Below are 120069 nucleotides of genomic sequence, written 5' to 3'. Positions count from 1 at the left end.
GTATGAATTGTATTTTACCTACTGTGTTGGTCTTCCTTTATATTTTCTACAAGTTTGATTCAAATAGAGAAATACTATTGGAAATCATTATCACAACCTAACTAACAAATCCTTGAAACTGTGTCAGTGTTATTCACCTTTAAACAGTTATTTTTTAGAATTTAATGAAATGTTCTCATTAAACTGCAGACTATAAAATGAAATTTTACTGTTTTAATTTTTAATGCAACCATCAATAAAATGCTTGTGGGACGACTTTCAACAATTTAACAATTGTTGAACTGGTTTCATTTACTGTCTTTTATATTAGTGTTGACCCATCGCTTCCTGTGACGATGTGCCTTGCTTTTATTTTGAAGGCTTGACAGCCAACTTCCTCTTTGCTCGTGTTTTAATGTTTTGTGATGACGCATCAGCTCCGTTCTTTCCAGGTTCGAGCTGCTGCTGAACGACCATCATTTATCAGACTGGACTTCATTTGTGCAGTCTCAGATGTTAGTTTAGTCCTCTAAGGATTTACCGTAGTTACTGTGTTCGTGTCCATTTCCAGTGATCATGGGCTGCGCTGGATTCACCTGCTCCAAACACTCCCTGTGCGCGCTCAACATCCTCTATGTTGTGAGTATCCACAGCACAATGTACCATATGGATGATGGCACTGCTTCTTCTATGTGTGGACACAGTGTTTTATACACAGTCCTGCTGTGATCAACACACTCTGATCACATTTAATCCATTAGTCACATGTAGGACTGAGTGGGGTCCACATTTGGAAGCTTTACGTACACGTTCTGTCTGTTCAGGCTCTGATCATCAGTGCAGACTGAGATCTATAGGTGTGTGTGTGTGTGTGTGTGTGTGTGTGTGTGTGTGTGTGTGTGAGACCCTCACAGGGGTTTTACACACATGCAGGGCCTTAGAAGGAGCCTTTCAGTTTTTTGTTGTTTGGTGTGAAGGAGACACGTCACGTCACAGAAACGACCTGATGATGTCACTGTGACATCATCACAAATGAAAACCACTGTCTGCTTTTCTACCAGAGGACCCGTGGTCTGAATACATTTATTTCAAGTTGAACAGGTAATAAAACCGGTCAGGATGTATTGTGTGCTCCTGTGAGGCCGTGGCTCCTGACTCACGCTGATCAATGTCCGCTGGGACACGTTAGATGTGATAACACAGCTCCTGTGTGCAGGCAGGACAGAGTTCATGCAGGAGATTAAACTAACGTTACCGTCTTCCAGATAAGTTTAACAAGACTTCAGTTGTTTTTAACTGGTACTAAAATTAAAATCTAGGGCAACTACATGTATATTTGATATATTTTACATATTACAGACTTTTCCACAATGATTATTGCATCTACACTCACTCTGTGTGTCTGTGCTGCAGATGGTGAGTCTGCTGATGATCGGCATCGCAGCATGGGGGAAGTGGTTCGGCCTGGTCTCCAGCTTCCAGGTGGTAGGAGGAGTCATCGGTGTGGGGGTCTTCCTCTTCTTTGTGGCCCTGGCCGGCCTCATTGGGGCCATGAAGCATCATCAGGTCTTGCTCTTCTTCGTATCCTTTACGCTGCACATGCAACGGCTCCTCTCGCTCTTACATGATTTCTAATATTAGCCCCCAGATGTCAGGTGTTTCAGCTGGATCAGGATTCAACAAGGGGATTTATTGTAGGTTATTGTATTAAAAAGAATTGGTCACTACTGTTCATGACACCTGCTTGGACACCACTGATGGGGATCTGTTCTCTGGATAACCATGTTAGCCGTTTGTTGTCCAGTTGATCTGATTGTTGATAATTAGACACAAGTCAGGGCCCTCTTCCTCTGTGTGATCTTACTAATCCAGATGTACATGCTGATACGAGGCTAAAGTAATCCTGTTAATTCTCATGCTGGACCTGAAGCACAAAGCAAATCCAGCTCAGTCAGGCTCAGTTCTGTTTATCTGGCTATACTGCACCTATGGGCCCTCCTGGATAACCAGTACCACAATGCTGGTTACCAACTGGCTATGTCAGCTCTGGGTTTTTACAATTTGTGCCTTAGAAGAGACATTGCCTCACGTATGACTACTAAGTACTTAATCTACTGGCAATATGCATTGCCTGTGTGAAAAAAAAGTCACACTCTAATATTTTGTTGGATCGCCTTTTGCTTTTGTTACGGCACACATTCACCATGACATCATTTCAGTAAGCTTCTCCAGCTTCACAACATTTATTCACGTTCAAAGTGGCATTATTTTTTCTCTAAGATCTTGTATTGATGATGTGAGAGTCGGACCACTGCACAAAGTCTTCTCCAGCACATCCCAAAGATTCTCAATGGGGTTAAGGTCTGGACTCTGTGGAGACCAGTCCATGTGTGAAGATGATGGGTTGTGGTCCAAGAACCACTCTTTAACATCCATGAATCCTTTGACATCAAAAAATCCATTGATTAATAACCTGGTTATTCAGTATATTCAGGTAGTCAGCTGACCTCATTCTTTGGACACAGTTGCTGAACCTAGACCTGACCAAGTGCAGCAACCCCAGATCATAGCGCTGCTCCCACAGGCTTGTACAGTAGACACTAGGCATGATGGGTGCATCACTTCACCTCCTCTCTTCTTACCCTGATGCACCATCACTCTGGAACAGGGTCAATCTGGACTCATCAGACCACATGACCTTCTTCCATTGGACAGTTCTTAACCCAGGTTCAGTAGTTTCATCAATCTCCTCAGATGTTTTCTTTGATTCATTGCAATAATTTGACCCTTCTGAAACATCTTTTCCACAACCACAGGATGTGTCTTCAGACATGGTTGTTTAAAAAATGAGAAGCTACTCACTGCATTAGTTAGGGTTCAGTAACTTGTTGCCACTGAAACATAATTATCCATTCAGTAATTATCCAGTGGGAGGCTCTATTTCCTTCTTTTTTGGACGGGTAGTGTATGATGATATGCTTATAGTGAGAGCAAAAAGTGATACTAACATGCAGCATCTGTTACCATGGTGATCTAACTCAGTAAAAAGCAAGCCAACTTTGTGGTATCAGAAAATCTCTGTTAAATAGCTGGATAACCTACTAAACTGGTTGTGTGGTACAGGCCCAGTGTGTTTGGGGATCAATCGTTTATCTTTAACCAGGCGCAAATAACTGTACTTGTGCTTCAAATAAAGACAAACTGACTAGAGAGTTCAATCCATGGTCAGTATTCATTTAGAATATTTACATGGGCACTGTAGATACATGTGTCTGTGAACAGTACACTCTCTTTACTGCAGTGTTTTGGAAAATCCATTTTCCATTCATGTATGCATGTGCAATAAGATCCAGAGCAGCATCGTGTTTCACTGGGTAGTCAGTCATCGGGCTACAGGGCGTACCGCTGTACCTCCAGCAAACGAATTCTACTAAAGTCCAGTGGTTTAATAACACTGAATGTCAGCAGCATTATTTTATACTATGCAGTGTGTGTACTGGTTGTTCCTTGACAGAGACACTCAGTACATGATCATTCTGTTCATGGTGTTTGTTGTGCAGTTTTCTGTTTCCAGTGCCTGTTTGGCCATTAACAGAGAGCAACAGGTAAGATGTTCAGTTTCTTCATTTAAGCAGCTTGTAGTAAGAAAATCCTTTCTAAAAAAACTTTAATGGACAAATTTCACTTGCAAAACTGCAACAATCAGTATCCTCAGTAGTTAAAAGCAACGGTTACAGAGATGGGATAAAAACATTGGGACAGAGTGGTGATGACCAGAATGCTGGTTGGGAAGATCATAATCCACTTGCCTGTTGGATGGAGCAACTGTAGCTGTAGCAACGTGCCGTGGAGATTCGATTTGTACCTCACATTATTTAGACATGCAAATCTTGCCATGAATAGAATCAGCAGCCATGTGTGCTAATAGGAATAAACTCATCAAGAAGTCTAGTTTTTAGACCTGTTTCCACCCCAAGAACTTTCCCAGTGACCAGGAACATTTTGAAGAACCTAATTTCTCTTCCTCCGTGTCCTATGGAAGATGTTAGTTCTGAAACCGTAGTTCTACTGCCCAGTCCGAGGGTGGTACTTTTTAAATTTGGGGCTGTGCATTTTTAATAAAGTGCTGCACATGGAAAATGTGAATGATCATTGCACTTTTAATACATTATATATCAGGGCTAATCTTCCCTGGATTTAGTTTTGTTTTCCCAAGAGGGGACCTTTGCCTGTGATATGCATGTTCTTGATTTTCAGTTTGCACCACTCAGGCTAAAATTAGCTCTGTGTTCACATTTCTATTGAGTCTTATTCATCACTGTGGGAACACAAACTAACAGTTTAACAGTCAGCTAACATTAAAACAAATTGAAGTGAATAAAGGTGAACAGTGCTCACATAATATTGTGTCTTCCTCCTCAGTGGAGGCCTGCTACATACCAGAAACTCAGAGAGAGTCCCACAGAAAACTGCACAAACTTCTGAATGCTTCTCACAGAAATGTCTCTGGTTGTCCTTTTTTAGCACTTAGACATGTTCCTGGAGTTATTAGAAGGCGTTCTGGTCATAGCGGAAAGTGTAGGAGCGAGGACAGGGAGGAGGAGGAGGACACTTCATCTGGAGTGACTGAGTATCCCAGGCTGGTCCTGATCCTGAATGTGGCAGCAGCAGCACTTTGATTCCTGTCTCAGAGGAACAATGATGCATTAGCCAGCAGTCACCATTTAAACAATTGAATGTTAAACACAGACAAAACCCTGAGAGAACATCCAGTACCTCTAATTCAGTACAGCTGTTTGGTAGAGATGAAGGGAAGTGGTTTTGCTTGTACACTATTTATTGTGTCGGTAATGAAGTGGTCGGGCACAGGAACATTAATACTTTCTGTGTGCTTTAGGATCACCTACTCGAGGTTGGCTGGAATAACTCTCGGAGCACTCAAAGGGATGTGGAGAAGAGCCTCAACTGCTGTGGCTTCAAAGAGCTGGACCCAATTGACACCTGTGACGCTGTGAGTGGGAATCAGCGCTGATCATGAAATGTCTGCTGGCCCGTTACATTTCAGCGCGCTGAAACAGGCTGATGCTTTTTGATGAATAGCAGTTAAATTCTATTTGAAATCTTAAGAGTCTCTAAAACTGCTGTGGAAGCGTGTGCTTGAGCATTGTGTGTCCTGTTCTCTCATGCAGGCCTGTTTCCCCAACCACTCGTGTTTGCCTTGTGCAGATAAGATCCAGGAACATGTTGGGGAAGTTCTGCACTTCGTAGGAGGGATCGGACTCTTTTTCAGCTTCACTGAGGTGAGCCACCTACAGGGCTGCTACAATGCTAACGAGTATTAGATAAGGATCATTCAGCACAGTTTAAACCCACCTCCAGCTCGAGTATTTATGTTTGAAGCTGAGAGCGCGCTGGCTGAAACGGACCCAAACCCGACACAGTGGAGGTTGTGCAGTGCTTTTCTAATATGGCCCTCGTGCTTATCTCTGAGGGACATCTACAGGTTGAAACATGCCTCTTTAAAGTGGAATAGGTGTTAGAGACAGTTTAACAGTAGCTGTTAGGAAGAGACATTCAGTGTTAGTGTGTTTTCTCTGAAGCAGCTGCTGCTGTTGTCTCACTCTTACTTTGGGATTATTACTGTGTCCTTGTGTCAGATTCTGGGAGTGTGGCTCACCTATCGCTACAGGAATCAGAAGGACCCCCGAGCTAATCCCAGCGCATTCCTGTGAGACAGCTCCAGCTCCTGCCCCTCACCACCACCTCTGTGGACGCTCTCTGGGCTTTAACTGTAAATACACGTGTGACCTGTGTGTTTCCACTGAATGCTGCACTGAACCAGTTAGAATGTGTGTGTGTGAAGAACCAGCACGACAGCTCTGTGTATGTGAACACAAACCTTACAGTGAGTACAGCGAGCACTGGTGGGTACAGCAGGTGAGGGGATCTCGTCTACAGCAGTCTGCTGTTTATTTCGACAGTATTTCTGCAGCCTGTCTGATGTGTTGAACACTGTTCTGTTTCTTTTTTGTTGTTGGTGGTGGTTTGTACTTTAAGATTGCTCCCACTGAATGCAATAATGTCAATCACTAAATTATTTTGTCCATGTGTGAAAGTATCATTGGTGTGTGTGTGTGTGTGTGTGTGTGTGTGTGTGTGTGTGTGTGTGTGTGTGTGTGTGTGTGTGTGTGTGTGTGTGTGTGTGAGTGTGTGTGTGTGTGTGTGTGAGTGTGTGTCAATCACTGTGTGTCAATCACTGTGTGTCTTGCTCCTGGCTGTGTGCTGTGTATTTGGCCGTTTGCATGACTCCAGCAGATACTGTATAAGCTACTGTATGAGAAGTGCAATGATGATTGTGTAAAAGACCTTTGTCTTTGCCTTTGTACTGTAACCACTATAAAACACTGATGGAAGAAACAACTCCACTGCTTCTTTGGCTTTCTAGTTTGTTTGATATGGCTCAGTCTGCCTCACTCTAGAAGTTGTTCAAGGGGAAGCTGTAACTCAGGAAGTGGAGTTGTTGACGGTTTGACACTCGGGACCCTCGGGTCACGACAGGTGAGTGAACAGGTGAGTGAGATGCAACATTGTAAGTAAGGTAGAAACGCCCTGTACACTGTTTGTAAAGAGTGATAGGAGCATTTCAATAGGAAAACCAGCTTTATAGATGAATCAGAACATTAGGCATCCACATCTCTATGATGGAACATGAAAGTTAGTTACTACATCCAAAAAACGAACAAACCACTCTGAGACTCCACAGATCCACAGTGACAGACACTGTCTACAAAACCTGAATTCTACTCTCAGGCCATTGGTTCAAGCATGACTGAACTTTACACAGTGATGTTACCAGGGTCACTCTAGGGCTTCTCTCCCAGATTTCAGAGGACTTTCATGAGGAGATCATTTCAAAAACCTTTTTACCGTTCTCAGGCAGAGGTTTAGGGGCTTTTGGGCATCTCTTTGATCACTAATGACTAATGCAAATGTACCCTTTTCCTCTGTCATCTCTTCCCTTGAGAAGACTTCTTGGCCATGGGGGGACACTCTCAGATTTTCCTCCACTGAGAAGACACCACACATAAGCTAGAGTAGCACTTCCTGAAGACAACTATGAGGAAAAACTGGTATATTTTCAGAAAACTCTCTTCCATGAACCCGTGTCTTAATCACATCAGGTCTGCTTTATTAGAAAAACATACAAGTTCTAGTATGTTGTATTAAAAAGGTTCTTGTACGCTTTAGGTTCCTGCGGTTTATTTACTTCTATGAGATCATATTGCATGTCGTAGGATGTTGGCACACTCTCCCTGCATTGTGGAGCTTATTATACAGGACAATAGTCTCAGTTGAGACTCAGTAGCATGGAAACAGGAAAATGCTTTCAACGCTGGCATGGTGGACACACCCGTGCAGAATGTGAAACACACACACTACCGATCACACAATGTAATTCCTCAGCAAGTCATTCCTCAAAATGTTCACAGCATAACAACAACAGATATGTTGATCCATATGAACCTGATGATTATCAGATTTAATCAGCTGTGACTGTCATGAACTAAACTGATCATATAACAGATTAAGAAGAAATGTCCCTGAGTGCATTGGATTTGAGAAAACTGTGCACTGGAAACCTTTGTACCCTGAGTAAGGTCTGTCAGGTTGCTTTCTGCCATTTGTCGTTTGCAAACCACTTCGCACTGGACCACACGTCCTGGACTTATGATAGCTCACACTTTGTTAATGTAATTGTAATAGCAAGAAAACACCATGTACTTCTTAGCCGCATGGTTCTGTCCAGTGCTCCAATGTGCTTGCTGAGACATTCAAAGATGATAATGTCGAACTCTTTACGTTTAATCATTTGGCAGGTGTTTTTATCCAAAGCCTCTTACAGTGAGCTCCAAGCTACAAAAGCAGCATTACTACACCATCCAGCTGCTATACAGCTTGTCTGACTGCCACCACATGGCCTTGAGCAGCAGCGCACAGAGCGCTCCTGAATCTTTTATTTCTAACCAATCAGAGACAGTTCTCAGTCACAGGTGAACTTCATTCTAGTCTATTGTTTCTCTCCAACTAGGCTTCAAGCTGGTTTCTCCTGCTGTAATTCTGAAGAACCTCCTTCACAAATGCACAATTGTAGCTCTGTACTCAAATTCAACAGCCGGTCTCACTATTAACACTGGGGAGGTAACCAGCAGAGCTTTGTTTTCTTTCTTTGCATTGGAAATCAATGTTCCCTCGTACTTCATTGTATGAAGCAGAACTCTGTTACACTTATTATCTTTTACCAGCACCTCATTAATCTCTTTTCAGATTTTAGAGAAATACTGATGCTGTGATTATAGTTAACAGTTAAGACCGTGCTTTTGTTTTGGTAGCTTGACAAACTGGTTGCAGAATGCAGTCTGAGTTGAAAAAGAAGTTGGATCTGATCCAACTCTTTCTGCTGTTTGAAGTCATCCAGCAAGCTGCTATTCTGGCCAATCACACAAAGGCACGCATGCATTTCTGATAGGGGGTTTAACACACGTGAATCTGTTCCCCCAGTTCCAAGTATGTTAAAACTTTGTATAGTGCTCGCAGCAATTGTAGTTGCAGCAGTGACATTGACTTCATGTTTCTCTGCAGCCTGCTGGCAAACAAAAAGGCCGACTCTCCATCATGTATGAACAGTTGCACATTTATTTAAAGGTCATTCTGCATGTACAGCGATAATAACAAAGGTAAGAATCAGGATGGGACTTTTCAGTGCTTAGTTTCCCAACTGTAAACTGTGGTGACAGCATGATATCAGCATCTGTGGTGACAATAAACCCTGGATCAGGTTAAGTTGATGTGTCTCATCCACGCGTTCACAGCTCGGACTTCAGGAGCTTCTTAGCTTTCTGCATGTTGCTCAGCACTGAGGAAGAGGAAAGAGACATTTAATGAGAGTGTGTAATAGCAGGTTTGTGTGTTTATGTTTGAGTGTGTTTTGCTGCGGCACATACAGAGTTTGATGTCAGCTGGTTCGTAGGCATACATGCGGTTGGCATAGCGACCGGTGATGTCGGCTCTCACTGTCATTGAGGGGTCTGGGGAAAAATTATTGGTACTGGGTGAATAACAGATTAAATTCAGGAGCCATTTTAATTTTGAATGAAGTAATAAATCAGTCTTAATAGTAATAACACACGTTTTACAAGGCTACTGCCTTCTGATAAACAAGTGCTACATTTAAAGGGACCTCATAGATTTTCAAGTTGATCTCTATGCTACTAGATTGGTGAGTACAAGTATATGAATACTAGTACACTTCCCTCTTCCTTCTCTAGATTACAATACAGTGTTGGGAAGTAACTAGCTGCATTAAATTAAAGCCTTGCAAAAAAATGTAATTAAATTACAGTTACTAATGAGTGGTGGTGATTTGAAAGGGGTAATGTGCAAATATGTACTTTTATGTAAAAAGCTAATTATAATTATAACACTAATTCTTTAGTTTTGTATCTTTTAGTTATTTTCAGAGCTTTCTCCACTGTTGAAAACATTCCTTCATTTGGCAAAATGCAAAATTAGTGCTAATTGCTGTTTTGGATGCACCACCTCCATCTGCACAGATAGCACTCAGAGTTTAACAGTCTCTATTGTCTGTTCAGTTTAAAATGTTTGTTGGAGAAGTCATCAAATGTAATAAGTTATATGCTTTTATTAAGTAATTAAAATTACTTATCACATTTTATAATTTATTATATATAACATAATATTATAATTTATTTATAAATAGTAATCTGTAATCTATTACATTCCAAAAGTAACTTTCACAACACTTTTTAATTATCTGTTTGCTGATAGCTGGAAAACTCCTCTAGATGACATCATTTTCAGTTCAGATGATGTCATCAGGCTGTGTAGGTTGTTTCAATTCAATTCTTTACAAGTCATGAATTCTTCGAGATTAAAGTACTCCACTATACAGTAAAATATTGTAAATGTATTGGTCAAATACTCTCCACAGCATCCAATTACAACACAATGCTAATAATGCTAATGATATGATACTGATAGTGAAAGTAATACATGGGCCTTTTCTACATTATTAGTACTTTTTGTTTTGATTCTTTAATCAAATAATATTTCTTTCTTTAAAACTGGTCTTTTACTTGTAATGCAGTATTTTGTATTGTAGTACTAGTACTGTAATGGGACAGTAGTAGTAGTGGTGTTGGCATAGTACCAATTACTCACAGGTTTACACAAAGAGTCATGTCGCATGCTATATTTCTTACCAACAAAAATGATTCTGGGGACGTACTGTCCATCAGGAGAGAGATGTTTGTCTGTGGTTTCATACTGTGCATGAGAAAGAAAGAAAACGTCATCATCATCAGACATATCCTGTCCAGTCAGATTTCAGTTGCTTAAATTGTCTGTTAAATAAAAAGTAAGAATGAATGTGTCAGGTTTAGATACTTAAGTCCTAAAGAAGTATCTGAATTATGCTGAAACTGGAAGACAGATTCAGAGTGACATACCACCAGGTTAAGAACAATGAAGTCCTCGTCCAGAATCTTCTGGATCTCGTTGTCTTCAGAGAAAACCTTCCTCAGTGCTGCAGGACGAAAGCGTTTTTTAATACTTCTGCTCAGCACAGAGTTTATTAGCACATGAGCCTGGTGCAGAGCAGGGTGTGATATGACGTCACACGTGAGCAAACACGACTGTTTCCTCCTCAAACAGGTTTGGCTCTTAATTCAACAGCACAACAGCAGCTAGTTTCTTTTCTTTTCTTAGACTCACCCTGGCTGTGTGGGCAGTCCTCAAGGTGGAAGATGACCATCAGAGGCTTGTTCCTAAAGCACAAATCACTCACGTTCACGTGTGTCTACTTCAATGAAAAGCTGTTGATGTGAGTCACAATGAGTTCTTACCTTGACCTGGACCAGTAGAGAGCCTCTTCGTACGTCTGTCCCCAGATCAGCTGATCACCCCAACCTGGTCACACAGGGGCACCATTAAAGGTCAACAACAACTCTTTGCTTCATTCTACTCTACTTTAGTGTCAGTCACTCAGATAGTTCACACAGACCTCTGGACAGAGTCTGGGGGATCCTCTTTCCAGACTTTGGGATGTATTTCCCAAAGGTGGAGGTCACAGCCACCAGGACCAAGAGAGCTGAGAGGAGCGCTTTGATCATCTTTAAGGTTTGCTAAAACAGGAGGAACAGAAGAAAGCAGGGGGAACACGTCAGGAAAGTCACATTCGTCAGTAAACCTGTGTCCTCTAGTGGTTCTTACAAAAACAGGCAGCAAACACGTGGAGCGGCACATGGACATAAGATGAAACACAGGTTCCTGTGAGGATCGCACTCTCTTATTGTACAGAGGAGCCATCTGAGGTTTCATGATCTACTTCTAACTTTTTACAAAGCGTTACAACAGGAAAGCCGGTCTGAACTGATGTTTCTCACATACCAAACTGAGAGGTCTGAGAGATCAGCCTGAAAAGAATAAATCTGAAATAAATAATATATGACTCACTGCCATACATTAGAATGATATACTATTAATATGTTAACACTGAGCAGAAGTCAGCTAAGTCAACTTTAAGTCAAGTTTTAGAGTGAAGTGAAAGGTACGGTGGCCCGTGAGGACAGTCCGTGTAGCCTAACTTACCTGTCAGGTGAGACTGTAGGCGGACCGCAGCTCCAGGATCTGCTGTACCTCCACTGTCACCTGTCCCGTTTTTAAGCACCTGTCCCCCCCTGCGGGTCCGCCCTCTTCCCCTCCCCCATCCTGCCGGAATGCGACGGTGACTTACTGAACGAGTCCGCGAACCAAACTCGTTTAGGAAAATGATTCATTTAGGGTTTCCGTATGTTCTGTCACCGACATCCTGCTTTAAGTTCACGAAGTCAAACTCTACATTTTAGAAAGCCTTTTATTTTTTACTGGTTCAGATTTAAACCCCAGTAAACGTGTCTGAAGACAGTAGCGTGTCATAATATATATATTTCTGCATGTTAGCCTGTGAGCAGCCACTCTTAAATTATCCAGATGTATTAAGGGACTTCGTATATTTGTAATTAATATGTCCAACCACAGGATAATAACTGCTTTATGCAGATTTATAATTATTATGTATTGTATAGATAGATAATAGACAGTGCGTTTTCCCGGCTCCAGTCCATGTGCCAGTTGGGATGTTTGGCTTGGATCCAAGGACAGGTCAGCATAGTGAGGATGATGATGATGATGATGATGATGATGATGATGGGGCCTTACGTGATTGGTACAGAGCCACAACTGAACGAGTCTTTCCTACAAAGTCAACACAATAATTGAGCCATGGAGAAGAACAATGACTGATATTTGACATCCAGGTTTCATAACTACAGGAGCAGATGCACACAGCACCGGGGAGAACTGTGATTAATGATTGACAGTGATGAAGTCATAGAACCTCTTAATTAGAACCCATGTTTTAAGTCTACTACACATTAAAGCTCCTAGGGTTTGTCATAATCTCCAAATGAATGACTGAATTCAGTTGGTCCAAATGTGTTGTGTGTACTCAGCCTGAGCTTTATCTTGTGGCATCTCTGAAAAGTATCCTGTGTCCAGCAGCAGGGAGCGATCAATGGCCCCTTTGTTCAGCCTCAGCCCGGCCGGGGGCCTCCCGGACAACCGATCTGCCTGCAGCGCTCCCTGCATACTGGAACGTCTTCTAACCTTCCCATTAGACCCACACCCAACCTGTACACGCTGCACTTCCTCTTTCGGCTGTCAACACATTGCTTTGCATGTGTGCCTTCTTTTTTGCATCACATAGCCTGTACAGAACACCATTTAAACACTTTATTGTTCTACATTTCTTCACGAGGAGGGAAAAAGGAAGAAGGAGCAAGAACTGACTCATGAAAGATGGAAAACACATTGATTAATTCATTAATTAGCGCTGGTCCTTTTCAGCCAAATTGGAATATTTAACTGGAACTGTAGAAATGTTTGTGCTTCATGTTGCTGGTGCTCAGACACCTGATAAGAATTCTCCTCTAAGCCATGTTAAAGCCATGTTCATGAACAATGGATGATTTGATGAGTCAGGAAGGTAATTGTTGTCATCACTGAACACTGAAATGAAAGAAATAATATATGAGTTGTCAGAGAAAACTAAGCTTTGTGACACTGTTTTTAATGAACTATTTTAATACCACAATATGTTCCGTGTAAATCGTTTTCAAAAAATTAGGGCACGTGCTAGTGATGATGTCACAGTGATGACATCAGGCCTCACGATTTCACTTAAATTAGCTCGAGAACTTGATCTCAAAACTATTTTAATACAAGTTTGTGACTCTGTTGAAAAGATACTAAGTGGAGCTCGAGGTAAGATTGTTGAATGGCTGAATGTCCCGCTACCTCCTGATCCACAGCGCTTCTCCTGGTGTTGGTGTTCCTCACTTGTGGGTCACGATGTGAAATGTGAAGGTGCTGCATCACTGAGTACGAAATGTTTCAAGAACAACAGTCCAACCACATTCAAAGTAAATTAGAATCTATTTTATTGTTATTGCACAACATTTCTAAAAATAATAGATACTGTGTGTGTAGTGGGCTTTAATACTTCGATGAATATCCATTAGTGATGTTGAGCTGTGATTCACAGTTGGAGGTTGGAGTTCAGCAGGGAGCATCCTGTTCATTAATGACTGTATCAGTTCCTGGATGGGAGGAGGGATAAACTGTGTGTCTTTGGTGATGCTACAGGCCACCGTACATAAAATGACAAAACAAGAACAGCATTTGTAACCGTGATTATAGACATGACGGTTTATTAATGACTCTGTGCTGTGAAGTGAGCAGTCGTCACGCCAGGCTGTGATGCTGTGTGTGCTTTGAAACAGAATATAGCAAGAAAACTTCACGAAGATCTGAGGAACCAGATGAGCTCTCTTCAGTTTCACTGCTGCTCCTTCCTGTCAGAGGGTCCAGTGATGGAGCCCCTCCCTGCAGGCAAACACCCTACTCACATACAGGTAAACCCAAAATGATTAGCCCCCTTCATTAAATCCAACTAAACCCTTCACTTTTCCATGAGATAAACTAAACCAAAAGTGGAAATGCTTTTATTACTTCCAAATGGACAAAGCATGGACACCATGGAACCTTGAGGTCCTGGCCTAGATTGAGATCTGGTCTCTGAGAGGCCACTTCAACCAGTTTCCTACCAACTGGTGCAGGCCATTGTCCTGCTGGAAGCCCGAGTGGTGACCTAAAGCTGGACTGGCAGCAGATTTCTTTACATTATCCTTCAAAATGTCAACATCATGTTCTTTCTTTATGATCTCATGTACCTGAGATCTGGGAATTATTGTTGTCATCTCTATTTTTCTCTCTAACGTTTCTGAAATCTTGCACTTTTGACTGTGCCAGGTTTGTTTTGTGAAACACTCGGAAATGTCCGCTCAACCTTCTCCCTCAAGAAGAGCTTCCCGTTATTCTTTCTCTTTTCAGATTTAAATAAAGATTCTGTCTTTGTTCTTTTCAGATCAATTAAACCACTGGTTTATGCTCGTTTTCATAGAAATGTTAAAGGATTTAATTGACTTGATGAAGGGAGCTAATTCTTTTGGGTTGAACTGTAAATGAGGGGTTAATCAAACCTCTTATTATAATGTACACCTGTACAACTCCACCACTCACTGTGGCCTCAGTAATAAATACATATTATCACCTTTGTGACAGTTTCAACATAAACTGAATAATTCATGACAGAGCTGCTGTAGTGTGCATTCCATTGTACACGTGTACCGAATAAAGTGAGTGTAGAATCTTGTTTTCATTTGAAACATGGACTTGTATATGTGTGGACTGTCTTTGAGTCCCACTGAACATGTGTGGACTGTCTTTGAGTCCCACTGAACATGTGTGGACTGTCTTTGGGTCCCACTGAACATGCGTGGACTGTCTTTGGGTCCCACTGAACATGCGTGGACTGTCTTTGGGTCCCACTGAACATGCGTGGACTGTCTTTGAGTCCCACTGAACATGTGTGGACTGTCTTTGAGTCCCACTGAACATGCATGGACTGTCTTTGGGTCCCACTGAACATGTGTGGACTGTCTTTGGGTCCCACTGAACATGCGTGGACTGTCTTTGAGTCCCACTGAACATGCGTGGACTGTCTTTGGGTCCCACTGAACATGTGTGGACTGTCTTTGGGTCCCACTGAACATGCGTGGACTGTCTTTGGGTCCCACTGAACATGCGTGGACTGTCTTTGAGTCCCACTGAACATGCGTGGACTGTCTTTGGGTCCCACTGAACATGCGTGGACTGTCTTTGGGTCCCACTGAACATGCGTGGACTGTCTTTGGGTCCCACTGAACATGCGTGGACTGTCTTTGGGTCCCACTGAACATGCGTGGACTGTCTTTGGGTCCCACTGAACATGCGTGGACTGTCTTTGGGTCCCACTGAACATGTGTGGACTGTCTTTGGGTCCCACTGAACATGCGTGGACTGTCTTTGGGTCCCACTGAACATGCGTGGACTGTCTTTGGGTCCCACTGAACATGCGTGGACTGTCTTTGGGTCCCACTGAACATGCGTGGACTGTCTTTGAGTCCCACTGAACATGCGTGGACTGTCTTTGGGTCCCACTGAACATGTGTGGACTGTCTTTGGGTCCCACTGAACATGCGTGGACTGTCTTTGAGTCCCACTGAACATGCGTGGACTGTCTTTGGGTCCCACTGAACATGTGTGGACTGTCTTTGAGTCCCACTGAACATGCGTGGACTGTCTTTGGGTCCCACTGAACATGCGTGGACTGTCTTTGGGTCCCACTGAACATGTGTGGACTGTCTTTGAGTCCCACTGAACATGTGTGGACTGTCTTTGGGTCCCACTGAACATGCGTGGACTGTCACTGAGTCCCACTGAACATGCGTGGACTGTCTTTGGGTCCCACTGAACATGTGTGGACTGTCTTTGAGTCCCACTGAACATGTGTGGACTGTCTTTGGGTCCCACTGAACATGTGTGGACTGTCTTTGGGTCCCACTGAACATGTGTGGACTGTCTTTGAGTCCCACTGAACATGTGTGGACTGTCTTTGAGTCCCACTGAACATGTGTGGACTGTCACTGAGTCCCACTTTTCTGCAGTTGCACTCTGTAGGGTTTTTAGAGTGTGTGTTGATGTTGGCTTGTAACCAGGATGTGAAGGCACGTTAGTGCTGAGGTGTCCTTAATCCCTGTGCTGTGTGTGTCGCCTTTCACTCCATGTCTCCTTGTCTCCGTCACTGTGTGTTGTCACAGCTCCATGGTCAATATTTGAACTAAAGGGCAGGGTTAAAGGCCGCTCCTTGTAATTGCTGAACTCAGCCCTGCCCTGATAACACGGATCTGACACACACACACACACACACACACACTTGTATGGCAGTCCTTATGAAGACACTTATTGACATAATGCATTCCCTAGCCCCCTGCTGTCACGTATGCCATGTTAGTCTACTCTACTTTTAATTTTTAATTGATCACATGTACTGCCTTACTCTAACTCTAACCATCACAACTAACTGCCACACTGTGAACTTTACCCTAACGTAACCTTAAACCTAATTACAACCCTAAAACCTAGTCCCCTTTAAACACTCTACTTATTTTGTGAGGACCGGCTAAAATGTCCTCACTTTGTAAAAATGTCCTCCCTCTGATGGTTTAAAATTCACGCTGGTCCTCACAATAAGCCATGCAAACACACACACCCACACACACACACGCACACACACACACACACGCACACACACACACACACACACACACACACACACACACGCACACACACACTATTGGTCGTCCTGCTTGAATAGGATGCAAATACCAGGTTCAAAGTGAAGCACAATGCATCAGCTCATGAGCACCAATACTAACACACATGTTGTTTGAGCTCAACAGTCTTTCACTGCACACACGCACACACACTCCTACTCACTGCATCGTTCCTCTGCAATGATGAGGCAACAAATGTGTTTCTATGTGCACAAACTAAAGAAACGAATAAGTATTAGAGTCGGAGTGATCACAGTTGTGAGCACAGATGAAGTCATTTTACTGTATATCAATGTCCATGCAAACGTGTATGAAAAATGTAAATAACCATATAGCAATTTGATTTTATAATCAAACATCAAGTGAGTTGCTCAGAAACGACTGAACTCCACCTTCCCAAACCCACACTGACACACCTTCTTTAGTTCAGTGAGTCTTACGTTTTTATTGGACAGTTAAACAGTAGAGAAACAGAAACTCACATGAGGAGAGAGGGACGTTGCAGATGTCAAAGAAATGCATATACTGTCCCCTTACATGGTGGTTTCCATTTTCTGCCACCTCATTCTTCAACTTCACTACATGTCAGAGTCAAACAGCTAGTATTTTTACTGCATTACACATATTTAATAAATGCAGTTGGATCTCTGAATCAGATTAACAACACAAAACAGTGTAATCACCAGATTTTATTCATCCCTGCTGTTGGGTTGGTGCTGAAGGAAGGTTAGATGGTTAGACCAGGAAACCTCTGATTATAACACGGTGTATAAGGAGTTCAAATTAGCTCATTCCCAGCTGCACCATCAAAAAATGATTAGGAAATAAACTGGGTTATTACAGTATTACTGTTTCAGTTTACAGTTATTAAGTTATGATAATGTCACTTCATTAGGTAAATGTGGTTAGTTTTGTTTCTACAGATCTTTTTTCTCACAGTAGTGTATTGTTATCATATGGAAACCTTTCAAATATTAAACTTTATTAAAAACGTCATGGCATTTCTTTATCAAGATATAATAAGAGTTTTGTAAGTCTAACATTCTCTATCTACAGTATATAATATTTCTCCTCCTTGCTTGCTAATGGGGTACTGAATTCATACCATAAAGCCTTGAAATATATTTCATTATATTCATGTTAAAATTGGGAAGACTACAGGATGAAATCTTGGTTTGTTTTATCAAACTGGACAAATATCATAAGTAATCTCTTCTTGTTGTTATTCAGGTGTTTGCACTGTGTCCAGGTCTCTGGAGTTATGGTGTAGTTGATCCAAACTGCTTGTTGGACTTTGGGACTTGTTGGACAGAAACAACAGCAGCTTTTCTATTTGGACATTTATTTAATACACTTTGTAGAAAAGAATTCAACTGCTAATATGACCGTGTATGACTCTGTATTCAAACATGAATACAAATGTTTCATACTGACAAAAAATCTGAACCCATATTAAAAAGGGCAGAAATTCTCACAACTGTATCAAAAAAAACAAAAAACAAAACAAAACATGGAGGGAGCAACAAAAAACATTACATTCGTACAGTCCCACAAGAGACGCAAAGCTCATTGTTTTCACAGAAAACACTCAATGTAGCTGAGCCACAGAGCGCTCCATCATACATCTGACTCGTTAACACTGGAAATATGAAGGTGGAGTACAGAAGACGTAGACGGCAGCTCTGAGGTCAGGGAGAAGCTGCTGGTCTGACAGCACGCGCGATGCTCATGATTGTCTTACCACACGCTTGTGTCAAACCGACCTGCGAGCTGCCGAGCCGCAGCACCAGTGGGGAAGCTAATATGACAACACATGCTGCTGTCGCTTCTTTACAATCTCTTCATATTTGATATCAGCGTTTTTAAGAAAAGAAATAAGCGAGGCCTTCGTCGTCAGCTCAGCAGAATTCATTTCTAATTTCTCTTTTAGAATTGGCCAAAATAAAGCAGGTTAAATACAATGCCGTCCTTTTTAAATCATGGGTTGGCCTTTATAAAGTGCTTCCTAAATCATCATCATGTAAATAGGGGAAAACATTTCTGACTCTTCTGTACAAAGCTGACTGATGAAGTCACAAAATCAAACATGGAATATCACAATATACAGTACAACAACCACAGTAGGAAGGAAACTCAGTTGTGTGGAAATCTTCACGATGAGTCGGACACTTCTGTTTGGTCGACCATGTTAGCGGCATGGAAAGTGACGGAGCGGGTTGGCGGCTAGCTGCAGTGACTCAGACGTAGTGGTCAAGTGTAGCAGCTTCTTTCAATCACACAGTTAAAAATGATCACAGTAAAAACACACAGTCCACTTAGTGATCATCTCGCAGCCTTCAAGTCCCTCAGTCAAGCTCTCCTGCCTCGCTTGTTCTTTTTCTCTCTCAGGTGAGACACGTCTCACTGCTTCAGGACAGTTACCTGCAACATGACATCACAGACAGAACCTCCTCTTTTTGTGTTTGTGTCATAAACATCGGGCTCAGAACCCTGCAGTGGTTTGATCGCACAGAATGGCTCTCCCAGAGGCCCACCGGCGGCGGCACCTAGTGTCCATGCTGTGGGTGCTGGTTGTGTTGGTTGTTAGCAGGATGGTTGGGGGGCAACGGTGGCCCGTTTACTCCGGGGTGGTAGAAAGCACAGTTGCCCTCGTATCTGCAGCTTCCCTTCATCATGAAGTGACGACACACAGGCCTCTTGGACATGTCTTAGAGGAGAAAACAGCAGCGTTAGCTTTATTTACCTCAACTCTGAACACATCAATGAATTCAAGTTTATCAAATTTAGATGTACAAAAGAAGGAGCATGTACCATTCATGCTGTGTCCTCCCCTGGGTCCTCCTCGTCCTCGACCCCTGAAGCCCAGCTCTCCTCCTCCTCCTCCTCTGCCGCGGCCTCCACGGTGAAAATGACCCCCTCTGTGGGGACCTCCCCTCATGGAGTCGTCTCCCCAGTAGTTGCCATTGTCACCCCGGCCCTGGCCCGGGGGTGGCCCCATCATGCGCGGGCCTCCACCTGCATTGAAGGGTGGTCCGTGGTTGTGAGGGGGCGGAGGGTGGTTGAAGTGCGGACCACCGGGCGGGTTGTTGGGTGGGTAGCCTCCGTTCATTGGCATCTGCATGTGCATGTTGTTAATGTTGTTCATCCCTGGGCCGTGGCCTAGTAAACCTGGGTTGACTACATGGAAAGAACAGCCGGTTGAAAACAAAGAGCAACAGCAGGAGCAGAGCAGGTGATGCTACAACTACAACAGGAGAGATCAGGTTTACCTGGTGGTGGTCCACCCTGATTCTGGTTCTGGTTTTGATTCTGCTGAAGGGAGCCCAGTAGCTGTTTAATCTTGTCGGAGAAGTCGGGCTGCTTGATCAAGTCTTCTGTAGACTGGTTACCAGTAGCACCCTGTTGACAGATAGCTGGTATTAGCTACACACAACAAGCACACATACGCAGTTTGACCAACTGCTTTCTTTGTCGAAAGAAGAAAAGCAGGATAGCATCATACACACACTGAAACACAAACACACTGAACAAACATCAAGCTTCTCCTGCTCACCATACTGTTTTGTATTTACCATGATGGAAGAGAGCAGTTCTTGTACATTGACAGTTGGAGCTGCGGGGTTGTTGACGGTGTTGGTAGCCTGCGGGCTGCGGGAGCTGTTGCTGAGGTTCCCCATGAGGTTGGCCAGGACTGGAGGCAGCTTGGAGCCCTCGTTCTGGGCCATGGTGGAGCCCTGCTGTGATGTGGTGTCCATGGGCTCAACGTAGCTATCGTCCAGCATTGAGGAGTCCTGCTGGAAACACGAGACTGACGGCTTAGCAGGGCAGAATTACAGTGTACAGAGTAAGTTTAACAAGAGATAACCACAGGAGACTGAATGTGGTTTATTTTGGTGTACAAACCTCATCCAAAGGAATAAGTCGGGGGGGCATGGGTTCATAAGGCTCTGGGTCTGGTTCATGTGGACTGTCAGGCACACTAGTGAAAAAAGGTTGGAAAATACATTTATTATTATTTAATTCATTCATAAACTCTTCTTATCAAAACTTTGTAACTGTTTTAGATTCAGAAATAAAAACTAATGACTAAGGTCCTACCTCTCTTTGTTGAGGAAGATCTCCTGCAGGATGCCCATCTCACGGTCTCTCTGGGTGAGTTTCTCCGTGCTGTTGGCCCCAGGGATGACCAAGCTCCCGGCCAACGTAAGGGGCCTTGGGGGTGTCCAGGGAACTCTCTCTTCCATTGTGTCATGAGAGAGGCGACGAGCCATCTCAAATGTCTGCCTGTCCATCATCAGCTCTCGTTTGGCAGCCTCACCAAAGTCCTTGATCTTATTGACATTGACTGTGAATAAAGTGTGACAATATTATCAATAATTCCTACTGTCAAATAGTCTCACAACAAACAGCCCACTTGGACTCTTAAGACACCTCAGCTCAGAAACATATGTCCTACCTCTCTCTGTCTCATCAAGATCAAAGTAGAAGTAGTGTTTAAGCTGCTCCTCCTCCGCCCAGTGAACTGTCTTCTTCTTCTTGCCCTTCTTAGTCAACCTTTCTTCTTCTCCACGTGGTTCTGCCAAAGCATTTGGCTTCTCACCTACAAACACCATCACACAATGAAAGAGAAATGTGTCAGGACATGTTGAACTCTCATACTTAACTCATACAAACTGGAAAAATACCTACACGTAGTGTGATGTAAAGCATCTCATTAAACTAGTCAACAACCATGTAGGCAAGGGGCTCTAAAGATTTTACCGTTGTCAGAAGTTTCAGGGTCCTCGGAGGGAACAGGGGTGCCGGGCTGCTCTGGCTCCTGGTTCTCATCAGCAGAAGTGGTGGAGGCAGCAGTATCTGGAGATGATGGTTTAGTTGAATACGCAGATGGTTTGCTGTCAAAGGGACTTGCCTGAGGACAAAAATGTCAGTTTTAGATTTTAGTTCCATAATCAACTGTGATTTCTTGACTTAAAAAGAAAAAACTTTTTATTTATTTCATATTAGGGCAAACAGAATAAAGCCAGTCAGTACCTTGTTAGACGTGGGAGAGACAGCCTTGGAATTAGCTGTAGTACTAGCATTGGGCTTCTTCTTCTTAATCTTGATCCCAGGTACCGGGGCAGAGTTCAGAGCATCCAGGAACCCCATACCCTCCATTGCTGCAGTTAAAACATGAGAAAACAGTGAACACCACATCACTACCATCTGTGTTAAATACACTTCTGTATTTGTGGCATGTGTTTGGGACTTACGCTGAGCTGGAATGATCTTGACTTTGATCTCTTTGGCAGAGTTCGAAGGGGTGTTGAGGGGTTTATATTTTTTCTCCAGAGGTGGCGCATCTGATGGACCAGAGCTGTTGAGGAGAAAACAAACATAAAAGGACAGTTGTAAACACCATCATCGACCATGTGAGGGCAGCAATGACTCAGCTTCACAACTGCACCACATGAAGGTGCTGTGTTCCCAGACATAAAGAGGAAACCGCACCTGGGTCTTTTGAGGACCGGAGGCTTAATGTTGTACTTGTCACCCAGCTGTGGGGCAGTGGGTGCCTTCTTAGGGGGGGCAGGGTTGGGAGTGTCCATCTCCAGTCCTACAGGACACAACACAAAGTGATTATTTTATATAGAACTTTTCCAAACCCAACAATACTGTGAAACACATGGCTGCTTGGTGTTACCTATGGAGCGAATCTTGGCATGGCTAGGCGCGTGTGCTTTAGGTTTCTCCTTCTTCTTCTCCTCATCTCCACTCTTTTCCTTCACTTCCCGCACTGGCACCTTGCTCTCCTCTTTCTTCTTTTTCTTATCTATAAGCGAAGTATAGAGTTACTAACAGCTGCAGAAATGGGGGCTGTAAAATGAGAAGTATTTCAAAATGATGAGTGTGTACCAGCAGGAGAGTTGCTACTGCTGCTTGAGACACTCTGGGAGCGGATCGTAGCCATCCAGCCGTCTACGAGCACGGATGCCAGCTTCCTTAGCTCTACAAGGTAAAAGCATATTAGTGGCATACACACTACTGTGCACATCACAGTCACAGGTTTTTCATGTGCAAACAAACTGACCTTCAGTCTCTGCGCTCTTGCTGAGCTGCTTCACCAGCTTGGCTGTGTTGTTCTGAGAGAATATTAAAGCAGGTTTAGTTGACAGTTGCCCATACAGTGTAGTGGAAACCTGAAAACGTGTTAAGCAATTCAACAGTACCTGTTTGAGGTGATCCACTTTGAGAGGCAGCTTCTGGAGAGTGAGCAGGATGAGCTGTAGTAGAGGTGTGTTGTTGGTGGTTTTGGAGTAGGTGAGCCAGGAGTTGAGCAGCCTGTAGCCGCCAACTCTGATAAACCTGGATGAAAGAGGCAACAGTGGTTTAGAATGAAGAAGGACTGCAGTGAAGGGCTGTTGCGGTCTCTGAATGCATGCTAACATGTTTTATTATTATGAATTCAATATGGCACTTTTTAAATACATGTGAAGTTGACATGCATACGCCACAGAGAACACAGACAAACCAGAAAATAAATCACACTATGTACTGTAGTTTTTGCAACTTTATTGATCCCTGCGGCAAAGTTAAAGCCAGAAGATACTTAGGCCAGTCCAGACGCAAGGTTTGACTTTTAACTTGTGTACTTAAAATTAACACACAGAACTGAATGCATTAAAGTGTACTGTAAATAATTACTATTATTACTAATTACTATTAATAACTCAAGAAATCTATATAAATGTGGCATGGACCCGGACCTACTTGTACGTTTAATCACTTCAAAGATCTTCAAACAGGGCAGGTATAATTGTAAGAATTACATGCAAACAAGCACAGTGTGTTGGTATAATAGGTTTAAGTTCAGTGGAACTGAAATTGAATGTTTCATACATCGCATACAAAGCTGAATCAAGCCTTACCGGTTAAGGACATCATGGGATTTGGTCTGCAGCAAGATGTTCAGGTACATACATCTACTGACCATCTTGGTAGAAGCTTTCATCAGGCTGCAGTCAAAGAAAGCAGAAGGGTCAACATATCAGCTAAATTAAATCAATTAAACTAAAGTTTTACCCATGACGACACAGAAAAGCATCCAGTCTCATTTCAGCTGCTTACCTAAACACCTTTGGGACTCCCTCCAAGCTGCGAAGCTCTCCATCCTTCCCCAGCAGAGCCTCCACGCCCTTCAAAATCTCTCTGGGGTCCACTGGTCCCCCTGCCATACCTGCCATACCACACACATCAAACAGTTATTGGACACACCAACAGGACACAGACATACCACATTTTCAGTTTTCATTGACCTTGGCAAACAATTTTTAAGAGGAATTTTGTGAGGACTGTTTGCCTGACAAATAGTAGGGGGAGCTCCATGCTATAAAACGTTATCCAGCTTAATCTTCCTCAAGTGGACGTGGACAACAAAGTCACAGCTTGAGATTCACCTCATCACCAAACACCAGCTGAATTTTGTTTCATCATTCCATCAAAGTCCAAACACAACAAATCATACACAACACCTAAACCAGAAGAACAGAAGTCATCAGATTCTGAGCTGCAGCATAACCAACAAGCTGCCAAACACAATTACTTCCAAAGCAACCAACAAAGTAGTGACTCAGGAACAGACCACTCTGACCCACTGGCCAGTAAATCTGTCAGGAAATTTCAAAAGCTACCTAGACTGATGATCTTATTTACATGGTCACATACAACATCACTAGAAGTACAGGCAGCATTGTCTACCAATCAGGCAGTCGTAAAGTCTGGCAGTCAAGCGTGCACAGAGCCCACTGGCTTCAGAGTGTTGCCTCATACTTCAGATGTTTGTTGAATGTTTCATGAGGCCCAACTTGACACCAGTTCAGCTGGGCCATGCTCTGGACACGGCAAGTTAATCCTTTGGGGCTTTTACTTTGCAGGCCAGGACATTTAGTCTGATATGATGTTCATTTGTGTGTGTGAGAGAACACGGTTTATTCCAGGTGAGTCTAGAATTAAAGAGGAAGCAGCAAGGCAGACAAGAAAACTGCATGTTGATCAAATGTCTGTAACATTTTACAGAATCACTATTACTAATCACTAACTTTTTTACTTTATTTAACCATTTCCCTGCTCATGTTAAAAAAAGAACCGACTAAAACAAGAACTCTTGACTTGGGTATTGCCATTTAGACTGAAGATGTATTAATGTATCATTATTAATTAATGTGTGTATATCTGTATTTATCAAGTAAAACATAAAGCGAGGTTGGTTTTCTTATAAGAATAAAAGTTACCAAAAGAAGGGTCTTTTTTTTTTTTTTTTTACAACAAACGTTAATGATACTGCTTCATCAGCTTTTTAATAACACATACCTGTCACAGTCATTCATATGTGTGGATAATTGCAACTGAAACAAGGAGAACGGGAACAGATGACACAATAATGAAAATTAACTCCTTTCACTAATTAACATTGGTGAAAAGGTGAATGGCACAAATTCCGATAATATGCATCATCAAATTAAATCATGATTGGTAACTCTATGGAGTATGAATTACTTGAAAAAGTGTAGCATTGGTTAGTCTTACGTCATTCTGTATCACTGGAAATGTGAATATCAGACCCGGGTTTCATTCTATTGGACTGCAGACAGGTCACTTACTGCCACCTGCAGGTTAGTGTATGTTTACACACAACATTGTTCATGTAGTTACACACAGTAGAAGTGCATTACATAGGAAGACAGTTGTTAGTGCAACGGTACATGACAATGGTGTAAACTGTCACACATTGATCTGCATGTAACAAAAAGAAGGGTGATGGGTGGTTTATAAATCCATTCAAATGTACTTATTATCTTTAAACCATTCAAAGTAAGCTGAACAAAACAGCCTTCACTAAGCCAGATAGTCTTTATGAACGTTTTTGCTTTTATGGTTTTTAAAATTATCACGACAAAAGGTCTTATGAATGCCTAAGAGTGATTTATTGCCCAACTTCTTGAGCTCTGTGAGCATGCACTTATTTTATCACGTATATGCATTGTATAATGACTCTTTTCCCCCTTTGGTGCCAAATCACGTAAAGAACCTGCAACTCTGGTTGAAATCAATTCACTGGAAATGTCATGATGTGAGGAATCAGTTAGGTCTTACCCGTGGTAACTGTTGTAGTAGAAGTTTTAAATAGTCTCAGACCTCCACAACACTGCAAATAACCCAACTCCTGTAAATGTCACAGTTGTTACACATATACACAACATTAGTGGAGAACATGACCTTTGATCCTGGTTCAGTGGGACAGATCAACAAGATTAATGGAGCAGTCATACTGTGGTGTTCCTACATATCCAGGAACACCAGGCAAAACAACCTATGGTCGTAGTCAGTGACCAAGCTTTCTACAACAAGCATGTGGCTCTAAGGTATAATAAGGTATAATATGCTGTAGTCGTTCAAAAGGCTTAAGAATCGAGTAAGTGTGTACAACAGCCTCGTTTATGTAAGAGCCCTTCCCGCAGATTGAACGGGCTGGCACCAGGCACCAGGCACCAGGCCTCGGCTCCTGCTGCTGCTGACGCTAAGCTGCTCGACACGGGGGAGGGACAGGAGGCTGACTGCTGATCAGAGCCCTCCCTCGTTAACCACTTCGACGACGGCACCGACCGCTACACAAACAACAATGGCTCTGAGTGGAAGAACCGTGCTGCTGGGACGGAAACACAAGGCAGGCGCCGAGCAGCCGCCTCGCTTATGGCAGATCAGTCACACAAGGCTCTGGACACTTTTCACTGGTGTGAACCACCAGACAGACAAAGACCCAGTCCAAACGTCGCTCCGACAACATGGCTGCTCCCCGGAGCTGTCCGAAAAGCAAACCACAAGCAGTCCGCCATGTCTGCGCTGCGAAAAACCATCTCGCTCGAGTCATCCTGCAATCTTTATCCACAGATTGCCGAGTGCATGGTGCGGGATTTCGGGAATTCCCTGTGCTATAATTAAACATTTCACCACACATAAAATGTCCACAATCCTCAAACTAATGCAATCTTTATGTGTAGATTGCGGTGGGTTTCGTTCCGTGGAGCAGCCCCTACAAAGTATTTGGCAGGCGAAAAGTCCGACTTCGTGGTCTACAGTTTCCTATGCCTACGGCAATCTTTATGAATAGATTGCTTATGGTTATTTTTGCGAATTTCCTGATGTTTTATTTGTACAGTTCGCCCATTCAGTCTCACACATAAAGAAACGGAGCCGTGTGCCTCCGTCCACTTTCCTGTGTGAGCTCATACTATAACTTTGTCTCTAATGCCAAAAACCAAGCCAACTCACGAGTGCTGCTAGCCAGCTAGCGCTAGCTAGCCTATTATCTACGGCTATGTCGTGTGATCGATTCAATTGAACTTCGAAAATCAACTTACTATTGATACTACAGATCCTCAGCGTCTCGGGTATATTGTAATGTGCTTTTCAGGCACTTATAGCTCTTATTTCATAAACTTTATGTCGTTAACCTTCATGGTTTTAATATCAACTGAAAGACTTCTTATGGGTGGGGCTGTGATAGCTAAAGGCTAGCCTTTCCTTCAGGAACAAAGTGGAGGCAAAAAATAGTAATCAAATGTCCATTACTTGAAGAAAAAAATATGAATTTGAGCAGAGTTGTTCAAAGTCCTCGACGGTTTAGTCTTCGGCAAAGCAAATACCTCATACCTGCAAAACACAGAAAAAACACACATTTAAGTCCGGCGTTCTCACAAACTTCGTCGTTCTTCGTCTACTTCCAAGTTTGTTGTTGGCTTTTTGAATTCATTCAATAGGAACTTCACGTTAAACACAGACAAATTGTGGAAAATAAGAGTTGTTTCTCTCTGACTTCACTTACCTTTGACTAATCCAGGAATGAGCTCCAGGAGGAGGGACTCTGCTTTTATACTCCGTGACGATTTTTACGTCAGTGGCAGCGTTTTTTGTCACTTTTGGTAGAAACAAAATGGCGGCCAACTGACCTTATCTGCACGGTCAATGACACAATGGCGTATCTCACATGTCGTCTACCGTTCTGGTTCTTTACTCGTTAGATTCATCATTAAAATGTTAGATTTTTAAATTAGAAATGACGCAGCAAGGGACACCAACGCCTTTTGTTAATGTAGTTGGATCTTAGCAATGTTTTAATATATAATTTTAGTTCATAACTTTTCTTCAAAATGGCGACTAGTTTATCTGTCCTGGCTGTGGTGTCACATGACCTACTGAATAACTATGCTGCATTTAACAATAAATTAAACCAACATACAGAAATAACATGAAAGCGTTCTGTTTCATACACAATGTTAATTCTCTATTGCTAAAAAAAAAATAAAAAGAAAAGGCTCTTGATTTACCTATAACGTTACTTGATCTTTCACCTTTCACCTACAACCCCACTGCGTCAGAAAAATGGCTGCCTCCATCCAAGGCATCGCGAAGGTTTTGTGCAGTGTATCGCCTTCAATTTTACTTCCATTACGACAGTATCGGGTATTATATTAATTTAACTCATCCGATTAACCGTATCCGCTGCACTGACGTATTTGAATGTTGGAGTTAGAAGAACAAAATGACTATTCTAGGTTCTCCTCTGCTGTGCATGTAGCTTGATAGCCAAACAAAAGCAGTGATATGTTGTCGAGGACGACAAAATACAAAGTTGTGTGTGTGCGCGTATATTTTTGTTATTAAATTATCAACATTAGTACACCCTTAATATGACATTATATTATGGCATATTCATATCGGCGGAACGTTTCTTACGACGCCAAACAGAAGGGTAATGTTAGGTTAGGGTAGCGGTTAAGCTAGCTGCTAAATGTCATGCATGGGAATCACTCGTATTTCGTTTTTACAAGTTAACTCATATATGACTAAAGTGGCGATTGTAAAGTAACCACAAACGTAACGTTTTCCATGTGCTTCATCCGTTTATGGCGTGAGACATGAAGCGTAACTCCAGTATTAAAGTGAAAAAGTGTGACGCTGATGTACCATAGAGGACGTGGTGTTTGGAGTATTGTGTACTTAGGTGATCTTTTTTGTGCTTTTAGTCGGGTCTGCAGAGACTGCAAGTGAGAACATGTCCAGCTCTCTCTCCATTTGTAACGTTACCCCGGAGTCGCTCTCTCTGCAAAACAGCATCACTCCAGAATGAGGATGCTGCTCAGGCGGCCGAGGCTCTCTCCCGTTACAAAGAAAGACCTTGGGATTATCTGGAGAGTGAAGGTACATGCATTTTAAAAGTCTAATATTTAGCACATGCATTAGGTTTTACAACGTAACAGTAATTTCCCCTCACAGAATACACTGAGAAGTATGGATCTGACCCAGTGTGGACCGGCTACAGGCGGAACCATAAAGGAGGCATTCCCCCACAAAAGACACGCAAGACCTGCATAGTGAGATTCTGTTTGTATCCACTGGTTTTAGCTCACATTAGTTCCAAACATTACCTTAACACTGTCTGTTTCTACAGAGAGGAGACAAGAAGTGTGCAAACCCCTGTCCAATTTGTCGAGATCCAAACATCATCATCCATCCTCAGGTGAGTTCACTCCTCAGTCACTACAAGTGTCACAACGCATATACTGTTGACTTACAATACACAGTAGTACTCAGTTATTACAATCAGCAGCTCAAATAAAGGCTGTGGTGAAGGTTTCATACTTAATCAGGGTGGAATCTTGTCGAATCTTCACTCAAACATACGTAACCTTATTAGATGATGCTTTCCTAAATGCTTGTGATGTCACTGACTTCATTAACCAGGCAAATTTCAAGTGATAAAATAAAGTAAAACTTTTACCATCCTTTTGATAAAGATCCTAAAATGTGGCCTTGATACAGTGTAAAAGAAGGACAGAGTCACTGTTTGCAGATGGCTTCAAATATCATATTGAATACTTCTTGTAACATTTCTTCCCTAAATGCTTAATCCCTAAGTGTTTTATCATAGGATAGATCACTTAGAACAATGTTGCAGTGACTCTTCCTTCTACAGGCACATGGACCCTCCCCTAACAGTTTAACAGAGCCACTAGGTTCCTTCACAGCAGGGTTCAAGCCTTCAGGATTTTTTCAAAATTAGCAGTTTATCAATTTCAAATCTTCAACTTAATAATGAAGTTGGCAAATGGTGAATACTTAATACTTTCTGAAGCCACTGTATGTAGCCATGTGCCTTCCTTTAGATGCTAAGCATGTGTTTTCTGTTATAGAATGTGAAATTGTTGCAGCAGTTCATCAGTCCCCAAACTGGAATGGTGTATGATCCCACTCGAACTGGTAAGTCGCAGAGTGATAAAAGTCATAAGATGCATTAAAGGGCTTTGAGCTGATCACCAGGTGACCCTTGTTCTACTGTCTCCAGGAGTGTGCATGAAACAGCAGAAGAAGCTGACCGAGGTGATCAACACAGCACGAGATCATGGTACAGACTTTTATGTTTTTTAAAGCTAATTCTTTGTGGGGGTTTCACATTCTGTTATTGATGGTGGATGAAGCGTTGGGACTTTTTATAAAGCTGTGTTAATCAGAATGTATGATGGTATGATGTCTTATAAGGGTCCAATCAGACAAATACATTTTTGGTCATGTCTTTGAAATTTTTATCTTGTCTAATCAGACAATTGGCAGCACATTGTCAGTCATCATATTTGTACAAATGCAGAATAATCGGTCAATAGAAACCCAAGGCATACGTTTTGATTATTGATCTGTCAGCTATTGAGACTGTCATGGATGAAACATATGTGCAGATGTTATTTTAGTAATCTGAAAGACATTGTTCACTTAATCATCTGGTTTGAGACTAAACTTCTCTGATAAATAGCAGAATTTATTCTGTAAAAGAATCGATCGTCACAGTGAAAACGGAATAATGAAATATAAATATAAGTAAATAAAAGAGGAAACGTCCGGTTGCTGATCCAACACCTGATCATCAGATTTTTGATCCAGGCATTTCCCATCATGCCCTGAGGTCTTTCAGGTGGTGGAGAGCAACTACATTGCCTGGCTTCAAAATCTGCAGCCACTTGGGTCTCAAGAGACTGTCGTTGCTTACGTATTCATGACATCAGAGCAAGTCGGGGTCATGTAATACACGCTGATCACTGGGAATCTTGCTCATCTAGAACGAGTCTACTATGACTCAGGTTTTGTGACTTCTTAAATTTTTTGAAGGTATCTTCTTAACATCCTGTGTCGTCTTTCAGGATTTCTGCCCTTCCAGATTCCTTATGTGGAGTTTTCAGGAGAGGACTACTCCAATTCCCATGATGCTGTGGGATTCACTCCATCTCCCCCATGTTTAACTTCTGGTGATACTTGGTATAAATGGTATGGTGCAATAACACCTGATGAGGATCAAGTGGCTAAAGTCAAGAAGATGTACAAGGTTTATTTAAAGTGATGGAGCCTAAAGAAGCAGTGCTGTGGATCCAGTACTTCTAACTTCAGTTGCACCTGTGTGTCTCTTTTCAACCACGTGCATTACCTCCATGTTTTATGTACAGTGAACTTGCACAATAAACCACATGATGGAAAAAAAATGTTTTCAAAGTGTTCCTTTAGTAGATCTTCACATCAGTTCATTATTCAACATGTTGACTTAAAGTTCCAGTGTCTGTCCAACCTGTTCAAACGGTTCCATTCCAGAAGAAAACACATAACCTCCAAAAGATACAACATTAATATCAGGGGCATCGTGGCTCGCAACAGTCCGTTAGTACAGTGACACACACTACCAGCTCAGGCTAATCCATTACTGTGGGCCAGTATTACATCAGTTTTAGCTAACGACAGATCAAATTATTTATATATATATATATATGTATGTATTAAACACATCCACTCACTGACTCCCTTTAAAATATCCACCTGTACAATCTAATGTGATCCAATACAGCAGCTCCTCCATCAATTCTCCTTTTACCAGAGGATAATTTCTTCTTTTTTGTGGAGTCATTCCCATTTCTTTTTATTGGTAAAAATAAGCAAGGATAGTAGTATAGGAAGTGTTTTACAAGACCAACTCATACTTTTAGGATTCTGTTGGTAACTGGACGCTGCAGTCGATCGTGCTGATGTTGAACTGTATCAGAAGACCAGTGCAGTTTTATACTGAAGGTACAGGTGAGCTGCAATATATTTATATCATTCATATTTGTTTCAGTTATTAAAACTAATATTGAATTTCTAAGAATTTATATAATCTGGATTCACGAGTAATTATTATTTATTTATTATTATTCATTAAAAACGGCTGATGTTAATAAATCATGCTAATAAATCTTATGATAATAAATAAGTGTGGTTCTCACTAAAAGTCATGGCCCTACAATACACACAGCATCTGACCTTTAAAGTCCAATTAAGGTGCTGCTTTTGTTAAAATTCATGTCTTTATTGAATCATTTTGAATTGAGATGATTCATGTTTATATGCTTCTTTGGAGGCACTGCTGCTACTTATGCAACAATCACAGTATTATTAACACTGCTGCTCATAAAGACATAACAATACAATACTTCTAATGTCTAATATCAGACAGACAGAGGGTCTGACCCAACTTCTGACAATGTTCTATCCAACTTCATGTTTCCTACAGTTTATGTAATAGGAGGTGGCTGTGGCTCAATAGGTAGAGCAGTTGTCAGTTGGTTCGATTCCCAGCTGCCACGTCACATGCCAAAGTGTCCTTGGGCAAGATACTGAACCTCAAGTCGCCCCCCGGTGAGTCAGGTAAGCTGCATAGCAGCTCTGCCATCGGTGTGTGAATGTGTGTGTGTGTGTGAGAATGGGTGAATTATTATTATTCTACATGTAGTCATTTGTTTTACATATATTAGGATTTTGGACGTTGTTCTATCACCTGATTTCCACCATGAGGCATCAATGAGTCTTATTTTATCTGATCATGGTGTTTATCTTCACAAAGTAAGTCGTCTCCATTTGCTTACTGCACAATGTTTGCAGTTAATTCTAATCAAATGTTTTGTGTTGTTTTTCACAGATGAAACTGTCGAGTGCCTCATATAGACACACACACTGTGATGTGTGGATGTGTCAACAGCGTTTTTCTTATACTACAAACAATATTCTATTCTCTTCTAACGTCCATTGTACTGGTGAAATTTACACGTCAACTCAGACTGAGACTAAAAGGAAAGATACCACAAGGGTGAACATTTGAATTTGGTTAAAGAAACCTTTTAAATGAACATGAATCAATTTTATTATTTTGATTTTATTATTTTAAAAGTTTGAATTTAGGCCAGTTTGGAGTTGCTAATTGTTGAAAATTAAAAACCTTGACATTTACTTCACTGGTGTGTACAACAGCGACACCCTCTGTCCTTAGACCCTCGATTCGGATGAGGAAAAACTCCCTCTTATCAACCCTTAAATGCAGCAGTTCCAAAACCCAGTCCTTAGGTCCCGCTGCCCTAACCACTGCTGATTATCTGGATCAGGTCAGAAGCTGTAAGATACACCTGAGCCAGGTTACCAGCAGTAGGTTGGGCAGGGCTAGCAGAACAACAAGCAGGACAGGTGGGACTCAGGACCGAGTTAGGGAACCACTTTTTAATGGTAGGAAAAAGAATGGAAGAAACCTCAGGGAGAGCATCGGAGGAGGGATCCCTCTCCCAGGACGGACAGAGGTGCACTAGATGACGAGTGCAGAAAGTATGAAAGGACAGCATGTTGTCACCTGTTGTGACCTGTAAGATGAAAACCAGCTCACAGTGTGGTGAAAATACTGAGCACTGCACCACCCATCACATGTCTTCAGTCAGGTGTAGAGTGTTTTTGTTCAGTGACGTGTTTTGTGCATCAGCTCGCAGGCTTGAAGATCCTTGAGAAGGATTTGCGAATTCTCTTCAAATGCGTCTTCTTGGTTTTGACTTGAACAAATCCTGTGGTTGCTGCCTCTGAGTCGGTGTTTGAATTATGAGCGGCTGGGTTGTATGAATCAGCTTTATCCATATCAAGTGGCTTCTCCTCAGTCCCTGCAGCAGTGGTGCCCTGTGAGCCGGTTTTCTCTGAGAAGCTTTTATTTACCTGTTGGCCTGTAAAGAACTTGCGAATCCTCTTCAAACGATTCTTCTTGGTTTTGACTTGAACAAATCCAGTGGTCTCTGCTTTCTGACTATCAGAGACAGGTGAAGCTGCCTTGTTAGTGTCAGGCGACTGCACATCAGTCCCTGCAGTGATGGTCTCATCTAGGTCTGTTTCCTCTGGTGGTCTGTCATTATTGTCAGCAGTAGATTGGGTTCTGGAATTCGGGGCAGAGGGGCTGGTTTCCTTTAAACCAGCGATGGCTGATGCTTCATCATTAGTGCCAGCAGCGCTGTTGTCATCAGCTGAGAGTAGATCATCAGTGCAAGTTCCAACATCTCTGAATGCTGAGAAGGACTTGAATGGAACTGATGAGTCCTTCTGTCGGTAGCAAAGTGATACATCACTGGTGCCACCATCAGCTGAAAGTAGATCATCCGTACACGTTCCAACATCTCTAGATGCTGGTAAAGACTTGGATGGAACTGATGAGTCTGGTCTGTTGTTATTATCCGCAGCACTTCTGTCAGATTGGGTTCTGTTTTCTGGAACAGAGGTGCTGGCTTCATTCAAACCATCTGTGCCTGATGGTTCATCACTGGTGCCAGCCTCGTTATTTTCCCCCACCCAAGGCTTGAATTTACCTGTTGACTCGTTCAGTTGGCCGAGTAACTTCGTCAAGCAGTCTGGTGACACATACAGAGTGGGGTTAATGTCTTTCCACTGTAGCTTGGTAATAAAATGGTTCTCCAGAGCATCGCTGGCCTTGATTCTTTTTTCCGGATCCACTTTCAGCATGTGTTTAAGGAGGCATAAAAGGGCCATTGTGTCTTTGCGCTCCTGGATATTACCCATCAGGTCCGGGCTAAACTCGAGCATATCTTCAAGACTGGGAGTGGGTTCATTGCTCTCAGTACATTTATGGGGCGTTCCCTTTGTTGCGTCGATGTATTCTTGATGTGTATTCATCTTCCATGAAGGGGTAGGGGAGTCTTCATCCTTTCTGAAAAAGGAGTTAGTATAAAGTCCAGAATCCAGCAAGTGATCATCGATCTGGCCCTGTATCTCCACTGTTTCTTTAATGACTTTGTATTCACACCCTGGGTAAAGGCTTTGGCCAAGGCACATGAAGGCTAAAACACAGCCGAGAGACCACATGTCTACAGCCTCATCAAGCTCAAGACCCAGGATGACCTCAGGGGCCCTAAAGGGAAGTGGCTGAATCATTCTGCCGGGACCCCCTTGGAGTAGCCAAAGTGGCCGAGCCATGCCGAAATCAATGAGTTTTACCATGACGGAGTGACGCTGACGGTTGATAAACATGATATTGTCCGGCTTGATGTCTGCATGCACCATACCTATGCTCTTGAGGGCGTTCAGAGCCACCAGCAACTGCTGTGTGATCATTTGGATCTCAAACAGATGCATTGGCCTAAACTTCATTTCCCTCATATAATCATAGAGCGTTACGTCCAACATCTCGAATGCCAGACAGACATATCCACTGTAATGAAAATGCTCAGTTAGTTTAACCAGGTTTACCTTGTCTGGGTCGAGCCTCCTGAGTTCCTGAAGCATTAACAACTCGATCGTACCACTCTCATCACTGCCCAGAATCTTCAAAGCCATCTTCTCCTTGGTGTCCACTTTTGTGCACTGGGCCACTTTCCCAAAACAGCCCTCACCCAGGACCTTCTCCACCAGGTACTGACTGGATTTACTAGAGAGAATCTCATGTCGTTTGATCTCAACCCTTTTTCGGGTATGACTTGATGATACTGTTCCCATTTCTAAAGGTTCAATGCTGCCAATGAAACTTGGAATCTCACTTGGAAATGATCAGCAAGAGCTTATTGAAAGTTCTAAAGGCCACATGAAGAATCAGGAAGTGACATCACAGTCATCAGAGGCTTTGATCTGTCAGCAGTCAATTTAAAAAATAATATTCAGAAAGTGATGTCACCATCACATTTTGAAAGTAAACAGATTAGAAACATGAAATATTTAGTTTGTTTGTGTATTTATTTGACTGACAATTCATTTATGTCTTCTTTTATTTATTATTTATTTGTTAGTCCGCTAAGAGAAGACACACGTCTCCTGATTGTCTCCATTTATTTCCTGAATGTTTGAGAGTCCATGTGAGTTTTCATGATTTGATTTCGCCACATTTAAGACTTTTAATCGAAGGGAAAAATAAACCAAACGGGCAACACTGCAGCAGAGAGGAACGTTTCTCCAAACTGCATTCCTTATTATTAGAAGACAAAGAGGTTAGGCTGGATCTTACATTTAAGCTGGTAAAAAGCTAGGTTCTTCAGTCTTATTAATAAGGTCCTTGCAGCATCCTCTTCACTCAGAAAACACTGAATTATCGCCCTAATTATCCCAATAATAGTTAAATTACTACAAACATCATTTTACACTAAATAAACAGTTGTTAGAATGACTGCATCAGTATCAGCATCCTGAATTACAAATGCTCATCTCAACACACTATAACGTATATTCAATCAGATGATGATGATGATGATGATGATGATGAAGTCGAAAATCCGCCTTGCGACTGTGCTTCATAAATTAAAACCTCGTCCAGTCAGGGACGTTTGTAGTCAGTCTGCACACAACTCCAAAACACACGTGTATGTAAAGTCGGTGAGTTGATGTTCAGTGCTGCAGGACACAGACACACAGATGTGTGCAGATGTGCACATTTCTTCTGTAAACTCTAAAGCAAACGTTCAGGCTGCTTTTACGCACAGTGGTGAAATGTGAGTTTTTGAAAAAAATAAAAAAAATAAAAAATAAAAAAAATCGTCTCCATTTGCTTACTGCACAATGTTTGCAGTTAATTCTAATCAAATGTTTTGTGTTGTTTTTCACAGATGAAACTGTCGAGTGCCTCATATAGACACACACACTGTGATGTGTGGATGTGTCAACAGCGTTTTTCTTATACTACAAACAATATTCTATTCTCTTCTAACGTCCATTGTACTGGTGAAATTTACACGTCAACTCAGACTGAGACTAAAAGGAAAGATACCACAAGGGTGAACATTTGAATTTGGTTAAAGAAACCTTTTAAATGAACATGAATCAATTTTATTATTTTGATTTTATTATTTTAAAAGTTTGAATTTAGGCCAGTTTGGAGTTGCTAATTGTTGAAAATTAAAAACCTTGACATTTACTTCACTGGTGTGTACAACAGCGACACCCTCTGTCCTTAGACCCTCGATTCGGATGAGGAAAAACTCCCTCTTATCAACCCTTAAATGCAGCAGTTCCAAAACCCAGTCCTTAGGTCCCGCTGCCCTAACCACTGCTGATTATCTGGATCAGGTCAGAAGCTGTAAGATACACCTGAGCCAGGTTACCAGCAGTAGGTTGGGCAGGGCTAGCAGAACAACAAGCAGGACAGGTGGGACTCAGGACCGAGTTAGGGAACCACTTTTTAATGGTAGGAAAAAGAATGGAAGAAACCTCAGGGAGAGCAACGGAGGAGGGATCCCTCTCCCAGGACGGACAGAGGTGCACTAGATGACGAGTGCAGAAAGTATGAAAGGACAGCATGTTGTCACCTGTTGTGACCTGTAAGATGAAAACCAGCTCACAGTGTGGTGAAAATACTGAGCACTGCACCACCCATCACATGTCTTCAGTCAGGTGTAGAGTGTTTTTGTTCAGTGACGTGTTTTGTGCATCAGCTCGCAGGCTTGAAGATCCTTGAGAAGGATTTGCGAATTCTCTTCAAATGCGTCTTCTTGGTTTTGACTTGAACAAATCCTGTGGTTGCTGCCTCTGAGTCGGTGTTTGAATTATGAGCGGCTGGGTTGTATGAATCAGCTTTATCCATATCAAGTGGCTTCTCCTCAGTCCCTGCAGCAGTGGTGCCCTGTGAGCCGGTTTTCTCTGAGAAGCTTTTATTTACCTGTTGGCCTGTAAAGAACTTGCGAATCCTCTTCAAACGATTCTTCTTGGTTTTGACTTGAACAAATCCAGTGGTCTCTGCTTTCTGACTATCAGAGACAGGTGAAGCTGCCTTGTTAGTGTCAGGCGACTGCACATCAGTCCCTGCAGTGATGGTCTCATCTAGGTCTGTTTCCTCTGGTGGTCTGTCATTATTGTCAGCAGTAGATTGGGTTCTGGAATTCGGGGCAGAGGGGCTGGTTTCCTTTAAACCAGCGATGGCTGATGCTTCATCATTAGTGCCAGCAGCGCTGTTGTCATCAGCTGAGAGTAGATCATCAGTGCAAGTTCCAACATCTCTGAATGCTGAGAAGGACTTGAATGGAACTGATGAGTCCTTCTGTCGGTAGCAAAGTGATACATCACTGGTGCCACCATCAGCTGAAAGTAGATCATCCGTACACGTTCCAACATCTCTAGATGCTGGTAAAGACTTGGATGGAACTGATGAGTCTGGTCTGTTGTTATTATCCGCAGCACTTCTGTCAGATTGGGTTCTGTTTTCTGGAACAGAGGTGCTGGCTTCATTCAAACCATCAGTGCCTGATGGTTCATCACTGGTGCCAGCCTCGTTATTTTCCCCCACCCAAGGCTTGAATTTACCTGTTGACTCGTTCAGTTGGCCGAGTAACTTCGTCAAGCAGTCTGGTGACACATACAGAGTGGGGTTAATGTCTTTCCACTGTAGCTTGGTAATAAAATGGTTCTCCAGAGCATCGCTGGCCTTGATTCTTTTTTCCGGATCCACTTTCAGCATGTGTTTAAGGAGGCATAAAAGGGCCATTGTGTCTTTGCGCTCCTGGATATTACCCATCAGGTCCGGGCTAAACTCGAGCATATCTTCAAGACTGGGAGTGGGTTCATTGCTCTCAGTACATTTATGGGGCGTTCCCTTTGTTGCGTCGATGTATTCTTGATGTGTATTCATCTTCCATGAAGGGGTAGGGGAGTCTTCATCCTTTCTGAAAAAGGAGTTAGTATAAAGTCCAGAATCCAGCAAGTGATCATCGATCTGGCCCTGTATCTCCACTGTTTCTTTAATGACTTTGTATTCACACCCTGGGTAAAGGCTTTGGCCAAGGCACATGAAGGCTAAAACACAGCCGAGAGACCACATGTCTACAGCCTCATCAAGCTCAAGACCCAGGATGACCTCAGGGGCCCTAAAGGGAAGTGGCTGAATCATTCTGCCGGGACCCCCTTGGAGTAGCCAAAGTGGCCGAGCCATGCCGAAATCAATGAGTTTTACCATGACGGAGTGACGCTGACGGTTGATAAACATGATATTGTCCGGCTTGATGTCTGCATGCACCATACCTATGCTCTTGAGGGCGTTCAGAGCCACCAGCAACTGCTGTGTGATCATTTGGATCTCAAACAGATGCATTGGCCTAAACTTCATTTCCCTCATATAATCATAGAGCGTTACGTCCAACATCTCGAATGCCAGACAGACATATCCACTGTAATGAAAATGCTCAGTTAGTTTAACCAGGTTTACCTTGTCTGGGTCGAGCCTCCTGAGTTCCTGAAGCATTAACAACTCGATCGTACCACTCTCATCACTGCCCAGAATCTTCAAAGCCATCTTCTCCTTGGTGTCCACTTTTGTGCACTGGGCCACTTTCCCAAAACAGCCCTCACCCAGGACCTTCTCCACCAGGTACTGACTGGATTTACTAGAGAGAATCTCATGTCGTTTGATCTCAACCCTTTTTCGGGTATGACTTGATGATACTGTTCCCATTTCTAAAGGTTCAATGCTGCCAATGAAACTTGGAATCTCACTTGGAAATGATCAGCAAGAGCTTATTGAAAGTTCTAAAGGCCACATGAAGAATCAGGAAGTGACATCACAGTCATCAGAGGCTTTGATCTGTCAGCAGTCAATTTAAAAAATAATATTCAGAAAGTGATGTCACCATCACATTTTGAAAGTAAACAGATTAGAAACATGAAATATTTAGTTTGTTTGTGTATTTATTTGACTGACAATTCATTTATGTCTTCTTTTATTTATTATTTATTTGTTAGTCCGCTAAGAGAAGACACACGTCTCCTGATTGTCTCCATTTATTTCCTGAATGTTTGAGAGTCCATGTGAGTTTTCATGATTTGATTTCGCCACATTTAAGACTTTTAATCGAAGGGAAAAATAAACCAAACGGGCAACACTGCAGCAGAGAGGAACGTTTCTCCAAACTGCATTCCTTATTATTAGAAGACAAAGAGGTTAGGCTGGATCTTACATTTAAGCTGGTAAAAAGCTAGGTTCTTCAGTCTTATTAATAAGGTCCTTGCAGCATCCTCTTCACTCAGAAAACACTGAATTATCGCCCTAATTATCCCAATAATAGTTAAATTACTACAAACATCATTTTACACTAAATAAACAGTTGTTAGAATGACTGCATCAGTATCAGCATCCTGAATTACAAATGCTCATCTCAACACACTATAACGTATATTCAATCAGATGATGATGATGATGATGATGATGATGAAGTCGAAAATCCGCCTTGCGACTGTGCTTCATAAATTAAAACCTCGTCCAGTCAGGGACGTTTGTAGTCAGTCTGCACACAACTCCAAAACACACGTGTATGTAAAGTCGGTGAGTTGATGTTCAGTGCTGCAGGACACAGACACACAGATGTGTGCAGATGTGCACATTTCTTCTGTAAACTCTAAAGCAAACGTTCAGGCTGCTTTTACGCACAGTGGTGAAATGTGAGTTTTTGAAAAAAATAAAAAAAATAAAAAATAAAAAAAATCGTCTCCATTTGCTTACTGCACAATGTTTGCAGTTAATTCTAATCAAATGTTTTGTGTTGTTTTTCACAGATGAAACTGTCGAGTGCCTCATATAGACACACACACTGTGATGTGTGGATGTGTCAACAGCGTTTTTCTTATACTACAAACAATATTCTATTCTCTTCTAACGTCCATTGTACTGGTGAAATTTACACGTCAACTCAGACTGAGACTAAAAGGAAAGATACCACAAGGGTGAACATTTGAATTTGGTTAAAGAAACCTTTTAAATGAACATGAATCAATTTTATTATTTTGATTTTATTATTTTAAAAGTTTGAATTTAGGCCAGTTTGGAGTTGCTAATTGTTGAAAATTAAAAACCTTGACATTTACTTCACTGGTGTGTACAACAGCGACACCCTCTGTCCTTAGACCCTCGATTCGGATGAGGAAAAACTCCCTCTTATCAACCCTTAAATGCAGCAGTTCCAAAACCCAGTCCTTAGGTCCCGCTGCCCTAACCACTGCTGATTATCTGGATCAGGTCAGAAGCTGTAAGATACACCTGAGCCAGGTTACCAGCAGTAGGTTGGGCAGGGCTAGCAGAACAACAAGCAGGACAGGTGGGACTCAGGACCGAGTTAGGGAACCACTTTTTAATGGTAGGAAAAAGAATGGAAGAAACCTCAGGGAGAGCAACGGAGGAGGGATCCCTCTCCCAGGACGGACAGAGGTGCACTAGATGACGAGTGCAGAAAGTATGAAAGGACAGCATGTTGTCACCTGTTGTGACCTGTAAGATGAAAACCAGCTCACAGTGTGGTGAAAATACTGAGCACTGCACCACCCATCACATGTCTTCAGTCAGGTGTAGAGTGTTTTTGTTCAGTGACGTGTTTTGTGCATCAGCTCGCAGGCTTGAAGACCCTTGAGAAGGATTTGCGAATTCTCTTCAAATGCGTCTTCTTGGTTTTGACTTGAACAAATCCTGTGGTTGCTGCCTCTGAGTCGGTGTTTGAATTATGAGCGGCTGGGTTGTATGAATCAGCTTTATCCATATCAAGTGGCTTCTCCTCAGTCCCTGCAGCAGTGGTGCCCTGTGAGCCGGTTTTCTCTGAGAAGCTTTTATTTACCTGTTGGCCTGTAAAGAACTTGCGAATCCTCTTCAAACGATTCTTCTTGGTTTTGACTTGAACAAATCCAGTGGTCTCTGCTTTCTGACTATCAGAGACAGGTGAAGCTGCCTTGTTAGTGTCAGGCGACTGCACATCAGTCCCTGCAGTGATGGTCTCATCTAGGTCTGTTTCCTCTGGTGGTCTGTCATTATTGTCAGCAGTAGATTGGGTTCTGGAATTCGGGGCAGAGGGGCTGGTTTCCTTTAAACCAGCGATGGCTGATGCTTCATCATTAGTGCCAGCAGCGCTGTTGTCATCAGCTGAGAGTAGATCATCAGTGCAAGTTCCAACATCTCTGAATGCTGAGAAGGACTTGAATGGAACTGATGAGTCCTTCTGTCGGTAGCAAAGTGATACATCACTGGTGCCACCATCAGCTGAAAGTAGATCATCCGTACACGTTCCAACATCTCTAGATGCTGGTAAAGACTTGGATGGAACTGATGAGTCTGGTCTGTTGTTATTATCCGCAGCACTTCTGTCAGATTGGGTTCTGTTTTCTGGAACAGAGGTGCTGGCTTCATTCAAACCATCTGTGCCTGATGGTTCATCACTGGTGCCAGCCTCGTTATTTTCCCCCACCCAAGGCTTGAATTTACCTGTTGACTCGTTCAGTTGGCCGAGTAACTTCGTCAAGCAGTCTGGTGACACATACAGAGTGGGGTTAATGTCTTTCCACTGTAGCTTGGTAATAAAATGGTTCTCCAGAGCATCGCTGGCCTTGATTCTTTTTTCCGGATCCACTTTCAGCATGTGTTTAAGGAGGCATAAAAGGGCCATTGTGTCTTTGCGCTCCTGGATATTACCCATCAGGTCCGGGCTAAACTCGAGCATATCTTCAAGACTGGGAGTGGGTTCATTGCTCTCAGTACATTTATGGGGCGTTCCCTTTGTTGCGTCGATGTATTCTTGATGTGTATTCATCTTCCATGAAGGGGTAGGGGAGTCTTCATCCTTTCTGAAAAAGGAGTTAGTATAAAGTCCAGAATCCAGCAAGTGATCATCGATCTGGCCCTGTATCTCCACTGTTTCTTTAATGACTTTGTATTCACACCCTGGGTAAAGGCTTTGGCCAAGGCACATGAAGGCTAAAACACAGCCGAGAGACCACATGTCTACAGCCTCATCAAGCTCAAGACCCAGGATGACCTCAGGGGCCCTAAAGGGAAGTGGCTGAATCATTCTGCCGGGACCCCCTTGGAGTAGCCAAAGTGGCCGAGCCATGCCGAAATCAATGAGTTTTACCATGACGGAGTGACGCTGACGGTTGATAAACATGATATTGTCCGGCTTGATGTCTGCATGCACCATACCTATGCTCTTGAGGGCGTTCAGAGCCACCAGCAACTGCTGTGTGATCATTTGGATCTCAAACAGATGCATTGGCCTAAACTTCATTTCCCTCATATAATCATAGAGCGTTACGTCCAACATCTCGAATGCCAGACAGACATATCCACTGTAATGAAAATGCTCAGTTAGTTTAACCAGGTTTACCTTGTCTGGGTCGAGCCTCCTGAGTTCCTGAAGCATTAACAACTCGATCGTACCACTCTCATCACTGCCCAGAATCTTCAAAGCCATCTTCTCCTTGGTGTCCACTTTTGTGCACTGGGCCACTTTCCCAAAACAGCCCTCACCCAGGACCTTCTCCACCAGGTACTGACTGGATTTACTAGAGAGAATCTCATGTCGTTTGATCTCAACCCTTTTTCGGGTATGACTTGATGATACTGTTCCCATTTCTAAAGGTTCAATGCTGCCAATGAAACTTGGAATCTCACTTGGAAATGATCAGCAAGAGCTTATTGAAAGTTCTAAAGGCCACATGAAGAATCAGGAAGTGACATCACAGTCATCAGAGGCTTTGATCTGTCAGCAGTCAATTTAAAAAATAATATTCAGAAAGTGATGTCACCATCACATTTTGAAAGTAAACAGATTAGAAACATGAAATATTTAGTTTGTTTGTGTATTTATTTGACTGACAATTCATTTATGTCTTCTTTTATTTATTATTTATTTGTTAGTCCGCTAAGAGAAGACACACGTCTCCTGATTGTCTCCATTTATTTCCTGAATGTTTGAGAGTCCATGTGAGTTTTCATGATTTGATTTCGCCACATTTAAGACTTTTAATCGAAGGGAAAAATAAACCAAACGGGCAACACTGCAGCAGAGAGGAACGTTTCTCCAAACTGCATTCCTTATTATTAGAAGACAAAGAGGTTAGGCTGGATCTTACATTTAAGCTGGTAAAAAGCTAGGTTCTTCAGTCTTATTAATAAGGTCCTTGCAGCATCCTCTTCACTCAGAAAACACTGAATTATCGCCCTAATTATCCCAATAATAGTTAAATTACTACAAACATCATTTTACACTAAATAAACAGTTGTTAGAATGACTGCATCAGTATCAGCATCCTGAATTACAAATGCTCATCTCAACACACTATAACGTATATTCAATCAGATGATGATGATGATGATGATGATGATGAAGTCGAAAATCCGCCTTGCGACTGTGCTTCATAAATTAAAACCTCGTCCAGTCAGGGACGTTTGAGTCAGTCTGCACACAACTCCAAAACACACGTGTATGTAAAGTCGGTGAGTTGATGTTCAGTGCTGCAGGACACAGACACACAGATGTGTGCAGATGTGCACATTTCTTCTGTAAACTCTAAAGCAAACGTTCAGGCTGCTTTTACGCACAGTGGTGAAATGTGAGTTTTTGAAAAAAATACCAATAACTATGAATTTAAGTATGAAAAAGTTTAGATTACACGAGATACAATCTGAAACAAGTCATATTCAGATTGTATTATCCATCATATCCAGTGTGAACAAATGACCTACAGGCGTCATGGAAGTGTAAAGAGTCATTTACCAACACGTCCTGACACGATATTTAGCAGCCTGATCACGGAAGACAGATGTTTTGTGTTGTTCTCACACCTTGGGGACAGCAGTTTCTTTCGGCTGTAGTGTGACGGCTGATGGGATTAAATATAAATCAAGTATTTATTCAGTGATATGTAACCATATTAAATATTGTGTCACAGGATCATTTACTAGGCTCTAACTTAAAGCTTTTACCTTACTCAGTATGAGCAGACGTGGAAACAGTGCAGGAGGAATCACATACGAGCTACTGATGATGTGGATCAAAAGGAATAATGTTCTCATCTTCATTACTCTTGTAAAAAAGCAAAAGAGAAACTACATCAACATCCTCATCTTCCCTAAATCAGTGAATGTGGACCATGAGGATCCTGTTTTGCGTGGTGACACCATTAGTGCCACGTGGGGCTGTAGGTTGAATTCTCCAGGACTTCCTCTTGCTGGCTTCCAAGAGGGACACGTGTAGCAGTCCCTAGAAGGACTGGCTGGATAGACTGAATGACAGGTCAAAGGTCAAACAAGTGTGCGGTTTAAGGAAAACCACTGTGTAATCTTTTAGCTATTTAAATTTGCCAACTTATCAGCAATAATACAACTACACTGGGAACCAAACACCGTTATACACCATCAGGTGTTGAGTTAGTGCCTCAATCACTCTAATAGTGTCACAGCACAAACAGGACATGAACCTACATCAGTGTCTAGGCTGTTAGAAACATCTCATCCCACAGAGCTGCAGATAAACTTCAATCAACCACATGATGAAAAATGTATTTATTTCCTTTTCATACATCTTTACCACACACCATTATTCAAGATGTCCTATCTCCAACTATATTTATAGAAATTAACGTTGGCTTATTGTTCCAGTATCTATCCAACCTGTTCCTCATGTTCCAGTCCAGAAGAAAAGGAACAGGTCAGGGTTGAGACATGGCGACCAGTCCAGATGAAGTGTAGGTAGCACATGATGGAGAGACAAGGTGGAGCGCAGCAGTGTGTCCTGACAGTTGCTCTGTGGGATCACGGGTTGACCTTGTTGACCATGGTCTCCCCCAGGGCCTCCAACACCTCCCTCTTATAATCGTCAAAGTCTCCGTCAATCTGGTTGATGGTGCAGTCCTCCACCACCCACAGCTGGCACTGAGTCTCTGTGATGAGCCGGGCGTCATGGCTCACAATGATCACAGCTGGACGAGAAGGAACACTTAGTTGTTACCGTCACAAAGAGCCAACCAGTGCAGTGGGTGTCTGAAGTGTGTGGACATGTTTTATCTACGGAGTGATCACTGATCTGTCTCCGATCAGGTTTGGACATCATGTGCTCTTCTCATGTGTAGGGGGAGGAGCTATGTACAATGTTCCTTTCTGAGCTAGCATCCATTTATTGAAGACATACACAACACTGACTATGATCTACTGGATATACCCGGTTGTGCCATGACCGTTTGTATTTGGCGTTATTCAGCGGTGCTAGCAAAAATAAGGGATTTACAGAGAAAACTACAGTCACATCATATATTAGATTTTTGTTTTATTTAATTACTATTTAATATACTTATTTATTTATGTCTTACCTCCTTTGTATTCATTGATAGCATCTGATAATGCATCAATTGACTCAATGTCCAAATTGTTGGTGGGTTCGTCCTGAGAGAAGGAGACAAAGCAGGTTAGTTGTAGAATTCACTAAGCAGCAGTGTGGTTAGGGTAGTGTGTTAGTGTGGTCCTTACCAAGATCAGAACATCAGGCTGGCGACACGACAGCTCAGCAAACACCACTCTGGCCTTCTGACCACCTGTTGGAGATAAAGTCCAGAAATGTTCTGTTAGGTTAGAAAACGTCTCCTTCAGGACGGGTGTCAGGAAACGTCCCACTGTTGGGGTTCTCACCTGACAGTTTGGAGATCTGAATGGTGTGAGCGTGGCTCTCCAGACCAAAACGCCCCAGACACTTCCTGGCATCCTGGTAGGGGAGGTTGAAGTTCCTCATCAGGTACTCTGTGGCCGTCTCCTCCATGTTCAGCTGATCAGCATACTGCTGGTTGAAGAAGCCCACTTTCTGAAGACAGACACGAGACTCGGGTTACAACCTTTCCTCATGTAAACATAAAAGAGTAACGTACTGAGTTCACACATGTGTCAACACACTGAAGTTTCTCATCAACACTGAGGTCAACAGATCAGCTGCACAGGTCTCTGGCCCTGCCCAACATAGATCAGTTCAGAGTGACACAGTCAACATATGTCCAACACTAAGTTACTCACCAGACGATGATTCTTCCTCATCTCACCTTTAGTCTGAAGCACAAAGAAAACATTCAGTTAGGTCAGTAGCACATCCTGCTGTGAACTGTGCTTGTTGAGAATTATCAGTAAAAGATCTGATCATTCATCACTTTATACTTCTTGTATACTTCTTTTGCATATCTACACACTTACAGGATTTAATTTTCCAGTTAGCAACAGCAGCAGGGTACTCTTTCCAACACCATTGGGTCCAACTATACAAACTAGAGAGAAGAGGAAAAGAAATACACAGTGAACGGTGGAGACAGTACACTGGTCTGCAGGCTGACCACAACACAGCATTAAAGGGGAATTAGAGGCCAGAGCTACGATGTCCAGTGAACATTCACACATCATAAGCAGCTTGGGGCTCAGTAACTTGCCCAAGGACACCAACATTGGAACCAGAAGAGTCAACTCTGCAGTTAGTGGGTGAACCAGTCTAACTCCTGTACTACCACTTGAGACACAAACCTTCCTGCTGCCATCACACTGTCCAACTCAGCCCAACCCAACACAACCTTAAACCCATCAACTACACTAACTGAACGTTAGTGCTTCATTCTGCAGTCATTTCAGACACTTTACTTTTGGCACACTGGTGCACAGTCTACATAACATCGGACTTAACACTTACTCCTGGAGTCCATGTCAATTCCAAAGTCTACATTTTTGAAGAGAGGCTTCTGACTATCATAGCCAAAGTCCACACCTGTAAAAGAAAGAAGCAATGGAGTCAGCACAGCAATGCTGGCATATTACGGCTTTCCATTCCAGTTACAGGGTTTACTTCACTAATACACACAACGTTGAATAGCACTGTGCACTGAGCGGCTGAAACAGTCTGCAGATGCTCTTACTGTGCAGTCCCAGTATTGGTGGTGAGAGTGGAGGTGGGTTGGGGAATGTGAACTTGACAGTGTATTCCTTAGGCCTCTTCAGCAGCTCTGGGGCCTCCTGACTCTCCTCTTCCTGACCTCCCTTCTTCTTGCCTTTCTGCTGCTTCCTGGTCAGGGCCTCTTTAGTCTGCTTCTCCTAAGAGGAAACATATGAGAGAATGGACAGACAAAGCAGAGGAGTCAACTGGGAACTTAAAGGTGTGGAAGATATAATAGCTTTTTGTTATTCCAAATTTTAATGTTCAATATTGTATTTGCTGAATGCATGAGGGCTTTACAGGCATGTTTCAACACAGACCTTGTGATTGTACACATCCATTAACTATTGTACTTCGTTTCACTGATGAAGGTACAGTTGTACTTTTCTCTTTTTGTTTTGGGATCACGTTTCAGATTTCAAAGACTGGAGGGTTTTGAGGACAAGCATACTCACAGCCTGTTTGGTGGACTTGCCCCCAGCCTTTAGGTCTTTCAGTTTCTTCTCCTGCTTGTCATATTGTTTCTGCAGCTCTTTCTGCTTCTGCACATACATCTTCTTGAAGGTCACTTAACAAAAAGCAAACAATAAGTATCATGTAATCATTCGGCCATATTTCCAGTATCTATCCCAGCTGTAATCTCCTTTGTGTATTAAAGTGAAGTAATGATTTCATTCTACAAAAACATGTAATAAAACTGATAGACATGCAAACTTTAGTTTCTATACAGACCCAACGTTTGACAGGAAATTAACTCTTAGCTTAAAAACAGAACTTAATCCTGTTTCATAGCTAAGAGTTCATTTTCTATTTAAAGGTTTCAGGCTGAGGTTGATATTTTGATTCTTCTCTATCATCAGCCCATCAGGCAGGTGTCTGATTGGTCCTAAATTCATCCTGCAGTATAACTACGTCCAAACAAACAGCCTCAGACATTAAGAAGCATCTTAACATGGGGTCCTGCAACTCCCATTTAGAACTATGACCTCAACACTGTGGTGGGATTACATGACAAAAAAGACACTGATGGACACTTACAGTAGTTTCCTCTGTAGTAATAGAGTTTCTGGTTGTCTAAGTGGATTATGTCTGTACACACGTCGTCAAGGAAACTCTGGTCATGGGAAACAATGAGAAGAGTCTTCTTCCAGCCTTGAAGGTAGCTGTAAATTGAAAAGAGAACGGCGCAGACATATTTGTGTTACACGTTACCTAGAGCTCCATCAAATTGTTTGTCATAGTATAGAGCAGAGAGTGAAGTGTGGAGCACCACAGCTCACACTACACCTTCTATATAGACACAATTCTACTTTCTTAAAGTAAAGCCTGCACACTTAGGTGACAGAGGGAATATCAGGTCTCTGTGATATTGTATATAATTTGTGGGCATCAGGGAGCTGTTATTAATACGCAAGAAGTGGTTTCAGTCTCGGTTTTAGAACTGTTATGCCACTTAACACTACCAATATGAAGCACGTAGCAATATGACTTAAGTAATTAAAAAGCTGCTTTATACTTGTTGAGCCAGATGACGGCGTTCAGGTCCAGGTGGTTGGTGGGTTCATCCAGCATCAGCAGGGTGGGTTCCATAAACAGAGCTCTGTGGGTATGTAAGGTGGCAGTGAGTGAAGGAGGACTTTAACAAACGTCAGACAGCTTTCATCTGTCGTGTTTGTAGTGGGGTGTACCTGGCAAGGGAGACTCTCATTCTCCAGCCTCCAGAGAACCTTTTGGTGGGTCTGTTCTGCATCTCAGGGGTAAATGACAGACCAGCCAGGATCCTTCTGGCTTTGGCCTCAGCTGCTGCAGCTCCAATTGCTCTCAGCTCTTCATAGACCTGGCAAAGAGGAGAAATGCCAATTACAACAAGTACAGTACATCAAGATTGAAGCATGAGGTTTGCCTCTTTATGGAGTTTTTAAATTTTATCTCCACTTTGTTTGAACATCTGAATATTATTAAATATATATTTTTAATCTGTCAGAGGTTTTGACATAATCATATTGTCAGACTTCAGCTTTTATTTAATGTTAGTAAGGCTCAAGTCATCCCGACAGTAAAAACCTTTCAAAAAGTTGATATGCCCAACAGATGCACATCTAGCAAACATCTGGAGTGCTGTTTGTGTCTACCTGGTGAATGTCTTTTTTTATTTTGTCATTTCTACTCTTTTCAGATCTGCTTTCCATAATGCAGTTGGATTTGCTTTTAACAGTCATGACTTTTGCTGCAATGGGAACTTGTATTCTTTAATTCTGGAGTGGTGGATTTGTCTATTGGTGAAATATTAAACTAATTAATTTAATAATGGCCATCTGTCCAGTTCTAAGTAGACTGTGCTTGGCTTTCAAATATCACAGCATGGTGACGCACCTTATCCAGCCTCTCAGCCACGCTGTCCTCTCCTTTTTCCAGACGAGCTTGAAGCTGTTTCTCCTCCTCGAGGAGCTTCAGGCGGCGGGTGTCCGCCTTCAGCACTGCCTGCACTGCTGGAGTGTCATCAGCTACCACCTCTGGCACATAAACATGACCATATGACAGTGTCAGCAGACCATAACGGTGAGGACTGACAATTAGTTAATGGAGAGCACTGATCATTTACCCTGCTCACACAGTAGCACATCAATGTTGGGGGGAATACTGAGGGCTCTGTTGGCGATGTGTTTCAGTAATGTCGTCTTTCCTTTGCTGAAAGAATTGATATGATCAATGCAAAAATTAACATTAAGCAAAAGACTGGCTGCCACTACAAAACACATGAACCTGACTACTGTTGATAGTGTCTGCAACCTTCATTAGGTTATATTTTACAGTGTACAAGTGAAAGTCTCCAGGCCTTTACATACATAGTCAACAGTTAAAAAGATTATTTACCCATTTGGTCCAACTAAACCATATCTTCTTCCAGCAACAATCAGAAGGTCAGCATTGACAAACAGCTCCTTGCCATGAGCAGAAATGCTGAATCTCTCCAACTAAAGTTCACATACAGATGTTTAATATCACAGACGATAAAGTGCGTCTTCACAACATAAACCTTACAATGAAAAAGATGTATACATTTCATAAGTCAGTTAGGTTCATTTTTGATTCAAGTTCACCCTGCAAGGGTCACTCATTAACAAAAATATAATAATCCTGTAACCTTGATATCAGAGGCATTCTCCAACATGGCCTGTCTGGAGGACATCTCAGCCTGGGAAATGGAGAAATCGCCCTCCAAAGCATTCTGTGCACGAACACTGGCCACCTGACGCTCGTACTCCATCTGCAACCACCAGCACAGAGATGGAGGAGCCCATGAATGCAATGCAAAATAACCACAATTACAGCGTAATCAGAACCAGACAAACTTCTCCAGATTCAACACCCCTTATAGCAATTCCAATCTAAAAGACTAAGAGAAGCCACAAATTCACAGGATGATTTCTGAATGTTGTGCCTCTAGGTGTCTCTTTAAGACTGTGGTTTTCTTTTGAGTTCTGTTCCGACAGGACTATACACTGACTGTTCCTGTATGAACCATTATCCAAAGGTCAACCTATTTTTTGCCGTTTGACCATATGCTGTCCAAGACCCGGCTAATACCAGCAGTCACTGGATGAGAGCCAGGGTACATCTGTTATAGACACGTTGTTAATACAGTGGGAAGATAAAGTATGTGAACCTCTTGGAATTTTCTGCTTAATTTCTCAAAAAACATGAACTAATCTTCATCTAAGTCAAGACTATTTACAATAATGATGAGTCTAAAATAATAACAAAAAATTCAACCTCATAGTGCTAGTGGAAAAAGTATGTGAACCCTAATGACTACAAAAAAGCTAAGTGGAGTCAGGTGTTGGCATATCTGCAGTCATGTAAAGAAAATTAGCTTGTAGGTGTGGAATAGAGAAACTGTGACTGACAAAAACCACAAACTTTTTTTAGTTTTCTCCACACATGAAGAATACACTTACGTGAGCGATGCCTCACCAAAAAAAATGCCATGCCACCAAAAGGTGCCTCGTCGTACCGTTATTATCATTAACGGTTCACATACTTTTTCCACTATCACTATGAGGTTTTTATGGTTGTTCTCAATAAAGACATGAAAAAACAGATTTTTTTTGTAATATTATTTTAGGCACATTCATTAGTTATTACTCTTACTGACTTTATTATTCACTGGAGTGAAACAAACGGCTGAAACTGCAACTCAGCAACATTGCTATCTAGTGGTAAGAGGTTTAAACAAGTCACAAAATGAACCACTACAAATCTTGATAATGTTTTAGATAATTGATACAGCATTATAAAATCTAATATCACAATACTCTAATGTACTTGAGGTGAAGAACTTTTATTAGACAAAAACATCTAAGCTTATGGAAGGTGATATAAAACATGCAGGAATGAAGAACCATACATTTAGCAGTTTTATGTTTGTAGCTTAATGTTAATAACTTTAATATCAGTATTTACCTGTTTCTTTTTCTTCTTTTTCTCCTTTTTACTAAGATTAGCATATGGGTCGTCTTCCTGCTGCTTGGCTTGTTCAGCAATGGCGTCCTCAGCACTCTGATGGTTCCAGTCAGAGAACAAGAGATGGTAACACACATATTCAAAGGAGACGAGCAGAAAAGATGCTGTAGCTTAGTCATACAAACAAACCATCATCATGTCCCCTTCGTCACTGTTCTCTTCTTCATCATCGCTGCGTGGTCGATCTGCAGGTTTGGCTTTCTATAAGAACACAGTTAAAGGACATTGCAGTTACCTGGAACGTGGTACAATTAAGACTAAAATGAAAATACCTCACTATGAACACATTCAACACATTTTATTCTGAAGGCAGAAAAAGAGTTTAGCATTTCTGTGCTGATGAGGAGTCTTATGTGATGTTGTTGTACAACAATAGTAGCAACGAGTTGGAAATGATGGTCTATTGTGGTTGCAGACTGGGGCATTAGAAAAAGGAACACTTGATAATGAAGATGCTGCTGCTGCTGCTGCTGCTGATGACGATGGACAAAGACTGCGATGTAACAATTAAAAGTAACTCGTAATTCGTTTAATTTGCATGCACTGAGTTTAGTAAATTATTGGTAAGAGACTTCCCAAAAATATGGCATTTAGCATTAAGTAATTACAGCCATTCAAGCAGAGTACCTCCATAGCTCAATAGTATTTGGACAAAGTGACATCATTGTAACTATAATCATACTTTTTATTACTTGGATGAAAAGCCTTTGCAGTCAATGACTGTATGTATGGAGCTTATGGACATCACCAAATTCATCCCTGGAGATGCTTTGTCTGCTCGGATCAACTGTCTTTATAAAGACGTAGATCTTCAGTAGAACCCACCTTGGACTTGGCTTCTGTCTTCTTAGTTTTCTTTGTAGTTTTCTCTTCACCGTCATCCTTGTCTGCCTTCTCTTCTCTGTTATCAGCCTGATAATTTCATACAACACACATATACTGTAAATAAATATAGGCCAATATTGTCCAGAGACGGACTCAGTTATGAAGATTACATGTGTGCCATGTTGAGCACAGAGAGACATAAAGAAAATAAGCAAGAAGCTTGGAAAAAGGAAATACTCTACTGTGGCACCAATCTATGCACCAGGCTCACATCTTGTGAATAAGACTAACTTAATGACAAGAAACAGGAAAGAGGTGAAAAATAAATTCACCTAACCCTAACCCTTGTGGCACTGAATTGTCTTTTTTCTTGTCCTTCACAACCTTCTGTGTTAAAGACACATGTACACAGACAGACCCAAAACATTTAGAGAATGTGGATGTGTATCTATCAAAGCAAAGAAACTGCTACAAACACCAGACTCAAAGGACATCACCTGCTTCAGGCTGCATATATTACAAGTTACAGCATGAGTATTGGAATAACTGGGAGAATGGTAAATAGAGTCACTGCTCATAACATATTATCCTAACATTTTATCCTGATGGCTGATATGTGATATGATGTGTGACTTTCTAATTCCAATTAGGAGATAGCACAGCTCAGTTTGATATAGGTTTGACAGCTTTACAATAAATGCAACTCATTTGCAGCCTTGACACCCGATAGTGTAACACACTCCCAAATTGGATTAAGGAATGTCTTCCTGCCTTCATTTTTAACTTGCTGTCGATGGTTAGTGTATATGACTGGTGTTGAACTTATATCTTCCACTTGCTGCATGGCTTTGTCATTTTAACCCCAGTCTTTTAATTATAGCATGAATGCATCCAGTATAGAAAAAAAAAATGCATACGTACATATAACATATAATGTGTACTGCATTTTACTTTCTTTCTCTGATATACTTTTACTTTTGAAGTTTTCCATGCTTAAGGAGTCTTGGACAGTTCATATTTGGTCTTGGTGGTGGTGGTGATTAATTTGACATTTGTGTTCATTTCAGCAAATGATAATAACCCTTACTTTAATAAAGGCCAATTCATGTTATAGTGTTGAGCAAATAAACCGGATGCTCACTAGCTATGTTGACACTGTTTGTGAAGTTACACATAGTGTTTTTTCCTCACTTGATGTTGATGGTGTACAACAAACATACTGTAGGAGCTCTTTTTCTTGCTAGACTCACATCCCTAGTGCAGAAAACGTGAATTGACCTTGAAACATGTAAACAGCTCCAAAAGTGAAAAAAGTTTCAGTTGTGAGAAGTAGAACATCCAGAGAAAAGTCAACACTGCAAACTAAAGCTACATTTGTTGTTTGGTCATTTTAAGCCACTACACCACTTTACCTTTTTTGCTGGTTTGTCTTCTTCTTCTTCTTCTTCTTCTTCCACATCAGACTTCTCTTCCTCGTCACTCTGGCCCTGGCTGAGAGCAGCAAAGATGTTGCTACCCTGAGGGGCACACAACAGATGCTTTACATTGCCAACAGAGTCAGGAGGGTAGAAGTGAAGCACAGTTTAGTCTAATGACAAACCTTGACTTTCTTGTTTCCTTTACTGGAAGCGATGGCTGTGAAAAGAAAAGATGAGCTTGTTTAACTGTGTGAACAAATCTGAGGATAAGAATGATGTCATCCTAGGGATCAGTAGTAAAACATCATACCTGGCTCGTCTTCCTCATCACTTTCTTGCACTGATAACTTTTTCAGCTTCAGCATGACGTCCTCATCATCGTCATCTGCATCGCCACCCTTTTCTTTCCGCCGGTCTTTCTTCTTTTTCTGAGGCTGCAAATAACACGTTCAAAGGTGTTATTTGCGCAGAGCGCAGAGTGAAGGTGAGAAGATTCAAACCTCATCTCCCCTCTCTGATTATGGGTAATGTGAGATCACTGGACAATAAGATGGACGAACTGACAGCTCTAGTGAGGATGGAGAAAATCTTTACAGAGTGTAGTTTGATGTGTTTCACAGAGACATGGCTGCATGATGGTATTCCTGACTCCAGTGTTAATATAGACGGTTTCAGCACCGTGCGCTGGGACAGGAGGAGAGCGGTAAGATGAGAGGCGGGGGGCTCGCCGTTCTCATTAACAACAGGTGGTGCCATCCTGGTCATGTCACTGTGAAAGAGCGTGTATGCAGCCCTAATATTGAACTTTTGGCTGTGGGACTTCGTCCATATTATTTGCCCAGAGAGTTTTCTCACACCATATTAATCGCCGCTTACGTTCCTCCATCCGCTAACGCCGCTGCTGCGTGTGACGTCATTCAGACGGTCACCTCCAGCCTGCAGACCAGACACCCCGACGCCTTCTTTATGATCTCTGGAGACTTTAATCACGCCACCCTCAATAAGACACTTCCTACCTTTACCCAGTTTGTGAGCTGTCCCACCAGGGGGGAGAGGACATTGGACCTGATGTATGCTAATGTTAAAGATGCCTACAGCTCCACTGCCCTCCCCCCTCTGGGAAAGTCGGATCACAACCTGGTACATCTCCTCCCACAATACACACCTTTGGTTCAGAGGCAGCCTCCCACCATTAAATCTGTAAAGAGGTGGACAGAGGGGGCACACCTTGCCCTGCAGGGATGCTTTGAAGAGACAGACTGGAAGACTCTCTGTGAACCTCACGGTGAGGACATTGATGGACTGACGGACTGCATCTCTGACTACATTAATTTCTGTGTGGACACCCACGTACCCACAAAAACCATTTGCTGCTTCCCAAACAATAAGCCCTGGGTCACTCAAGACATCAAAGCCATCCTGAATGAAAAAAAGAAGGCATTCAGATCAGGAGACAGGGAGGCAGCAAAGAGGGTCCAGAGACTGCTGTCTGTCAAGATCAGGGAGGGGAAGGAGGTTTACAGGAGGAAACTGGAACAAAGCCTTCAGCATAACAACACAAGGGAGGTTTGGAGGGGCATGAGGACCATCACTGGCTACAAGTCCAGCAGCCAGGAGAATGTGGGGACTGTGGACCGAGCCAATGAATTGAATAATTTTTTCAATTGATTCCAGGCTGAGCCACAGAGCCCACTTCAGTTCAATAACTGCTCCTCAGTCCCTCCCCCACACGACTCAGCCACCACCCTCACAGTCTCAGCTAAGCAGGTGAGAAGAGAGCTGCACAGGCTTCACCCCACAAAGGCTGCAGGTCCTGATGGAGTCAGCCCAAGGGTGCTGAAAGCCTGTGCTCCTCAGCTATGTGTTGTTCTCCAACACATCTTCAATCTCAGCCTGCACCTGGAGAGAGTTCCTCTAGGGTGGAAAAAGTCGTGCCTGGTTCCAGTGAATAAGACGCCACGTCCCAGAGTCCTCAATGACTACAGACCAGTGGCTCTGACATCACACATCATGAAGGCTTTTGAGAGGCTGATCCTGGAGTCCCTCCGACCTCTGGTCAAACCCTCACTTGACCCCCTCCAGTTTGCTTATCAACCCCATATTGGAGTGGATGACGCCATCATACACCTTCTCCATCGCACCTACACCCACCTGGACAAGCCTGGGGGCTTAGTGAGGATCATGTTTTTTGATTTCTCCAGTGCATTCAACACCATCTGGCCTGCACTACTGGGAGAGAAATTAAAAAACATGCAGGTCAACACTCCCCTGATTTCCTGGATCATGGACTACCTCACCAACCGCCCACAGTACGTCCGCCTGCAGAACTGTGTGTCTGACACTGTGGTCTGTAGCACAGGTGCTCCACAGGGGACAGTTCTGTCTCCATTCCTCTTCACCCTGTATACCTCAGACTTCAGGTACAACTCAGAGTCCTGTCATCTTCAGAAGTTCTCTGATGACTCTGCAGTTGTAGGATGTATTAGGGATGGAGATGTCACAGAGTACCGTGGAGTGGTGGACAGTTTTGTTGACTGGTGTCGACTCAACCATCTGCAACTGAACATCAATAAAACAAAGGAGCTGGTGATGGACTTCAGGAAATCTGGGAGTCCTGTCATCCCTCTCTCTATACAGGGGGAGGAGGTGGAGGTTGTGTCCGAGTACAAATACATCGGAGTGTACTTGGACAACAAACTGGACTGGACCAAAAACTCATCAGCATTGTACAGAAAGGCTCAGAGCCGGATGTACTTCCTGAGGAGACTCAGGTCCTTCAACGTCTGCAGCACCATGCTGCGGATGTTTTATGAGACTGTGGTGGCCAGTGTCATCTTCTATGCTGTGGTCTGCTGGAGCGGCAGCATGAAGGTGGCAGACACTAACAGACTAAACAAGCTGATTAGGAGGGCTGGCTCTGTTCTGGGGGTGGAGCTGGACCCTCTACATGTTGTAGCTGAGAGGAGGATGCTGTCCAAACTCCTCTCAATCTTGAACAATCCCTCCCACCCACTGCACAGTGTGTTGGTTGGACAGAGGAGCACGTTCAGCCAAAGACTTATTAACATTAAATGCTCCACAGAGCGCCACAGGAGATCCTTTCTACCTGTGGCCATCAATCTGTACAATTCCTCCCCCCTCTGTAAGGGGTTGGGGAAGTGAAACTGTCATATACTTGTGACCTAATTTCATTATCTATTTTCTATTTTACATATTCTGTATATATATTGAGTTTTTCGGTATTGATGTTATTGTGTATTTCTGTTTGTGTATGTATGTTGGTGTATGGATCTTTCCTGGTTGTTGTTCCTTTTCTTTCTGTCTGTTTTGAGAACAATGGTAATGAGGCAAAACAATTTCCCTCTGGGATTAATAAAGTTTTTTGAATCTTGAATCTTGAATCTTGAATCAAATGACAAGTGTCACAATAAGTAAGCAAAATGTCATCTGATCTGTCATTAAGGCACCTGAAAAGTTAATCCTGACACGGTTGATCTGACATGGACAAATGCAATAGATGGTAAATAACACAAACACAAAAATAGGATAAAACAAGGATTGCTGCCTAAACTGAGTTTATTATTGATCGTCACACGAGTCAGTTAACCTGATTTCCTCAGTTAGGTCAGTGTCACTGCTGATAGCAATGCAACAAAACAATCAAAATATTCATTTCAAATATTTCATGAATCAGGTCAGATTTTCTGGATAAAAACATGTTGAGCAGCAGTTACTTTTTGCAGATGATAAAGATAGCAGCTTGGACGACCACTGAACTGACTGACACAAAATGAGTGAATTTTCTGCTTTGCACGAAAGAGTAAATGAGGTACATCAATCCCTGTTGTTGCAGTCTGCATTGTTGTGACGTGCATACATTTCTGGGGAAACGTTACCTGTTTTCCATGGGTGTCTTTCACAGCCACTTCATCTGCCTTTTCAGTTTTGCTGTCTGTGGCCAGTTCTTCAAAGAACTGATGTGACAAAAAAAAGAAAAGAAAAATCAATGACAAAACATAGTGATACAAGATCAGCTTAAATGCCATATAACACTGGTAAGTACTCACACTCTTTTTCTTCTTTTTATCTTTCTTCCCCTTTTTCACCGTTTTTTCAGCTGGAATCAAACAGATGTTTTTACTTCACAAAAATATAAGAAGAAACTGAGTTAGGACAAGGACGGCGAGCCAGCATCCTGTGGCTCACTATGAGCTTACATGGTGACTTTTCATACATAAATAGTGCATGATTTTTAGCCTTTTTCCTCACATCAGAGTTCTTACTTTTAATACAGGAAGTGGAGTCTGTCCTAAATCTGGTTGAACTCTCCACCACCATCATCAGCTGGTGGCTCTACATTGTTCACCCAACTAGGATGTGAACACTCAGCATCAGAGTCAGCACTTCTCACCGTATAGTGACAGGTTCATTTCATTTGCACTATATCTGTTTAAAGCAGTTATAAACACTGTATTTTACACATGTGAGTGTCTCTAATATCGTTTCATTTCCAGGAACAGGTAGACACTTCGTGGCTTTAGCTGAAAAGCACTTTGGTGGAATCATAGTGAAATATGACTGAACTGTTCCGTTTAGATTCGTTTAGCACTTAAACATGTTTTTCTATTAACAACTTCTGGTCAGGTGTCTATGTCATTCTTTCTTCATAAACTTCATTCATATTTCGCTTGTTTGTTTCTGGCATCACGTTAATTTAGTGAAATTAGTCCTATGTAGACTTGACACGATCCTACATGAACAGCATGTGTTTAGATAAGAAGCTTATCAAGCGTTGTTTTCGAAGTTAGTGGGTAAAGTCCTACTTATCTATCGAGACCTTTACGAACAATTAATTCACGTTTTACGTTAAATGTTGAACCTGTATTAAAACAATGATGAACCAACTTAAACCGAGCTGATCAGAAGATTCCTGAGATTAATCAATTAATTGTAGTAGTTTATATAGATATATATATATTGAATTACCAATACGAGTGAAACATTAGGATATTCAGGGTGTCTGGCAGAATTACCACCTTCTCCAAACTACTGCTAGACTGACGTTAGCTTAGCTGGAACGCTAACATTAGCCTGTTGGCTAGCTTCTCAAAAACAATAAGGTTATCTCACCAGCTGCGGGGGCGACTTCGTCATCCACCCACTCTTCCTCGTTCGATTTCTTGGGCATTTTATTAATTTAGTTGCACCTGAAGTGAAAAACGTAGTTAAAGCTGTCTGTGTCTTTCTAGCAGCTACACACATGTGATGCGGCCCAACTAACTGAGCTACTGTCTGCGATGATGCCGGCGGTGAGAGGCTCAACGGACCGCTACGACCTGCAAGAGGCTGTGTCACGTGACCAACGAAGTCAGCCGAACCACGTCAGCTGTTAAATCCACGAACTGAAGGAGGAAGTACAGCTTTAATATGTGTGTGTGTGTGTGTGTGTGTGATGATCACTGTAGAACTACAGCTTTAATATGTGTGTGTGTGTGTGTGTGTGTGATGATCACTGTAGAACTACAGTTTAATTATGTGTGTGTGTGTTTGATGATCACTGTAGAACTACAGCTTTATTATGTGTGTGTGTGTGTGTTTGATGATCACTGTAGAACTACAGCTTTATTATGTGTGTGTGTGTGTGTGTGTTTGATGATCACTGTAGAACTACAGCTTTAATATGTGTGTGTGTGTGTGTGTGTGTGTGAGATGATCACTGTAGAACTACAGCTTTATTATGTGTGTGTGTGTGTGTGTGTGTGTGTTTGATGATCACTGTAGAACTACAGTTTAATTATGTGTGTGTGTGTTTGATGATCACTGTAGAACTACAGCTTTAATATGTGTGTGTGTGTGTGTGTGTGTTTGATGATCACTGTAGAACTACAGCTTTAATATGTGTGTGTGTGTGTGTGTGTGTTTGATGATCACTGTAGAACTACAGTTTAATTATGTGTGTGTGTGTGTGTTTGATGATCACTGTAGAACTACAGTTTAATTATGTGTGTGTGTGTTTGATGATCACTGTAGAACTACAGTTTAATTATGTGTGTGTGTGTTTGATGATCACTGTAGAACTACAGTTTAATTATGTGTGTGTGTGTGTGATGATCACTGTAGAACTACAGTTTAATTATGTGTGTGTGTGTGATGATCACTGTAGAACTACAGTTTAATTATGTGTGTGTGTGTGATGATCACTGTAGAACTACAGTTTAATTATGTGTGTGTGTGATGATCACTGTAGAACTACAGTTTAATTATGTGTGTGTGTGATGATCACTGTAGAACTACAGTTTAATTATGTGTGTGTGTGATGATCACTGTAGAACTACAGTTTAATTATGTGTGTGTGTTTGATGATCACTGTAGAACTACAGTTTAATTATGTGTGTGTTTGATGATCACTGTAGAACTACAGTTTAATTATGTGTGTGTGTGATGATCACTGTAGAACTACAGTTTAATTATGTGTGTGTGTGTGTGTGTGATGATCACTGTAGAACTACAGTTTAATTATGTGTGTGTGTGTTTGATGATCACTGTAGAACTACAGTTTAATTATGTGTGTGTGTGTGATGATCACTGTAGAACTACAGTTTAATTATGTGTGTGTGTGATGATCACTGTAGAACTACCATCATGTTCGGCTTCCTTCGTTGATCTTCGTTGGTCAACACCGCGCTCGTCCTAGTGGTCCCTCGAGGGTATCCCTAATGCGGGGCGCCCTCGGGTTCCTTCTTCTTCTTCTGGCTTTTACTCAGTTGCCATAAGGCTTGACAAGTCATACCACCACCTGGCGGACTGTGGTACGTGTGTGGATGTGATAAATATATATATGTATATATTATATGTGTGTATATATATATATATATATATATATATATATATATATATATATATTATATATATATATTTTTTTTATATTTATATATATAGTTATGTCTATATATATATATATATATATATATATTTATATATATATATAGTTATGTCTATATATATATATTTATATATATATATATTTATAACTATATATATATATTTTTATATATATATATATTTATGTCTATATATATATATTTATATATATATATATTTATGTCTATATATAAATGATACACATATATTTATGTCTATATATAAATGATACACATCCAGAATAGCCAACTAACAATAAAATGCTCCTAACAGAAAGATGCACAGATTTCCCAAGGATACACTATATTATACAATATTAAAACAAGGATCTATTTAAAAATATTAAATATGTTTTGCTGTGATATTTCTTAAATACATTCATTTTATTTACTTTACTATATTTACTTTTACATAAATATCATTTTGAATGCATATATTATACAAATGTAGTAATTTCACTTTTATTTTTTACATCTTAATATGAGCAGGAGACTTACAGAAATTCAGTAGGACAGAACTCTGCCTGTTAGATAGCACAATAAGTGTAAATGTTTGATATTAATTTGCAAGTGAAGATCAAATTACTATTAAATATGTTATTTAAAAAATATTTATTATGTTTTCTTTTACTGGGTGCTAGGAAATAGGCTTATATGTGGTGTCTTATTATTTGAGAAAATCTGTCGTTTTCCAGGGATGGAAATGAGCTTCCATAAAAACATTTCATTAGTCTGAAGTGTCAGTAAACTAAACGGCTGCTGCCCTGGATGCTGAGGGGAAGGTTACTCGGAGACTGTCGCGGCATTTCCGACCGCCGTGAAGGCAGCATCACGACTGCTTGCGTGACGCGTGTTTGGCCGGACAAGGACACACAGGGCTGGAAAGACATCTGTGTAAGTTAGCTGTCTTATACTTACTGACTTGTTACTAGGATTAACTAGTGGTGACGGTGACTGCTTTACAAAACCTTTCTGGGACAACCACGCCATTTACACTGATTTTGTGGGTTTTCGCGTATAAAAGGTAAAATTACAGAGACGTTTACCAAGCCGGTAGCTAGCTTGTTAGGAGCTGCTAGGTGTTTAGCCTAGCCTAGCCTAGCCTAGCCTAGCCGCTATCACTGACTGTCTGACTGTCTATGGGCTGTAACGGCAGTCAGAGCTAGCTAATAGCATGTAAGGTGCTGTCAGCGTTTAAGGGAAGGTATCTCGAGCCATATGCCCTGGCTATTTATGGAAAAAAAAAACTAATGTAACCGAAGTGACCATTAGCAACATAACATGCAGCTGTTTCAGTTCAACCTGTGGTGATTGACGTCAACTGACATAACAGATTAGACTAATGCGGTGTATAACGAAAGTCAAATAGTCACCAAATAGTCACCAAATAGTCACCAAATAGTCACCAAATAGTCATTCTTGATTCCCTAATGTGATTATTCGCAAGTGTTGCCGTGCCAAGAACTTACCAGAACCATTTTATCTGGGAATAGTTATTAACGTCATCTCCAATGTGTGCAGTAGAGCTACAGCTAACAATATTAGTTTTCTTATTATTCACAATAGGTGGATAATGAAGGGGTTTGATGAAAAGATTTATACAAAAGAAGCTGTTACAGTCACTGTACAGTTCCATTTCACATCTGTACTTTACAGCTTGTAAAGCTAGGGTTAAACGTTTTATGGTCTGGTAAAACATTTATGTTGTAGTATGATCATGTCTGGTTCATTCAGTCCCAACTGTCACCATGGAGTCTCTGATTATTAGCTTGTGCTCAGCTGAAGGTCATGTGCTCCTGGCATAGTCTCTGCAAACCCCAATGGAAGACCCATATCAGTGAACAGTCCATCACTACTTCCAACCAGATACTTCAGTACTTACAATACCATAACATATTTTGACCAACATTTTAAAACTTAATTCTTATTGAGTATATATCCCACAAGACACAGAACAGCAGCAACTCGTCATCTGTGACAAGTTGGGACTAGAAACCTAGTAGTTGTCTGAAACTCAAAAATGCTCACAGTCATTGTTGCTATCTCTGCCCTCTCTTCTTTGTGGTCTCAGGTTTGTGGAGGTAAAGAACCCACAGCTGTAGTTGGGAAGCATCCAGCTATAAAGTACAGCTGTAAAGCACAAGATTTGTGTCTTTGTGGTGTTTCCTGTACTGTGGATGATGATCAGCTGGTGACTGGGGTTGCCCCGGCCCCTGTGGTGAATGGCTGTAAGCAGAGGGGGTGTGGCCTTCTGGGTGGGGTGTGTCCGCAGCCACAGCAGAAGGCCACCCTTCAAAAACCAGAACTGGACTCTCAGTCAGGTAATCAGCTTGATTGCTTTTTTTCCCATTTCAGTTGTCTGTTCAACCAGTTTCATGAGATTGCATGCGATGAGATCTTCTTTTGTACTAGATAAATCTAGTTCAATAGTTCTATGTGGTCATTGTGAACAAAACATTTGGTGGGCGGGATATATTGCTGCGTCAAATTTATCAGTCTGTGACACTGTTGTTATTTATCAGGTGACAAATATGTGGCTAGTGATATCGATCTGATTGTTAATCATGCCTATCAGTCTTTGTAATTTAAAAGAATAGCACACACACATACTTCCAGTATTTGTGCTAATCTAGCCTGATTAAAACTGATGCCTATGATTTAGTCTATAATGGCTGAGAGCATTTGTTAACAGCAGTCATTTTAGAGCTGTTGTAATTAAATCCACACAGTATGTATGACAAAATGTTCTACTAGTATTGGGTATTAAAACGAATCTTGCCTTTTTGATCTGTCAGGCAGTCGATTGGATACATCAGACACGTCCCCTGAGCAGTGCGACATGGGCCCTGGCACCCCCCAACAGTCTGAGATATCAGTACCTTAAACAGCCAGTGCTGTTGCACCCGTTCCACAATGACAGTCAGCCTCAGAGAGGAGCGTTGTGTGAGGAAGACTGGGAGGAGTCTTTCAGTGTGTGTGTGCTGGTGCGACAGGGCGACCCAGACAGCCTCCACAACCTGCTGGAGGTCCCTTTGTTTGGACACAATAAACTAGCAGAACTGCTTGCACCAGTGTCTCATAAGTCGTCTGAGTTCGCCTTCACCCTGACCACAGTGGATGGCAGCAGAGAGGATGACATCAGCATCAGCTTCAAGAGAAACACGGTTGAATCTGTAAAGAGAGAACATGGCAGTTTCAGAAGCCTGTTTGAAACTGAAAGGTGTCCTGCACCGTTCATGTACGGCTCCCAGTTTTATTGTTTTCATTCACCCGGCACAGAGACATTTACCAGTAGTAGGCTGAAGACGAGGCAGAATTTTGGACTTGACCACTTGCCTGTGGATCTGTCTCTAGTACCCCCTGTCTCTCTGTGTAGCTACACAGAGAGACCAGTGGGGGAGCATACTGAGGGAGGCAGTGAAAAAGAAGAGAAATTGGCCATGATGTATGAAAGACTGAGGATAGAGGTAAGAATTCATTCTATGTCTGAGTAACACACACAGTTCTACACAGGAGGTTCAGCTGGAGCAGCTATTAGCAGAGTAGCAGCTGCAGTTTAGCGCTGTCACAAGAAGAAAAAAAGTCATCATTACAACAGAATCCTGACATAAATAAAAGAGTTAAAGAAGTGCTCGGTCACATTGTTTTGCTGTATGCAGGTTTTTTACTGGTCATTCTTCTACCACACGTGGTGAAATAATGTTACATATAACTGCTTAGGGATGATTGTAGCTGCATTTTAACTGCATTTCTGACGAGATTCCAGACAGTATTGATGCTTTTATTTGTTCATTTTAGTTTTCAATTCAGTTTATTTATGTAAATCACAACAAAAGATATCACGAAGCACTTTACAGTGTAAGGTTTAAGACTTTACAAAATTCAAGGTCCTTACAAAAATTCAATCACTCCAGCTGAGAAAAACATGAGGAGCCTGTAAGAATGGCAATATAAACAACATCCCAAGTAAAAGAATCCACACACTATTAGGTATGATCTATAGTTACAAATGAACATAATCAAATTAACCTCATCAGGCATTAACCCATAAGAACCCAGACCCAATTCTACTGAAAGGAAAATTTATTTGGGAATGAAACAAACCAAATGGCCCCTTTGGAACAAATGTCTTGAATTACCCAGTCTCTCGCCCAATGACAGCTGGAATAGGTTCCAGAATTCCTGTGACCCTTCAGTGGACAAGTCTCTCTATGGGTGGATGAATGTTTGTGACATGGTTGTCATGGGTTCTTACAAGTTATGAAAGCTGCACCTCTCTCCTGTTCTTTGTTTCACTTTCTTTGTGTGCATCACTTGTCATCACTAGTTGTTTATGATGAAGCCCAGAAACCACAAACACTTGACTAATTAAACTATAATGAAACAACAGAGGTCCAACAAAAATCAGTGCACTCCTCTGTTGTGACATTTCATACTTTCAGTTATAAATATATAATATTTGTTGAGTATGACCACTGCTACCTCTGTGCTTGTATAACCTTTCCTATAGCTCCTGCAGTTGTATATTGGAGTTTTGCATGAAATGGTTATAAAATGTGCTCCGATCTTCATCTAACTCACAACAATACAAAAACACAGTCTGCTGAAAATAATAGTACACAAACATTATATGTTTTTATTGAACATAACATGTAAACATTCACAGTGCAGGGTGGAAAAAGTATGTGAACCCAGCCTAATGACTTCTCCAAGAGCTAATTGGAGCCAGGAGTGAGCCAACCTTGAGTCCAATCAGTGTGATGATATTGGATGTGCTGCTGAAAGTTGTCCTGCCCTTTAAAAACACACACCAGTTTTGGGTTCACTGGTTTCAAGAATCACTGCCTGATGTGAACCATGCCTCGCAGAAAAGAGCTCTCAGAAGACCTACGATCAAGAATTCTTGACTTGCATGAAGCTGGAAAGGGTTAAAAAAGTATCTCCAAAAGCCTTGATGTTCATGTGTCCATGGTAAGACAGACTGTCTACAAATGGAGAAAGTTCAGCACTGTTGCTACTCTCCCGTGGTCGTCCTGTAAAGATGACTGCAAGAGGTAAAGAAGAGTGTCAGCTAAAGACTTACAGAAATCTCTGACACATGCTAACATTTTTGTTGACACATCTACAATAAGGAAAACATTAAACAAGAATGGAGTACATGGGAGGACACCACGGAGGAAGCCATTGCTGTCCAAAAAAAATATTGCAGCACGTTTGAAGTTTGCAAAAGAGCACCTGGATGTTCCACAGCACTACTGGCAAAATATTCTGTGGACAGATGAGTTTGGAAGAAACACACAACACTATGTGTGGAGAAAAAAAGGCACAGCACACCAGCATCAAAACCTCATCCCCACTGTAAAACATGGTGGAGGGAGCATCATGGTTTGGGGCTGCTTTGCTGCCTCAGGGCCTGGATGGATTGTTGTCATTGATGAAAAATGAATTCCAGAGTTTATCAAGACATTTTGCAGGAAAACGTAAGAAAATCTGTCCCCAACTGAAGCTCCACAGACGATGGGTGATGCAACAGGACAATGACCCAAAGCATACAAGTAATTCAACAAAAGAATGGCTTCAACAGGACAAAATACACCTTCTGGAGTGGCCCTGTCAGAGTCCTGAGCTTAACCCGAATGCTGTGGCATGACCTTAAGAGAGCCATTCACACCAGACATCCCAAGAATATTGCTACACTGAAACAGTTTTGTGAAGAGGAGTGGTCCAAAATTACTCCAGGTCGTTGTGCAGGTCTGATCTGCAACTACAGGAAACGTTTGGTTGAGGTTATTGCTGCCAAAGAAGGGTCAACCAGTTATTAAGTCCAAAGGTTCACATACTTTCCACCCTGCACTGTGAATGTTTACATGTTATGTTCAATAAAAACATGAAAACATATAATATTTGTGTACTATTATTTTCAGCAGACTGTGTTTTTGTATTGTTGTGACTTACAGGAAGATTGGAGCACATTTTATGACAAATTCATTCAAAACTCCACATAATCCCAAAGAGTTCACATACTTTTTTTTGCTACTGTAGGTACATGTAGCTGCCGTTGTATGTAATGACTTGTTGCACTTATTACACATCTGCTCACATTTGTTGCATTAAGGTTGAACTTTGGGGCACTTTATTTTCAGTGTCTCCACCTCAACAGTTGTGACATGCCAATATTTCACATGATCACATTTCAGATGTTTGGAGCTCTATCAACTCCATTTGAAGCCGGGCTGACCCAGGGAAAGAGTTGGTTCCTTGTTTGAGAATTCTGTGGCATTCTGCCCATGTTAAAGTCTTTAGGCAGATTTAGAAAGGGTTGTGTGGTGGATAATGCACTAATTAGATGTCAGACCACAGTAGTTTGCTTTTAAGCACTGAATCAGTTTTTCTCTCTCTCCCTGTTATGGATCATGCTCCTATAAGTATCAATGGAAACATGCTTTAGATCTGTTTCTGTAAAGCGTTTCCTTGATGGCTTCACATAGCTTCTTGTGTGAGGACGCTGTAAAGGGCTGAGACATCTTGGTGGTGCTACACTTCAGTTGTCCAGAAGACAGTGAACTACAGACTCTCACTGAACCACAGATACTTAGAGCTACTTTGTATTTGAATGTGTGAGTGCATCATCATTGCTTGGTCTCGCTGATTTATTGATCTTACAGTGTTTCACATCACCTCTACCCATTTTGGATGATATTTGCAAATCAAGTATGTTGGTCCTCCCTGAACTCTCTTTTCTTTTAACATGCTCAAGAGAATAAATGTTGTGTGTTTGATTTGCAGCTTCCAAGTTTGTTTGGAAAGAGCCACGATTACACCATGTACTCAAGTGATGTGGAATTCATCAATGGCCTTGTGAACATCAAAACCAGGTAAATCTGCTTGTTCTGTTCAGTATATATGTTGAAACATTACCACACACACACACACACTCTCACACACACACCCTTTTTCTCTGATATATGCTGTTTAGAAAGGTCCAGCCTCTCATTGTGTTACTTCCTGTCACTGTGTGTTGGTGTAGAGGCCGCGTGATATACCAGCTCAGCCTCTCACTGTGGCGCCTCCTCTGCCTATGTTACTACGCTGAAGCTCGGCTGGAGGTGCTGAAGCTCACCAAGCATGTAGAGGATGGGACCATCAAAGCTCGCTGGAGGATCTGGGGTCTCCCCTTCTACTCTCTGCTACTGCGCTTCTACCGCAAAGACAAGTCTCAACTTTACAGGTAAGACACAGTCCATCCAGACTGGAACTGGTGCTGCTGAAGTCTTTTGTCACTGGTTTCTAATCAACCTCAATCCAAATGTCATCTGTTACAGGTCATATGATGCTTTCTCTACTTTTTACATTGGACAGGATGGACTCATTCACTGTCACAAAGTTGAAAAGGTAGGCAGCCAACTGCTCTTACATGCCTGTTGACATTTGCTAGCTGCCTGTAGAGCAGTGCTTCTCAAATAGTGGGGCGACGCTAGGGGGGGCGCGTGTGACCCCAGGAAACATGCTTTTTGGCCGTACTAGAATAAAGTGTAATTGCACATCCAGCACAGTAGATGGCAGCGGCACTCTCATTGTCAGAGTGTGCGCAGAGAGTATTAGCTCTATGGTGTTGTTGCACTGCGTATGCGCACATACTGCACAGAGCGGGAGGTTTGAAGTGTAGTGAACAAACCCTCAAGAGACACCATGAAAAAGTATTTAACAGGGATGAAAAGAAAGAGAGAGAGAGAGAAACGAAAGTCAACCGAAAGCTAAGACGAGGAAATATGACGAAGGTTATGTAGCGGTTATGTAGAGACGAGGAAAGACGGGTAGGTTTACTAAAAAAAGATGAACTAAAAAGAGGCAGTTAAAAAGAGTTAATAAGAGTTTATCTGAGTGGGCTGCATGTGTTGAAGGTGATATTTCGGTGCCAGTTACATTTACATGTAGTCATTTAGCAGACGCTTTTATCCAAAGCGACTTACAAGTGAGAGTTATGAACAGACACAGATTCAATCATTACCAGTTAAAGTAAAAATGGCATTTTATTCATTTCTCTTTCTCTGTGTACATGAACTCATGTAAGTTCTGAAAACAGTGTTTGCTCCACAATAACAGGCTCAGATAGTGTCTGCATTTACCTCCCGCCACATGTCAAGACAGCCACAGAAAACAAGTGAAGAAGAAAACTGTGTACTGTTTCAGTTTCAGCGCTGTGTATTGTTTACAGCTAGGAGACAACAAGAATGTTAGTAAGGGTTCTGAGTTATAGAGTCAATAGAGATGGAGACTCAGCTTCCTGTGTGACTGTCCTCTGTTTCTGTGTTACAGGTGATGCCAGCTCAGCCCCCTGTCCTGCCCAGAGTAACTTCCCTCCTGGCAGGAGCTCTGGTTGCACTGGGGGTGCAGGAGCATCGACCTGCTCTCAACCTGCTGCCGTTCCTCCTGTCCTCGCTGCGACAGAGCCGAAACTGACCCCAGGTCGACAGTCAGAGGAGTAACGGCTGGGGGCCAGTTAATGTGACTCTCAACACTTTCATTCATTGTCAACATAGGAATTCACTCATTCAGTGGAAGGTTAAACTCTCCATCCCAACATGTCACGCTGTTCCCCCTGTATTAAATACAAACTCCATTTTTCTGGTTTACCTACTTAGCTTTGGGGCCCAGGTTGACACATGACTATTCTCTTTCTGGGTCAACTGCCAGATGCTGTGATAACACACAACCTCTTTTTAATGTAATATTATTACTAATCAACAAATGTCAGCTATCAGAAATATATTCAAACAATGCAAAAGTTATTTCTTTCAAACTGAGTCCTGTTGTTAGACAGAGCCCATTCTCGTGGGCACAGAATTTACACTCATACGTCTCATTTTATTTCATAAAAAATGTAGCAGCTCGAGGCCTCTAAAGCGCTGCAAATAAACTTTTCAATTCAGCAGGAATTATTTTATGTTTAGAGACTCTGAACGGAATTAAACCAGGAACTCTGGACGGAGTCTGAGAAAAGTTTGAAGATTCATGCCATTAGTAGCTGCCCCACACGTGTGTATTACAGTTAGACAACGTGAGTGAGTGTGTGTGAGTGTGTGTGAGTGTGTGTGAGTGTGTGTGAGAGAGTGTGTGTGTGAGTGTGTGTGTGTGTGTGTGTGAGTGTGTGTGAGAGTGTGTGAGTGTGAGTGTGTGTGAGAGAGTGTGAGTGTGAGTGTGTGTGAGAGAGAGGGAGTGTGTGTGAGAGTGTGTGAGTGTGAGTGTGTGTGTGTGTGTGTGTGTGTGTGTGTGTGTGTGTGAGAGTGTGTGTGTGAGAGAGTGAACAACTGCTGCTTTTACAGGTGATGTGCATGACAGCAGTGTTGTCTTTGCTTCAGCGCTGGTTCTTTTCGTGTCACTACATTAACAGGCTCAGAAGGACAAAGTGATCCTAACAGTTGTTGGTTTAGTTACATACAGACATTTCCAGAAGTTTCTCTATCGTCTCCTAAATCACATTAGAAATACCTAGAATTGTGATAATATTGCAGGCATGGGCTTCATTTTTGTGCTGCCTCTTCTAGATTCAGTGTCTTGTAGTCCAAAAGCAAACGGTGTCTGTCGTCTGAGGTATTTGTGGTTCAGCACTGGTTTGTTCACCTAAAAATGCTTTTGTGGCGAATGGTGAGGGGAAAAGAGCTCAACTGAGGGGCTTCCACTGTCTTTAGTGTCCAACCTCCAATCCATCTCCCCAGCTACTCAGCTACTTATATTCTATTTGTGTGTGTGCCTGCCCAGCCAGGCTAAGCATGTTCCCATGAACACACAACTGAACACTGACGATCTGTCCAGTGTTTGTACCAAGTGAGCAGCTTTGGAGTAGCAGCCCTTAGGACGCCTGCTTAGAACTTGACGCTCCACACACCTGATCAATCGCTGCTTGAAGAAGAAATGATGTTTCAGAGAGCTCATTGTGAGAAAGATGTGGGACACCGCCCTTAAAAATAAGGCTGTTGATTTGAAGAAGAGACATGTACTGGGAGGAGGGGGTTTCACTTGCTGTTCAGGGGCCAGCGTGTCCAGCAGCGCTTCTTACAACCACTACAGTCAGTTTGCGTGTCTTCAAGAAGAGACTGTGAGCACCATTATCTCTATTTAACCCATGGATTGCATCTTGCCCCGACTCTTAGCCCTGGGAAAGACACTGAACATCTCTACACGTCCGCTGATGCCAGTTGAGTTACCTGCTTTCAAAAAGCCACTGACGACCATTAAAGTTGAATGCTGTGACATTTTCACTTTGTTCCAGCACCTTGGTCACAGAAAGCAAATCCCTTGATGTCTGTTCATTCCACCAGAGCTGAGCAATGAGCAGTCCTGCTGGTCACATTAACGAGCAGTAGTTTTGTGGGAACATTAAAACCAGGATGTTGATATAGTTCAGAGTCATTGAAGGAGCTACATCTAGTGTTGGATTGTTGTATAACTGAAGAAACTGGCTTTGCTGGCCCCAAGCTCATGGATTCACACAGAGGACAGAAAGAAACAACGTTTTGTTTTAATCTCGGTGATATATCCTAAAACAACTGTAGCTTTCCCTAGTCTCTCAAAAAAGAGGACGTGATGCATGTGTTAGGGACTATTTTCAGCAGCGTGTGTGTGTGTGCTCTGTGGAAGTTCCTCAGTATGAATGAATACGTGGTTATAGACTCTATCATGTGTTGAATGACTCCAACTGTCCAGGAAAAGAATCGGACCTGTACTGACAAACATCCCGTTTACATGTTGACGCTAACTTTGAAAAAATCACTTTATTGGAGCAGTTTGCACTGAGGTTGAAGGAGTAGCTGTACGTCCTCCAGGTGGGTGCAGACAGTCTTTGTGGCTTCACACAACTAGAATATTTACTGCTTGTTGAAACCCAGCAATAAAGCATGCTGTAACAGTAGCTGTGGTACATCAAAGAATCAACGCTCTAGTGTGTATTCATCGGATCCCAGTAGAAACCTGTCAGGTTCTGCACTGCATCATTTCCACATTTCCTGCTGTGATAACTCCTGTGTGTGATAATAAACCTCTGATTAACATTGTCCCTGTTGTCATTTGTAGAGAGGACATACGCTACAGATCAGAGACTCCATTTGCTGTGGATGTTCATAGTCCCAGAGAATGAAGCATTTAGTGACGCTACATAAGGCACTTTAAGGTCTGACTGAACTCTGGAGAGACCAAACTAGACAAGTCATTGTTCTTACTTAGTCACCGACCAGAATGTAATGGTAATAACTCTCAAATGTTTGTGAGCCCTTGTGGGCTCCCACCACTGGATTAAGTGTAATTAGTAAAACCTATGGAAATCAGCTGTGATTTGTGAAGTGAATTTATTTCAGTGAGAGTAACCATTCACAGTTTGACAAACCTCTACTGACTGCAGCAGTGCTGTGACCACAGCCTGATCACACGGCAGCTTATTGTGCAGCTCACGCATCACTGAAAGATCCTGTTTAAACATCGTTAAGATAATGCCATAAGATGCAAACATGAATTAATCAACGCTTGACTGACTTCTTTTTTTAAATCTTTATTGAACTAGGCAGACCCCACTGAGGTTAGTAACCTCTTTTCCAACTGAGACCTGAAAAATCTAAAGTCAGGATGCTAAAAAAATTCAATCTGATGTCGAGTTACCCGACTGACACTAACAGAGCTCTATGACATCACAGATGATTAACTATTTACAATTTTCACCTATTTACAGATTTGCCTTATGCAGATACATAACAACTACATACAACATAGATCTGCTGCACTAGTGTGACAGAGAATGAGAAACAAAACTCTGACCTTTAGAGTCAAACAGTTGAAATGAGAATATATTTCTAGTTTGATAAGAAAAGGTGAACTAGATGAAAATACAGTGACATGATTTCATGTTTTCTTCTTTTCTTTTGTCAGTGACCTAAAATAAACAGAATAAATATTTTCCTCATAATATTGTGACTTTATTCTTTCTTCTAGTGAAAGTTTAACTGTATTAAGGTTCAACGCTCTGCAGCAGCTGTACAACTTAACTCTCATTTCAGCAGCTCTTTTTCTCTTTCTACTTCATTGACATTCTTTTCATTGCAACTCTACTCACATAGTAGTTTCTTTACTTCCTAACATTTATTCTCACAATCTCTTTAATATTCACAACATTTCAATTTGCTGCTCGTAGCCATACAACTTTTCTCGTCAGGATGTTTGGGATGACTCAGCTGTCAGTTCCCTGATACTTGATGGGATCTCACACTTGGATGCTCAGACTGGTTCAGCTCTACTGAGGATGATTAGTTAAGATGAGTCCAGATCAATGTTTTGTGGTCCCAGTCCTCTTGTGGTCAGTTCTTCTCTCGTCTCCTCAAACGAGTGTTTGACTCGTCCACACTCTACAGTCTAACTGAAGCAGGAGAGGAAACAGGAATCATTGAGTGTTTTTTAGATGTTACCACACAACATGTGCCGTGCTGCAGCGTACTGTGCACCGAGCCTGTGGTGGTTTGGCCCCGATTCTCTGTGGCACAGAGCTGTGGAGGATTAGGACTCCTCTATGGAGAAAGCTCGGTGTGTCTTGGGGAATCTCTGGGCGTTGTAGTCTGGATCATCTCTGACTCGCTGTTTGATGTCACTCTTTACCTGGCAGAAGGACACACACACATACATAGAGAAGACATTGTTGATCATGTAGATGTGCCTCCCTCCACTTAAACACTGACAACTGATTTTCAGTCGTCAGTATGGGGCTTCAGCTACATTTCTGACAAACAGCAAGCTATCCTGTGCTAGTTTGACACAGACTGTTACCTGTTTGGTGTATGCTTCCTGCAGCTCTGGCCTCTCCAGCTCCCCCTGCAGGCTGTTTGGTGCAGTGACAGGCAGGACTCCAGCAGTGCGAGCGGCCCGACTCACTGCGTCCGACAGGGAAAGGTGTGGTCCCTCACACTGGCTCGTCTACAGAAAGGAAACATGGCCTTTGTCTGACAACAGCAAGTCGTGAAGAGCAGTTTGACATTTCAGGAAATACACAGAAATGCAGGACAAAAGTCAGATGACCTGTGACCACTAACAAAAATGATTATGCCTGTGACTTTCAATTAAGTTGACTTCTATAAACAAGTCATTAACATAATCAGTGAACTCCATATGTTTCCCACTGTCCACCTGAGTTGTGTCTTACGCACCGTGGCTCCACTGAACAAGTAAGAAACCAGAAGGTGAGACTTGATAATGATAGAGAAGGAACGAGAGCACATTTGTAGTAGTGGTTCAGAGTTGAATTAGACAAACGTCATTCCTCTGGACGGGATTTCTGATGAACTTCAGGTGTGAGACTAAACCTTCTCCGAACCCACCTTCCTCCTCTTTGCAGGCATCCCGTGCAGGTAGGCATCAGACAGTGGCGGCTGGGCTTTGATTTTCCTCTGAGACAGCATGTCATGCCTGATGATGGGAACCCATTCCTGACCAACACATTATTACACAGAAGTGATGATGAACGAACATGTTGACATTTACTGTTCCACTACATTGATTACTTATATTAACAGGAAGAGTCGGGTCAGCAGGTTCATTTCTGTCTGAGTCACTGACATGTTTGGCAAAACATCTGAACCCCATACTTCTATACTTCTATCCTGGGAAAGCCTAATTCCTTACAGGTGGAACAGCTGCTGCCCATGGCTCGGCCTCAGGAGTCGCCTCCTCCCGTCCTGCTGGAGCTCCAACAGGACATTGAGTGTCTCCAGAAGAAGTTGTGTTGTCCCCAGGAGGGGCTCCCCTCTCTCCACTGTCATCTGATGAAGCCATGGCCTCCTCTGCTGTGGTGGCTGCAACCGGAGATAAACTCTCCTCCATCTAATAGAAGGGTGAGAGACATCATACATTTAAAGGATGCACTGTTGGTTGAGGTCACCCTGGTGGGGCAGTAACGCTGAAACAGATAGTCAGGCACACTGAATTCACTGTTAGCTGCAACAATCCTCAATAGTTTCATATTGTGGATTTTAAGATTTGATTTGCTGCTGTTTACATTATAGAGGAGATTTTAGAGAATTACAGCCAAATGTTGAGGGAGACTGTTACTGAACATGTGACGTTGGAGCTGTTTCTTGTTACCCAGGTGTGAGATTGTATGTTCCAATAATAAAGAGCTCTAAATGATTGGTTTGAATCTAAGAAGAGATAAAAAACAAAAAGAAAGAAACCACTGGTGTGCTAAGCACCATACTGTGAATGAGTCAACTGTGCTTTAGCGCACTCAGAATTTGAGTCTCCTGATACAAAAGCTGCTTCTTTGGTGTGTTTGTTTCTGTTCTTTTGTATTGGGACACAGCAACTGCTCCATTTCCTTGTTTGATCTTTTGTGAGTCATTCGTAAATGTAAACCTTCAGTAGGAGTCACAGTCACAGAGCAGGGCAGTCTTCAAGTACTGAGAAACAGGTTAACACACTGCTGGTCCAGCCGTGCACTTCAGGTTTGTTTATAACCCAGACTACAGAATAAAACCAGACTGATGATTCAGACTGAGCTTTGTAAACTCACCTCAACACTGGGATTTTCTGATGCCTGTTCCACTTCAGCCGCTGTTGTCTGGTTCAACTCCCCCTGAAATGACATCAGGACCTAGATATTAAATAATAAAACTTGATTTATGTGTCTACCTGAACACAGCATATTGCTACTAGTGTATTCATTTTGACAATACTGATCTGCCCCTATTCATGTTGCTCATATAGATCAAAACCTACTCAGGACATTTGCTGGATAAATAAACATGTTGAAATCAGCTCATGTGTCCCTGATGTGCTCACTGATCAGTGTGTTTCCGACCTGTGTGTAGATGACGTAGTGCATGATTTGGTCCTCAGTCACTGGGTTGTGTTCCAGAATGACATGCAGTCTCATGGACATCATACTGGTCAGCCAGTTGACCAGACTGGGATTGACTTCTGCAGACATCCTTCTCTACACAAACACACAGAGGCACAAAAACGTGCAGTAGTATACAGCTGCTGACATGTGTCACAGCAGTAAAGCAGAATGCTGTGTTTCTAAATGATCAATACTCACAATGCGATGGTTAATGACTGCCGTCAGAGCTGTCTGTTCTCCACCAAGACAATACAGGTTTAGGGCCAGACACTCAAAAAGAGCCTGAGTGCACAGCAGCAACAGGCGGGGGCCAAATGTGGGATCTGAAAAAGACAAAAACAGAAAATCACTTGCGTCTCATCTTCACGGGAGTGTGGCCTTAGTGTTCCCAGCAGCACTGTAGCTACACATTTACATACACAGACACTGCTCCTCTTAACACAACTAACAACAAGAGAAGACGCTGAATAGAGAAAAACATCAACTTCCAAAATGTTGGTTTGTTGTTCACATTCACTGTGCATCAAAATAGGTCATTAGTCCTAACTGACCATACAAGTGTCCCAGTGACACTTACAGTATACTGAGTGTGAAGAGTAGAAGCATTTTGTCCCATTCATTTTAATTAAAGGAATCACTTCTATCTGCCCTCTACTGTGAAATTACGTGTGTTGCGTAGTGTGAGTGTAGGAGTAAAAACCATTACAACCTGACGATGTCTCACTGATTTACCATTGCAGCGCAGGATATGTGAAGCCATGCGTGTGAACTGTTGTCTAAGGAAAGATAGGTTGGTCTGAACGATGTCCACTCCCTCTCGCACCACCACTGTAGCCTAGACACAACACACACAAACACATTAGTCTCCATCACTACTTACTCAGCAAACAGCACAGTACACTAGAGGGACTGTAGCAGTCTGCAGGAATTTGAATTTGTGCGTCTGAAAGGTTGTTCTTACAAAGCTCTCTGCTATGTACTCCTCCAGTCCGTTGATGAGGTCCTCAGCTGCAGTCTGCAGAATGAAATCAACCATGATTCAATGCTGTAGAACAACAGATTTTCTTCCATGTTTAGGGTCATTGTCCTGCTGCATGACCTAACTTCTACTGAGTTCAGCAGGCCGACAGGAATCGAGTAACACATCAAGTCTCACGATATGTGAACAAGTGGAAGGAACTCTCTCAGCAGTACTTACAGCTATGTTATCGTCGGTGGGCTCTCTGCCCTGGAGGTAGTGTTCAGTGAAGAAGTCAGTGAGCTGTGGTTGGATGCGACTGAGAGGCTGGGCATTCCCATGGAGCAACAACACCATGTCCACCATGGAGAAGCTCTGACACACCAGGGAAAGCAGGTCACCAAAGAATCCTGTCAGGATCAGAGATGGTTTAACAGTAACAAGGTGTGTGAAAAGCGAATAGGAAAGTTCTACAGGTACAGGTACAATGTTCAAATTAGAAGTCAAAAGTAAAACTAGTGTTGACCGAAAACTCACCCACAGCATCTCCAGAGCCAGGGGTGAAAAGGTTGCTCGTCTGGGACAGTCTCTGGATGAACTGTGCTATGCTCTCACCATTGCCTTGTTGTGCACCCAGAGAGCTCATCATGGTGGAAAGCACTCCCTGCACGATACCGGTGAACAGCTCTGGGCTCAGAGTGTCTCCACCTGCACCAGTGCGGGCATGGCTTGGGGCAGGACCTGTGGTCTGAGGAGGTACTGGGGAGCCCAGGCCACTGACTGGTGGCTGGGCAGAAACAGCAAAAAAGTGAAAAAAGTCAGCCAAGTAGTGAGGAGAGAGGTGAGTGAAATGCAACAAAATGCAAAAGTCAGGAGGATATTCTGAGCTGAGGATGATTTAAATGTGTAAAAGTCAGTAGTACAGTTTACAAGCTCTGTGTAACAGACAAATACAAAATATTGGTTTGATATTCCATCATTCTTTGTGTAAACAACAAATCCTTCTTAACACATTCATCTGTTGATATAGGCTACACACAAAATGTTGACCTTTAACTACTGGTTGGACTGCAAAGCTTTTTTGACACTGGAGTACTGAGTACTAATTAAATCACATGAGCAACCTGTCTAATCACGTTACTACCTGCCCCTGTATTCTGGTTTTCTGTTGCACTATGTAGACTAACCGGTGTGAAATCTGACATGCTCTGGAAGAAGGCAGGCACCCCGGCAGGGTCACAGTGATGGAGGGAGCTGGCCCAGAGCCCACACTTTCAGGCCCTACTACTCCCCCCAGCAAGGAGCCCAGTAACTGGGCCAGATTTCCCTCTGAACCACTTTCTGCTGGGTGGCCCATAGAGGTAGTACTGGTGGTGTGGGTGGACGTCTGTCCAGAGGTGTTGGCAGAGGGAGGCGGAGGAGATGTGGTAGAGGAATCAGACAAAGTCGAGGTAGAGGAGGAGGTCTGAGAGTTGTTGGAAGAGGATGAGGACACAGGATCACCTAGAGGAGTTAGAAAAACAGGACAAAGTACAGCTTGATCAATTCTGGACCTTTCAAACTAAGGCTGATAGAAAGCTAATGACAATTAGACAATTCCACTGACATTATATTGACACTGAAAAATAAAATATAAATATATATATATATATATATATATATAAATATATATATATATATATATATATATATATATATATAAATATATATATATATATATATATATATATATATATATATATATATATATATATATATATATATATATATAGGTAACATTTAGGTATTTACAACAGGTAACTTACAACTAATTAAATTTGAGAGACAATGTTTTCCTTATCAGAAGAATGACACAACATTGACATAACCACCTACCTGACGTTACTGCATCATAGTAAGAACAAAGAATATTTGGTGTTAGCAGCTCTAAATGTAAAAGGTCTTTTTACACTGACCTGGCTGCCCCGGCATCAGGAGCTGTCCAACCAGACCACTGATCATCTGGGTGAGAGAGGAAGGAGCCAGAGGTACTCCCTGTGCATAGAGGGGTAAAGGAGGCAGAGACAAACAAGTAGCTATACGCACAACAGTTCACTAACCTGTATGATTTGGTGCACTGTAGGATTAACTGCAATTGCAACAATTATGAATTAGTAGATTCATTGGTAAATATTTAAGTCAGTTAAAACATGCCGCTTTTCCTTGTTATGTCATTAGCACAGTGAGGACATCTGACAACGCTGTGCTGGAGATACCTGTCCTGGCTGCTGGCCAGCTGTGGGTACTGTAGCCCTAAGATTGATGGTGGTCCCCCTTGTTCCCACAGGCTGTGGAAGTCGAGGGGAGAAGGATGGCCTGGTGATGACCACCCTAGCCTGAGCAGGGTGGGGGGCCTGTGGGGAAGCAGTTGCCTCAGCACTGGATGTTGAGTCAGGGACTGAAACCATCTGTGCTGGGTGGCCTACTGAAGCTGCAGCCGCCATGGCAGCAGCTTGGTGGGAGATCTGATGCACAATGGCCTGCATGAACTCAGGTGGCAGCCCTGGAAAGTGGACAGGTGTCATTCCTGGATACAAAGAGAGATGTGTCCAGAAAACAGACTTCCTTTCTGACTTAAAGTGTGCAAAAAATCAATGAGTGCATTCTTTAAGGAAAACACGGTAATTAACATGGCAACAAACTGTGCAAACAGTGAGGAGCACTCACCAGGCTGTCCAGGACCTGCAGCATTTGGCTGTCCTGGAATCTGAGACCCAGCTGCTGACTCACCTGTTCAATGCAATGAAATACAGTATGTAGCTGTTACGCCATGTGTCTGTTTTTTCAATGAACACAGTGAAGTACCTCCCACTCACAGGATGGAAATCAAGACATAAATCATGAGCTAGAAACTTGTGGTCAGGTCCCATGATAACATACCATCAATGTTCATCTGCATCATGACTACAGGTTCCATTGTCTGGTGAGTGATCCGGATCACTCGGGGTCCACCCTGATCTTGTTGGTGAGGAGCCCCGTTTGATGGAGGAGATGGAGCCTGGCTGGCAGCCTGATGATCTGATTGGCCGGAGCCCTGAGACGGCAGGCGTTGTCCTTCAGCTGACTGTCTCCCATTGGATGTCATGGTCACTGTTGTCCCTAAGTTTATCTGCAGGAGGAAGTCATGTTTACTTCAAGATTCAGTAGAACCTGTGATCTACTGTTCATTCTGTTTTCATCGTATCTCTCAACACAGTAGTACAGTACTGTAATTTACACACAGAGATTAGCATACTGAGAACATACTGGAATAGGCATGTGTGGCAGGACAGGATGGGCGTAGTGGACCATGGGGCGAACCACATACAGGTGACGTGGGGGAGAGGTTGCCAGGTTACAGCGTAGGTCACTAAGGACAACTAAGGTGTTTCCAAGGAGACGCAGTGCATCTCCGACCAGGTTGAGAATGCGTTGATCTTCCTCTCTTTCCTGAGTCTGCAAAAGAGGACAGACTCTGTGTGAAAGGTGGGGAACATCCTGGTCTATCAGAGAGCTGTCACACAGGGAAAGACAACCGTTTACATTCGCATGTCATTTAGAGTCACCAGTTAACTTAACAAGCATGTCTTTAGACCAGCACCCTACTGCAGGTGCTCTGCTGGCACCTTTTGAATGTTTAACATGAATCTTAAATTCAAATCAAAAGAATTTTGTTGGCAGTAGAATTCATGAAAATGAAATTAAACTACTAACTGTAGTATTTTAAGTGAAAATGTTGTAATGATAACCAAAACAATTAAGTATCATTCTCTGAAGATCATGGATCTCTACAACAATTTCATGGCAGGAGCTGCAGAAATATGTGACGTGTGTGTGTTTTACTTGTTGGATATTTTTGCCTTTATTCCATAGTGTTACCAAAGAGATAGATAGGACACATAGGAGGACAGATGGGGTATGATATGCAGTAAAGGTCCTCAGTTGGACGTGAACCAGAGCTGCTGTGGTTATGTGGCATGAGCTGAAACGATTCGGCTACCAAGGTGCTTTTATACACTCCCCCACCAAATGTTTGGGAACAGTGAGGCCAGTCCCTTTATTTTTGCTGTAGAGTAAATATATTTGGGTTTGACGTCAAAAGATATATATGAAACAAAATATCAACATTTCAGCTTTTATTTCCAGGTGTTTACATCTGGATCGGATACCCAACTTGAAAGATAGCACCTTTTGTTTTAATCCACCCATTTTTCATGGGAGTAAAAGTATTGCAATGTTTGGTCTGTGACCCACTGACATCATCAAACTTTTGCATTGTTCTTCTGTGATGCTTTTACAGGTTTTCACTGAAGCCTCTTTTACTGTAATTTTGTTTTGTGGGGTTACTCTATTCAGTCTCATCTTTAGCAGATGAAATGCTCTATAGGGTGTGGAGACTGACTCACTGGGCAGAACATAGCACAATGTTGCAGAGTATAGCAGAGCATGGAGACAGAGGGCTGGGCGAAGCAGAGGACTGACTTCAAATCTTGAGCTAGAGTTAGTTTAAGTTGTATTGTAACTTCAACAAATTACATTTCTGGACATGTTGCTCATTGCCGTTTTACTTCCTCCTTACATTGTTGTTGTAGTCTGCTGAGGTGGCCGCTCCGAGGATTGAGTGGGTCCTCTCTATGAAGGGACGTAACCTCTCCTCCACCCTCCTGACCTCAGAGAGGACCTCCACAAACTCTGCTGGACTTGGGTGACTGGGGACAAAGAGCACACGAGCAGTCAGCTCTACGGAGGCCCTACTAAAAAATTATGTCCGGAGGGATCTAGAAAATATGACCCGACAACCAGGTGCTCTCAGTGTTATAAACTGATTTTTACAGCAAAATAATAACGACATTTTTTTGCTTATTATTTTGTTTATGAGTGCAGGAATATTTGGATTTAGACAAAATAATTATGACTAATGAGCCTTATTCTACATATATAGAATAAACCGGCCAGTGTGGAAAAGTGTCTTGTGCATGTTTCAGTGTATCAAAGAAATATATTGAAGAAACTGGCCACATTGAATATTAGATGGTCTGAATCATGACGTTCAGCTTGCTGAATAAGTAATCTGTTGGTAACACAGAGAGTACACTTTTAGTGCCAGGTGTCCATGCAAAGTTGCATAGATAGAAAGTCATTTTCCTGAAAATGTGACCAGCTACAGACCGCATGTTAACAGCAGCTGTTAGAAGTAGCGTTTAGGTGACAGCTCTGACTTACTTGGGCCCAGTGTTAGTGGGTCCCTCGGTCTGGGTGGAGGTGGAGGATGACGGAGCAGGAGCAGAGCTTGTGTCCATGGGCTGTGATGCTGCAGCCTCTCCAACAGGGAAGGAAGGTAGTGGTGGGGAAGAAGAGGATTGTGGTACCTCTAGTTCAGGGTGGGAGCTGGTGTCACTAGACACGCCCTACAACACACGAACACACTCAGCACTGCCCTCTGTCCTGCAGGTTTACCATACAAAAGATTGTACACATTGTAAACACAGTTTAAAGTAGGTGGATGTACACCAAGCTGGACTTGATCAGACTCGCAGAATTGCGAGGTACGAACTAACAATGTCATACTTAACAATTTCTGTCTTATAATCCAGGAGGTAACGCCAAGAACAAACAGTTGATGCCAAGGAATTCCTCAGTCACAGTTTATTTATCATCTGCAGTGGTGGATCAAGAGGGGTGGCTACAGCCACCCATGGCTAAAGTCTGGCCCTCCCATTTATACACTTGAATATCGTATTTCATTTATTTTCTCTCATTTGGTCATTTCATTAAGTTTAATATTAAATGACTGCAAATGCACATTTATACTGTACTTATTAAGAGTGGCTGCTTGCAAAATAAAAAAATGTTACTTTGTGTTATTCTTATAACGTCAAACTGAATTTTAAAAATGAGAGAAATATGAAACTCATCTTGCAAATTTGAGTATTTTGAAATAAGTAAGAAAGAGAACTGAAAAGCCCAACTTAAAAATATCAATCTGCTTTTGTGTAGTGTCAATACTAGCAGGTTCAACCTAACAGTATGCGTACCTCCAGCCTGTGGATCAGAGACCGAGTGTCTCTGAGAAGGTTCTCAGCCAGCTGCAGCCTCATCCTGGGCTCACTCTGTACTGATTGGTCCAAGTTGATCTGCACGTCCACTGAGCCATTGCTCTACACATAAAAACATCTGTAAGCTTTGCAGGAAACAGAAAGGCTTAAAAGACTGATGAAACAATGCTAACTGGTGAATTACGAGCCTTTACCCCAGAGCTGGTGCTGACTCTGGCAGTTCGTCCAGCTTCACCAACACCAGCCATCATCTGCTGAACTGACATCTGCAAAAAGCAAAAAAACATTCCAGCGGTCACAGCACAAAACTGAAAAGTGTAGCAACATTCCGTTTTGCGTGCATCAGGGTCATTCCCACCTGTATCTGCTGGGGGTCCATGATGTTGACAGGCAGGTTGAAGGTCCCCAGCATCACATAGCTGTTGCCATTGCGGTCATGTGGTGCATCCTGGGAGGAGGCATGGCTGCTGCTGTTTCCATTCTCTGCCCCCCCAGTGGAAACACCTGCCCCCACAGAGCCAGACACAGTGGCCTGAGGTGGGGCGCGCTCCACAAGGTGGATTACCTTCCCATCTACATCTGATAGTGAAACAAGGGCATGGATTTCATTACATATTACAAAGACATGTAATGGTTACTGCTTCTCCCATGTGAAGCTGGTGTTGTCCATTTCAGATGATAGATAAGTGTATTTTTATTTAAACTGTGAATAAAATTGGTGTGAAGTGTAGAATTAGAAAATGAAATTATGAAATATGGAGTAAGAAAAAAGAAAAACATGCCAGCAGCATGTGACTGTACTTGTAGTGCAAACATTGAAATTATGTGACGTGGTAGAACAAAAGCTAATGATATCAGTGAAACTAAATCTAAAGGAGATTTGTCTGTTTTACAGAAAATACAGTGGCAAGAAAAAGTATGTGAACCTTTTGGAATTTCATGGGTTTCTGCATGAATCTTTCATGAGATTTGATCTGATCTTCATCTAAGTCAAAGAGTATTAACAAATATAATGTGCGTAAAATAATAACACAAAAAATCTGATCTTTTATGTCTTTATTGAGAAGAACCATAAAAACTTCATAGTGATATTAGGAAAAGTATGTGAACCCTTGGCAGCAATAACCTCGATCAGGCCTTTCCTGGAATTTATTCCATTCTTTCTGGCAGAACTGCTTTAGCTCTGTCATATTGTTTGGACGTCTCATGTGTATGGCTCTAAGTTGTTCCATAGCATCTCTTTTGGTTTGAGATCTCACTCCCAAAAGTGGATTTTGTTTTTCTGAAGCTATTCTGTTGTGGACTTTGGCGTTTTGGGTCATTGTCCTGTTGCATCACCCAACATCTACAGTTTCAGCTGACGTACAGACATTCTCAGATTATTCTGATGAATTTTTGATTCACTTTTTCATTCATCAATTCATCTTCCTCTGAATCACTGCAAGTTGGCCAGGCCCTGATGCAGCAAAGCAGGCTCAAGTCATTAGGTTTCCTCCACCATACTTTACAGTTGAAATGATGTTTTCATGATGATATGCAGGGTCATTTTATGCCAGATGTAGTGTTGTGGGTTCTTTCCAAATAGTTGGAAAGAGCGTACTGTGGAAGTCTGATCCACAGCTACAGGAAGCGCCTGGTTGAAGTTACTGCTGCCAAAGGGGGGGGTGGGGGTGGGGGGGGGGGGGGGGGGGGGGGTTAATCAGCTTTCCACTAGCACTATGAGTTTTTCATGGTTGTTCTCAATAAAGACATAAAAGATTATATAGATAAAATAATTTTTGCCTCTCAGTCATGACCCATAGTTGAGAGTAGGAACGTTGATTGAACCGGAAATAAAGTGCAAAAAATATAAATAGTGGTGTAAATTGGTGTGGGTCTAAGAAGGTGACAGTATTTGATAGAAGTGAAACAATAATATGAATTAACTGGAAGTTAATGTAAACCATGTTAAGTATAAAAAGGTTCTGCCACCCACTTGCCGCATTCAACAAGGCCTTTAGCACCATCTTCAGGTGCATTCCTTGTCTTCCTTCTTTTTGACTTCTGTTGAGGTGGTTTGTGTTGTAGTGTCATCTTGTTGTTGTCTTTGTAACTCGTAACTAGTCTATAGTCAATTCAATTTAATTTTATTTGTATAGCGCCAAATCACAACACAAGTCATCTCCAGGCACCTTAAGGTAACGTTTAAGACCTTACAGAGTATATTTGTATAAAAAGTATAGAGAAAATCCAACAATCCCATTTGAGCAAGCTATGAATATCATTCATGGTTCACAAAAGTCACAGATGCATCTGCAAAGCTCCACCTCAAAATTGGTCGTTTTTGAGAGAGGCTGTTCTCACACATTTATAAACTTGCTGCTCACTATGACCTATACAGCTTTTCAGCATGAAATTGTACACAAACGTTTCAGGCCCCAAAAGGGGCCTAAAATATTATGACCTCTTTAATTGCTTTGTATACTGCTGGGTAGCATTTTATATATTAATACGTCCTAATGTATTTATTACATTCTGTATGTAAATACGTAACTGTTAACTAAAGTTATAAAGTAAATATATATACTAGAATAAAATATAAATATCTCCAAACTGTACCTATGTACAGTACGTGAGTAAAAACCCTCCTCTCCTGGTTGTGTGTGTGTGTGTGTGTACTCACTGTACTCAGTCAGTGTCCTGTCATCCTGCAGCACTCTGCCCTGGTAGATGAGCCTCTGCTTGTCCACTGGGATCTCCACTGAGGATGCGATGTGCCCCTTGAATTGCTTCACTGTCAACTAGAGGACAACAACAGTAACGTTACACTAACTCTCCCTGACATGAACAGTGAACAGGCCGGTGTCTTAACGAGGGAGCGAGCTTTACCTCCCCTCTGACTTTATAGCTCCTGCTCTGGGAGTCCAGAGTCTTTACAGTCACTTCAATCCTTCCGCTGGATTCAGGCATAGCTTTATTTCAGAATGTCTGAAATGATAAGAAAGCCAACGTTAATGTTTGTTAGTCTTTCATATGGGGATGGGGGAAAGAGGAACCAACTGCCTTCAAACTCATACATATGTAAAATAATGAAGCAGCACCTGCTTTCAGACAGCTCCACAGCCTTGTTGTTGTTATTAGCCTGTTAGCCAGCTAGCTAACTGAAGCTAAACCCAGTTAGCGGGAGACTATCAGTGACAGTTCGCTAATCTCCCCTGGGAAAAAACGTTGTCCGCTTTCAGAGCCGTTTCTTTTAAATTGGAGTAGTCTGCTAAAACAGTAACACAGCCTGACAGTTTTTTCCTTTTAATCGAGGCTGTCGTTCGGACTGTGAACGCATTGACATTAATCCGTTAGCTAACTAGCTTACTTTTCCGAAACAAGCCTCGGCAGTGAAGGTAACGTCACAGGACCCCAGTGACGTCAGCACAAGCGCTCGTTTCATGCCTGAGCGCTTTTGTGTCTTGGAGCGTGATTATTATTATTATTATTATTATTATTATTATTATTATTGTTTCTGTCTCCAACTCTATGTATGATGGTATGTCTAAAAAGGGAAACGATAAACTATGAAATATGAAAGTTATTGGGCCGATTATATTTATATTGTGATGATGATGATTATTATTAGTAGTATTAGTATTAGTATTAGTATTATAGCAGCAGCAGTAGCAGCAGTAGTAGTAGTAGTAGTAGTAGCAGCAGCAGCAGTAGTAGTAGTAGTAATTGTTGGTATTGTACTGAAGCTGGCATGTATTTTATTCTCTAGCCTGTTGAATTCCATTTTTTCTTCTAACTCCTGGATCTCTCTTTAGGCTACAACTAGATTATGGTGCGTGTGCTACTCTCGGGACACACCTCAGATCTCTGAACAAGTGTCGGTCAGAGACAAGTTGAGACACAGCTGAAGGTGTGGCTGCAGTCATGAGGAAGAGGCCAAGTTTACAGTCAAGTGTCACAGGGAGGACTTCATGGAACATTTACTGATCTCTGTCGTCATCCGGCGAAACGCTGAACCGACTGTGAGCGCTGTAGGAAGAGGGAAGAAGAAGAAGGAGGAGGAGGAGGAGGAGGAGGAGGTGGAGGAGGTGTGATTGAGAGCGGAGACTAAGTCAAGAACAACTGTGAGCACAGCAGCAGGAGCACGTTGGATTTCTTCTTCTTAGGGAGCTCAGATCGCCTGTGAGACCTCACCTCATGCTCATGTGATCTAGAGAAATCAACGATCTTACCATGGAGAAAGCTTAACTGCTGGACAAAGAGGTAAACGCACACTGACGCGAACTAACCATGAAATGACCCACAGAACACAGTCCACCTCCACATAACAAGAGTTTAGTGACACTAGGAGACAGTTCTTTTCTCATTTAACCAGTACTGATGGAAACGGACTAGTTGTAAAGGACGACAGGTTACAAGTGTCTCAGACTCAAATAGGAAGTTGAAAATACTCCTTTTTGTCTTTTAAAGTCAAAATACTAAAGTAAACTTCCATTTATGTGAAAATGGATAGACACTAAATCAAATCTTCAAATGTTAACGTGGCAATTTTACTAGTTACTGTCAAATTTAGTATTTCATTTATCATACTTTTACTTTACTTATTTCTGGAAGCCATTAGTGGGAAGGGTGAAAAGACTAACACACTACTACTACTACTACTACTACTACAAATAATAATAATAGTAAGTGAAGTAAGTAAGTACAATTTATATAGATATATAATATAGATATATATATCTATCTAATATCTATATAAATTACCACTATATTTCATATAGATAATATCTATATGAAAATTAATAAAATAAATTAAAGGATATTTTAACATTTAACATTTAAATCTAACGTACTAGTTATTGAAATATTTTATTTTACTTATTTGGTGTATGTTTTGATTGAAGCCATATTTTGTGGAGCAAAATTCTGGAAAGGATAAATTATTGACTGAACATCTGCTGCTTGAATCTATAACTAATCCCTGTATACTGAAGAGAGGTCTGTCATTGAGAGGGCTGCAAACACTAATGTGGAGAAATGTATTGTATCCGTGACCCAGCTTTCCTTAATTCAGCAGCCTCTGGTCTCATCTTCACTATATTTGTCCTCCCTTCTGACCTTTGCTTGTCTTTTGAACTTCTTTTGCAGCATTTCCTTTTTCCTATCTATGTCCATCAACGCTCACACAGCCACTATGCGTAGATTCAGCTCCGAGGGATCCCTCCTGGATCTTGATTTCCTCCCATGGAAGAGAGTGATGCTGAATAACCCAGATTGCGAAAGGAACCGCGATTCAGGCACCTACAAAGTTCAAGTGGACGAGGTGGATGGGAGGTCACCCAGCCTCAATCCTATTATTCAAGAGCCCAGAGCGAGTACTGGTGAGCCAGGGCAGAGGGAGCTGACCAAGGAGCACAGTGTCAGTGTAGAAAACATACGTGACCTGGAGAAACAAGACAAGACTCACCTCGGCGTGTGCGTCATTACCGAAGGGTGCAGGGCGTACAGTGACAGCCAGCTGGCCCCAGCTGCACAAGGCAGCACTGAAAACATGGAGAGATGCTACCTGCCTCCCCAGTCTCCATTGTCACCATCCAACCCCTTCCCCCTCAAATCCCAAAACAGGCACCAGTCTAAACCCAAACTGTCAGCTGCTAAACTTCACCTCAAGAGTCTGTTTGGGCAGGTGAGGCACCAACTAAGCTTCACTTTACAGCACAGCTCAATGTGGTAGACCTGATTAGATTTGAACATGGTCTGAACGTCTACTATCTACTACTAGACACTGGTTTCTATTCATTTCACTAAACTAAAACAATGGAACTACATTCAAATACTGTCATCTGCAGTCATGGTAGCAAACGGCTCCTGTTAACAGGCTGATAGAGACCATGAAAATGTTTTGTCTAGTTTGGGCACTTGACTTTGTGATATTTTCCAGTGGGCTCATCACTAGAGGTGACACTATATTAATAACACTTAGGAATTTGATGTGTTATTAATATCAAATATTAGTTAAAGCTGCTTGAATTGAATACATCAGGCATAAGGTAGCATGTCCTTGGAGTACTTTGGAGCCTATGGCTGATGGTCAGTTGGGGAGGTCTGTCTGCCGAGTTTTTTTCAGCACTTGTTGGCACTGACCAAGGTGATACGAGGCAGCGCAACAGTTCCTCGTAGGTCTTTCATGTTGTCTTGGTGTGTCCCAACCCTGAGATCCCTCCATGATAACCATGTGATATGACTGAAAGCTTTGGAAAAGACTGAAGATTTAGTGAACCTTTCTTTTTCTGTTTCAGAGTCCTCATTCCTCAAACTCTAACCTGTTCAGTGCAGAACAGAAAGACAGGTGAGAATCCTGTTCTCTTCTCCTTTTACCATTCACTTAATTGTTGCTAAATAATGTGATCGATCATTTCTTCATTTCATTTTCTATTCATGAGTCACTTGGCTATTCGTTGCCGTGGCCCTGGTTTTGAGAACACTCTCAGATCTGATGATAACAGTGTCTTTTGCTGCCTCTCTTGGTCCTTATGTGGTCCTGCTCCACAGTATTACGGAGAGGAGGTCTCGCCTGCTCTTCATGCGTCAGTGGAGTCAGGTGGGCCACAATAAGAAGAGGAGCATCAGTCGAGAAGAGCTGGAAAAGTGGGCTGAGTCCCTGAATGCACTGCTGGCCAGCCAAAGTAAGTGCTGCTTTGTTCTGAGATAGAGAGACTGCAAATATGGAACGGAGAGGAGTAGAGTGGCTGAATGAAAGGACAGATCATTACATGGACTCTTCGTCCTATTTAAAACCGGTGTGAATATAATTGAAATGAGGTTTTTCTATTAGAGCGTCATACACAACAGTTTTTATACGTACTCAGTTGCTCTTTCAGGTGCATTTTGTTCACTCCACAAACGGAGTTGTAGTTCTGTGATCAGGACAACCTTTACCTCTTTAGTCCAACTACAAGTAAAGCTTATTACAGGGCTTTGACAAGTCTCAGGTGTAATGCAAAAGTGCATTTTACTCACATACTATTTATAGAACTTTCCATGGCTGCATAGATGCAATGTTGTGCAGGCATAAATGTCCTCATTTGGTTGGCAGACATCCAATTAGATACACTTATTACCGGGAACCAAGTTCTAAATTATCTCAAGCAGGTTTTTTAGTTTTGTTTCAGCAGTACTTCATCTTGCTGCATTCAGTCTCTGAATAAAAAATGTCTATAACGTTGGGTCCAGTCTATAACGGTGTCTCCAGTCTATAACGGTGTGTGCAGTCTAGTCTATAACGTTGTGTCCAGTCTATAAGGTTGTGTCCAGTCTATAAGGTTGTGTCCAGTCTATAATGTTGGGTCCAGTCTATAACGGTGTGTCCAGTCCAGTCTATAACGGTGTGTCCAGTCTAGTCTATAATGTTGTGTCCAGTCTATAACGTTGTGTCCAGTCTATACTTTTGGGTCCAGTCTATAACGGTGTGTCCAGTCTATAACGGTGTGTCCAGTCTATAACGGTGTGTCCAGTCTATAAGGTTGTGTCCAGTCTATAACGTTGTGTCCAGTCTATAACGGTGTGTCCAGTCTATAACGGTGTGTCCAGTCTATAACGGTGTGTCCAGTCTATAAGGTTGTGTCCAGTCTATAACGTTGGGTCCAGTCTATAACGGTGTGTCCAGTCTATAACGGTGTGTCCAGTCTATAACGGTGTGTCCAGTCTATAAGGTTGTGTCCAGTCTATAACATTGGGTCTAGTCTATAATGTTGTGTCCAGTCTATAACATTGGGTCTAGTCTATAATGTTGTGTCCAGTCTATACTTTTGGGTCCAGTCTATAACGGTGTGTCCAGTCTATAACGTTGGGTCCAGTCTATAACGGTGTCTCCAGTCTATAACGGTGTGTGCAGTCTAGTCTATAACGTTGTGTCCAGTCTATAAGGTTGTGTCCAGTCTATAAGGTTGTGTCCAGTCTATAAGGTTGTGTCCAGTCTATAATGTTGGGTCCAGTCTATAACGGTGTGTCCAGTCCAGTCTATAACGGTGTGTCCAGTCTAGTCTATAATGTTGTGTCCAGTCTATAACGTTGGGTTCAGTCTATAAGGTTGTGTCCAGTCTATAAGGTTGTGTCCAGTCTATAAGGTTGTGTCCAGTCTATAATGTTGGGTCCAGTCTATAACGGTGTGTCCAGTCCAGTCTATAACGGTGTGTCCAGTCTAGTCTATAATGTTGTGTCCAGTCTATAACGTTGGGTTCAGTCTATACTTTTGGGTCCAGTCTATAACGGTGTGTCCAGTCTATAACGGTGTGTCCAGTCTATAACGGTGTGTCCAGTCTATAACATTGGGTCTAGTCTATAATGTTGTGTCCAGTCTATAACATTGGGTCTAGTCTATAATGTTGTGTCCAGTCTATACTTTTGGGTCCAGTCTATAACGGTGTGTCCAGTCTATAACGTTGGGTCCAGTCTATAACGGTGTCTCCAGTCTATAATGTTGTGTCCAGTCTAGTCTATAACGTTGTGTCCAGTCTATAAAGTTGTGTCCAGTCTATAAGGTTGTGTCCAGTCTATAAGGTTGTGTCCAGTCTATAATGTTGGGTCCAGTCTATAACGGTGTGTCCAGTCCAGTCTATAACGGTGTGTCCAGTCTAGTCTATAATGTTGTGTCCAGTCTATAACGTTGGGTTCAGTCTATACTTTTGGGTCCAGTCTATAACGGTGTGTCCAGTCTATAACGGTGTGTCCAGTCTATAACGGTGTATTCAGTCTATAACGTTGTGTCCAGTCTATAACGGTGTATTCAGTCTATAACGTTGTGTCCAGTTTATAATGTTGTGTCCAGTCTATAACCTTGGGTTCAGTCTATAACGGTGTGTCCAGTCTATAACGGTGTGTCCAGTCTATAACGTTGTGTCCAGTCTATAACGGTGTGTCCAGTCTATAAGGTTGTGTCCAGTCTATAAAGGTATAAAACAGTAAACCATAACATTATTTCAGTTTACATCAACAGTTGTAGGTGTCATGGTGGTGTAGAACAGTGTTTTGATGATTGGTTGTTTTATTGTCTGTAGGCGTGTTCTACCAGTGAGTGACATGATTGGTTGACATGGTTGCTATGTGCTGGAGAAAAAAGCACTAAGGTACTGTAAACAATGCAGACTTTGAAACATACACTAAAGTTTTCAAACCCTCTATGAGGTTGGAAATGCACTCAACTTGTTTGTATAAGGCCCGAAGGAGGAGCAGGACCCATGATGGTATACCTTTTAAAAATGTTACATGATAGCCCTTCCTTTACCTTCTGCACTTTTCATGGAGGTACTGATCTGAACGTTACAGCCTGACATTTAACTGACCACTTCTGCCTCGGGGAAATGTTTGTGCAACTAAAAGTCAAATCTGTCACAAGTTCCTCTGGGTTTATCTGAACTTGCGTGTTGCTGACCTGATGTTGACATCCAAGCAGATGTCACTGGTTACTGTGCAATAAAACGAAAAGAGCAGCACTTCCCCTGCTGAACAGATGCTAAACTAGACTAGACTAACTAGAAATGGCAGCTTTAACAGAATGTCTAAAAGTGTGTGATGCTGGAGGATGTTTGAAGAGTGTGACATTAGTAAGGATTACTGTTTGGTGGTGTGTTTCGCAAGCCTGCACCTGCATGTCTGCACAGGTAGATTCCTTAATCAGTTCTTTGTGTCCTGCCAGTATTGTTTCTGTTGCTGTATTCTAGTGTATTCTAGTATCCTCCAGCATCAAATCACATACATACATACACCCATATCACCAAAAGCAGACTCTGCTTACACACTTTGATCATGCAAACAGCACTATGGGATATTTTGAATGCCACAGAATGTTTCCAGTCAGTTTAGTTACTGAGATTGACTGAGATTACACTGTTACTTCATTTCTGTGAGCGTGCTCTGGTGGTTACATAACACATTTAAATATAGGCCGACTGTTTTTACATACCACGCGTGCCACTAATTGTCATCACCACCACTCACATATCTCAGGCTGGCTAATTCATTTATTTTTGTTGTACACTGGAGACATTTAGGTTGTTCACGTGTGATGACTGTTTGGACGAATGCCAGGTGGTGGATTTATTTTTGAATAAAAACTAGCTTTAAATAACTACTTTTGGGTTTAGTCTTGGGTTTTACCTGTGTAGACTTGTTAAAAAAGATAAATCAACGTGGAATGTTCTAAAAAAGAAACAAACCAGTGGTGTACTCAGCAAACTACAGAGAATGGGTCAGCCAAGAAAAACAGCAACAGCTGATGAACAGCTGATGAACAGCTGTGTAGCTGGTGATTTATTTAACATACGTTCTGGTTGCCTTTGTCACGACAAAACTGACACATTTTTTTTAATTGTAGAAAAATGTGTTTCTCAAATATTGAAAGTATTCAGGGATCAGCTCCAAACCAACGGTTCCTCTGACAGAAAAGAAAAACTCACATATTTACATTTTTTCTAAAAAGCAGCTTTCAACAGAGGACTAGTCCATGCATGTTATGTTGCTCTGGGACAGTAGTACTGTAAAGTACAGGAAACAGAGTCATCATAAACTACGGTGTTTGTGTTCATGGTAGTGAGGGAACGTGTGACCCAGTGCAACAGTGTGGCCCCACTGGTCAAAAATGGACAGAGCTCAGCAAACACACACACTGTACACTTGTTTTTTACTACTTCATTTGTAAGATGAAGAATGTGTTATTGCTTCCTTCCAGTGTTGCACAACGTCACTGTAAAGAAGTCCAGTATGAATATGAAATGAAAAAGGAAGAACCTCTGGTACCTGATCTCTTATAAGAAGTTAGATTGTTAGGCTTCAGTTTGACTGTGCTGTACACAGAGCTGCCTGGGGACTGACCCTGACTCTCCTTTTTATCAGTGCCATGCTAATTTGAAGCACTGTTCTCTGCAGGTGACGTGTGAACTGTGACATGTTGTACTAATATTTGTGGCATCAGCTGTTTGAAGCCCTGCTCTGTACAAAACAGTCACTCATGTTTGGTACCTCAGATTAAAACAGCTTGAGTAGAGCCGGTATGTGCCAAGGTTTTACAATCAATGTGTGAAACTTCACTACTGGCAACACTTGTATGTTTGTAATCTCCTTATTAGGCCTGAGGGGTTGTGTGTCAGTGTTCAGTATGTGGGTGTTCTCCAATTATAATATGTGTAATATGAGACTGCATGGTGAGGAAAGCCCCGCTTATATTCCTCCTTGTCCTCTTCTCAGCTGGTGTTTCAGTGTTTGGAGCATTCCTGCGCTCCGAGTTCAGCGAAGAGAATCTGCAGTTCTATCTGGCCTGCGAGCAGTACAAACACTCGTCCAACAACTTCAGCCTGCAGCGAAGGGCCAAGAACATCTTCGCCACCTACATCCAGCCAGGAGCCCCCCGCGAGGTACACATCTGCTTTTGTATTGAGTTGTGCTACATGCATGTCCCATTTGTGTTTTAGATACTGCTTGTGTTTTTGGAAGCTTACATGGGTAGTTCATGTTCAACATCTTAATATTACATCGGTAGCTGCATGCAAGCAGAACCTTTTCTTCCAGTAAAGTGCGAGAGTTATCTTATCTTAGCCAAGCTCAACACTGAGTTACCAACTAACACACTAAGATCTGTCATTCTGTCTCAAAAAGCTGGTTTAAAGCAAGACTACATAACGTCTGTATAAAGTTAAATACAGTGCCTATAAAAGTATTCACCCCGATGGATGTTTCATCTTTTTATTGCCGTCATAAATCAATCATAGTCAATGGCTTTGACAATAATCACCTCATTAATGTCAAAGTGAAAACAGGTTTCTACAAAGTAAAGTCAATTAAATAAAAATATATGAGGTGAAATCAGTGTTTGCATTAATATTCACCCCCTTCAGGTCAGTATTTAGTAGATGCACCTTTGGCTGCAATCACAGCATGGAGTCTGTGTGGACAGGTCTCAATTAGGCTTAAACATCTGGACACTGGAATTTTACGTCATTCTTCTTTGTAAAACTACTGAAGCTCTGTCCGGTTGTATTGGGATCAGGTGTAAACAGCCCTTTTCAAGTCCATCTACAAATTCTCTATTGGATTGAGGTGTGGGTTTTGACTAGGCAACTCCAGAACATTCACCTTGTTGTCAGTAAAACATTTTACCATATGGCTTTCTCTATATGTTTGTCTTGCTGGAAAACAAATCTTCTCTAAAGCCGTAGTTTTCTTGCAGACTGAATCAGATTGTCCTCCAGGATTGTCCTATATGTTGCCACATTCATCTAACCCTCTATGTTAACAAGCCACACAGCATGGTGCTGCTACCACCACGTTTCACAGTGAGGATGGTGTGTTTGTGCCAAACATAGCATCTTGTCTGATGGACAAAGAACCGTCTTCCACTGGACCATGGAGTCTTTCACCTGCCTATTGATGAACTCAATTAGTGATTTAACGTGAGTTTTCTTCAACAGTGACTTTCTCCTTCCACTCTCCCATAAAGCTTTGACTGGTGAAGAACTGGTCAACAGTTGTTGTATGTACAGTCTCTCCTATCTCAGTTTCTGAAGCTTGTAACTCCCTCAGAGTAGTCATCAGTGTGTTAGTGGCCTCTCTTACTAGTCTCCTTCACTCAGTTTGTATGGACGTCCTCTTCTAGGCAGATTTAGACATGTTCCATATTCCTCCATTTCTTGATGATGGATTTCACTGAACTCCGGTGGATGTTCAGTGCCTTTGATTTTTTTGTATCCATCCTCTGACTTATGCTTTTCAATGACCTGTTCTCTGAGTTGCTGGGAGTGTTCTTCTGTCCCCATGGTGTAATGGTAGCCAGGAATACTGAAGAACCAGTGACTGGACCTTTCAGACACAAGTTTCTTTATGCTGCAATCACTTGAGACAAATTCACTGCACTCAGGTGATCCCCATTTCACTAATTGTGGAACTACTATCACCAAATATCTGGACCTCTGTTGGATTAGATCAGTCATTTTAAAGGGGGTGAATATTAATGCAAACACTGATTTCACCTTATATATTTTTATTTAATTTCATTACTTTGTAGAAACCTGTTTTCACTTTGACATTAATGAGGTTTTTGTCTGTATTTTTTGTTGTCAACCTTATTGACCATTAATGATTTATACTGTCAATAAAAGGATGAAACATCCAAGGGGGTGAATACTTTTATAGGCACTATATATTTCAGAACAGTGGAACACCAACTCTACTTTTGGCACTCTCTAACACTTTTCTCAAGGAGACACTGTATTTCTCAGGAGAACTACCTTTTACTGACATTTACCAGTTGTAATGAGATAAAACAGAAGACTCACCTCAGTGAAGTGAAATAATAAAAGTGGCACATGCACAGTGCAGGGCCATCTCTTTCCAAAGGTTGTTCATGAAGGAGTTCTGGATTTACACTAAACCATTTGCCCTGCATCAGCTAAATAACTGACAACAAATTGCAGACATGATCTCCTAATTATAACTTGCTATCTCAGTCAGAAGAGTTCTAGTAATTGTCTGATAATGTACAACAAACCAGTGGTGTAGGACTTCCAAAACTAGCCTGAGAATAACCTGCTGTGTGTACTGAAGCAGAAATGAGAATGTTTACAACTTGCCTGTGAATGATGGATTTTTAAAATGTTGTCAAGGTGACATTTGTCCCTACAGCTACTACTACAACAGTACAAAGCAAAAAGGTAGTATTAACAGCTAATTCAGCAAACTTAGTTTTACAAAGTTTACACAAATAAGTAAACTAAGAAACGAAGACTTTAAGGAATTCACTGATCTGTGCATGTAATGGTGCACAACAAAACTAACTGTAAATCACTAATGTTAAAATCTCACAATCGCTGTCTGTCCTCTTGCAGGTGAACCTGGACAGTAAGACCAGAGACTTGACCATCCAGCTGCTGCAGGCTCCCTCTCACACCTCTCTGTCCCACGCACAGAAACGCATCTACTCGCTCCTGGACACAGACTGTTATCCTCGTTTCCTTCAGTCCAACATTTACCTCTCTTTACTCCAAGAGGCTGAGTAAAAGCCACGTGTTGAGGACACACAGTACCCAGACTGCACAGCAGTGTCTCAGTAGTTTCAAGGACTAGAAAACTAGTGTAACTATGTTTCTTTGCAGGAAATGCATGTAAAAAATACATATATACATGTATATCTGCAGCAATTGCTGATGCTTACTAGACAGCGTGTATAGAAAAGTAAGCCAGTTAAATGAAGACTTGGACATATTTGGAAGCAGGAGGCAATAGGTCGCCTTGTTGTGTCCGAAGTTCAAAGAACATTTACCAATATTTACTATAGTGGAATTATTTATATGTTTAATCTGTTCAGTTTGAGACTGTAAATCAGTATAAAGAATCAAATTTGTAAGGGAATTTTCTTTAGCTACTGTGACAAACTTTTGTTAAGTCATACTGTATGTCTAGAAGGTGGGATGTTAATAAAGGTAAGAATCTGAAAAAAGGACAAATCAGCCTTTCAGTATCATTGAGTCATAGTTCAGTTCTATTTTTGTGACTTGGTGCAGGAGAGGTGTCTACAGGGAGCAAGATGGGACAACTACCCTCCCTTTTGTAGGGCTTTGCCCTCCCCACTCCCAACCAGTCCCCAAAGTTGCTCAGTTAGATCTAAGTCAGTCACTCTGACAGCGACCTACCAGAAGAACAACCATCTCTGCAGCACTACGCCAATCAGGCCTGTATGATAGAGTGGCCAGACGGAAACCACCCCTCAGTGAAAAGCACGACGGCTCACCTGGAGTTTGTCAAAGGCACCTGAAGGATTAGGATTAGGTTTACTGCACAGTACTTGGTAGTTTAAAGTAATAATCTCTTCTTTCAGAGAGGGTGAATAGCAAACATGACAAATCCAAAAACTATCTTCTGTCCCCCTCAGCCAAAATGTCAGTGATACAACACAGAACAACATGGTTGTCAAGAATTACTGTTTATTTTCAACTTTGTACCAGTTTTATTTCTCTCCCTCGACGGGAGTTTTTAATCATTAAACATCTTCCTTGGAAACGGCTCCCTGAGCTCAGGTTGGGTTTCCTCCGCTCACACAAAGAGGAAAAACAAGTTGCGCAAGAACAAGCTTTTTGCTGAAAAGATCTTAGTACAATGTGAATTCCCTAAATGGCAAAGTTGAGAAACCTGAGCAAACTGTGACAGGTAAAATGCCTACACACACACAGGAAGCTGAGTTCTGTCTGCTCCTAACGGTCAACACAATGCATGTGCAGCCAATAACCTCAGAAAATGATGATTACGTAGGCTATTTGGAATTTGATCGAGCATTTCATTAAATGTTTGTCCTGTAAAATAAACCTGTGTCCTGAGAAATTTGTGTGAGTTTTGAGGAGAAGGAATGGGTTCAATTACTGCAGCAGCAGACAGTCTTTTCCTGAGCTACTGCCCCCATACAGCTGCTCCTGCAGACTGCAACTAAAAGCTTCATGACATATCAAAACCTCGGTATCACCCAGCATTAGTATGCCCATGAGTACCCATACATGACTGTTGAGGAGGAAAGAAAATCACTGTTTAGTGACATTTGAGCTAAAAGCAGTTAGGTGAAGCTGAACAGCTGCAGTGCACTGGACTGCTGACAGTGGAGAGGTGACTCACTAAACACAGAAACTGTTGCTGAGATCATTCTCAGGACTAGTCAGTTGTTTTGTTCTGTAACAAAAATGCACACACACACACACACACACACACACACACACACAAAAACAGTAGTACACACTGCTTTTGGCTTAAAGATGAAAAAAAAATGTCAGAAGCTCTCATAGAGCAGAGCAACTTCAGCTAAAAATGCTCCTCTTACTTTGTTACTTCTGAATGTTTGTTAAACCTGGACTACAGCAGGAACTGAAGGCCCAGTGAGAACACGGACTATCAAAGTGTACTGGTTAAAATGGTGTCTGCTTTATAAAATCGTGTCTTCATCCTGTGGTTTCCACTCCACTCAACAACTTCCTGGACACCACTTTATACATTCCAGTAATTCTCCCTCCAGTTCACCACTCCATCAGCTGATAGACCATCTCAGTCAAATCTGGTCTAAACAAAGCTTTCATCCTTTTTATCACCCTGCATGTTAGCGTAGATAAAGGTTTTGTCACTGTATCGTATTATACGCTGTAAGCACGTTTGATTACTAATGTCGATTCTGTGTGCTTCCTCCTTTGGTTCAGTTGGTGTAGACAAGAATACGGTGGCCCTGAGAGTTCAACACACACACATAAGACAAGGAAATTAAGAAAACGACTTCACCCAATTGACCACACAGGTGCAGTGTTTAGAATAAACAACAACACTGCAAATAGAGAACCACACACAGAAATGTACGGCACATAACAACAATGGAAACGTTTTACAGAGCGCAACTACCATACAAACACATCTATGTATCTAAACCTAAATGCCATTAGATGCTAAGTGCAATGTTTCCAGGGCACTATACTGTAAAGTTAGATATATAGATGTTTGTTTAGTTGCTCATCAAAAACATTTCTATTGTAGTCTGTGCTGTTTGCACAGCAGACACTGCCTCAGCTCCACGATGTGACTAACAGACAATATGATAAGCAGCGGTTCCTCTTGGTCAAGTAAAAGGGTCTTTAGACCCAGCATAGTAATAATTATAAAGCTATTTTCTCACTTAACCCGGTCATGCACTGCCACAGAGAGTCAGTTTCAGTTTTGGATGTCTGCCTCAGAAACCTGTGTGTCCACTCTAATCCACTGGGCATGAATAGGTTTGTCCACACAGTCAACAGCTTTCATTAGCACCACTTTTTTTTGGAAGACAGAAGGTAGATCCGTGTCTCTTTTACGTCTCTGTAGTCTTAATACGATAAACCACACAGCACACACTCAGACCATGTCTCCTGAAGACATTTGTGTTGTTGAATGTTTTCAAATAATGAATAAAAAAAGAGCTTTATATGGACTTTAAATAGGAACCACTGTGTAGTGTTTATTACTGAATTGACTCAAAGTGTTCCAGTCACAGGTGCTCAAGGGTCTAATCTAATGAAGTTTGTAGTTTCCTGAAGTGATCTAATTTTACCACTCGCCACCCACAAGTGCCTGGAACTTGATTTAGTACTACTGTACTTCCAGGGGGACTGTGGAAACAAAAGCAGAACCTGGGACAAGGGGGGCAAGTTTAGTTACAGGTCAGTAAGTTCCTGCCCCTAAGTGGAAAAGGGGCTTTGGTAAGCAACTAAGACAGATGTTTCAATATCCCAGAAACAAAAGCAGTAACTATGGTGGTGTTTAAAAGTTTAAGCTCTCAGTACCTAACGTCACGCTGACGCTCTGCTTTAGAACATATTTGGCTGAAAGTGCTGAGAGCTTTAGAGTTCAGTACCAAGATGCAGCAAGAGTTTTCACCAAGGCCGAGTGCTTCTGTATTCCTGTTTTTGCTTCACCCACTGGGCAGTGTAGCAGTTCTCTCCTACAGTCCACGACCAGCCTTGTTGGCCTGTATTACTCCTTTTCTCCAACTGATGTCTCTGGTTAGCAAACTTGCTTCCTGGTGGAGACTGTGGAATGTCCAACAACCGAATCTCCTCCTCAGCACTGCATGCTTCAGCTCCGGGAACCTGGTGTTTTTCTCTGCTGTGTAAAGAAGTCTGGCTGCAGATGCCATCCTTCTTGGATGCAGACAGAGGTGGAGGTGAGAGAGCCTGGGACCTGGTTGATAGGGTATGAGGGCATAGGGTGAGTGGAAGGAAGAATGAAGGAGGTAGAAGTATGAATGAAGAAGGGTAAAGGGCAAACGTGTTGGAAAATAAGAGAATTACAGCATAACAACTCTATGTGCAGACAAATGTGACTGAAATATTTCTTTTAAAATAGGGACAGCTGATGGAAGTTGAAGGCAGCTAGTCACCCATAAATAACACTTAAAGAGTCTTGGCAGATGTCAGGATCAGACTGGAGAATTTATTGAGCTGTATAATTCTGTTCAAACCTCACCTGAGCCTATGAGTGTGGTGGCTGAATGTGTCCTGGAGTTTTTGCTGTGCATGAATTAGAATCAACGTAGAATTTCTTGTTTGCTTGATGCTATATTTTACTGAAGCGCCTTACTAAAAAGGTTATTTTTTTATTAGGAGTACCATGATTTTTGTCCAGGCCAGTTTCATTAGTTAGGATAGTTTGTTAGTTATGTTGAACCTCAACTCAAAAGCTACATCTGATTTTCCCAAGTTATTTTTTAGTCATTTTTTATTTATTGTTACTTTTGTCAGTTCCAAGTTATTTCAGTGACCTTCGTGGGTTTTTCTTTATTTAACAGAAAGGTACCAGTAATTTTGTCCACGTCTGTAGCCAACTTTTCAGCGTGCATTGTTTAAGAGGGGAGAACTCTTTATAGAAAACATTTATGATGAGAACTTTCTGTACGTCTATTACAACATAGTTTCTTGATATCTTCTTGATCTTCATAATAATAAAACTATTAAAATATTGTATGAGCACTGAACTGTTAAACCTAAGTTCAGGTAAATTATGTTTTCAAGGCAGCAGGTGTATTTAAGTTCTATAAATGCCTTGAAACATTGGTCTCTTCTGACCATTAAGCAAAACAGACATCTGAGTGCTCCAGCCATCTATTTGTTGGTTTGGTGTAGTCATGATTAACTGCAATTATGTCTATTTAGCCAGAAAGTTTACCTAACTGAACAAATCTTACCTGAATTTGAACATGAAATGTAAATTTCTGTCCAAACCTGACCTGACCTAAGGGTTCTATTGGGTTTGGTTTAGGTATACAACTCCAACCTAGCAAAGGAACCACAGACAAACCTGAGCAGAAAGCATATATAAGTGTCATCAGCACACACAGTACTATTACAACTTTTTTAGAGTAGAGGTTTAGATTCCTCTCCATCTTTTGTTTCATAGAATTTGCATTTCAATGTCCTGCTGAGTAGCTACCTAGCTACTAAGCCTTACAAACTGACTTTAGATTTGTGTTGCCGTTGGCAGACACTTTGTGACAGAGACAGACTTTACTAAGAAAATGACAGATTACCTGCTGGATTCAGCCCAATCACAGCATGCCAGGAAATTATGGGTGAGAAACCAGAGGGTGACTTTATAGTTCCACCAGACAGCACACACAATGAATGTTTCCATTCGTAATGGGGGTTTTCTGACTCAAAGTGGAGGACAAACATTCATGGTCCCTGGGCAGTTGGATGGTTTAGTTTTTCCTTCGCGGTAGATGGAAAGGCTGTACCACCAGGTCAAGTTAAGATTGGTGTATGTGTGCAGAGTTGGGAATATTTCACATAAAAGGTCATTGTCAAATGTTTACAGCTTTACTGAAATTAAATGAAACTTGAAATTTCTGATTAGTCTGGTTTCTTCATGTCAACAGTTAAGTATGAACAGTGCTTTGAGGTTATATGGAACATGTTGCAGATATTTTTGAAACTCAGAGTGTGCTCAGTGTTAGTTTCTGCAGTCTGATCCTGGCATGAAAGAATAGTAACAGTCACACTTCTTCTCTGCCCTGCTTTTTCTTTGCTGGTCAAACAAACGCAATGGTGTCCTTTGGACAAACACATTTTTTAATTTTCTGTGTTGAAGTCCTATCCCTAGTATATAACTATAACTAGTATAAACAAATGAGCATGTTTGGTGGGCTGCACCCAGAGTAATGTTGAAAAGCACAAGCATCACCTCTTCTGTGAGCATTTACAATCTAGATTTTCCCAAAATATGCTTGATCCATGGTGAAATTGTCTTAACTCAAGCTTTAGGGGTTTGATCAAATGACTCTCTATAACAGTTTAAGATGAGTTTTAGCCACAAATGTCTGCACATACAGCAGGTTGACTCACTAAACCTACATATTTTCTTCTCATGCTCGTTAACCTCCCTGACAATGAACAGTTACATGTCCAGTAGTCTGGAGCAGTAGTGTAAATACCTGCATTGTGGTGTGTGAATACTGGCCAACCTGTGTGTGTCTGTGTATTCCAGTGCGTGTGACTGATCCCCCAGTGGTCTCAGACCTGAGAAAGCACAGGGTACTAACATATGAGAAAGAGAGCAGAGCTGCCTGGCTACACTGCACCTGGCTGTAGTAAAGTGTGAGTCACTCAGCGTGGTTTGAATTTCTCTTTATCACTGGGATAGAAGCTAACAAAGAGCAACATTCATTACATGGTTTATTTTCATCAACACATGAAAAAAACAGAGTTCTATCAGGTTTAAAAGACTTGTTGAGAGTCACAGGTATTTAATTTTACGTGACGTCATGAAGTCATTAACATCATGGCCAACATGTGTGCATCTTTGTATCACAGTGGCCAACCTACACTGATCAGCCACAACATTCAAACTACCAGGTGGTTTAAATGTCGTGGTGGACTGGGCTCAGCATGCACACTCAGGTGGTGTGATATACTGTGTTCAGATACCTGTCGATGATGGCCAGCATTACATTTTCCCACGCTGAGCCCAGTCCACCAAAATATTAACACCACCAGGTAGTTTAAATGTTGTGGCCAGCATGTGTGTGTTATTTGGCTCCACAGAGGTTAAATACCTGGGACTCCCAGTGAGTCAGTCAGGACTGAAGAGGCCTTTCAGATGAGCAGCTACCACATTTTCTAAAATGACTATAATTAAATAAATAATACATTTTGATCAAACATTATATATATACCCAATAACAATATAATAAAATCATAATAAAACAACAAGAAAGAATTAATCTAATCTAAGTTGACCTTGGATTGGTTTTGATTGACAGTATGTACAAATATAAATCTGAAGCATAGAACTATCAGTCCACTGTCCATATGTGGCAAAATTATTTTAACTCAATACTCACTTGAATTTATGGAGCTTTCAACCACATTTCACAGTCTTCATCATTGAAAGGAGCTGGTTCAGGTCTTATGTACGACCACTTCTTATGAAGTGAATGATGTTCCACAAGTGATGACCCATTCTAAAGACTGTAAGCCAGGTAAGATGATGTGGCCCTTGAGTTAAGATGATTTTGTCACCAATATATATTGCACCTAATAATTATTAACTATCCACCACATTTATCAGCTATTGAGACTGTTACCAGTGGTTTTGTCCTCAAATGTTCATGTGTGGAAAGACCCATTTAAAAAGCATTTTAACCAATTGATATGAAAACAATGCTGCTGCACTGTAACTCTAACAAGGCTTTCACTGAAATTAGAATCCTGAACTACATCTTACCTGGCAAGTGTCTGTCCAGCAGTCCAACAGCTCTGTTGTCCATGTGCCGACTGTACAGGCTGCATCTGGCAACTAGACCCTGTTGGCTTACCAGAGAAACGGCAAGAGCCAGCAAGTGGGGTGAGAAGAAAACCGAAAACATGCAGAGCAGGGTAAAAAAAGAGAGAGGACAGGAATATGACGGAAGGAGGTGCAGCAAAAGGACAGTGGAGTAAGATAATAGAGAGATAAAAGAGGTACAAAGGAAATAAAAGACATAATTACAAAACCAAGTAACAAAATACCACACAACAGAAAAATGTATCAATCAAATGAAAACATCAAAAATAAATAGCTGCAGATTTTTCCTATACAAGCAAGTTCCTTTTGTTAACGATACTTTATGTGTGTGACAGTTGTGTGACAAAAGGCAAACACACTCATGCAGTTTGGTGGCAGATTCAAAATTTAATTGGTTGTAAAACAGGCAAGCACATAAGACAGAGCCTTTACGTTGCCTTCTGCCGTGGAGATAACGACTACGTTTAAAAAGGCATTAGGAAGTCTGCTGTTCTCTCCTTGTCTGACTCAATGAATCATTCTAACAACAAGACTCCCCTTCTCCGTGTCACAGAAAAAGCTAATCCTATCTATCAAGCTAAGACACCGCAGCTGTTCCTTTAAAGGGAAGAGGCAGCCGTGCCAGTCAGAGGCTGGTTAATGAAAGCCCAGCTGAGATCTGTTAAGGGAACTGACCGGATCGTGATGGCAGCGAAAAGAGGTGACAGAGTACACCAAATAAATCAAACCAGATAAATGAGGTGGCGGGGGTGAAAAAAACACAACAAATAATAAGGGAAAAAGGAGAAGAGAGAGAAAGAGACAGTGTTTAGAAAACTGTGGTCGAGCACAACAAATAAAGTGATGGCTGCCTCCTGTGCAGTAAGTGATTAATGAGAAGAACATAGCATCGCTCTGCCAGGCCGAGCAAACCTGGCACTGATGTCGGTCTTTCCAACTTTGTTACTGCAGCACCTCATTTACAACATGAATTAAAAAAACTGCATGTAGAACTTCAGCATCAGGAAATAATAAGACATAGAATAAATAGGGAACATTGATTTGGGGACTGTGCTATCATTGATTTGAGTTTTACCAGGAGGTTTAATATATGGGCTTGAGGAGACTCTGATCTAGGCTTGGACCATAATAGCTGTGGAGTCTATATCGTGTTTCTTAGTAAATCAGTATGTGCCTTGTTTACAATGACTTTGGACTCTATTTTCAACACCAACGCCTGTTTTAGGAAAATATCAAAGACCATCAAGACAAATCTTAACCATTTGTTTATGATAAGGCCAGAACATCCCGAATGTAAATGCATGCTATGATTTTATCATCAATGTCGTACACTGAAAAAAACAACAGGTAACACTTAAATGAGAAAGTTAATTTGGTTAGGTTTATCCAACATACTAGTTAGATCAACTTTAAGTAAGTATGTTTATTGTTTTTTGTGTAGTGTACCAGCTTCAGCTGGACTCACAGGCCTCACTATGAGTTCTGACTGGAACTACTTTCTTCCAACAAAATAATTTCTACAAAAACAAAATCCACTGTGGGATCTGTGGTTGACCCATAGAGGAGGAAAACACTCTTTTTAGAAAGAGATGCTGTTGATGATGAGATTTTTTATGATGAGAGTTTTTATTGCTGTGAGCACCACAAACTAAATTATTCATCTATAAAATGATGGAGAGTACAGTTCTCCCACCCTGATGGACTAATGCTGATCACACCTATGAAAAAAGGGTGATGTCATGACCACATCATCTGTGCTTTTTAGTCATACCATAGCTCAAGGGTTAGGAATTGCCAGTCAGTCCACTAATTTGGTCCAGACTGAAGTATATAAAAACACTATTTGATGGATCTGTACAGAAATACATTTTCCCAGAAGATAAATCCCATTAAATTTAGGAATTTCAAGGTTCTGCAGGATCCAGCTCACAGCCATTAAAATCTACAGTATTACAATTGTTATGTGGACTGAAGGAACACAGCGTCCTTCCTTTGTATACTAACTATTGTATTTGGATGTTAAAATGTTGGTTGGAGCACACTGAACATGCAGCAGTTTTGTGTACAGTCTGAATTTCCATTTCACTTGCATTTCAATCTTGCAGTTACATGAAAAGGAAGCCCTTTCCAGATACAGCTCACACTGTGAGACCTCAAAATGTGACCGTTGACTACAGATGTGTGTTGTTTCTTACTTGGTACGTCTTGCCCTGCAGCGCTCGGTTAGAAGGGACTGTGGGGTCTGGTCCCTGTTGCTCCCAGGGGCAGAAGCTTGGGCGGCTCGAGCGGGAGCCCTGCTGGGGGAGGATCCCACACTGAGGGAGTGGGAGCACTGGGAGGATACCGACCGCTGGGGAGAGTGAGGAGGAGCAAACGGCCAGGGAAGAGCCCTCTGCTCGTGACGTACCACTGAACAGGAAAAAAAGTAGTGACTTCATCTGTATGCAAACTTGAGAGGAATGTTCATCTGAACTAACGTGATAAGTGACAAATGGTTCTATCAAACAGAACATGAATTCAGCTATGTAGATGTGTGTCATGGCTCATCCCAGACATTTCTAACTTCTAGTGACAACTGTTAAGGTTTTGGTGTACAGTTTATTTTTGACTTATCAAAGAGTGCTGCAGCAATTCAGTAATGCTCTGCTGTAGTTGGAAGACTTGAAAGAGACAGATTCGAAAAAGAAGGCTAGCTAGGTTAGATCCTTGTAGGGTCTAAAACAACACCTAATTCCCATGATGTATCCTAACAGCATTTCTTCACAAGAAATCACTAAAATGTGCAAGTTTAAAACATGGGTGCCATGAAGACAGTTGGTGTATGGATGTGATAGAACCTGGATATGGTGTCTCTCAGTCCTTCAGTCAATTATTTTCACTCACTACTGCAAGAAAAAAAAATCTGCTGGAGAAGGTGCTCACCTACATTCTGGGAGCATAGCCTATAGCTCAGAGGCTTAACCTAACCCTTAACCCTACCTAGACACCTCAGTCTGCTACTGCCCTGCCCATCATACTATTGAAATATGACAAACTCTTAGAATGTACTTGTAATAGGAGCAGAGGCAATTCCCATTTATGTCTGAAGCCTTACCCAAATATACAATAATTATAAGAAGCATATATTTGATGTTTGAGTTTTATACAATACATCCATCTGTTGCAGCTTTACTGGAAAGACATAGCTGAAAAGAACTTTTCAAACACCGTACCACAGTTATGTCCCATTTATTGAATTCGGAACAAGTCTCCACTGGTGGCCCACCGTACATTTGTCCAAAACATCACAAGGTCATTAAAATGTTAGAGTTTTTTTTTTGGTTCTCTCTGGCTTGTTTAATGTCAATGTGTGTGGCCAAGTGAAGTGAAGTGTTTACCTTCTCTCTCCATTAAAGAGTAGGGTTTGATCTCTCCATCTGGCTTTTTTAGGGGAATCTTTCTCAGCTGGGCCGCTGTGGAGGGAAACACAGTGAGCAGGGCAACAAACAGAAGATGACAGTGGCAGAACAGTATTTCCTCTATCACTATTGTACCCTTATCTAGTGGTGAAGGCTGGGATACTGGACGTGAAAGCTTAAGCCATCAGCACTGATTGCTTGTGCCATTATCTCTCAAAGACTAAACACGGAGCCACTTTCATTCATCCATGTGAAACAGTTATTCCTCTTCATACAGTAGTAGTTACTTGTGCAGCCTAAGAAAACCGGAATCCAATATTCAAAATGTGTTCTTTAGGAGGTTAGTAGCCTAGAGACTATTTTATCCACTATCATCAAGGTCCCGAAGGTGCCTTTAACACAAATAACTAAAAGTCTAACACCAGCCATACCCTTAGTACCAATGTTTTACATTAACAACATGTGTCAGACATTCACTTGCTTCCTTTGACTCTGTTCCTTGTTCTTATTTTGGCTCTTATGTTCATACATTAATTGATTTAAATGGAATGTGTTCTCTAGCAGTTTAAAGAGAAGTGATGCACGTCACGTCTTATTTTACAGGTCCTGTGTTCTCCAGATCCCTTCCTGGAAACTTTGCTATTTAGTGACTTATTAACTGGCTATTTCCAGTACAGGTTTACACAGTTTGGTACCAACTAAACAGGCGAGAAAGTGTTGTACATTTATTATGTACATTTATTTTTTTGTATTCTTCCTAAATGCGAGTTTTTAATATTAAAGCTAAACTTACATTCTAGATGTAGTTAACAGGTAAATATTTGTATCACTGACATTTCTACTAGATATTGATTGAACTACATGTTTAAATGTAATTCTGAACTACATTACAGATGACTTTGTTTTGCATATGAAACCGATATAATCAAACAGAACACACTTCATGCTATTAAACGAATTAATTTCTACTACTGTTATAATAAAGTGAGTCAGTTTGGCTCATTTTCTATCTAATCAAAAACTAAGGAATGGTTTCCATTGAAACCATGAAAGCCTGTTTTAGATTGTAAATAACACAAGGACAGCAAATGTTGAAATAGAGAAATAAATAAGCTCCTTTTGAGTTTGATGCAGATACAAACAAACATATATAAAGTAGATCCCCAAATGCTGCTGCCTTATCTGGGACTGAGCTCAGCTGAAGTGTCCTGTCTGCAGTTCAGACCTGACACCCACTGAAAACATCTGGTGAATCATGATGTAAAAAAAAAAAAAAAAAAAAAAGACAAAGGCAATAAAGCAAGAATTGGAAAAAACGTTTGCTTTTAAAAACAACACATACAAACTAAAAACAACATGTTGGTGGTGTCTAATTTCTCAGTTTCAACATCTGATATGTGTCTTTGTACTACTGTCAATCCAACATAGGTTTTAAAAGATCTGGAAACCATCGCCTTCCATTTATTTACATTTTACACAACTTTTCTGGAAATGTGGTCTGTACATAATCTCCTAGTTTTCTAACTAACTAAACGAAAAGAAAAGAAAAGAAAAGACATTTTATTTATATATAAAACTTGCTAAAATACTGAGAGAACATTTTTTATGCTGCATTTCAGCATTTCTGATTTTCAGCTTTAGAAACAAGCTTCTATTCGAGCACTTAAACTACAAAACTGTCTCTGTGTGGAGCCTGCAGGCTGCAGACACATTCTTCTTCTCTTTATTTGTCCTATACACCAATCACAGCTTTAAAAACCAAGCTGGAATTGGATGATGACATACAGTGTTAGTGTCAGCAGTGGTATAGAGGCTGCCAAGCTTCTTAATAATGTTTCTGCTGTTGACAGTGAATGTAAAACATACATTTAATGTTTACTTCTGCAAAGAGATCCAGTGAATGTACACCAACATACAGGTGCTGGTTATGGCAACATAGAATAAAAATAATGTTTGGTCACATTTACAAATTACATAACTTTAATGTGCAGGCATCAGATTCATATTATAGCCATTAATTGAATTTTTAACAAGCTGACAGACACGTGATGGCATTTTGGGGGGTGGGTTGGGGTCAGGAAACAGGCAGGTATTCTCCTGTCAATCAGGTGGTCTATGGGGTTTGTGATCTATAGGTTGTGGTTCTCTGTGGATATTCTGGCACTTGGGACAGTAGAATCATTATATGGCATGATGCATTATAAATGACATATACTGTACCTATAGAGGTGGATAACTACAAGTGTTGGGAAAGATGAACTAAAGCTGACTGAAAAATGATGAGAAGGAACATAAGTATCATACAGTACATATATATGGATCTATTTATGGGGCAAAGGAAGAGTGACAAGATGCTGGGGGACGTATGAGAAAAGAAAAGAGATTGAAAAGTCCTTACAAATAGCCGTACATCCCCTGAGCCGTCAGAGGAGAGGAGGGTGAGCCTGGGAGAGGTTGGTAAAACAAAAGATTTTGGAACTGGAATAAAAGCAGATCAGCTCTCTTGGGTCGAGCGCTGCTTTCTCAGCCAAAAGTAAGTGGTCACTTTAAAGCTGTAGCTATATGACGTTACTTAATAGCATAAAAGTCCGTGATTGTTCTGTCAATGCACAGCTTCGTTGTCCAAAACAAACATATGAAGATTTAGGGTGGATATAGAAATACCGAGAAGGCTAACCAAACAGAGGCTCAGGCAGTAATGTCATGTCTGAACAATCAATAAAAAATATCATTAAAAACCAAAGCAAACCAAAGGTGTTGGACATTACCTGCTCTGTTGAGGAAGAAGCCTTCAAACACCACAAAGTTATTGACCTGAGCAGAATAAAAAGAAAGACAGGGTCACTAAAACTGCTCTCAGTGAAAAAGTCACTGTCAGGAAAGATTTGTGTACAATACAAATTGAGGTGAGGTGAGAACCACTAAAAGCAAATATCATTATTTAAATTCTACATGAACTACAGGACTTTTTGTTACGGTTCTAAATTATCATTAATTTTTTTTGTGAATATTTTGATCCTTTAAGCAACAACATGGAACAAAATTCATGTTTACTTGGCTCACAAGGCTGCAAGACTATATGTCTACATAGGTGGCTCCATTAACACATAATCACATGCAAAGAAATGTGAGAAACAATTGCTTCACAATGTGAACATATCCTCTACTATTTACCTCTAGACAATCACAACCAAAGGTAAAGCAGTTTCTGCTGTGATAAATTTACAGACTTGTACAGTGTGTGTTACAAACCACTGCACTGACATTTGGAATCTAATAAGCTTTTAAACACACACTCCATGTCTCACTGGTACCCTGGTAAAAAACAAACAAACAAGAGAGCTGTTTTTGAAAAATATTTCTAGACACTCCCACCCACTTTATTTTAGATTTCACACCTTTCACTATAATATGTGACATTATCTACCTGATTGTTTGAGCTCTTATTGAACAGTATGGGGCATTTACATTTAGTAATTTGGCTAAAGTGCTTTAGAAAGATCTGTTTTAGTTAATATTTATTTTTGTTTTTTTAGTTCAGAGAAAGATTCGGAAGAGTTCTGTTTTTGAAAGGCAGCTGAGTGTGCAGAGGTGGCTAGGGAAGCACAGATCTGAAAAGTTTTGCCTGGGATCTTTTGAGGTGAGTTGAGGGGACCACAAGACGTTGTTTGCTGGCAGAGCGCAGTGAGCAAAAGGGATTGTAGACCATGATGAGGAAGTTCAAGTAGGCCGGTGCTGTTGAGTTAAACACTTTGTAGGCAAGGTTAGGGCTTTGAACCTGATGCAGGTGGCTACAAGAAGCTAGTGCAGAGATCTGAAAAGTGGTGTAATTGATGTGTCCTTATTGGCTGATTAAAAATGAGACATACTGCTGCATTTTGGATCATTTGGAGGGGGTTTATGGTGCATGCTGGTAAACCTGTCAAGAAGACATTGCAATAGCCAAGATATGACCAGAGCCTGCACAATGAGTTGTGTTATACAGTCTGAAAGGTAGGTGCTGATCTTTCTGATGTTAAAAAGGGCAAAACTGACGGAGGGCAAAACCTACAGGCCTCATTTAAAAAAAGCAGGCCTTTTCCAATGCAGGAGCTTACTGACCCATTTTTGGTCTGTATAAGTTCTGCAGAGGTTTCCTTTTTTTTAACTGTCCACTTTGGAGACGTGTTTGGCAGCTACAGTACATTCTGGCCCTCGGGAGATAGCACTGAATCAGATTCTAACTGATTGTGGGGCTGTAGCCCATTACTTCTTTAACAAACGCATAGTCACGTCTCAAGTACTAGCACAACAATCACAACATGTAAACATGCACATATACTGATTTAGGGCTTAAAAAGGGCCAGCGAGTTGGTCACCGGCAAAGCAGTGGCCAACTGGTTTTTAAATTTGTTTATTCCTGGTTTACCAGCTGCTTGATACATTGCTGCTTGAGTGCCTATAAAAAAATACTAACTCCCTTGGATGTTTCATCCTTTTATTGACAGTATAAATCATTAATGGTCAATAAAAGTTGGCGACTTAGACAAAAAAAATAATTGAAAAATACCTCATTAATGTCAAAGTGAAAACAGGTTTCTACAAAGTAATGAAATTAAATAAAAATATATAAGATGAAATCAGTTTTTGCATTAATGTTCACTCCCTTTAAAATGACTGACCTAATCCAACAGACCTTCAGATATTTGGTGCTAGTAGTCCCACAATTAGTGAAATGGGGATCACCTGAGTGCAGTGAATGCGTCTCAAGTGATTGCAGCATAAAGAAACTTGTGTCTGGAAGGTCCAGTCACTGGTTATTCAGTATTCCTGGCTACCATTACAACATCTTCATGTTGTAATGGTAGCCAGGAATACTTACAAAAAGAACCTTCCCAGCAACTCAAAGAACAGGTGATTGAAAAGTATAAGTCATGGGATGGATACAGACAAATCTCCAAGGCACTGAACATCCCCTGGAGTTTAGTAAATCCATCATCAAGAAATGGAAGGAATATGGAACATGTCTAAATCTGCCTAGAAGAGGACGTCCACACAAACTGAGTGAAGGAGACTAGTGAGAGAGGCCACTAACACACTGATGACTACTCTGAGGGAGTTACAAGCTTCAGCAACTGAGATAGGAGAGACTGTACATACAACAACTGTTGACCAGTTCTTCACCAGTCAAAGCTTTAGAGGAGAGTGGCTAGGAGAAAGACAGAGCTTGAGCAGTTTGCAAAGAATGTCATGAAATTGCAGTGTCCAGATGTTTAAGCCTAATTGAGACCTGTCCACACAGACTCCATACTGTGATTGCAGCCAAAGATGCATCTACTAAATACTGACCTGAAGGGGGTGAATATTAATGCAAACACTGATTTCACATTATATATTTTTATTTAATTGACATTACTTTGTAGAAACCTGTTTTCACTTTGACATTAATGACGAATTTTTCTGAAATTGTTTTGTCAAAGTCGCCAACTTTTATTGACCATGATTGATTTATGTATGTGTATGCCTCTAAAACCAAAATCAAGCACAAGTGTAGGTTTTGGAAGCTATGGGACTAAAGATTATCTGATTTAAATATGAAACTTCACCAGTCCAGTGGATATCTTACATTTCAGTACAAAGTCTGTCTTTGTGTTGCACCTGACAATGTTACTATAATGAGCTGCAGTGTAGAGACAGTACCACAAAGAGAGACATTGTACTAAACATACTGTAACTTTGCTCCAACCACTGCTAACACCTCATATTAGAGCAGACAATTTTTTTCTGTGTACTTTTACTTAAAAAAATACACACTGGAAAAAAGATCTTTTAATGGCCAATTTGAAGAAAAGCAGCAATTACAGCAAGCAGAATTATTTCAGCAGCATATCATCGGTAGGGTAAAACTAACATGTCTCTTATCTGATGTCTGCAAATGAGCTTTAGGATGAACGTCAAGCTTTAATACTTTGGATTTTTAATAATTCATGATTTTTAATAATTTGTGATACAGATGGTGACATCACAGCCGCTCAGTATTCCTGCTGCAAATTTTTTATATGTGTATTAACCTTAGCAAATAAAAACCTGAAGCAGTCTCAATCACCTACAGCAAACTATAGAAGAAATATGTGGTTTCCAGGAAACAAATCAACACCTGTTGTTGTTCCCGCTGCCTTTTGTCTTTCTATTCCATGACCAGCTTGATGATGTCACTGCTGTTTGTAGTGTAATTATAAACCAACTGCCCTCGCTGTAATCCCTTTTAGAGTGGTTTAGAGAATGCTGTCAGACAAGTTAGAATGGTTTGCTTGCTTTTAAGAAACAGGCATGACCACATACAGTAAGCGCAAAGTCAAATACAAGTCAGAGCAGTGAGCCTTGTGTGCACTTGTGTGCCTATCACAGCATGGAGGTTAGCAGTCACAATACATACCTCCATATTTTCATATCAACAGGTTAGGCAGTGTGGTGTTTAATTTTAACCCTGTTTCAGTTACACAGTCTGTGTCTGGGTAGCTAATTCATGTATGCAGATGACTTAATTATAATTCTCCATGCAATTGCGGTTATCTGTTTTATTGAGTACTGACTTTAACATTAGATTTCATGCCAACAGAAACTTGGACAGTATATGTGGCCAGTTTTTTTGGCTCAGATCAGGCTCTGATAAGAAATCTTGTGTACAAATACCATCTCTACAGTAGCACCATGCGTTTATTATTAGTGAACGTGAATGTAAATGTAACTGCTGGCTTTGAGGAAAGGTGGTTGAAGACCACTCTCTATAAGGTGTGCTTTTAAAATCCAGCCCAACATCCAGATGAAGTGTGAACAGTGCAGGATCAATTAATCCTGGCATCACTCTAAGCTTCTATTTTTACCTCTCATCTCTTATCAGCTGCTTTCTTATGTTTTCCTATCTATCAATTTAATATACACTTTAATGTGATTGATTATTATTACATGTGCCTTTTGAACATCTTAAACAATAAGTGATCTACTTCCAAAATGAAGTGTTTCATGTTGAACACTACATAATGAAACAAAAATAACACATATTTGAAGAAAAGGATGACGGAGGAGGCAGTGTCCAAATATAACTAGAATAAGTGGATCAATCACATTGAAATGAAAGGAAAGGTTTTCACCCTATCAGATTAAAGCCTATGCCATGTGGGTTCTCAAAGGAAAAAGAACATTTTGGAGAGCTCTCATTTGTACAATTGAAAGTCAGACAGCTTTATTTTACTACAGTAGACATGAGAGACAAACACTGATAGAGAAGTGCAGACTGTACCTGAGGAACACTTTGCATTAGGCAGTAATGCTTTGCCAGGAAAGACAGGAATTTGGGCGAGGGCCTGTCGTAAGCCATCATCACCGGCTCCAAATTCTTGTGCTACATTGAAGAAAGAGATAACATGCAGTCACTGATAAATGGAATATTGCAATGAACTGTGGGAAACAGCCACAGTAGGTAGCAGATTATTGATATTAAATGGTAAATAGTCTGCACTTATATAGAGCTTTTCTACGTTACCGGTACTGAAAGCACTTTTTATTACTGCAGCTGACCTGACTCACCAAGTTCAGTATCTGACCCAGGGACACACTGACGTGTGGCAGGAGTGGCCAGCAATCAAACTACTGATACCATGATTGGTAGAAACCTGCTCTACCTCCTGAGCCAATTATTTCTTAAATAATTATTAGGGTTCTCACAGGTCATAGCCTTTTAAGTGTGATGACTTTCAGAACTATTCAGGAGACCCCAGTTTAATTCAGGGGAACACTGGAGACAGCAATTGATAGACTGATTGGCAGGGACATTACATTTACATCATTTTCACACTCTTAAATACAGTTGTTAGTTTTGGCCTCAGTAATTTAATACTGGTTGGGTTGTTATGCAGGATATCATCAAAAGAAAACTGAGACTGGCATTTCCAGTGGGGAAACTCCTTTGCAAACTGCCCTTCCTTGGAAACTCTCAAGACAAAAAAAAAAAAAAAAGATCTTTGCAGTCCCAACGTAACAACATTGTTCATACTGTGTGTGTTTGAAAAAATCCTGACAAGCAGTTAAGCCAACAGACATTAAAGTGAAGAGCCTGGAAATGTGGCTGAAACATAACTGTCCACTGCACTGCACTGCACTGCACTTAGTAAAGTAATTAGCCTCAGAGCGAGGAATCCTTCACCTGCAGCATGAATTCAAATAGCTCCAGCCCATAGCCATGTCGCTGAAGGTTCTCTGCTATGTAGAAATCCAAAACACACAATGGCTCTGCCTCTATGTGCACACCTTGTCGGTCCTGCAGGTGGGAAATACAATAGCATACCACTACAACTGTCAAAGGAAGCACGATCAATCAGTGAAGTGTGTTGAAATAATTTGAATAACGGGTAACTCACAAGCAGAAATAGCTTCTTGTAGCCAACCTTGAGAAATCCCACAACCACACCACGTCCTCTGTATGCAGGGGAAAGAAAGGGCAGCATGTTTGATTGGGATGGAGGGGGGGTGTGGAATGAAGTGCAGTGAACACTTTGAATAACATTTCATATCACAAGTACCAACATAGTTTTCCATTTGGGTGATTTGATGCAAGCAGCTGCCATGAGCATTAAACACAGTGTCTTGTATGTGTCAACAGTACAGTACATTAACTGTGACCACAGTATGACTCAGAGATGGTGACCTGAGTAGGTTCGGCCAGCCCACAAACAGAGGGTGTGTATGTGTGTGTGTGTGTTAGTGTGTATACAATGAGTAAGAGCTGAGGGAAGGATGTGAAGTGTACCCATTTCTCTCTCCATCCTTCATCAGGTAGAGCTGGTGCTTCTGGGACTGCATCTTAGATGCACTTGTTATAGGTGCTAGGAGCTGTTGAGCCTGTGAAAATCAAGAACCCACATTGATGATGAGTTAAAAACAAAAATAAAAACTGTACAACCACAGAGCTTGTGTAGATACCATGGTTTCTGAACATATCTTCTGAAAATATGTGATCAATATTCTGGATAAGATACAGTATGTGTGTGTGTGTGTGTGTGTGTATATATATATATATATATATATGAGGTATTCAGAAAAAAAGGTATTCAAAAAGAGAACCTCTTGCTGCTGTATGTACACCTGCACTCCAGGGTACAGTATATCGGAACCGAATAACTCACTTTAAGTTGTGGGGCAATATAGTATAGCGTGTGGTATAGTCATAGCTATACAGATAGGAAGGGGAGAGAAAGTTTAGTTGCATTTAACCCTGTGGAATTTGATGACAAAGCTTTTTCATAGTGCAGCAACTGACTGCCCCAGTGATACAGCCCCAAGGGGATAATGGGCAATTTCAACATAATAATACAGTACAGACGTGTGTAAGGTGGTGTCAGGTCACTATCACAGTGTAATCAGGATCTAAGTCCTGTGGTCAGTGAGTGTATCTCTATGAGAACTAGACAACAGACTAGTCATAAACCTTCAATCATAAACAGACTCCCACACATACTGGACCTCACCTTTGCTGAGGCTCTGCCGAGTTCATCAATAACTGTGGCTGTGTTTGCTTGAAGATCTGGCCTAGGAAAATGACCACAGAAGAGCATGATCAAGAGTGAATAAGGAACTATTGTCACCAGTGGGGAGAAAGGCTTGTCCAAGTTTGAAATGAGTCCCTTCTATAGTTGATCTATTTCACCTCTCCACAGTGTGTGAACCATGTTGTGAGCAGCAGGGGGTTCACTGCAGGAAGGCACTGCCCTCCAGTGAACTGAGGCTGACACACACCTTCAAGTCCTTTTATTCAGGACTGTCCTGCCATGTCTTATTTTACAGACCCCACAGAAAAGGGCAAACCACGTTAACACACAAAGCAAAGATCTGGGCAGCATTTTAACTGATCACGTTTGGATTTATATGATGCGTACAGCGGATATCCAGATAAAGTAGAGCAATGTATACTGATACAACGAAACATGCTAACTAGCTAACACCAAAGAGAAAGGAGAAATCACATCATATGTTAACGTTACCTCCCTGCTGATTTACGACTTGCAACAAGGGTCTGGTCCAGGATGGAGATCCTCTCGGAAAATATTTGGTTAATATCAAAAGGAAATTCCATACTTGTCAGTACTTGTTAGTTGGACAGTTATAATACAGAGCTCAATATGATACCGCAGCAGCTAGCCAGCTAACAGCTAAGTTACAGCTTTGAGCTAACGTTATCTCACCGGCTGAACTGAGTCGTTAGTGCATTAACAGGGCACAGCTAGCACTTAGCTGCTAGCAGCCCAGAGACCACAGCAGTTTACCATTGCACTGGTAGAAATGAACGACACTAGGTAATAATGTGCATTTGAACACCGGCACCTGCTGCTTCCATTGTCTCTACAGCTCCACTGTGTCCAGTGAGTCGCTCCCCGGCAACGTCTACCGTAATGTGTGGACAACACGGGACGACGGATCTGATCTGAAGTCCAGAAGTCGTTAAATGGTTAAAATCATGTGTTAAATGACTGAAAGTAAGAATAATGTGTTAAATGACTGAGAGTAAGAATAATGTGTTAAATGACTGAGAGTAAGAATAATGTGTTAAATGACAGAGAGTAAGAATAATGTGTTAAATGACTGAGAGTAAGAATAATGTGTTAAATGACTGAAAGTAAAAATAATGTGTTAAATGACTGAGAGTAAGAATAATGTGTTAAATGACTGAGAGTAAGAATAATGTGTTAAATGACTGAAAGTAAGAATAATGTGTTAAATGACAGAGAGTAAGAATAATGTGTTAAATGACTGAGAGTAAAAATAATGTGTTAAATGACTGAGAGTAAAAATAATGTGTTAAATGACTGAGAGTAAAAATAATGTGTTAAATGACAGAGAGTAAGAATAATGTGTTAAATGACAGAGAGTAAGAATAATGTGTTAAATGACTGAAAGTAAGAATAATGTGTTAAATGACTGAAAGTAAGAATAATGTGTTAAATGACAGAGAGTAAGAATAATGTGTTAAATGACAGAGTAAGAATAATGTGTTAAATGACTGAGAGTAAGAATAATGTGTTAAATGACTGAGAGTAAGAATAATGTGTTAAATGACTGAAAGTAAGAATAATGTGTTAAATGACTGAGAGTAAGAATAATGTGTTAAATGACAGAGAGTAAGAATAATGTGTTAAATGACAGAGAGTAAGAATAATGTGTTAAATGACAGAGAGTAAGAATAATGTGTTAAATGACTGAAAGTAAGAATAATGTGTTAAATGACAGAAAGTAAGAATAATGTGTTAAATGACAGAGAGTAAGAATAATGTGTTAAATGACTGAGAGTAAGAATAATGTGTTAAATGACTGAGAGTAAGAATAATGTGTTAAATGACTGAAAGTAAGAATAATGTGTTAAATGACTGAAAGTAAGAATAATGTGTTAAATGACAGAGAGAGAGTAAGAATAATGTGTTAACTGACTGAGAGTAAGACTAATGTGTTAAATGACTGAAAGTAAGAACTAATGTGTTAAACTGACAGCAGAGTAAGAATAATGTGTTAAATGACTGAGAGTAAATATGTTATACTAGAAATATATGTGTTAAATGACATGAAAGTAAGAATAATGTGTTAAATGACAGATGAGAGAGTAAAAATAATGTGTTAAATGACTGAAAGTAAGAATAATGTGTTAAATGACTGAAAGTAAAAATAATGTGTTAAATGACTGAAAGTAAAAATAATGTGTTAAATGACAGAGAGTAAGAATAATGTGTTAAATGACAGAGAGTAAGAATAATGTGTTAAATGACTGAGAGTAAGAATAATGTGTTAAATGACAGAGAGTAAGAATAATGTGTTAAATGACAGAGAGTAAGAATAATGTGTTAAATGACTGAGAGTAAGAATAATGTGTTAAATGACAGAGAGTAAG

At 41.5% G+C, this 120069-nt stretch overlaps 9 protein-coding genes across 15 annotated transcripts; 4 read left to right on the top strand and 5 right to left on the bottom strand.

Annotated features, from left to right (window-relative positions):
• Positions 1-395: 395 nt before the first annotated feature.
• Positions 396-6391, top strand: tspan13b (tetraspanin 13b). Its single transcript, XM_026346755.1, has 6 exons — positions 396-618; positions 1393-1560; positions 3504-3584; positions 4877-4990; positions 5169-5279; positions 5637-6391. Exons 1-6 carry the CDS (start codon positions 556-558, stop codon positions 5709-5711), a joined length of 612 nt encoding a protein of 203 aa, XP_026202540.1. The 5' UTR covers positions 396-555; the 3' UTR covers positions 5712-6391.
• A 2259-nt stretch (positions 6392-8650) lies between these two features.
• agr2 (anterior gradient 2) lies at positions 8651-11714 on the bottom strand. Its single transcript, XM_026346839.1, has 8 exons — positions 11647-11714; positions 11060-11180; positions 10902-10965; positions 10771-10823; positions 10506-10582; positions 10260-10323; positions 8982-9065; positions 8651-8893 (listed from the first exon to the last, which is right to left on the bottom strand). Exons 2-8 carry the CDS (start codon positions 11166-11168, stop codon positions 8844-8846), a joined length of 501 nt encoding a protein of 166 aa, XP_026202624.1. The 5' UTR covers positions 11169-11180; positions 11647-11714; the 3' UTR covers positions 8651-8843.
• Positions 11715-18159: 6445 nt separating this feature from the next.
• On the bottom strand, positions 18160-27523 carry ppp1r10 (protein phosphatase 1, regulatory subunit 10). 3 transcript variants are annotated; one of them, XM_026348388.1, is made up of 18 exons: positions 27212-27523; positions 23922-24030; positions 23723-23809; positions 23024-23159; positions 22885-22936; positions 22710-22802; positions 22498-22626; positions 22305-22410; positions 22067-22170; positions 21846-21973; positions 21573-21723; positions 21268-21411; positions 20910-21156; positions 20715-20790; positions 20384-20605; positions 20081-20210; positions 19623-19988; positions 18160-19518 (listed from the first exon to the last, which is right to left on the bottom strand). In XM_026348388.1, the coding sequence occupies exons 2-18, from the start codon at positions 24026-24028 to the stop codon at positions 19358-19360; spliced, it is 2439 nt and encodes an 812-aa protein (XP_026204173.1). In that variant the 5' UTR covers positions 24029-24030; positions 27212-27523; the 3' UTR covers positions 18160-19357. The 3 variants fall into 3 exon arrangements, with proteins under 3 accessions (XP_026204173.1, XP_026204175.1, XP_026204174.1); XM_026348390.1 differs by having other exon boundaries at positions 20384-20602; XM_026348389.1 differs by having other exon boundaries at positions 27423-27522.
• Positions 27524-28214: 691 nt separating this feature from the next.
• mrps18b (mitochondrial ribosomal protein S18B) lies at positions 28215-31378 on the top strand. The gene is made up of 7 exons (XM_026346808.1): positions 28215-28313; positions 28877-29051; positions 29127-29224; positions 29302-29370; positions 30044-30110; positions 30196-30255; positions 31043-31378. Exons 1-7 carry the CDS (start codon positions 28233-28235, stop codon positions 31237-31239), a joined length of 747 nt encoding a protein of 248 aa, XP_026202593.1. The 5' UTR covers positions 28215-28232; the 3' UTR covers positions 31240-31378.
• Positions 31379-45456: 14078 nt separating this feature from the next.
• Positions 45457-59958, bottom strand: abcf1 (ATP-binding cassette, sub-family F (GCN20), member 1). Its single transcript, XM_026349531.1, has 25 exons — positions 59761-59958; positions 58698-58747; positions 58527-58604; positions 54941-55064; positions 54813-54847; positions 54625-54729; positions 53213-53299; positions 52517-52588; positions 52328-52423; positions 51009-51131; positions 50738-50838; positions 50466-50551; positions 50237-50376; positions 49552-49700; positions 49380-49463; positions 48902-49026; positions 48319-48431; positions 47847-48021; positions 47624-47698; positions 47140-47210; positions 46966-46998; positions 46591-46759; positions 46432-46496; positions 46275-46347; positions 45457-45887 (listed from the first exon to the last, which is right to left on the bottom strand). The coding sequence occupies exons 1-25, from the start codon at positions 59816-59818 to the stop codon at positions 45721-45723; spliced, it is 2454 nt and encodes an 817-aa protein (XP_026205316.1). The 5' UTR covers positions 59819-59958; the 3' UTR covers positions 45457-45720.
• A 2401-nt stretch (positions 59959-62359) lies between these two features.
• On the top strand, positions 62360-70703 carry c11h6orf136 (chromosome 11 C6orf136 homolog). Of its 2 annotated transcripts, none has more exons than XM_026346864.1 (7): positions 62360-62444; positions 63622-63871; positions 64346-65017; positions 68337-68425; positions 68578-68778; positions 68873-68942; positions 69867-70703. In XM_026346864.1, exons 2-7 carry the CDS (start codon positions 63773-63775, stop codon positions 70008-70010), a joined length of 1275 nt encoding a protein of 424 aa, XP_026202649.1. In that variant the 5' UTR covers positions 62360-62444; positions 63622-63772; the 3' UTR covers positions 70011-70703. The 2 variants fall into 2 exon arrangements, with proteins under 2 accessions (XP_026202649.1, XP_026202651.1); XM_026346866.1 differs by lacking the exon at positions 62360-62444 and adding an exon at positions 62451-62574.
• Positions 70704-73076: 2373 nt separating this feature from the next.
• On the bottom strand, positions 73077-86836 carry bag6l (BCL2 associated athanogene 6, like). The gene is given in 26 exon segments (XM_026346863.1): positions 73077-74186; positions 74355-74501; positions 74903-75010; positions 75207-75404; positions 76093-76155; positions 76381-76515; positions 76621-76745; positions 77155-77257; positions 77384-77437; positions 77621-77790; positions 77918-78167; positions 78568-78605; positions 78608-78883; positions 79336-79414; positions 79636-79946; positions 80087-80149; positions 80300-80528; positions 80666-80854; positions 81978-82107; positions 82622-82806; positions 83434-83556; positions 83649-83720; positions 83813-84033; positions 86117-86234; positions 86323-86421; positions 86535-86836. Coding segments are annotated over 25 exon segments (3567 nt in total). The 5' UTR covers positions 86404-86421; positions 86535-86836; the 3' UTR covers positions 73077-74087.
• A 656-nt stretch (positions 86837-87492) lies between these two features.
• On the top strand, positions 87493-97905 carry si:ch211-152p11.4 (regulator of G-protein signaling 8). Its single transcript, XM_026347414.1, has 6 exons — positions 87493-87696; positions 88582-89119; positions 89733-89782; positions 89986-90119; positions 94675-94841; positions 97308-97905. The coding sequence occupies exons 2-6, from the start codon at positions 88601-88603 to the stop codon at positions 97476-97478; spliced, it is 1041 nt and encodes a 346-aa protein (XP_026203199.1). The 5' UTR covers positions 87493-87696; positions 88582-88600; the 3' UTR covers positions 97479-97905.
• A 162-nt stretch (positions 97906-98067) lies between these two features.
• atat1 (alpha tubulin acetyltransferase 1) lies at positions 98068-118570 on the bottom strand. 4 transcript variants are annotated; one of them, XM_026347410.1, is made up of 12 exons: positions 118175-118570; positions 117662-117722; positions 116944-117035; positions 116555-116612; positions 116341-116454; positions 115438-115539; positions 110927-110972; positions 108138-108212; positions 106956-107169; positions 104701-104786; positions 103409-103493; positions 98068-101160 (listed from the first exon to the last, which is right to left on the bottom strand). In XM_026347410.1, the coding sequence occupies exons 1-12, from the start codon at positions 118264-118266 to the stop codon at positions 100854-100856; spliced, it is 1332 nt and encodes a 443-aa protein (XP_026203195.1). In that variant the 5' UTR covers positions 118267-118570; the 3' UTR covers positions 98068-100853. The 4 variants fall into 4 exon arrangements, with proteins under 4 accessions (XP_026203195.1, XP_026203196.1, XP_026203197.1 ...); XM_026347411.1 differs by having other exon boundaries at positions 103439-103493; positions 118175-118266; XM_026347412.1 differs by lacking the exon at positions 103409-103493 and having other exon boundaries at positions 118175-118266.
• Between the last annotated feature and the right edge of the window lie 1499 nt (positions 118571-120069).

Source organism: Anabas testudineus, chromosome 11 (assembly GCF_900324465.2).
Source record: "Anabas testudineus chromosome 11, fAnaTes1.2, whole genome shotgun sequence".
Lineage (NCBI taxonomy): Eukaryota > Metazoa > Chordata > Actinopteri > Anabantiformes > Anabantidae > Anabas > Anabas testudineus.
This window is presented reverse-complemented; position numbering and strand designations above follow the sequence as displayed.

Bases quoted from the DNA above. Each gene is read 5' to 3' on its own strand.
- abcf1 (XM_026349531.1), bottom strand. From the start codon at position 59,818: ATGCCCAAGAAATCGAACGAGGAAGAGTGGGTGGATGACGAAGTCGCC. The intron at 58,605-58,697 runs GTGAGTACTTAC...TTGTCACATCAG, and splicing joins ATAAAAAGAAGAAAAAGAGT to TTCTTTGAAGAACTGGCCAC. The intron at 50,839-51,008 runs GTTACAGGATTA...TGTGAACTTTAG, and splicing joins AGAATGCCTCTGATATCAAG to TTGGAGAGATTCAGCATTTC.
- si:ch211-152p11.4 (XM_026347414.1), top strand. From the start codon at position 88,601: ATGTCCATCAACGCTCACACAGCCACTATGCGTAGATTCAGCTCCGAG. The intron at 90,120-94,674 runs GTAAGTGCTGCT...TCCTCTTCTCAG, and splicing joins TGCACTGCTGGCCAGCCAAA to CTGGTGTTTCAGTGTTTGGA. The intron at 94,842-97,307 runs GTACACATCTGC...GTCCTCTTGCAG, and splicing joins AGCCAGGAGCCCCCCGCGAG to GTGAACCTGGACAGTAAGAC.
- tspan13b (XM_026346755.1), top strand. From the start codon at position 556: ATGGGCTGCGCTGGATTCACCTGCTCCAAACACTCCCTGTGCGCGCTC. The intron at 3,585-4,876 runs GTAAGATGTTCA...TGTGTGCTTTAG, and splicing joins CCATTAACAGAGAGCAACAG to GATCACCTACTCGAGGTTGG. The intron at 5,280-5,636 runs GTGAGCCACCTA...TCCTTGTGTCAG, and splicing joins TCTTTTTCAGCTTCACTGAG to ATTCTGGGAGTGTGGCTCAC.
- mrps18b (XM_026346808.1), top strand. From the start codon at position 28,233: ATGGCTGCCTCCATCCAAGGCATCGCGAAGGTTTTGTGCAGTGTATCG. The intron at 29,371-30,043 runs GTGAGTTCACTC...TTTCTGTTATAG, and splicing joins ACATCATCATCCATCCTCAG to AATGTGAAATTGTTGCAGCA. The intron at 30,256-31,042 runs GTACAGACTTTT...GTCGTCTTTCAG, and splicing joins CAACACAGCACGAGATCATG to GATTTCTGCCCTTCCAGATT.
- atat1 (XM_026347410.1), bottom strand. From the start codon at position 118,266: ATGGAATTTCCTTTTGATATTAACCAAATATTTTCCGAGAGGATCTCC. The intron at 117,036-117,661 runs GTGAGGTCCAGT...TGATTTTCACAG, and splicing joins TCGGCAGAGCCTCAGCAAAG to GCTCAACAGCTCCTAGCACC. The intron at 116,613-116,943 runs GTACACTTCACA...CCCTGCATACAG, and splicing joins AAGGATGGAGAGAGAAATGG to AGGACGTGGTGTGGTTGTGG.
- agr2 (XM_026346839.1), bottom strand. From the start codon at position 11,168: ATGATCAAAGCGCTCCTCTCAGCTCTCTTGGTCCTGGTGGCTGTGACC. The intron at 10,966-11,059 runs GTCTGTGTGAAC...CTGTGTGACCAG, and splicing joins CCCCCAGACTCTGTCCAGAG to GTTGGGGTGATCAGCTGATC. The intron at 8,894-8,981 runs GTATGTGCCGCA...CCTCTTCCTCAG, and splicing joins ACCAGCTGACATCAAACTCT to TGCTGAGCAACATGCAGAAA.
- ppp1r10 (XM_026348388.1), bottom strand. From the start codon at position 24,028: ATGGCAGGGGGACCAGTGGACCCCAGAGAGATTTTGAAGGGCGTGGAG. The intron at 22,937-23,023 runs GTACTGTTGAAT...ATATTCTCTCAG, and splicing joins AAGTGGATCACCTCAAACAG to AACAACACAGCCAAGCTGGT. The intron at 22,627-22,709 runs GTACACACTCAT...CTTCGCTTATAG, and splicing joins CAGTAGCAACTCTCCTGCTG to ATAAGAAAAAGAAGAAAGAG.
- c11h6orf136 (XM_026346864.1), top strand. From the start codon at position 63,773: ATGGCTGTAAGCAGAGGGGGTGTGGCCTTCTGGGTGGGGTGTGTCCGC. The intron at 63,872-64,345 runs GTAATCAGCTTG...TTGATCTGTCAG, and splicing joins AGAACTGGACTCTCAGTCAG to GCAGTCGATTGGATACATCA. The intron at 65,018-68,336 runs GTAAGAATTCAT...TTTGATTTGCAG, and splicing joins ATGAAAGACTGAGGATAGAG to CTTCCAAGTTTGTTTGGAAA.